Consider the following 121,896-nt stretch of genomic DNA (forward strand, 5'->3'; position numbering starts at 1 on the left):
TATAAGAAAAGAAGACAAGCATATAGACTGGCAGGTAATCTCATAGGTTCTCCCATGTATGCCCTCTTAGCACAATGGGTCTCAGACTTTGACTCCTTCCTGAGCAGACTCAGCATCACTTGACAACTTTTGTTAAAAATGCAAAGTATCCATCAGGGCCTTCTCACCAAACCAAAAAAACCCCAAAAAAACCACAGAAGCTCTATGGCTGGGGCCCAAAGAGCTATGTTCCAGCACACTCTTCAGGTGAATTGAGGCCCCGTGGTGGTTTGAACATTCAAACTGGGCTGTTCACCTAAAGGTTGGTGGTTCAAACCCAGTCAGTGACCCCTAGGAAGAAAGCCCTCCCCCCTATTTCCTAAGGATTATAACCAAGAACATCCTATAGCAGTTCTACTCTGTAACACACAGGGCCACCTAGAGTCACAATCAATGCACCAGCAGCACGTTTACTTTGCCAGATGAATCTAACGCGTACTGAAGTGCGGGACTGAACTAAAACCAGCAATGCTGTGAATGTCTAGAGAAACACATCTCTAGAATAGCTGACACAAAATGCAAGTCAGGTTTTGCTTTATGAAACAACTCTTTGGTGCATGCTTTCCACGATCACCATTTTGGTAAATGTTGGCATATAAAAACAAAACAAAAGTTCTATTGAGGACATAGAGTTTTGGGCCTTAATAGATGCTTTTCTTATAGATCCTGAAATTTACCAAAATAATAAATGACGATGGTAAATCTCAGGATGTATATAAAAGAGCAACTATTAAGGCCCAAAACTCTATAGCCTTAATAGGCTTTTTCTGTTTGCTTGCTTTGTTTTTATATGCTAACATTGATCAAAATAGCGATAGTAAGGAAAATGATGGGCCAAAGAGTTATTTCTTGAAGCATAACCTGACTTATATTTTGTGTTAAAGATTCTGGACATCCATTTTCCTAAGACACACATAACATAGGGTCACTGTAGAATAGATTGCTATAGATTAAGGGCGCTATGAGTCAGAATCAACTTGATAGCAATGCTGACTAGAGTCAGCAGAGATACTTGGCCATGATAAGGGACCAACCACATGCTATCAGCCCCTGTCTCCATTGCTTGATGCTTGGTGATGGACCTTAATGGTTGGGCCAAAGGCTTATTCCTCAACTTGAGTTTCCACTCATTATACAATCAAAGACAGCAGCCAAACTGTGGGCCAATGGTACCCCCAGGTTTGCAGAGCATCTTAGGAAGCCAGGATGGGGGGTAGGTGTGCTCCTTGACCCCCACTCACGGGATTGTGACTATAGATGGGAATGCCATCATGGTGTCTTCCGAAGTAGCTGCTTCTTCCTCAAATGCTGAATACTGAATCTGACCCAGCCTCAGAAGCTGAGGGACCAGGGTGGGGGCAGTGGAAGTTGGTGGCGGCAAGGGGGAAATGACAAAGGGAAACTTAGAGGATGGTGGCAATAGCAGAAGTGGTGACTGGTAGCACACAATGTGGTGAGTGGAGGTGCCCACCACAGCACTGTCATGCCTCCCAGGACAAGCACCTTGCCACACCTTTATCCAGGATTCACTGAAGGGTCTCACAGACTAGGGTTGCTACTTTAAACATGATGGAAGATCCAGCATAAGTGCACTTCTCTAGAGCACATTGCACCCAGTGAGATCTTGCATGACCTGGTTCTGATATCAGAATCACCAGAGGCAGCAAGGGCTGTAACTTCCTAGGCTCCACCCCAAACGTACTGAATCTGCATTTTGAGAGTGGTGGTTCCAGAATCTATACTTAAACAACTCTGGTACAAGTAGACTTTAAGATCTTATTTTCAGAAAGCTGCCTAAACATAATTTATTTTTCTTTTGAGGAATTATGCTTTGAAGTTTAAAGTTGCTTAGCATTCAACATTGTATCTGTGCCAGGAAGTACAGAATATTCAAGATAAGTTATAAGAGAACAGTCTTGGTCCAAACAGGAATCAACCATAAGAAGCCCTGGGGGCAAGCTGTTAACTCCAAAGTCAGAAGTTCAAACCCACTAGCAACTCTTCGGGAAAAAGATGAGGCTGCCTGTTCCCATAAAGACTTATAGTTTGAGAAATCCCATCTAGGGTCTCTATGAATTAAAATCAACTCGATCACCGTGGGTTTGGATTTCTTAGCTATAGTGAAGTCCATGGAATGTGCAAATAGTTAACCTGCTTCGCTGTTAACTGAAGGGCTCGAAGATAGAATCCAACCAGAGCCACATGGGAAGAAAGACCTGACCATCCACTTCCCCCAAATCAGCCACTGACAACTCCATAGAGCACAGTTCTGCTCTCAGACACGTAGGGTGACTGTGAGTTGGGAACTTTCATCAAATGAAAGTAATGAAAATTCAAGATTCAGAAAAGGCATTGGGAAGGAAGTGGCATTTCTGGATTTGTTTGGTTTTTTTAGTGACTTTTTAAAAGAAAAAAAGAAGACATGGACCATAAAAGCATTAAAAATATGAACAAAATAGGACTACGGTGGATATATGTCAAGCTCTGTCCTGAAGGAATGGAGAGGATTTCAACTGAGGCAGGGAAGAGCGGGCTCCTCCATCAAGTCGGTAGCGACCTGGTCTGCAGTTTCTGAGACTAATCCTTTATGAGAACACACAGTCTCCTCTCCTCCCAAGGAGTGCTGTGGAAGCAGTGACCCCATGGCACACAAGGCCTAGCCCATCGTGTCACCAGGGCTCCTCAACGCAACAGGCAATGATAAAATATACCACTACTTAAAGGAAAAGCATATGGATGCTTGAAATTTGCTTGAAACACATTCAAAATAACATGGAATGATGAATGGTGGGATAGAGGAGTGGAGAATACACAGATACACACACTAACAAGGGTTTCTGAAGCTATAAATCTATGGAGCAAATAGCCTAAAATGTTTCCAGGGAGTAGCTGGTAGGTTTTGAACCATCAACCTTGCGGTTTTCAATCTAACATGTATCTCACAGAATCACCCAAGGCAAACAAACCAAATTCACTGCCATCAAGTCAATGCCAACTCATAGCCACCCTGTAGGAAACTCACAGGAAGTTTCCAAGACTGAAGCTCTTTACAGGAGTAGAAAGACCCATCTTTCTCCCAAGGAGTGGCTGGTGGTTTCAAACTGCTGGCCTTGCAGTTAGCAGCCCAACAGGTAACTGCTACACCACCAGGGCTTCCTACAGCACCACCAAGGTGACTCCTTAAACATATATATGATAAACTGAGCATGTGTGTTGTTAGTTGCCGTTGGAATGACTTCAATTCATGACAAAATGCACTGGTTCTGTGTCCTGCACCATCACCTTGATGGTTGCTCTGCGCTAGCTCATTGTTGCTCTGTGCTTTGAGCTCTAGCCCCCCAGGGGCTCATCTTCCAGTACAATATAGTGTGCTGCAACGGAGTTCTGGTGGTGTAGTGGTTAAGCATTGGGCTGCAGTCCTCAGCGTCAGCAGTTCAAAACCTTCAGCAGCTCTGGGGGAGAAAGACTGGACTTTCTATTCCAGTAAAGCTGCAGTCTCAGAAACCTGCCGAGGGTCACTATGAGTCAGCATTGACTCGATGGCAGTGAGAGTAAGGGAAAACAAGACCCCAGATTCAAACACTGTCTATAGAGACCGGTCATGAGTTTTCTCATATTTTCATGACCCAGCGTGGCTGACAGGTAACAAGTTAACTCCTGATCAACATACATTCGCTTCTGCAGTTTGTAAACCTGATAGCAGTATCGGTCTTCCTAGACGGCAGCAGCATAGGATGGTTTGGGCTTGAAACAGCTGGTCAACAAAGTGTTAAGCCCTAGACAAGACAAAGACAAAACAAACATAATCGTATGGATGAGAGAAACTGTCAGCAAGAGGCTGATGAAGCCTCCCCACTCACAGGCATGGCTTTTATATACACGATAGAAACAAAAGAAATCCATGCATGATCATGATTGGTGACAGGTACAATCCACCACTGTCTAAGGCGGAACTTCTGGAAGTGGGGAAAAGACCAAAGCTTACATGAGTTAGTTCTGGGTCTTTAACCACTGTGCCATGTGATGGCAGGGGAATGACTCATGACCATACATAAACATGTGGCCCTGACTCACCGTCCCAAGGATGCCAACTTTTAGCTTCAATTTGATAACATGCACCTATTCTGGTTTGGGGCTGCTAACTGCCAGGTTAGTAGTTCAAAACCCACCAGCCACTCCTTGGGAGAAAGATGAAGCTTTCTACTCCCTTAAAGAATTAAGAGTAACAGAAACCCACAGGGGCAGTTCTACCCTGCTCTATAGGGTAGCTATCAGTCAGAATCACTCAATGGCAGTAAGTTTTCAAGTGAGTTCTTGGTAAATGATAAAGGACACAACATACACTACATTTGATTTTAACCAAAAGGCTAAGACTCACTTACTCACTAACTCGACTATAACTCTTTACAGAAGTAGAAAACTTGGTCTTTTTCCCAAGGAGTGGCTGGTGGTTTCAAACTACTGACTTTGTGGTTAGCAGAGAAGCCCAGGCAAATTCCCAAGTTCTTTAAGTAAGTCTGATGGCAAACTACCCCTCCGTGGATTTTTAATTACACTCCATTTAATGTACTTTAAATAACATTCCCTCTGAGGGGGAAATTAAGGAGCCATCAGAGTGTAGTTGTTTATACATAGAGCTACTAACCACAAGGTCAACAGTTCGAATCCATCAATCACTCCATGGGAGACGATGAGGCTTTCTACTCCCGTAAAGAGTTACTTTCTCAGAAACCCAAAGGGACTGTTCTACTCTGCTCTTATAGGTTGTAAATGAGTCAAAATCGAGGAAATGTCAGTGAAGGTCAAATTCCTGTTACATGAGTTTGCCCAGACCTGTTAAGTAACATAAAGAATTCAAATGGGTGTTGGGTTAGTCTGGGTAATTTAGAGAAACAAAGCCACAGAAATTCATGTATAAGAGAGTTTTATATAAAGGTTAAGTGCACATCAAGAAAACATCCCAACTCAGTGCTGTCCAAGCCCACAAGTCCAACATTAACCCATTAACCCATATGTCCAACATCAATCCACAAAGTCCTCCTCCATCTCACAAAATAGATGCAATGATGCCAACTGCAAGAGGAAAGCTGAGTCAGTCAGTAAATGGATAAGCATCTCAGCTCTGGCAAGGGTCTCCACATGGGTGCTCCAGCCATGGGTGAACCAAGGCTGCTTCAGGGTAGGTCCATGCGGCTTCTCCTCATGGATGTCTTGCAGAAAGTGAGCCTTGCCAGCTGAAGCAGGGAACTGCTAAGGCAGCTGCACCCTGGTCTGACCATCACAAAGCAAGAGACGCAAAAACTCGAAAGGCGAGGCTTAGCAGAGAAGCCCAGGCAAATTCCCTGGGCCATTTATCCCTTCCACCCTTCAATTAACCCCACATGTGTCCATCAGCCAGTTTGGCACAATAAACTACCTCAGGTGTGAACTCAGACCAAGACTCAAAATGGAGTTGGGCTTACTGTGGACACAGTTACCACAAAGTTCTTTAGCATTGAAGCTCTAATACTCTGTTGTGACCCAAAGGGCTTTCTTTGAATGCATTTGAATTATGGTGCTGGCAAAAAATACTGGGAGTACCATGGGCTGCCAAAGGAACAAAGAAGAAGTACAACCAAAATGTTCCTTAGAGGCAAGGATGGCAGGACTTCATCTCACAGACTTTGGACATGTTGTCAGGAGAGACTGATCCCTATAGAAGGACATCATGAGGAAGACCCTGGACAAGATAGATCGACACAGTGGCTACAACAATGGGCTCGAACCTAAGAACTAGTCTAAGGACGGTGTTTCGTTCTGTGGCATAGAGAGCAGCTATGACTCCAAAACAACCCAGTGGTGCCTAACAACAACAACAATTTCTGGGCAAACAAATCACCAGGCCTTTCTTCCTAGCCTCTTTTAGTCCGGGTACTGCACGGAAATCTGTCCACTATGGTTGACCCGGCTAGCATATGGGTAACATAGCTGCCAGCATCAGCACTGTACAAGTCACAACAATACTGCAAATTGACAGTTTAATAGGATGCTATAATGGACTTATGCAATGGGCATATAAGAAGTCTATGGGTATTCCCTATCAAGATTCTCTCAAGTTTGCTGTGTGATTGAAATTTCTCAGAATAAAATAATAGGAACTTCCCTAGATCAGATGACTGTGAGCTTTGCTTTTCTCAGTTACCAATGGGGTTGAAGCAGTTAAATTTCCCAGGTCCCTTCTGGTTCAGAAATTCTCTGATTCCCTCTCCCTTTTCTTAGAAGGAGCGCAAGGGTTACAACTACAGAGAAGCAGTCATCTAAACTTCCGAACACTTAGCTCTGCCAATAAAGGTGGTTAATCCTCCTAGCGTGGCACGGATGACCTAGTTCGGAACCAGACAGAGTCACACTGTTGGCTGGGGCTCTAGGGCAGGTGCTGGCCAAGTCAGACCTGGAAATTTGTTTTGAAACCGACCACCTGTTACTGTGATTGTATGACTGTTTTCCTGGCTTATGGGATTTCACTTCAGCTGTTGTTCTCAGGCTCGAGTTGATTTCCTCTAGGAATCATCCAGTTAGCTGACCCTAAACTTAGCATTTGTGTGCCGGGACCTTCCGGAGATTTATCCAAGTATGCAAATCTCCATCGTCTGCCAAAGGACCTCAAGTCACCCACAGACTTGAGTAACCAATTTGAAAAGGAGAAGAAAGAATCTGCTCTCATCTCTTTTGTTACATCTCACTGTCTTTGGATTTTGCCTCATGGAGAAGCTAGAAGTTGGGATTTATAGTTGCATGCTCTTCGTTTGTGGTGTTTTGTTTTTCCTGAGAAAAGGCACTGTGCCCGCGTGTGCTGAGTCAGCACTTGCCTGGCATTCACTGCTTCCCTTACAGTTCTTGTGCCCGTAAATGTTGTACTGCAAGTTAGAACTTGTCAGACAAGGACTCCATTTTTCTCTTACACTCTGAAGGGAATGATAGAATTTTGGAACTGGAATAGACCTTAGTGATTAAGTAGCCCAACTCTTCATTTTCAATCTGAGGCAAGTAAAATTCAGTGACACTATAAAGGGTCTTGTCACAGGTCATAAACCTTGTCAAGGGCAGAGCTAGAAATCCTCTTGTAGTACAGACTGAATTTGCATAAATGGGTAGGGGGTAGGGAGCGTAAAACTTAAGAATATCAAGTTATTATTTTAAGAGGAATCCTGGTGGCATTGTGGGAATAGCATTGGGTTACTAACCACAAGGCCAGTAGTTCAAGGCCACGAGCTACTCTTGGGGGGAGGGGGAGACTGCCATGAAGATTTTCAAACGTGGAAACCCTGTTTAGAAGGTCACTATGGTTTGGAATTGACACAGTGACTGCAACCATGAACTCAAACAAACCATTGGGAGGATGGTGTGGAACTGTGCCGTGTTTGGTTCTGTTGTACCAAGGGTCACTATGAGTCTGAACTGACTCAATGGCTCCTAAGCTGGGCACCATCGGCTTTTTCCACCTCATTTGCTTATGTACCCATTTTGTCTTCAGCGATCGTGTCAGGAAGGTGAGCATCTCAGGGTGCCGGATTATTAGAACAAAGTGCTCTTGCATTGAGGGGGTACTTGAGTAGAGGCCCAATGTCCATCTGCTACCTTAATACGTAGCATATAAATATAAGTACATAGATCTATTTCCCTATCGCTATATATAAATATATTTACATATGTACGTGCCTGCATTTAGACCTCTATAAATGTCTTTTGCCTCCTTATCATGATGTTACCTATTGGTGAGGTAGTGAGGATTTTGGTCTTTAACTGAGTCATAACGTATGTGTTAGTCTGGGTTGACTAGAGAAACAAATCCATAGACACTCACATGTGTGGAAGAGAGAAATTTATATCAAAGAGTAATTGTATATTAAGAAAACATCGCAGTCCAGTCCAGTTCAAGTCCATAAGTCTGGTATTAACCCATATGTCTGACACTAGTCTATAAATTCCTCTTCAGACTCATAAAACACATTGAATGACATGGAATGCAGAAAGATCACAGGCCAATGAGTGGAAAGTCTTATGAATCCAGTGTTGGGTGGAAGCATCTCAGCACTGTCATGGGTCTCCACATGGCTCCTCCAGCTCCAGGGCTCTGGCTCTATCAGCATAGCTCCATCTTGTCAGCAGGGAGACAAAGCAGAGAGAGTGTATCCTGCTTCCAGAGATAAAGACAGGAGTTCTCAGAATCCTCTGAGGAAGATCATGCCCACACAGAGGCCTCATTGGCTATGACCTGACTGACAGGCTAGACTCCACCCCTTCATAAATGGACAGATTATGTAACTGCCACAATGTATACTGAAGGTTGCAATCCTTGATCTTCATCATCAAGTGCTTCAAGTCCTCACTTACAGAAGCATGTGCAAAAGCACAAAAGCATACAGCATTAAAAAGTGGAGGATTGATAAAGCTGAAACTTCAGCTGAGAAGCAAACAAGAGGAGGAAATAAAGGCAGCTAACAGCATAGAACCCAGCTAAGAGTATGGAACCTATCACACAGCTCCATGGAAGCGTTGATGAAGGATTGAGGGGAGCTGGTATAGCAGAGATGAAGGGGAAGAGAGGGACTAGGGAAAGATTCAGGACCAGGGGTGTGAGGGGCGATACTGGGAGAGTAGAGGGTGAGTGGGTTGGAAAGGGGGAACCGATTACAAGGATCTACATGTGACCTCCTCCCTGGGGGATGGACAACAGAAAAGGGGGTGAAGGGAGACACCGGATAGGGCAAGATGTGACAAAATAATAATCTATAAATTATCAAGGGCTCATGAGGTAGGGGGGAGCAGGGAGAAAGGGGGAAAAAAAGAGGGCCTGATGCAAAGGGCTTAATTGGAGAGCAAATGCTTTGAAAATGATTAGGGCAAAGAATGTACAGATGTGCTTTATACAATTGATGTATGTATATGTATGGATTGTGATAAGAGTTGTATGAGCCCCTAATAAAATGTTTTTAAAAAGAAAACTAGGTGCTTTGGGGAATTTAAGCGATCCAAAGTGAGAAAAGTTCATATCTGAGACAAAACCTAGATTTCTGGCTAGGATGATGTCATGAATGGTGTATTCATCCATTCATAAAATTTATCCAGGAGAAAACATAAGTGGAGTGGAAGGAAGGTAATGAATTTGGTATTCAACGAATTTAGTATTTGGACACACCAAGCTTGAGGTGTCTACAAGGCATCGCTACAGGACACCCAGACGACAGTTCTTCTAGATGCAGCTCAATTTCCAGATCTAGAGGTCAGATGTGTTGATTGGACAGGAGAGAGGAAACTTTGGGAGTTATCTGTCAATTTAGAGAAGGCTTTCCTAGCGATTAATATTGCCCTGGCTCCTCCGGTAAAGTAATGAGTGTGAGGTTCTCATGACTGATTAACCAGCCATAGCTGCTGGATTTAAAGTCTTTCCCTTTCTTTCTTTATTTCTCTCTCTCTTTCTTTCTTTCCTGTCATTAGAAGGCATAAGCCAAGGAAAATAAGGATAGCAGTTGGTCAAGGAGTGTGGCAGGACACTGAGGAGATCAAATACCTTACAGCAATGCCCGCAGCCTAAACACAAAAGTGTGAGTGTTGAAAACTCACACACAAAACCTGCCAAACCTCATTGGAGAGCCATTCAATTAACTGCATAATATTCACCACTAAATTATCTACAAGAACAGCCCATTGCTCTGGCATGAGGTTCCCCTTGTTTACACGCATGGGGACCGACCTGGCAGGCTGCTCCTGTAGAGACTAGAATCCTGTGGATTCCAGTACATAGCCACCTGAGGTGTATTAGAGGCCCAACTGTGCTCTGCAGAGTTTTCAGCGGCAGATTTATTGGAAAGCATCACCAGGCCTTTCTTCAGATGCTCTTCTGGGTGAACTCCAACCTCTAACTTTTCAGTTAGCAGCTAAGCACGCCAGCCATTTGTACCATCCAGGGACTCCACAAACAGGGGTAAATTGAAAGATCAAACTCACTACCTTCAACTCAATTATGACTCCCACCAACCCTACAGGGCAAGGTAGAACTGCCCGTGTGGGTTTCCTAGGTTGTACCTCTTGATTTAGAGTAGAAAGCCTCACCTTTCTCCTGAAGAGCAGCTGGTGCCTTGGAACTGCTAACCTTGAGGTTAGTAGCCCCATGTATAGCCAGCCCACTACCCCACCAGGGCTCCTTACCAACAGTGTAGGGTCTCACCAAAGTGATCAGATGCCTGAGAGTTTGGTTTAAGCATGTTCAAGACCCTCTAAGAGCACCACATTATAAATGAGAAACTATGAGTTCTGATTCCCATTCCACTCTTTCTAGCATAATTGGTCCTCAAACTTTGGGGCATATAAGAATCGCCTAGGGAACTTTTTGTTTTCTTTTTAAATCCAGAATTCAGACCCTCATCTCTGTTGATGTCGGGGGTAGAGTTCAGGTAACTGCAATGTTAACAACTGATAAAACTGTCAGACCACAGGAAAATTGAATCATTTCTTAGGGATCCATTTCTTCATCTGTATTATGGAAATTATACCTGACTTGTCCTCTTCTCAGAGCTTTTTTGAAGTTCAGAATTATAGTGATATACAAAGGGGACTTGTAAAAGTTGGTGGAAAAGTGGAATGGAAAGATAAGGGGCTTTGTTCACATTCTTTTTGTAGCCCCTTTGTATGTTGAAAGAGCTTTGAACACTGGACTCCTGCTCAGGTTTGAAGTTAGTATAGTCGTATAGTCGGGGACAATGCTTCAGAATTACCTACAGGCTTTTAATTCACAGATATTGAACCCATTCCTAGGGTTTCTGATTCAGTATATCCAGGGGACGATGCCAATTTATCCAGAATCTGCACTGCCATCAAGTTCCCAGGGGACGATGAGGGTGTGAATCCAGGACCTGGCTTTGACAACCACTCATCTGGGGGGTCAACAGCATCCACGTAAGTCCCTTTACTGTAAGCTGCTGGGTTGAATCTGAGGGTACCTGATCTGATCTTTAGAATTGACCTGGGCCTAGGTTCTCACTGTTAATGAAACCCCAAAATTCTTTCAGACAATTAATAATGAACTCTACATCTTCAAAGTGCCAGATATCAAGAGAATATCCCTGAACCAAACAGATCCAAGAGCATATGGACAAAATGATGGCAGACGATGGTAAGTGCCATAAAGGATCAAGAGCAGGGTAGTAAGATACAAGAGTGTCCAGGGGAAGGGATGTTCTTCACCGAGTGGTCAGGGCAGTCCCCTCTAAGGAACTAAAATTTAAGCTGAAGTCTCAATGAACTACAGGGTCAGACCTACTAAGATGCGACAAGAGCACTCCAGACAGAACAGGAAGTGCAAAGGCTAGGAGGCAGACACAAACAAGGTTAGTGGGGCTGGACTGTGAGTAAGAAGCAAAGTGATATGGGATAGGGTCAGTGAAGGTTGAGGCTTACAGGCCGTGGAGAGCTGGGATTATGAATTAGATCTGTAGTCTAATATGCAAAAGAACAAAAACCCAAGACTGTTCCCCCCAAGACCCATAGCAACCTCTTTGATTGAAAGTAGAACTGCTCCAAAGGAGTTGTCTGTCTGTCTGTCTGTCTGTTTTTTATTAATCATTTTATTGGGAGTTCTTATAGATGTTATAACAATCCATGATTCAATTAGATCAAGCATAATTATACAATTGCTGCCACCATCGTTTTCAAAACGTTTTTTCTTGAAATCCTTGAGATCAGCTCCCCTTTATCCCCTCCCTCCCTGACACTACCCCACCCCCAATCCCTTATTATTACATATATATATATATATATATATACACATATATATATTGCCGGTTTTCTTGGCTATAATCTTTGCAAAAGCAGCTCACTAGACTTTCCTCCCAGGGTGTCACTGGAAGGGTTTGAACAAGCAACATTTAGTTTAGCAGTCAAGCACAAGACATTTGCCTATAATCTGTAGACCAATAGGATATCCCGCACAGAAGACAGAAGGGTCACCAGGAAGGGATGAGTCAACCAGGGCACAGCATAGCACCGATAAAACACACTACATTCCCCTGGTTCTTTGAGGCTTCATTTTACACACACACACACACACACACACACACACACACACACACACAAACACACGCACACACGCATGCACGCACTATCATGACCCCAGTACTGCCTTTCTCAGTTTTGGCTAGACTAGGGTATGTACACTGGTACAGATAAGAACTCACAACACACAGAATCCAGGTCAGATAAATCCCTCAGGGACGGAACTGAGAGTAGTGAGACCAGGAAGGCAGGGCGAAGATGGGGAGAGAAAAGGGGAGAGGGGGAACCCCAGAAGGGTGAACAAGAGAAACTTGGGTGAAGGGAGACAGCGGTCGGTGTAAGGTATGAAAACAATAATAATCTATAATTTATCAAGGGGTCATGAGGGTGAAGGGTGGAGAGAGAAGGGAAAACAGAGGCGCTGATACCAAGGACTCAAATAGAAAGTAAATATTTTCAACATGCTGATGACAACATATGTACAAATATGCTGAATACAATTGATGTATGGAATGCTATAAGAGCTGAAAGAGCCCCCAATAAAATGATTTTTAAATTTTTGCCTATAGTATGCTAACAGACCAGTATCTCTCAGATTTTAATATGCAAATCACCTGAGGGAGGTCCTTGTTAAGAGCACAGATTATGACCCCATCGCTGGCTATGCTAGCCCATTAGCTGCACCACGGGAAGAAGATGAGGCTACCTGCTCCCGGAACCCTATGACAGGGTGGCCAGGAGTGAGAATTGACTTAATGGCCATGCGCTCTCCTTTCATTGGGGACAAGCGGGCATTCAGTGAAGGGCAAGAGAGCCCGAGCGGGGAAACCTAGCAAAACATGATGTCAGGGAATGTGGACACTAAACACTAATCTATGAGTTAGTCTTTTGAGCAAAAACTCCAAGGAGGGAGAGGGAGAGGGAGAGGGAGGGGGAGGGGGAGGGGGAGGGGGAGGGGGAGGGGGAGGGGAGGGAGAGGGGGAGGGGGAGGGGAGGGGGAAGGGGGAGGGGGAGGGGGAGGGGAGGGAGGGGAGGGGGAGGGGAGGGAGGGGAGGGGGAGGGGGAGGGGGGAGCGGGGAGGGGGAGGGGGGGAGAGGGAGAGGGAGAGGGAGAGGGAGAGGGAGAGGGAGAGGGAGAGGGAGAGGGAGAGGGAGAGGGAGAGGGAGAGGGAGAGGGAGAAAGAAAGAGACTGACGTGGAGTCAGGTAGAACTGCCCTGCGCGTTTCTGAGACTGTCGCCGATTAAGGGAGTAGAACACCCCACCTTTCTTCCTTCGGAGTGACTGGTAGTTTCAAAATGCTCACCTCTTGGCTAGCAGTCCCCTCCTGTCCTCGGGGGTCGCCGCTGAGCCACAGTCGATTCCTCAGCAGTGAATGTGTGTGGCTGTGATGCTGAAGGCCGCTGGAAGCACAAGAGTTAAGAGCTAACTGAAAGGCTGGAGGATCGAACCCCACCCCCACCCACTCCAAAGGAGTACAGACTGGCGATCGACTCCCATCAGGATTGTGAGTAGATTCCAACTCATAACGACCCATAAAGATGGTGGCTGGTGCTTGCTTCGGCGGCACCTATACTGAAATTGGAAACGATACAGAGATTAGCAGGACCCCTGCTCAAGGCTGACATGCAAATTCGTGAAGCAAAAAGAAAAAAAGATGGTGGTTGAGGTCGTCAGTTTATGGCCCATAAACACAGGTGGGGTTAATTGAAGGGTTAATTGAAGGGCGGAGGGATTCGTGGCTTGGTCAGCCTCACCTTTCAAGTGCTCGGGTCTCTTGCTTTGTGAAGGTCACACCAGGGTGAAGGTGCCTTAGCCAGGTAACTGCTTCTGCTTCCAGGGCTCACTTCTGCAAGACATCGCTGAGCAGAAGCCACATGCACCTACAGTGATGCAGCCCTGGGTCCCGGAGCAGCCGGGGGCAGACAGCCGCCAGCCCTGACATGATTACCCTTTCCCTGACGCGGCTTTCCCCATGAGTCGGCATCATTTCATCTCTTTTGTGAGATGGAAGAAGACTTTGTGGACTGGTGTTGGACATATGGGATAACGTTGGACTTGTGAGCTTGGGCAGCACTGGGTAGGGATGTTTTCTTTATGTGCACTTAACCTTTATATAAAACTCTGTCATTCATGAGTTTCTGTGGATTTGTTTCTCTAAAGTACCCAGACTAACACAGTGGTTGTTGGTAGGTGCGTGGAGTCAGTGTCCGTTCCGACTCCTGGTTATCCGGTGTGCCAGAGGAAGACGCGCCTCGACGCCCGCTCCGCCAAGCTCAGCGCCTTGGCCACCCTCTGCCCTAAAGGGTCCTCCCTGCGCACGCCAGCAGCAGACTTGCTAGCACACAGATAAAAAGACTACCTCACCCAAAAGAGGAAAAGATCAAATGAAAAATATTTGTTTCTCAACGGTTAATTCAGAAGCAGCTGTGAGAGATTTCCAAAGCATGTCGGTCCACAGCATAGCGTCGCTGCTTCATGCTTGCCAGCACTGCGCTCCCTGCTTGTACAAGTAGGGACCGTTTACACAGCCTCCTTCACCCTCTATGGCTCCCCATGTCCACTGCCCACTGCCCGAGCTCAAAGCCGCCACTGCCCACCTTGTCCATTCGCCCCAGGCCCTACTGCCCTGGCCGCACACCGAGGGCTCCTGAGAAGCGACAGGAGTGGGAGAAGAGGGCATTGCAGGGGCCGGTCTCCCCTCGGGGCAGCTATGAAAAAAGTCACCTTCACCCACGGGCTCGGGCCTCTGGGGCCAGGCATGGGAACTGCATAGTTTTACACTACAAGCCAGATGGCTGTTTCTTTTAAGGACTCATCTTCTTAGAATGCAGCTTGAGGCCCAACACAGTTAAAAACATCTGAAATAATATCGGATGCATCTTTGCGTAAATTGCTTTGCTCCACGACAGACCCCTTGTTTGTTACCATAAGCACGTGTTTCCCCAAACGTCCTGTTTTTTAGGTGGATCGTGAATGGAGAATTTGGTCCAGGGAAGGAAAGTCACATTATTGAAGCTGTAAACAATGGCACAACTAGGGCTTTAATCTTTTGAATAAGGCTTTGTTTCCCATTGACCAAAAGCTTCCTAGAGGAAGGAAAGCGAGGAGCATTCAGGAAGGATTTGTATTTTATTTTACAGCAGCTTTGTGGAGGGGGAAATCACTTGGAAACCCGAGACTCCTTTTCCTGGTCAATGGGCCTCAGAGCACACAGCCCTTGGCCCAGCTTCGTCTGGGGCTGCAGACGATTGCTGCCCGCCCTCCGAAGACTTCCTGACCCCCATGCCAACTGTGTTTTGTTATTGTTTTACTGACACTAACAGACCTTTATCCTGTGCCTGTATTTCACATCTTCCCAGGACATGACTGGGAACAGGTGCACCCAGAGTCTATTTACAAGTATCGACATGGATCCGAGATACACCTCCCCCATCCTCTCAAAAACAACAACAACAAGAAAAGCATTACCCAGATAGATAGTCATAAGGGTTACACGGCATGCTGAACGAACGTAACTTACGTCACATGGAAGAAATGTTCAAAAGGCAAGCGTTTTGTTTTATGTTTAAAAAAACAACAACAAAGTTTCCCTCATAAATCCCACCAAGCTTATGTGTGTACTCCATAATTCACGAATCACTTGTTAAGTTTTAGAACATGTAATGGCAATTGCAAAATAAGTTACCACTCATCCGTTGAATTTGTCATTTATTTCTTCCCTGGAATTGTATTTTCTTTTACTTTGCTAGTTCCCAAAACTATCATTCCCTTTTTAAAAGAAAATAAAATCAACTAGCTGAATCAATTTAGCGGGGTGGGTGTAGATAAGAGAGGACAGTTTAGAACCCCCAAATGCAGAGGCAGAATCTGTGCCGGAGGAAGTCCCCGGGCCCTGCCTGTCAGGCCTGGTTGCAGAAGTCAAAAGGGCTTCCTGGACACCTGCCCCTGCCATGATTCTGAGTGATATCCTGCTCATTTATTAATCCCCAGTGAACGAAGAAAGCCACACCCCTCCTTATGGCCATCAGCCCTTAGGGCTTTTGCCTTAGGTATGTGTCTGGGGATGAAATTTAAATATTAAGTCCTGGAAAATCATTTCAGGTAACAAGCCCCAATTACAGCTCTGCTTCCTAAGTGACTTGCCAGAGACAGAAGGTACAGCTGAGGTTGGGCCCTGGGCTTTGTCAGCTGTAATCAGAGACGCCATTGCTCCTCCGTCCCCACCGTCCCGGGGTTTTACAGCATTACCTGTGCCAATGGGGAGAGCCAGTCTCCCACTGGATTAGTGATGCACTGGAACACGAGTCTGAGCCTTGGCTGGAAGACAGGACCCACGATCAGTGCTTTCCAATACTACGTGCTCTTTGTCTTCATCCAGGGAAGGTCTCCAAGTTACTTCCTTAGATTTTAAAAGATGTGTCTAAATTAGGGTGTTTAGACTTTGAGAGTCTGCTGAGCATTATGAATCATCTCCATCCTCCCCAACCCCCAAATAAGCATACATATGGGCACATATAATGTTGTATGCAACATCAAAGGGTTCATGATTGAAGCCTGGAGACCCCTGTGCTCAGACAATGGGTATTGCTTGAGGCTTAGCTCCTTTTGACACTTCTAGAAAGTTCCCTGTCACATATCTCCAACACATTTAGGAAATAATGCTAAAATAAGAAAGGGAAGGGTCTAAAACAGTGGTTCTCAACCTGTGGGTGACCCCTTTGGGGGCTGAATGACCCTTTCACAGGGGGTTGCCCAACTCAACGGTAGCAAAATTACAATTATGAAGTAGCAACGAAAAGAATTTTAAGGTTGGGGGGGGTCACTACAACACGAGGAACTGTACTAAAAGGTCGCAGCATGAGGAAGGTTGAGCCACCAGGAGCAGGAAACACCAGCTTCTTCTCCACAACTCACACTCCAAGGCCTCTTGGTTGTGTTAGTAGGAGCCCTGGTGGGATGGAGGCAGGTTCAGCATTGGGTTGCAACCTGCAAGGTCTGCAATTCAAAACCACCAGGCTCTCTGCATGAGAAAGGCAGAACTTTCTACTCTGGTAGTACAATTATAGTCTCGGAAACTCACAAGGACAGTTCTACCCTGACCTCTAGGATCATCTCAGTGGCAATGAAGCACGTTCCTAGTCAAGAGATGTGCAGTATTTTCGGTGTGGGCAACAATCACTATGCTTTTTGTTTGCTTGCTGTATCTGGCGCCAAGGACTTTGCCTCTGGCTGATTTCAACTGCACGAGGTAAATATGACCAACTCGTTTCATGGCTGAAAACACCAAGGCTCAGAGAACAATCTTCCTAGGGCCACACAGTTAGTAAGCAGCAGAGATGGGATTTCGACCCCACATTGTCTGTCTCCAAAAGCCTAGCTAGCTCTTAATAGAGCAGGAGAACCCATACCTACTGGAGACCATGAGTCTCTCTTTTCTTTCTCCCAGAATCCTGGAGGAGGGCTACGGCTACATTGAAGCACACCTCCTTGCAGAGACAGCTCCAGACCGTCTGACCGGCATGGGTGGAAACAGTTGGCCTTGTGCCATCTGACTTTAGCCGACTTTGGTGTCCCTGCTCAGGAGAAGCCATTTCTGCCGTCAGTGGAAGTGGAAGGGACGAAGAAGGGCTCTGTGCTTCGCTGCCCCCCATCCTAGCGCTCCTCACAAGAAAAGATGTGTACAGAGCTCCGCCCATCCCAGGACAGCCCTTCTCGCTGCCTGCCTGTCACTCTGCTGCCCTCTGCGGTGGCTACTGGGAGATGGGAAACTGGGAACACGCAGCAAAAGCTCTATCACCATTCCTGAACAGGGAATGGAATATTAGCAGAGCGTGGCATGACTCTTTTGAATGTTAATTGGTAGCATAGGAAATAGCCCAGATCTAGAAGAAAAATCAGTCTCAGGGCTTTTCTTAAGGAAAGTAAGAGGATCAAGTTAATGAACTAACAGTCCAAAAAGTTGTGACTTTTCTAAATATAATTGGAAGCATGGACTATAACCCAGATCTAGGGAAATCGAGGTTTTAGGAACTTTCTTGAGGAAAGTAAGAAGATTAAGTTAATATAAATTAAACAAATAGCGCGTGCACACACACACACATACACACACACACACACACACACCTCACTGCCATCAAGTCAATGCTGACTCCTAGTGAGTACCTGTGGGTCTCTCAAGACTGCTAGTCAGTAGTCAAAGAACCAGAGGTCAGTGAGCTAAATGCAGAATTGAGACCCAGCAAAACTCAAGAAGGTTTCTGTAGCATCTACTTATATTGGTGGCAGACCAAACCCTCGAGATCTTTTCCTGGGAGATTTGTAGGTCTTAACAACCAAACCACTGAGAATTCTGACCCAACCCAATTGACACAAAGCTGTAATTATCATAGTCCACCCCTTGTCAAATTGACTCTGTGCATACCTCCTTAAACCGTACATTACCTCTAAATAAAGACAGTTATAAAGCCAGACTTGCACACTAACCCCATTTACATATATTTTGTAAATGAAAAAGTTGGATGCATACAGACAAGGAGGAACTATTATAATAATTACAGTCCTCCTTTCTGCACCTGATCACGTGGCCATAGCCAGTATTTAGAACTACCTTCTTCTACCACCCACTTTGTAGTCCCTTTGCCCTTAGAAAGAGCCACAATTGATCATGGTTTTTTGCCTGATGAGAGAGCCCAAACCTTCATTCCCAAATGGTTTAGGCCATTAGCAGACATGCCAGAATTGGGTTGCTATTGTTTACCATTGACTTTAATCACAGAGCACAGTAGTACTACTGTAGGTCCTAAGGAATCTTCTGGATTCCAGACATAGTCTTATTTACCTCCAATATGTAATATCATTCTGAGTTCCCCTGGGTAATCAGGATAAATCACTCCATTCAATACCATAGCTCCCTTTTTAACCCATTGATCCAGAGGCAAGAGGAGACCACCTTCCAGTTCACTGGACAGGCTTATGTTTCCAAGTGGGAGTATTCCTCTCTTTGGAACTAAGACCTCCAGACCAAAAGATCAGATTCAGGAAGCTAAAACTTTGCAGGTGGATGCTAGGAGTAATAGTGAGTGGTGTCACTTCCATTTCTACCCCTTGGTTCCTGGACCCATGAATCCTAGTTACTGGAGAAAGAGCACCATATTATATTGGCCACTAATTTAGAGCATATATATCCTCCTGGAGAACATTGCCTTAGTCCTGCAATGTACTGCATCGATCTGGTGATGTAATTGTGTCGTCAGTTCAAAAGTTACTCTAAAGAATGATTACATTAGTAAACATGCTTATAGAGGTGTTTGGAACACCATAACCATTCCAAAAGTATTGTTGTTGTGATTCTTACTGGCCATTTTCATAATTGCTGAAAGGTAAATCAACTGTTTACAGAGCTAAAAGGTGATGCTGGAGACCCAGCAAGTAAGGTACAGTTGCTGGCAGAAGTCCTAAAGGTGATGAGGCTAAGCAGGTGAACCTGGTGGGAAACCTCAATCAAAATTAGCATGAAAGGGTTAGAGTTCGATATTGTTGCATAATGAACCATACAAATGTAGTGACTTACAACAATATGTGATTTTTCGTGATGCTGTGGGTTGATCGGGTAGTTCTGTTAGATTTCTCGGGTGAAAAATATCTCTGTCCTGAGAAAGACTTCAAGCCTGGTTTGTGATCCAAGTGAGTTTTATAAATGATAGGAGTTTCAGGTTTTACACAGGCCCCCTCAGGGCACTTCACACCACCCATGGAGTCCTGAGGCCAGAGGAGACCTCCACACCTCAAGAAAAACGAGGCTGCAGGCTTTGAATTCTGGCTTTTTCCAGACCCTCTGCTGGAAAGCGTGGTTGAAGGTATTGGTTGACCCATTAGCTGAATTAAGCTCACTTGACCTAGATGGGGCCAATCCAGATGTACCACCCACCTAGTTGTACCACCCCTTCCTGGCCCAGAGCCTGAATTTCTGAGCATGCCCAGTGGACACCCTGGTCCCTGTTCTGACTACCAAGCAGTTCCTCTAGAAATGGGCTTCAAGTTGACTACTGGGAACTGCAGCCCATGAGTCACATGCGGCTCTTTCAGTGCATACATGTGCCTCTGAAGTTAAACTGAAATTCTTTAAAGCTATTATTCAGATAATGGTGATTTCGTTTGTAAAAATTAATTTATGGATGTCAAATAATTTTTAAAGTGTATGAGGGACAGAATTGGCTCCTCTGTCTCAAAAGTTTGCCAACCCCTGGTCTAGTGCTTTAAGTTGGCTTAGATCAAACTCACTGCCTTCCAGTCAATTCTGACTCATAAGAACCTGCCAAAAGGTTCAAAATGGCCTAATTTACATGCCAGCTGGGAGTTCAGCTGAAGTAATTGACTGGGGCCCTGGGTTCCACTCCACATGGCCTCTCCACGTGGCTTCTTGGGCTTCCTCACTGCATGGGAACAGTTCGCAAAAGGAACATTCCAAGACAGGAAGGTGATGCTTCAGATTTCTAAGATCTAACCTTGGATGTTACACAGCATCATGTTTGCTGCCTTCAAAAGGTCTTTTGGTCAAAACAGGTCAGTCTAGTTCCACAGGGAACAAAAAATACGTCTTGACAGCAGAGTGGCATGACTACATTGCAAAGGAGCAGATGAGGTAAGAGTTATTGTTACAGCCATCTTTGAAAAGATGATCTAGCACAGCAAAGGGAAAAGGCAGGAACTAGGATTTCTGAACAACTTTGGATTGACTCAATTAAGAAGACCAATCTGAGTTTAGGTCACAGAATAACACTGTTGAATAACAATGATGAAAAAATAACAATGGGTGGATGCATGGGTTGTGATAAGAGTTGTATGAGTCCCCAATAAAATGATTTTTAAAATGATGAAAAAATAGTATAACTTAAATAGTTAGGCATATGGAACATAGTTCCTTCTGGCCCAAAATTTTGATCATTGATGAAAATAAAGGATATTAGGTGAGAAAAGAATAATTATTTTGTACAAAGTGTACTTTTGACAGTAAAAAATTTTCCTTTAAAAACAAAACTTTTCCTTAAAGCAAAGGTAGATGATAAAACCACATGGATCCTAAATAGGGAGTTTATAGTGAAAAACAAAGGGCATTATGTTAAAGTGAACAAAGCAAAACTTAATAAAAGGAAACTTGTATAATGGATAGGAAAATTTAGACAATGAGAGGCCGGTCTTGCAATTGTGATTACTGACATTTTTCCCACCTCCTGGCTGGCGTTTTCCATTTCGGTATTGATGGATAGTGGTTAATGTCCTTTATTAGAGAGTTCTGTGGATATGATTGCAGACATAAATGGGATTACTAAGTAAGATTGGGGCTCATCTAGCCACATGAATTATTCTTTCCCTTCACATCTCTAGCATTCCACTAGAAGTCGTTGAGATGGGTAATATTAAGAAGCGAAAAGCAGCAAGCTTCTAGTATGCTTTTGAATGTAGGGAAAAAGAAAAAGCAATCAATGACAACAAGATGTTGGGTCTGGATGATAAGAGACTGTGTGTGTTTCCTAGAGTGATTACGCAGGTGAGTAGGAAGGAGAGAATTGTGTTTCGCAGAGGAGGATTGCCAAACAATGAGTCTGTGATTGAACGAATATTTTAAGGGGCAGGCGCAGTCGGATGGCATCCTCTTAACATACCAATATCCTTGGTTTGCTTCTATTTGGGAAAGAGGCTCCACTTATTTTCATTTTATGAGACTATAACTTTTTATTATTCATTTTACTGTTTTGTCATTTATTGAGTTGTTTCTACCCAGTGTGTTTACAACTCACATAAAATACTGAAGACAATCAAATATACAGAAACAAGGCTGGGAAAGCAACGCGCCCAGTGGAAATGTCATTAGCACCGAGTAACAGCTGCATGCTCTAACGCAATTGGAATCACTGCAGATCGGTGGCAGACGAAAAACAAGGGAAATGAGTACCTCCATGCCTTGAAGGAAAACTTTCTTTTTTAAAAGTAGTGGGTGGTTTTCAGTGGGAAGTCAGGGAAAGAGGATAAGTTGTCCAAGTGAGAAACTTGACAATCCATCAAGAACGGAACGCAAAGAGGAGGCGTGAAAAGTGAAGTTCTCATGGGAACAGGATATAAAATTGATGACAATGGGCCTGCATGGATGAAGAGCAGCATAACAATGGGTGCTGGGCTATTTGCATAAATTCCACAGAACTTGGCACCAGCTACAAGTTAACTGCTTAACGTATTATCCGCATTACAATCATAAACCAGGAAGTAAGGGGCTGGGCTTCAAGCCGGCAGAATAAAGGTTACAGCATTCAGCTTTTCCCAGAGGAGGCCTCACACCCTTTCTAAATATTTCCAAAAAGCTTGGCTAGCTTTTTCCAAACTCAACCACTTAAAGCAAGACTTAGAGCCAGTATTTACACCATGTTTATGATAATAATTCACACTTGTTTGACATTAACTCTACCAAGTACTGTTCTCGGGTCTTTCTAGATGGATTTATTTAATCACAAAGAGGTAGGGGCCACAATTGTCTTATTTTACAGATTAGAAGACCGAAACAGAGAGTTTTAATAGACCCAAAACCAAATTCACTGCCATCAGGTTGATGCCAGCTCACAGGGACCCTGGAAGACAGGGTAGAACTGCCACTGTGAGTTCCCGAGACTGTAACTCTTCACAGGAGTAGAAAGCCCATCGTTCTCCCACAGAGAAGCTGGTGATTTCAAACTGTCGACCTTACAGAGGGAAGCCCAGCGAGTAACCGCACACCAAGGCTCCTCGTTCTTAAATGGAGGGAGGAAAAAGGCTACGTGGCTAGGAGGTCGGAGAGGCAAGATATGAACCCTGGCGAGCCATACACCCTTTAACAAAGAGGTCAGTTCTTTTCCAATTTGCGTTTCCATCAGAATTACCCACAGGGCTTTTAGAACACAGATTCCTAAAGCCCACCCTCAGAGTTTCCGATTCAGCAGGTTTAGGGTAAGGCCAGAGGCCACATTCCTAACCCTTTCCTGAGTGATGCCTGTATTGATAGAGTGGGTAGGACACCATGATTTGAGAAACACTCACCTAGACAACACTATGTGCCATGTGCTGTCCTGAGCTTCTCGTGTGGCTCTCATTTCAACGGCACCTATTCCTTACTGCCTTGTGTATCCAGCGTTTTACATTTGCAACAGTAGTTTTAAAAAATCGACTTTTTGACTATTTTACACATGAACAATGTCTAACTACAGCGAGGGGAGAGTGATGCTGATTGTGATGGTTAGGATTATGTGCCAGCTTGGAGGAGGCATAAGCCTCAGCGACTCGGCAGTCATGTAATGAAATTACTTGTTGGTGATGCAATGATGAGGCTTGACTGCCTTTTAAGACTGTCATTTCCTGGTGTGTGATGATAGAGTCACCTTCCCTTTGCGGTTGCCCTCCTTTTTTGCATAATGTTGATTTTGCCATAATGAGCTGGTCTTTGCAACCTACCCGTGTCAGTAACTGAGGAGTAGATGTGTTTTGTAGCAGTCAGATAGACCATTGTCCTCATTTTCTTGGGAAAACTGAAGAACAGAGATGTTAAATGCTTTCCCCACATCACACAGCTAGTGCAATAGATTCTGTTAGCTCTCTGCTTGCTGCCCTCCTCCCTACCTCCTTCCGAACAGACTTGACTTTACTTAACTCTCTCTCTCCCATGCATTTAGATACTTCTGTGGATGCGATACCTCCAGGCCCCCCTCAGACTCCTGGAGCAGGCCTGATTGGGCTATGGAGGCCATCTCCCTGACCATAATTCATTCAAGGATAGGCCAATTATGGCCAATAAGATGTGAAGAAAAGCCAGCTGCAGGGATTTTGAGGACAGTTTTCTGTGTCTGAGAGCGAGCAAGAGAGAGAGAGAGAGAGATCATGGGGTCACCTCTCCTTCCCTGGCTTTGTCATAACTGGAAGCGAAGTCTGAACTGGCTGCAGTCAACCAAGCTGAAGAGGATCCCTGTACAGGTGAGAGAAGGAAGGAATTGCTCCATCTTGATGAGACGGCGGAATGGCAGGCTGGTCAAATCTGGGCTTTCCTTTCTCCTAATGCGTGACCACATTGTTGGAAACCATCTGGCTCAGAGGTTCTCCTCCTTACAACCGAAGACATCCTTTCTGAGTCAGGTGGTCAATGGGAGTACTGAGATTTCAATTGCGGGCAGACATGAGAGGAACAGTAGCTGACATAACAGCAAAACTGAAACCAGAATGAATATGCAATACAGGCACTCCCAAAGCTTGGCAAACTAGAGTCATTCGGGCTAGTGGTAAAGATGCTTATATACTTCAGAGGGCTCGAAAATGTCACTCCCTTATCATCTAAAATGTTGTAGTTCCTACTTAAAGGTTGTGTACTGGTTCATCCCTCTGCTTGAAATCCCCCTGTGGTAGTCACCTAACCTGGTGTCAATTTAAGGATTAAGTGTGTAGGGGTGGAGCCTGGGTTGTGAATCTGGAGATAGCCAATTAGACTTCTGTGTGGGCATGGCCTAAGGATTTGGGAGAATCTGGTACTTCCTCCTTGGAGGAAGAAGATATCTTTCTTTCTCTCTCTCTATCTTTCTCTCTCTCTCTCTCTCTCTGTTGCTCCCTGGGAGGCATTGCAGAAGACAAGCCACATGGATGCAACCAGACCTCTGAAGCCAGAGAAGCCACAAAGAGACCCCTGCCAGCGCCGAGATGCTTACAATGCCACCAAACCCAAAGACTTTCTACCGACTTGCTTGTGATCATCCTGCATTTGACTTTATTGCATGTGTTTCGTGAGTCTGAAGAGGACTTTATTGATTGGTATCAGACATATGGGTTAATATTGGACTTCCGGCCTTGGACTGGACTTGGTTAGGATGTTTTCTCAATGTTCAATTCCTCTTGTATATAAAACTCTTTCTTATACACATATGCTTGTTTATGAGTTTGTTTCTCTAGTCTACCCAGACTAACACATTATGGTAAGGAGAGTGGGGTGACCCAGACCTTCATTTCTGAGGGATCTGGGTCATTATACATCCTGTCAAGATTGGGTTGCTGTACCTTACCATTTACTTTAATCGCAGGGCATGGTGGCACTGAGAGTTGGCCTAAGGGATCTCCTGGATTCCAGACATCTTCTTCTTTACCTCCATTATGTAGCACCAGTCCAATGTCTTCTTGGTAATCAGGACAAATCACACCACTCAGTACAGTGACACCATTCCTGACCTGTTAATCCAAATGCATGAGAAGCCCAAAGTGACCAGGGGGAATTCTTAGCTGCCAGTTCAGTGGAATCTGTGCTGGGTTTCCAGGTGGGAGCGTTCCTTCCTTAGGGACCAGGACCTCCAGGCCTGAGGAACACAGGGTTGCTGGGACAGGAAGCAAAAATGCTGCAAGGGGATCACTAGGAGTAATAATGAGTGGTACCACTCCAGCTTCCACCCCTTGGCCCCTGGACCCATGAATTCTGACTATTGGAGACACAGCACCATAGATTGGCCACTGGTTTAGAGCATATACAGCTTCCTGGAGAACATTGCCCCAGCCCCGCAAGTTGCTGCCACCTAGTTGGCACCATAACTGTGTCTTTAGGAAACCATTCCATCGTTCTATCAAGCAAGCTGTTTCAGGATGGTGAGGAACATGATACAACCAGTGGATTCCATGGGAATGGGCCCATTGCTGCACTGCATTTGCTGTGAAGTGAGTTCCTTGATCTGAAGCAATGCTGTGTGGGATGCCATGCCGGTGGATGAGGCATTCTGTAAGTCTACGAATGGTAGTTTTGGCAGAAGCATTGCATGCAGGGAAGGCAAACCCATATCCAGAGTAGGTGTCTATTCCATTAAGAACAAAATGCTGCCCACTCCATGACGGAAGAGGTCCTATGTAATCAGCCTGCCACCAAGTTGCTGGCTGATCTCCCCGAGGAATGGTCCCATATCTTGGACTTAATGTTGGTTTCTGCTGCTGGGAAATGGGACACTCAGCAGTGGCAGTGGCCAAGTCAGCTTTGATGAGTGGAAGTCCATGTTGCTGTGCCCATGCATAGCCTCCATCCCTGCCGCCATGTCCACTTTGTTCATGTGCCCATTGGGCGATAACAGGAGTAGCAGAGGAAAGAGGAGGGCCAGTCTCCACAGCGCGTGTCATCTTATCCACTTGATTATTAAAGTCCTCCTCTTCCCCCTCCCCCCACTATCATGATCCCAAGTCTAGCTTGCAAATCTGGCTAGACCAGAGGATGTACATTGGTACAGATAGCAACTGGAAACACAGAGAATCCAGGACAGATGACTCCTCCAGAACCAGTGATGAGAGTGGCGATGCCTGGAGGGTGGAGGGAATGTGGGGTAGAAAGGGGGAACTGATTACAGGAATCTACATATAGCCTCCTCCTTGGGGGAGGGACAGCAGAGAAGAGGGCAGGGGGAGATATCAGACAGTGTAATATATGACAATAATATATGAATGATGAAGGGTTCATGAGGTAGGGGGGAGTGGGGATGGAGGGGGAAAACGAGCAGCAAATTTTAAGGGCTCAAGTAGAAGACAAAGGTTTTGAAAACGATGATGGTAACAAATGTACATATGTTCTTGACACGGTGGATGTATGTATGGATTGTGATAAGAATTGTACAAGCCCCCAATTAAATGATTTAGAAAAAATAAAAGTCCTCCTCTTCAGAGGTTATGCTTTGGTGAGCGTTCATGTGAGATACAATTACCTTTACTTTCTTGGCCCATTCAGAGAAGGCTATCCACATACCTCTTCCCCACACCTCCTTGTCACCAATTTTCCAATCATAGTCCTTCCAATTCCCTGACCATCCAACCAAGCCATTAGCCACAGCCCATGAATCAGTATACAGTCTCACATCTGAACAGCAGGTGCACTGCTCAAAGTTCTGCCCATTGGGAAGATTTCCCTTCACCACTGTCCTTTAGGGAGATCCCAGAAAGGGGATCCACTTACCAGTGTCACCTGTATATCATGCAGGGTTATCCATAAACCAAGCATGACCTTTCTGTTCTTCAGTTAAATTATCATAAGGAACTCCCCAGGAGGCCATAGGTACAGACTGGGAGAAAGAAGGTAATGTGACAGGAGTGGGGAGGGTGGGCGTTTGGGCCACTTCTTCATGCAGCTTACTTGTTCCTTCAGATCCTGCTTTGGTCTGATCTCATATATACCACTTCCATTTAACAATGGAGTGTTGCTGCACATGTCCAACTTTATGACTCTGTGGGTGAGAGAATACCTTGCCCATGATGGGTAGTTCAGGCCTCATGGTGACTTGGTGGCCCATGGTGAGGCATTCAGTCTCCACCAAGGCCTAGTAACAGGTCAACAGCTGTTTTTCAAAGGGGAAGTAGCCTGCAGAGGGTGGCAGGACTTTACTCCAAAATCTCAACTGTCTATGCTGTGATTCACCAATAGGGGTCTGCCAAAGACTCCACACTGCATCTTTATCTACAACTGACACCTCTAGCACCATTGGGTCAGCTGGATCATATGGTCCCAGTGGCAAAGCAGCTTGCACGGCAGCCTGAACCTATTGCAGACTCTTTTCTTGTTCTAGGCCCCACTCAAAATTGGAAGCCTTTCATGTCACGTGATGAATAGGTCAAAATAGAACACCCAGGTGAGGGATATGTTGCCTCCAAAATCTGAAGAGGACCACTAGGCACTGTGCCTCCTGTTTAGTTGTTGAGGGGGGCAGGGGAGAAGCGGCAGATGCAATAGCTTATCCTTCACTTTGGTAGGAATGTCTCAACATGCCCCACACCACTGGACCCCTAGAAATTTTACTGAGGTGGAAGGTACTTGAATCTTTGTTGGGTTAATTTCCCAACCTCTTGTACACAGATGTTGTACCAATGAATCTAGAGTCTTTGATAAATCCTACTTAGTGGATCAAATCAGCATAATGCCATCAATATAGTGGACTAGTGTGACATTTTGTGGAATAGACGGGCGATCAAGGTCCCTTCAGACTAAATTATGGCACACTGTGGAAGAGTTGATGTACCCCTCGGAGAGAGTTGTGAAAGTGTATTGTTGCACCTGCCAGCTGAATGTGTTACTCTGGGTAGACTAGAGAAACAAATTCATAAACACATATATATGTATAAGAATGAGTTTTATATAAAAGAGGAATTGAACATTGAGAAAACATCCCAACCGAGTCCAGTCCAAGGCCATAAGTCCAATATTAGCCCATATGTCTGACACCAATCAATAAAGTCCTCTTCAGACTCGCGAAACACATGCAATGAAGCCAAATGCAGGATGATCACAAGCAAATCGGTAGAAAGTCTTTGGGTCCGGTGGCACTGTAAGCATCTCAGCGCTGGCAGGGGTCTCTCTGTGGCTTCTCTGGCTTCAGAGGTCTGGTTGCATCCATGTGGCTTGTCTTCTGCAATGTCTCCCAGGGAGTAGCAGAAAGAGAGAGCTATCTTCTACCTCCAAGGAGGAAGTACCAGATTCCCCAGAATTCTCAGGCCATGCCCACACAGAAGTCTAATTGGCTATCTCCAGATTAACAGCCTAGACTCCACCCCTACACACTTAATCCTTAAATTGACTCCAGGTTAGGTGACTACTACAGCCCCCTTCCAGCACCATATCTATATGGCTACAACCCTCATGTCCTACAAATTGTTGTTTAAACAGCTCTAGCCTACCAAGGTCTGCCCTGACCACATTATTTAATATGACAATCCAACTCCATCTCTCTGCACCCAGTATGCCCCATCACTTTTACCTTGCTCACTTTTTTTTGTTTGTTTGCTTGTTTTTTTAATCATTTTATTAGGGGCTCATACAACTCATCACAATCCATACATACATCAACTGTGTAAAGCACATTTGTACATTCATTACCCTCATCATTCTCAAAACATTTGCTCTCTACTTAAGCCCCTGGCATCAGGTCCTCATTTTCCCCCTCCCGCCCCATTCCCCCTCCCTCATGAACCCTTGATAATTTACTAATTATTATTTTGTCATATCTTGCCCTGTCCGAAGTCTCCCTCCACCCACTTTTCTGTTGTCTATCCCCCAGGGAGGAGGTCACATGTAGATCCTCGTAATCGGTTCCCCCTTTCCAACCCACCCTCCATCTACCCTCCCAGTATCACCACTCAAACCACTGGTCCTGAAGGGATCATCCACCTGGATTCCCTGCGTTTCCAGTTCCTATTTGTACCAGTATACATCCTCTGGTCTAGCCATATTTGTAAGGTAGGATTGGGATCATGATAGTGTGGGAGGAGGAAACATTTAGGAACTAGAGGAAAGTTGTATGGTTCACCATTGCTACATTGCACCCTGACTGGCTCATCTCTTCCCTGAGTCCTTTCTGTAAGGGGATGTCCATTGGCCTACAAATGGGCTTTGGGTCTCCACTGCATACTCCCCCCACTCATTCACAATGATAGGATTTTTTTTTTGATGATACCTCATCCCTTAAGACACCTCATGATTGCACAGGCTGGTGTGCTTCTTCCATGTGGGCTTTGTTGCTTCTGAGCTAGATGGTCGCTTGTCTACCTTCAAGTCTTTAAGGCCCCAGACACTATATCTTTTGATAGCTTGGCACCATCAGCCTTTTTTGCCACATTTGCTTATTCACCCATTTGTCTTCAGTGATCGTATCAGAGAGGTGACCTTGCTCGATTTTTTTTTTTGTTTCTAACATAAATAAGGAGACCTGGTAGTATAGTGGGTGATATATTGAGCTGCTGACCTCAAGGTCAGGTGTTCAAGTCCAGTTGCTCCTGGGGAGAAGGATGAAGCATTCTGCTCCTGCAAAGACTTAGAGTCTTGGAAACCCAAAGGAGCAATTCCGTTTTGGTCTATAAAGTCATTAGGAGTCTGAATCAACTGAATGGCAGTGAGAGTGAGTGAACGTATTATAGAATTTACACATCTATTATCACTCTTATTTGCCTGCATCCCTTTTTTTAAAACAAAATATTCACAAAGGCCAAAATCTTTATCTACTTTGATTCCTGATATAGCCCAACTACCTAGACGAATGCCTGGCATATAATTCACTCACTGCCATGGTGTTGATGTGATTCCTGGTGACCTAATAGAATAAGTTAAACTGATTCTATGAGTTCCCTTGACCATAACTCTTTATGGGAGTAGAAAGCCCCATTTTTCCACAGGGAGAAGCTGGTGAATAATCACTGCTCAACAAGAGTTTCTATAATAGACTAACCCCTCCCCAAAAGATCAGAGCTTCTAGTCAGCTTTTTAGAAAGCATGGTGTCAAACTGATTATGCAGTGGACTGCTAACTGCAAAGTCAACAGTTTGAAACCACCAGCTGCTCTTTGGGAGAAAGATGAGGCTTTCTACTCCCATAGAGAATTACAGTCGATTAACAAGTGGCCATATAGCTCAGAAGCAACAAAGTCCACATGGAAGAAACACACCAGCCTGTGGGACCACGAGCTGTCGAAGGTATCAGGTATTAAGCGACAAGGAATATAAAACCATATCATTGAAAAGGTGGGTGAGTGCAGAGTGGAGACTCAAAGCCCAAAGGTAGCCAACTGGACACCCCTTGCTGAGGGGCTGTGGGGAGGAGATGAACCAGGCAGGGTGCAAGGTAGCAACGAAGAAACATACAACTTTCCTCTAGTTCTTAAATACTTCATCTCCCCCACTATCATGATCCCAATACTACCTTGCAAATCTGGCTAGACCAGAGGATATACATTGGTATAGATAGCAACTGGAAACACAGAGAATCCAGGACAAATGACTCCTCCAGAACCAGTGATGAGAGTGGTGATGCCTGGAGGGTGGAGAGAATGTGGGGTAGAAAGGAGGAATTGATTACAGGATCTACACATAGCCTCCTCCCAGGGGGAGAGACAGCAGAGAAGAGGGCAGGGGAAGACGTCAGACAGTGTAATATATGACAAAATAATAATAATATATGAATGATGAAGGGTTCACGAGGTGGAGGGATAGTGGGGAGGGAGGGGGAAAATGAGCAGCTGATATTAAGGGCTTAAGTAGAAGGCAAATGTGTTGAGAATGATGATGGCAACAAATGTACATATGTTTTTGACACAATGATGTATGCATGGATTGTGATAAGAATTGTATGAGCCCCCAATAAAATGATTTAAAAAAAAAAATTACAGTCTCAGAAGCCCACAGAGACTGTTCTGCCTTGCCCTATAGGGTCTCCATAAGTCAGAATAGACTCAATGCAGTAAGTTTTAACCTATGTAGACAGCTAATTATTCACCCAACAGTTGAGAGAGATCTCTGACATGGGAGACAGAGACCAAAACACATAAAGAAAAATGCAACTTGTAGGAATTGGACTTATCTAAAAAAAATTCAACCACTTTATTAATATGCTCAAAGAAGTAAAATAGATATTGCATACATGTAAAAAATAAGATCAGGAATGCTGTATTTTTTAAGAGGACCATTCTGAGAACAAGAAATTAGTCTTGGAAACAAGATATGATAAAATCTCAATGGAAAGATTAGAAGATAAAAATAAGAAATTCTCCCAAAACCAAGTAAAAAGTCATTGAATGGGAAAATGGGCAGAAATTATAAGAACATTTGAAGAGCCCCTCTGAAAGGGCAATATTTGAAGAATGAATAAGAGTTCAAGAAAGAAAACAGAAAGAAGAGAGAGCAGATGGGAAGAAATCATCAAAGAAACTTTTCAAGAAAATACCTCAAATACTAAATACCATAATTCTCCAGGAGAAAGGATAGTAACTGTCGAGTGCCAGGATGAATTTAGATTCACAAAAAGGGGCACTCTGTGAAATTTCAAAGCATCAACAAAGAGAAGATCTTGCAAACTCCCCCCTGCCCCCTCCCCAGTGTGTAAGAATCATGTTAAAAAGGAGCAGTACATCTTCCTGGCATGATCGCTGAAAACAAAAAGGGTGTACAAGCAAATGTGGTGAAAAAAGCTGATGTTGCCTGGCTACCAAAAGATATAGTATCTGAAGTCTTAAAAGTTTGAAGATAAACAAGCAGCCACCTAGCTGAGAAACAACAAAGTCCACATGGAAGACAAAGACAAAACGGGTGCATAAGCAAATGTGGTGAATAAAGCTGATGGTGTCCGGCTGTCAAAAGATAGAATCTGGGGTCCTATAGGAAGATAAACAAGCGGCCATCTAACTGAAAAACAACAAAGCCCACATGGAAGATGCACACCAGCCTGTGAGATCACAAGGCATCGAAGGAATCAGGTATTAGGCATCAAAGACCAAAAAATAAAAATCATAGCATTGTGGATGAGGGGAAGTGTGGAGTGGGGACCCAGAGCCCATCTGTGAGAAATTGGACATCCCCTTGCAGAAGGGCTGCAGGGAGTAGATGAGCCAGTCAGGGTACAGTGTAGCAATTATGAAATATACAATTTCCCTCTAGTTCTTGAATGCTTCATCTCCCCTACTATCAAGATCCCAATTCTACCTTACAAATCCGGCTGGACCGGAGGATGTACAATGGCACAGATTGGACCTGGAAATACAGGGAATCCAGGACAGATGAACCCCTGAGGACCAGTGGTGAGAGTGGCCATACTGGGAGGTTGGAGGGAAGGTGAGAGAGAAAGGGGGAACAGATTACAAGGTCTACATATAACCTCCTCCTAGTTGGACAGACAGCAGAGAATTGGGTGAAGGGAAATGTCATACAGCGTAAGATATGACAAAATAATAATAACTTATAAATTATCAAGGGTTCATGGGGGTGGGGTGAGTGAGAAGGGAGGGAAAAAATAAGAAGCTGATACCAAGGGCTCAAGTAGAAAGCAAATGTTTTGAGAATGATGATGGCAACATATGCACAAATGTGCTTGACACAATGAATGGATGTATGGATTGTGATAAGAGTTGTACAAGCCCACAATAAAATAAAAATTTTTAAAACTTCAGCTACATCTTCAACATTTAAATTTAAATACTGAAACAAATTTAATAAAATCTTAACATTTGTTCATTCTTGAAAGTCAAAAAGAGAGAGAGAGCAGGAGTCACAAGGATGCTTCCGAATTAACAGTGACACTGCCAGCAAGCAACTATGCAGAGCCTTAGAAATTGTGAAGGAAATGCTTTCCACATGAGAAGTAATCTAGTGGGTCCATATACATACTTCTAAGCCCCTCCCTGGGCCCTTACTAGAATAATTGAGAATGGGCATATCTGATAGTTGGTAGGAGCCCACATTGATTCCTGTCAAGGACACACAAGACAGGAAAGGCCAGGGTCAAGATCTGATGGACTACATAGGTGAAGATACAACAAGTCACTTTGAGATACAGACAGTTTGTTATTTACATAGGCAATGAAAAGAGACACAGCTAAATAAAAGGGGGAAAGAAAGAGAAAAAAAAGATATGGGGGGGGGGGAAGTGGGGAGAGCAGGGCACGAATCCACCCAAAGAAGAGGGAATTGTTTACATCTCCACAGGAGAGGGAGAGAGAGACCAAGCTTCAAACCAATGTACCAAGACATGAATACAACATACCGGCATGTACCAAGGAACCAAGAGACAGGTCTGCAAGGCTGGCCCCAATCCCAACTCAGAAGAATACACTTCAGAGGATAGCCCTGGGGCTACAACTTGGGGAGAAGAAAGCTGATGGTGTCCAGCTATTGAAAGATAAAGCATGTGGGTTCCTAAAGTCTTGAAGATAAACAAGCAGTCATCTAGCTGAGAAGCAACAAAGCCCACATGGAAGAAGCATACCAGCCTGTGTGATCATCAGGTATCGATGGGATCAGGTATCAGGCATCTAAGACCCAGAACAAAATCATACCCAATGTGAATTGGGGTGGGGGTGGGGTGGCATGTAGTGGAGACCCAATGGCCATCTGTAGACAAAGGGACATCTCCTCACAGAGGGGTCACAGGGAAGAGATGAGCCAGTCAGGATACAGGATAGCACCAATGAAACACACAACTTTCCTCTAGTTCTTTGGTGCTTCCTGCCTCCCACTATCATGACCTCAATTCTCCCTTACAAATCAGATTAGACCAGAGCATGCACACTGCTACAGATAAGAGCTCAAAACACAGGGAATCCAGGATAGATAAACCCCTCAGGGCTAACAGTGAGAGTAGAAATACCAGGAGGATTAGAGGAGGGTTGCGGGGAGAAAGGGGAAATCAATCACAGGGATCAATCTGGAACCCCCTCCCAGGGGGACGAATAATAGAAAAGTAGGTGAGGGGTGATGGAGGACAATGTAAGATATAAAAATAATAATCTATAACTTATCAAAGGTTCATGGGGGCGGGTGGGTGGGGGAGGGAGGGGGGAGAAATGGCGAGCTGATATCAGGGGCTCATGTGGGAAGAGAATGCTTTGAAAATGATGATGGTGGCATATGTGCAGATGTGCTGACACACTGGATAAATGTATGGATTGTGATAATAGCTGTAAGATCCCCCAATAAAAGTACGGGGGGGGGGAGGAGAAAGAAAGGAAGAGGTACAAGGAGCCTGCTCCCTGTGATCCTTGTCCCATTTACTGAAAAGGATGACATGGAAACAAAAGTAATAGTGACTAAGAACATGGCATCTGGCACCTGAACACAAGTGTGTCCACTAAATGGCTCTGAGGCCACAGCAAGTTACTTAACCTCTGTGTGAGTATGACTCAATTTCCTCATAGGTAAAATAAAGATTACTATCGTTTCTACCTTAGAGTGTTGCTGTGAGAATCAAATTTTGTGGGTTCTGTTTTATGTGGCAAGCATGTTTGGCACACAATTGCCCTGTGTTTGCTGATGTCATTAATACTATTGCTTGTTCACTGTCACTCATTTCTCAGCCCATCCTGACTCCACCACTTTCCCATAAACAGTAGTTGCCACTTAAGTCCACTGATCTCTATGTTGCTAAATCCAGTAGCTATGTTTCAATGATCCTTTTACTTGACATCTAGGGTATATAGCTGACAATGGAGGCCCTCTACTGAGAACAGTCCCTTGCCTGCTTATGACACACCCAGGGTTTTCTTCCTACCTCTCAAGTGGCTTCCAGACTGCCTCCTTTACAAGTTCATCCTCTTTCCTCCTGCACTTGACCTAGTGTTGGCATTCCTGAGACCTCATCTGAAGCCTTCACATCTCACCCTATTTGCTTTCCCTAGAGAAGCTCATCTTTGACCAGGGCTTCAGTGACCACCTACCTGCAGGTGTTTCACCTGTCTTGGTCCAGAGCCCAGACCACTCTGCAGTACTCCAGACCCTATCAGGCTGAGATAAACCCACCCAAAGAGACACTTTCATATTACTAGCTACTAAACAGCTACCCCCACAGCATTTTCTGCATCTGCTATTAGATGGTAAGCTCCACAGAGTAAGGAGCATGTCTATGTTCCCACCATTGTATCCCAGGAGCCAACTGCGGTCTCCTACCACTCCTTTAACAACCCGACTGTGCTCCTTTGTGCCGATCTAAAACTTAACAGGGGACCTTTGACAGAGTGCAAAATATACCAGAGGAGACAGCATTGTACCAAGCCCTCAAATTACTTTTAATTGCTGAAAACAGCTTATCAATGTTCCTGTTGTTAGGTGTGGTCAAGTCAGTACCAACTCATAGTGGCCCCACATGTGAAGAAACAAAGTAAGGTCTGGTCCCCTGCTTTCCTCACACGCATTATGTTTGAGTTTCTTGTTGCAGCTACTGTGTCAATTCATTTCATTGAGGTCTCATCTCATAGGGCAAGTGAAAATACCATGGCTTAAGCCAGGTGCCCCTCAGTCTTTAAAGTACCATCTTTGTTTTTTAACTCTTTAAAGAGATCTTTGCCAGCAGATGCACCCATTGCAATATGTCATTTGATTTCCACACTGCTGATTCCATGAGCACTCAGTGTGGATCCAAGTAAAAGGAAATGTTTGACAACTTCAATCTTTTCTCCTTTAGTTTGATCTTCCTTATGGGCCCAAGTGTGATCATTTTTGTTTTCATGTTTTCAATGTGTAATCTATGTTGAAGGCTATAATCTTTGGTCTTCATTCTTAAGTGCTTCAAGTCCTCTTCACTTTCAGCAAGCAAGGTTAGGTCACCTGAGTATTGTAGGATGAGCCTTCCTCCAGTCCTGATGCCTCCTTCTTCTTCATAGAGTCCCGTTGCTGGGATTACCTGCTCAACGTTCAGATTAAGTAACTACGAGGAAACGACACAACTCAGATACACACACCTTTCCTGATTTTAAACTGTGCATATCTCATTGTTCTCTTTGAAAGACTCTTTCTTGGTCTATGAGCACAAATTACCGTTCTGGAATTTCAATTTGTCACAGTGTTCTCCATCATTTGTTATGACCCACAAAGTCAAATGCCTTTGCATAGTAAATAAAACAGTTCTCTGGTATTCTGTTTTCAGAGAATAGATTCATCTGACATCTGCACCGATAACCCTTGTTCCTTTAAAAACAAACTAATGTGGGCAGATTCAGTCTGACAAATCAAAACTATGCAATGCTGCAAACAATGTAGCAGGTCTAAGCAATAAATGCAAACGTGTGTGTGGGGGTTGCTATTTATACTTTACTTAAACTGGGTTGTTGCCATGTGCCACGATGTCTATTCCGAATCATAGAACTGCCCCCACGGTTATCCAGGCGATAAACTTCATGAGAGCAGAAATCCAATTCTTCCTGCCCCTCCTCCCCAGCAGTCACTATATTCCATACAGTGCTGTAGGTCGTGACCCCGGGGTCGGGGGGGGGGGGTTGTGGAAAGACCCTTTCACAGGGGCTGCCCGATTCATAACAGTAGCAAAATTATGAAGTAGTAAAGAAAAAAATTTTATGGTTGGGGGTCGCTGGGCATTAGGAAGGTTGCGAACCACTGCAGGTTAGCCGAGCGAGCTTAACCATTATACCAACACGGCTCCTATCACTTGAATGTCAGTACCTAAGCAAGTGAACCACCTAAACGCAGCATTTCTGAGTTCAAGCGACTTGCGACGAGGCCTTGCAGGACCTGAGTGCGACACTGCTTTGAAAATAATTTTTAAAGTAGACAGGTAAGTTAAACGGAGGAAAATCCGAACACGGCGTCGGTTTTTTTCCTGTACAGTCTGCAATTAATGCAGAAAAGGGGTGTTAAAACACGAAAATGGAGGCGAGCAGAAGCCACGGAGAACATACCAGAGTAAATGACCTCATTCCGACTGTCCTGAGACCTCCAGCTCCACCTGCTATCCAGAGGTCCCGCCCCCTGTGACAGTCTCGCGAGACTAAAACGAATTCTCGGGATTCTCTCCGTCCCAGGGAGTCTTCCAAAGGGGCGGGACAGAGGAGGAGGAGGAGGAGGAGGAGGAGGAGGAGGCGCGTGTCCGACCGACCGCCCACGTTCTACGCTCCGGGATATCGCGATACCTACAGATCTCGCGATCTTTCGGCCGTCCGGACTCTCCACGCGGACACCGAGCGCGTGTGCCGGGAGGACGGAGACTGTACGGCAGGGAGAAGCCCCTTGGGCCTGCTGTACGGAAGCCTGCGAGGGAGGGTTTTGACCGCTGCCCCTGCGTTTTCCGGTCCCGTTTGTCCCGATGCCCAGCGCCAGCGCCAGCCGCAAGGGTCAGGAGAAGCCGCGGGAGATCATGGACGCGGCAGAAGTGGGTTTCCTCTTTTTCGGGCCTGGGGAGACCGATCCCAGGCGTACCGTTCTCGGGGAGGGACCGGGGTGAGCGGGCCCCTCCCCTCAGGGCCCCTGTCAGTACTTTGCCACCAGCTTGCGGGCCTCGCGTCCGGGCGCCCAGAGTTCCCTTCGGGGCCCGTAACCGAACAACTTGACCCAACGCTCCCGGGACTGCATTTCTTGGGGATTCCTGGGCCTGGAAGTCCGGTCCTACAAGAAGCGTGTCCTTGGGGCTGAGTAGCATGAAGCACGACCCGCCCGGAAGTAGAGGCCGCACTGGGACGTGCACGTCTTTCACGTAATATACTCTTCTGGAAATTTTTTAATATCCCATGATCATGGATATTTACTCAGCCCTCGTGGTCGTAATGTTTTGGAAGTCGTGACCCCTTTCCGGAGGACAGCGTCAAAGGACACTTGTTGTTTACGTGCTTTTCATTGACCCAGTACAGAGGGAAGATTGCAGAGAACCCACTTGAGATGAAGTGGCCCGCAGTCACATGTAATCCACAACACCCAGGGGTGCTTCCCAGAAATGAATGTTTGAAATCATCTTAATGGTTGTGTGTGTGCCGTAGGAATATCGAACCTTAACCTCTGCTGCCCATCACCTCATTTGTCTGTTGAGGAATTCTGATTTGTGCTAAAAGATAATATACGCAAGGAATAGATCAGCTGGAAGGAATAAGATATGCCGAAATAAACACCACTCTTCTGAAATAACCTGTCTATGCTATCTTCAGGTTATTTGGTGTGATTCCTACTAGGGCCCTGGTACCTTTGTTCTTAACATATATATATATTTTTTTTAATAAAAAATTTCCTCCCATCAGTGGTGAAATGGGTTACACTATGGACTACTTTCCATTCTGTGGAATAAGAATGAGGCTTCTTACTCCCGTAAAGAGTTACAGCCTCGGAAATCCACAGGGGCAGTTCTACCTTGTCCTATAGAGTCCCTAGGAGTCAGAATCGACTCGATGGTAGTGAGTAGGGAGTACCAAAATATGCTTCCTTTTTTGGCTGCCATCATTACAAAATTCAATATCCTTAAGACTTAAAGGATATCAGTGGTTGCTCTGGCTTGACAAGGTAGTTGTTTTATGCAGAGCCTAAATTGCCTTAAAAATGTAAAAAGTTATTTTAATAGTAATCTGGTCAATTATTTAAATTGGATTGTAGCAGAGTTATATCATTTGTAGCTACAAGGATCTTAGGAAACCTTTCTAGAGATACAGTAACATTAAAATCAGAGCCACTCACTTGTTTGAAAGTATAGACTATGTCAGTAGTAGTCTGGGCTCTACACTCCATTTCCTGCTCCTAATTTTGTCTGTAACAAGAATCTTGATATTGTATTATCAGTGTAAAACAGTTTGTAACCTCGTATGCTGATGCTGGTTTTTATGGAACAACAAGCTGTGAATTTTTTTATGATGTTTTACAAAAAGAAAGCTGTAGCTAGCTACCCAGCATCTCCAGTTTCCAAAGCCTGTGGACCATCTGGTGTTCAGAAAGCTTATCCAAAACGTTGGTTCACTTTGAACATCGCTTCCTGTAATGGGAAGTGAATAAAACTGGTGCTTCACTCCTCCTACCCCCTCCAAGAGGAAATTTATATCCCTCTTTTGAAGTAGTTTAATCTCCTTTTGGAAGGAAATGGAGTTAAAATGTGTTGTACATGTACATAAATTTTATCTGAGAGTGCTACAGTGCTGTTCTGTATGGTATATCCATCCAGGATTGATTCAAGTCAAGACAAACTAACCATAAAATGTGGGCACTTTTTCATCAGCTGTGGAGTACATTTGTAAACGATACACGACTTATTTCTACACTCTAAAACTAATTCTAATAAAATAATTCTGAAATCTAAAAGGGATTTATTAATGTATTCTGTTATTTCATTGGTTCTCAATCTTCCTAATGCTGTGACCTTTTAATACAGTTCCCCAAGTTGTAGTGACCCCCAACCATAAAATTATTTTCATTGCTACTTCATAACTAGTTTTTCTACTGTTAAAAAAATCAGAATATAAATATCTGATGTGCAGGATGTATTTTCATTGTTTAAAATTAAACATTAAAGCAGTGATTATTCTCAAAAACAATATAATTTTATATTGTGAAATATTTTTTTCTAATTCCAAATAAATGAGATTTTGTCTTGAAGCATGGTGTAGCATGGGTAACAGTCAGCATGCCAGGTACACATGTGGGCGTATCTGCATGTGGGCAGACCTGCCTGGAGATAGAGGAGGGGTGTCTAGGTTCCTAAGACCATCAGAAATAATGTTTTCTGATGGTCTTAGGTGACCCCTGTGAAAGGGTTGTTTGACCCCCAAAGGGGTCACTACCCACAGGTTGAGAACTGTGTTTGTTGCATGTATTCTGTTCCATGCTATTTGTGTTTCTCATACCAAAAAAAAATGTGGTTTGGTTTTTTTTTGTAGGATTATGCTAAAGAAAGATATGGAGTATCTTCAATGATACAGTCGCAAGAAAAACCAGGTTAGTAACTATGTCATATTAATAAAGTTTGTTTCCCCCAACACCAGTCCCATACTCACTATGAACAGAGCTTAATACATTGGAGATTGACCCGTGCAGGGCAACAGTTCATGGGGTGGTGCCAGCAGCAGAACTGCCCTTGTATAGACTACTCATTGACAGTGTCTTACGTTCTGTCGGTAGAAAAATTGTTGATGGTATCAGAGCAATCACCCTGAACGCCGGGGGATGATTTAGCATGCTCATCTTCTGATGACCATGATCTTACTTCCTTTTTTTTTTTTTAAACATTTTATTAGGGGCTCATACAACTCTTTATCACAATCCATACATATACATACCTCAATTGTATAAAGCATATCTGTACATTCTTTGCCCTAATCAGTTTCAAAGCATTTGCTCTCCACTTAAGCCCTTTGCATCAGGTCCTCTTTTTTTCCCCTCCCTCCCTACTACCCCCTCCCTCATGTGCCCTTGGTAATTTATACATCATTATTTTGTCATATCTTGCCCTATCCGGCGTCTCCCTTGACTCCCTTCTCTGTTGTCAGTCCCCCAGGGAGGAGGTCACATGTGGATCCTTGTAATTGGTTCCCCCTTTCCAACACACCCACCCTCTACTCTCCCAGTATCGCCCCTCACACCCCTGTTCCTGAAGGTATCATCCACCCTGGATTCCCTGTGCCTCCGGCTCCTCTATGCACCAGTGTACAACCTCTGCTCTATCCAGACTTGCAAGGTAGAATTCGGATCATGGTAGTTGGGGAGGAAGCATCCAGGATCTGGGGGAAAGCTGTATTCTTCATCGGTGCTACAACGCACCCTGACTGACTCATCTCCTCCTGTTAGACCCCTCTGTGAGGGGATCTCCAAGGGCTGACAAATGGACTTTGGGTCCCCACTCTGCACTTCCCCCTTCATTCACTATGGTAAGATTTTTGTTTTGTTTTGATAATGCCTTATACCTGATCCCTTTGGCACCTCGTGATCGCACAGGCTGGTGTGCTTCTTCCATGTGGGCTTTGTTGCTTCTGAGCTAGATGGCTGCTTGTTTATCTGCAAGCCTTTAAGACCCCAGACACTATCTCTTTTGATAGCCGGGCACCATCAGCTTTCTTCACTGCATTTGCTTATGCACCCATTTGTCTTCAGCGATCCTTTCTTGGAGGTGTGCAGCCAATGATATGATTTTTTGTTCTTTGATGCCTGATAACTGATCCCTTCGGGACCACGTGATCACACAGGCTGGTGTGTTCTTCCAAGTGGGCTTTGTTGCTTCTGAGCTAGATGGCTGCTTGTTTATCTGCAAGCCTTTAAGACCCCAGACACTATCTCTTTTAATAGCCGGGCACCATCAGCTTTCTTCACTGCATTTACTTGTTCACCCGCTTTGGCTTCAGCAGTTGTGTCGGGAAGGTGAGCATCATTGAATGCCAGTTTAATAGAAGAAATTATTCATGCATTGAGGGAGTGCTTGAGTAGAGGCCCAAGGTCCTTCTGCCACCTTAATACTAAACCTATAAATGTAGACACATAGATCTATTTCCCCATCCTCATATATATGTTTGCGTGTACCTGTCTTTGTCTAGACCTCTATAAATGCCCTTTGCCTCCTAGCTCTTTCCTCTATTTCCCTTGACTTTCCTCCTGTCCCACTATCATGCTCCGTCCCCACCTGGGTTACAGCTATACCTCTTCTTTACGTTACCTTACCCTTGATCATTCCCTACCAGGCCTGCCACGCCCCCCTCACCACCAATTTGGATCCCATGTTGTACCCTTGCCCTTGGGTTTGTTAACACCACTTCCTTAGTCCTCCACCTCCCCCTATCCCAAGTCTCGCCGGAACTGTCGGTCCCTTTGTTTTTCCTCCAGATTGTTCATCCAGCCTGTCTTATTTAGACAGACCTGTGGAGATAATAACATGCACAAAAACAAGACAGAGGAAAACAAAGCAACAGTATACAACCAGACAACAAACAGAAACAACAAACCACTGACAAAGAACAAAACAAATCACATCAAGAAAGAAAAGCTTGTAGTTAGTTCAAGGATCGTTTGTTGGCCTTTAGGAGTGTTTTCCAGTCCAGTCTGTTGGGGCACCACACCCTGGCTCCAAAGTCCACTTTCAGCATTTCCTGGGGACCTTGCCGCTCCATTCCCTTGCTGTTCCGCTGCATTCCCCCAGTGCTTTGCCTCGGTGTGGTGGGATCATGTCAGGTGCAATTGGCACTGTGTCTCTGGTGCTGTCCCCTATAGCGCCATTGGTCACTGAGGGGCATCATGTCTCATAGTGGGGCCAGCCATCTTGTCCTCTCTGTGGACTGGCTGCTCTAATCAGGAACATCATCCTCACGGCCTGGTGGGCCAGCCTGTGCTCCACTCTCTCCTCCTCCCCCTTCATCTGCTCCCGTGTGCTCTGATCTGATATGTCCCTCTCCCGGAGCTACAGAATCAATGTCGTCCTTTGAACCAAATTCTTCTGGGGGGAGGGTCAGGAATCCACTTAATATTTGGTGCTGGGGCCAGCCTCCCAGACCTCTCCACTGGTTCCCTTCTCCGTGCCGGGATATTGCATTCACACCTTGCGGCACTGGGTTGAAGTCTGGTCCCTCTTTCCCTGTGGCTTTATGGTTTCTTTGGGGTTTTGTTCGACCTTTTGTTTCTGGTCTTGCGTTTGGGTTTCTTTTTCCCCTCTGTTTGCTACTGCTGTTGTTGTTAGTCTTATAACATTCCATACATCAATTTATATCAAGAATATTTTTACTAGATAGGAATTGGAAACACAGGGAATCCTGGGCGGATGATCTCTTCAGGACCAGTAGTGTGAGTGGCGATACTGGGAGGGTAGAGGGAGAGTGGGTTGGAAAGAGGGAACTGATTACAAGGATCTACATGTGACCTCCTCCCTGGGGGACGGCCAACAAAAAAGTGGGTGAAGGGAGACGCCAGATAGGGAAAGATATGACAAAATAATAATCTATAAATAATCAAGGGCTCATGAGGGAGGGGTTAGCGGGGAGGGAGGGGAAAAATGAGCTGATTTGCAAAGGGCTTAAGTGAAGAGCAAATGTTTTGAGAATGATGAGGGCAATGAATGTACAGGTGTGCTTTATACAATTGATGTATGTATGTATTGTGAAAAGAGTTGTATGAGCCCCTAATAAAACGATTGGGGAAAAAAAGAATATTTGTACCATCATTTTCTAAACATTTACTTTTAACCTTTTTTTAAAATTAAATAATACTTTTATTGACATATCCTACTCATTCCAGTATAGCCCTTCCCTCCCCATTCATTCTGTTGTTCAAGTCCATTGGGTAGGGGTCTGCAGTCATCAGTGCTATCCCCTCTCAGCTCCCATGCCCCTCAGGTCACCTTACTCCTGTCACTGCCTCTGAGGGTTGTCCACCGTGACTGCCATGTCCCAAGAGTTCTTGAATGTACAAGTGGACTTAGGCAAAGCTAGCATGCTTAATGAGGCGAAACAAACAAGTCACAATAGTAAGGGGAGGAAGTAATAGAGAACTCTAGGTGGTTCCTCATTGCCATGCCACCCCTCGATGTCTCCTCTGTTCGTGAGGCCTTTCTGCGAGACACTGGCCTGTTGCCTTGCTGGTGGACTTTGGGTCTCCACTATGTCCACTCCCCTCCATATGGATTTGGTTGTGTTTTTGAACCTCTGGAACTTCTTCCCATCGACACCTCATGATTGCACAGGCTGGTGTGCTTCTTCCATGTGGGTTTTGCTGTTTCCATCCTAGATGGCCTCTTGTTTAACTACAAGCCTTTAAGACTCCAGATGCTATAGCTTTGATAGGCCCCATGTGTGTTCTTTACCACATTTGTTTACGCACCCATTTTTTTCTTCAGCAATCATGTCAGGAAGGTGGGTATCATACAGTGCCACATTATTAGAACAAAGATGATCTTTTCTTTCTTACTCTTTATGTGTATTTTAATTTTTATATTATTATTTTATTCTTGCCATTTTATCTTGTTTTTGTTTTTATTGTTACCGCTGAGTTTCCAATTTTGTGAAGCACAAAAGGAGTAGATACATATAGTAACTGATACAATGGTTTATCAGGGATATGGAGGTGACAGTGGAGATAAGGGAGGATTAAGGGGATTTAGAGAGCAAATAAGGAATCCGGGAGGTGGAAGTGAGCACTGGAATTGATTATGATTGTGTTTACAATTCATTGTGAAGCGATTTAACCATGGAAGTGTATGATTTGAGAATACCACATCAAGAAAACCACTAAAAAGAAGAATGTTGATATAATGTGAAAAATGTAGCCAATATCATTGAACAATATGTGGAGATTATTTAATGGGGTCCTAATTTGATATGTAAACTCTCACCAAAGCACAGGAAAATATATTAAAATAATAAAGTTTTTAATTCCAGGAAAGCTCTTTATGTTAAGTAGGATTTGTTCTAGGGAGCAAATTCCAAAAGGTTTAAATCATACTGATAACCTCGTAGATGCCATAACCCTGTGTGGTATCAGCATCTCTCTAAAACATTAGTTTAGAGTCCCTATTCAGGAAAAATAAGGAGCACTAGTGGCATAGTGGCTATGAGTTGGGCTGAAATCTGAAAAGTTGACCACTCGAAACCACCAGGTGTTCTCAGGAGAAAGACGGGAGCTTTCTACTCCTGTAAACAGTTACAGTCTTGGAAACTCAAAGGGGCAGTTCTGCCTGCCCTTGTGGGTCGCTATGAGTCTGTATTGACTCTGACAGTGAGTTTGGTTTTGTGACTTGACGATCTAGAAAAAGGAAGAAAATACATGACATAAATACTGTAGATTAAATAAGGGGGCCCCAATGATGCTGTGGGTTAGGTAGTTATTGAGATCAGCAAGGCAGACCCCTCCAACCACTCCTCAGAAGAAAGATGAGACTTTTACTCCTAGAAAGGTTTCCAGTCTTGGAAACCCTAGGTAGAGTTTTTGGGAACGGAAAAGTCAGCAGTGGGAGGCCACCTCCCGCTCTGTGGGAGGACAAGCTTCCAACTCCTGTCAAGATCTCCTGTCACAGGAACCCACAGGGAAGTTCAGCCCTGCTCTGGAGGGTCAGTAGGAGATGCAGTCAACTCGAAAGCCATGCGTTTGGATGTCTGGTTAGGAGATAAAAGAAGAGTTGTTACTGATACCTAACTGCCTTCATCTTATGCATCCTCTTTGCAAACTTTTTTTTTTTTTTTTTGCTTTTCAAGACTTTATTTTTTTTTCTGTTTCAGAAATATTTTTATTATTATACAAGAATCCAATTGATTTTTTAAAAATATTTATCTTGAATGCTGCCACTTTGCTGGATCTCTCAATTGTTACCAATAATTTTTTTTAACAATTTATTGGGGCTCATACAACTCTTATCACAGTTCATACATATACATACATAAGTTGTATAAAGCACATCTGTACAGTCTTTGCCCTAATCATTTTTTCTCCTCTTTTTTTACATTTTATTAGGGACTCATACAACTCTTATCACAATCCATACATATACACACATCAATTGTATAAAGCACATCCATACATTCCCTGCCCCAATCATTCTCAAGGCATTTGCTCTCCACTTAAGCCCCTTGCATCAGGTCCTCTTTTTTTCCCCCCCTCCCTCCCCTTTCCCCTCTCCCTCATGTGCCCTTGGTAATTTATACATCGTTATTTTGTCATATCTTGCCCTATCTGGAGTCTCCCTTCCCCCCCTTCTCTGTGTCCCTCTCCCAGGGAGGAGGTCACATGTGGATCCTTGTAATCAGTTCCCCCTTTCCAACCCACTCACCCTACACTCTCCCAGCATCGCCCCTCACACCCTTGGTCCTGAAGGTATCATCCACCCTGGATTCCCTGTACCTCCAGCCTTTATATGTACCAATGTACAGCCTCTGCCCTATCCAGCCCTGCAAGGTAGAATTCAGATCATGGTAGTTGGAGGGAGGAAGCATCCAGGATCTGGGGGAAAGCTGTGTTCTTCATCGGTACTACCTCGCATCCTAATTAACTCATCTCCTCTCCTAAACCCCTCTATGAGGGGATCTCCATTGGCCGACACTTGGGCCTTGGGTCTCCACTCTGCACTTCCCCCTTCATTTAATATGGTATATATATACATATATACATATACACACATATACACATGCATATATATACATACACACATCTTTTTTTTTTTTTTTTTGCATGATGCCTTATACCTGGTCCCTTGGCACCTCGTGATCGCACTGGCCGGTGTGCTTCTTCCTTGTGGGCTTTTTTGCTTCTGAGCTAGATGGCCGCTTGTTCACCTTCAAGCCTTTGAGACCCCAGACACTATCTCTTTTGATAGCCGGGCACCATCAGCTTTCTTCACCACATTTGCTTATGCACCCATTTGTCTTCAGCGATCCTTTCTTGGAGGTGTGCAGTCAATGATATGATTTTTTGTTCTTTGATGCCTGTTAACTGATCCCTTCGGGACCACTCGATCACACAGGCTGGTGTGTTCTTCCATGTGGACTTTGTTGCTTCTGAGCTAGATGGCCGCTTGTTTATCTTCAAGCCTTTAAGACCCCAATCACTATAAATTAAGGGGATTCCTGCCCCTCCCCCGAAAAGAATTTGTTCCAAAGGACGACATTGACTCTGCAGCTCCGGGAGATGAACATATCTGATCAGAGCACACAGGAGCAGATGAAGGGGCAGGAGGAGAGAGTGGAGCACAGCCTGGCCCACCAGGCCGTGAGGATGATGTTCCTGAGTAGAGCTGCCAGTCCACAGAGAGAACAACATGGCTGGCCCCACTATGAGACATGATGCCAATCAGTGACTAAGGACAATACAGGGGACAGCACCAGAGACACAGTGTGGGAATTGCACCTGACCTGATCCCACCACACCAAGGCAAATCACTGGGGGAGTGCAGCGGAACAGCAAGGGAATGGAGCAGCAAGGTCCCAAGGGAATGCTGAAAGTGGACTTTAAAAGGGCCAGGGCATGGTGCCCCAACAGACTGGACTGGAAAACGCTCCTAAGGGCCAGCAAATGACCCCTGAACTAACTACAAGCTTTTCTCTTGTGAACTGTTTTGTTCTGTTCTTTGTCAGTGGTTTGTTTTTGTTGTTTTGTTGTCTGGTTGTATACTGTTGCTTTGTTTTCCTCTGTCTTGTTTTCGTGCATGTTAGTGTCTCCACAGGTCTGTCTGAATAGGACAGGCTGGATGAACTATCTGGAGGAAAAACAATGGGGCCAACAGTTCCGGGGGGGGACTTGGGGTCGGGGGGTAAGGGGGGTAAGGAAGTGGTGTTAACAAACACAGGGACAAGGGAAAAACATGGGACCCCAAATGGTAGAGAGGGGGGAGTGGCAGGCCTGGTGGGAAATGATCCAGGGTAAGGTTGCTTAGAGAAGAGGTATACTCTAGCCCAGGTGGCGACGAAGCATGGTAGTAGGGCAGGAGGAAAGTCAAGGGAGATGGAGGAAAGAGCTAGGAGTCAAAGGGCATTTATGGAGATCTAGACAAAGACATGTACATGCAAATATATATATGAGGATGGGGAAATAGATCTATGTGTCTATATTTATAGGTCAAGTATTAAGGTGGCGGAAGGACCTTGGGCCTCTACTCAAACACTCCCTCAATGCATGAATACCTTCTTTTATTAAATTGGAACTCTATGATGCTCACTCTCCCGACACAACGGCTGGAGCCAAAGTGGGTGAACAAGTAAATGTGGTGAAGAAAGCTGATGGTGCCCTCTTTGCAAACTTTAAAGAAGCGACCCTCCTTATGTTTAACCCCTAATTGTGCGTCTGTGACCTGTTTTTGGTTAGACTCGTGCTCTGCTTGTTGTTAGCTGCCATGGAGTCAGCTATCCACTGCTGGCGGACCCTCTGTACAGCACAACAAGTGGTACCTAGTTCCTGTACCATCTTCGTGACCAGCGGCGCAGCAGATGCTGTGATCCATATGCATAGATCACCAGGCTTTTCCTAAAGCACATTTACACCCTCCGACAGGAGGTAGAAAGTAGGAATTCTGCCACGGAATCACCAGTGTCCTCATCCTACACTGCTAGACTCTTTCAGACATTTGTTTTCTGGTTTTTAACAGTATCATTGGCATATAATTCACATATCACACAATTCAGTCGTTCAGTCATATTAAGAACTGTACAATCATCACCACAATCAATTTCTAAATACTCATTTTCTGATTATTTCACAACATTTTTGAAAACTAGATGAGGACTGTTGAGTTACGTGCCTCCTGTGGGTACATCTGGGACAGGACCTGAAGCGTGGTCCTTCCATCTCCTCTGGCTCCTTCGGCCATTAAGGTAATTATTTACTCTGAGCCTGAGTGACTAAAAATTAAACTAGTTATCCTTAGGTCCCAGTCCACATTTTCTGATTACCACACTTTATATGTATCTTCAAAATTCACTTTGTCATTTTAAGTTTCCCTTCTAGACCTGTAGTTTTGATTTGTTTTTTTTAAAACCCTAGACTCTCTCTGTAGATATTTTTTCATCATTATTGGGGGCTTCTACAACTCTTATTACAATCCGTACATCGATTGAATCCGGCAACTTTGTACATATGTTGCCTTCATTCTTTCTTTTTTAATCATATTATTAGGGGCTCATACAACTCTTATCACAATCCATACATGCATCAGTTGTGTAAAACACATTTGTACATTCATTGCCCTCATCTTTCTCTAAACATATTTTCTTCACTTAATCCCCTAACATCAGCTCCTCATTTTCCCCCTCCCTCCCCATTCCCCCCTCCTTCATGAATCCTTGATAATTTATAAATTATTATTTTGTCATACCTTGCACTGTCCAACTTCTCCCATCACCTACTTTTCTGTTGTCCTTCCCCCAGGGAGGAGGTTATATGTAGATCCTTGTATTCGGTTCCCCCTTTCCATCCCACCCTCCCTCTACCCTCCCAGTATCGCCACTCACACCACTCGTCCTGAAGGGATCATCTGCCCAGGATTCCCTGTGTGTCCAGTTCCTATCAGTACCAGTGTACATCCTCTGGTCTAGCCAGATTTGTAAGGTAGGATTGGGATCACGATAGTGGGGGTGGGTGGGGAGCATTTAGGAACTAGAGGAAAGTTGTATGTTTCATCGTTGCTACATCGCACCCTGAATGGTTCGTCTCTTCCACAAGATCTTTCTGTAAGGGGATCTCCAGTGGCCTACAAATGGGCTTTGGGGCTCCACTGTACACTCCCCTACTCATTCATAATGATAGGGTTTTTTTTCTGATGATATCTAATCTCCTCAACACCTCGTGATTGCACAGGCTGGTGTGCTTGTTCCATGTGGGCTTTGTTGCTTCTGAGCTTTAAGACCCCAGACACTGTATCTTTTGATGGCCGGGCACCATCATCCTTCTTCACCATGTGTTTGCTTATTCACCCGCTTTGTCTTCAGCGATTGTGTCAGGAAGGTGAGCATCATGGAATTTAATAGAACAAAGTGTTCTTGCATTGAGGGAGTACTTGAGTGGAGGCCCAATGTCCTTCTGCTACCTTAATATTAAACCTATAAATATATGCACATAGATCTATTTCCCATCCTCATATAAATATATTTACATATGTACATGCCTTTATTTATACCTCTATAAATGCCCTTTGCCTCCTAGCTCTTTCCTCTATTTCCTTTGACTTTCCTCTTGTCCCAGTTAGTCTTCATTTGGGTTTCAGTAATTCCTCTTGGTTACATTACTCTTGATCACACCCTACCAGACCTCCTAACACCCTCCTCACCACTGATTATGGTGAGATTTTAAAAATCATTTTATTGGGGGCTCATACAACTCTTATCACAATCCATACATACATTCATTATATAAAGTACATTTGCTATCCTCATGACACCCGTAATTTTCAACTTATAAATGTGCATTTCTTTTATGTCTGTTCTGTATTTAGATTTCAGCGCCTTGGTGACATAGTGGTTACAAGTTGGGCTGCAAACTGCAAGGTCAGCAGTTTGAAACCACAAGCAAAGTGAGGTGCCATCTAATGTGATTGGATTTAAGGGCACAGGAGCATTTGAGACCCGTGCGATTCCAGCTTGTGGTTCTCTTTCCTTTAGAGTAGTGGCCTCTTCCTCTGTCCTTGAAAGCTCATAGTGAGAAAGATAGTGCTCCTATTATCTCAGCAAATGTAGAAAAGAGCTATGTTCCCAACGTCTGTGTGTAAACTGTCATGTGCTTAGTTTGAGTAATTTGCTCTTCCGTAGATCAGTCACTGGCCTAAGCGTGCTGGACAGCCCACCCCCTGACCACAAATATAGTTCACAGAACTTGAGCGAAATTGCAGATGGAAGGTGGTGAAGATGATGTGAAAGATGGAGAATTGTTTTGAGACAGAGACAAGTGCTTATACTACTGGTTATATTATTGTTTCTTTGTAACTTCTTAATTACAAATTGTTTTTTTACTTATTTGCTGCAGATCGAGTTTTGGTTCGAGTTAGGGACTTGACCGAACAAAAAGCTGATGAAGTTGTGTGGGTGCGTGCAAGGGTTCATACAAGCAGGGCTAAAGGTAAGAGGAACAATTTAACCTATGTTTTACCTCTGTAGGGGCTTTAGTGAATTCATTGTTTTGAAAGACAGTGTTCTCCATCCTGCTTTCTGAGTAGCAACTAGCAGTTTTTAAAAACTTGTGAACAGCCATCAAAGGTATAACGATGGTAAAAGTACCATCTAAGGAAAGAAAAGTAATGAGAAGTGAAAGACAGAGACAGTTAGTGCAGTGCACTGGTGGACCACCCAAACATCTGTCTCCACAAACAGACCAGGAGAACCAGATGTGGTACCCCATGTTAGAATAGTCAGCCATTCTAGACCCAAAGGGCAGTACTTACCCAAGAACAAAATGTCGAAGGTTAGGACCAAAGGAGGAATGGAAATGGGAAGCACAGGGAGAAAGGGTGGGATAAGTGATGGTACATCAAGGGGGTTGCGATGGATGCTTGGAAACAAAATATTTATAAACTGTTTGCTGTAAAACTGATGATCTGCTCTGGTAACCTCCATCTAATTCACAATAAAATGTTTGGGTTTTTTTAAATAGACATTTCATCAGGGAAGATAAATGATCAACAAATCATGAAAAGGTGATAATGTCATTACAGTGCCACAATGAGATACGATGTCACTCCCACTGGGATGGCTCTGCTAAGGGAAACAGAACGTAGCAAGGGTTGGCAAGAATGTGGAGAAGTTGAATTCCTCATCCATTGCTGGTTGAATTACAAATTGAGGCAGCTGTTGTTGTTTGGGGGTTCCTTAGAAATTTAAATATAGAATTGCCTCGACTCCTCTTTTTTGTTTGGGTAAAAGAAAAGAAAAATAGGAACACAATACTTGTACACCAGTATCCATTGCAGTACTATTCAAGAGCGTATTTCCAGTAGAATAGGATTCTGCTATAAAGAGAAACATAGCCCTGTTCCATACTGCAGCCTAGATGAACCTTGAAAAAAATATGATGTGTAAAAATAAGTCAGTTAGTCCGAAGGTTGTGAGTTATTGTTAAACTGTTTAGCATTGTCTCCCACCCACAACCATATTTGACTAGCTTTAAAAAAAAAAGTCTGTCAGAAAAAGACAAAGAAAGTATGGTCCCCCTTCTGTGCAATAATTAGGTATGACAGATATCTTTCTTTTGGGGGAAAATGGGAAACCAATAATGGTGATTGCTCCTCAACATGATGAAAGTAATGAATGCCACTAGATTGTACATTTTGTTTTAATATTTTATTGTAGGTAGGGTACACGTTTACAGAGCAAATCATTCATTTCCAATTCAACAACGTGTACACATTTTATTTTGTGACATTAGGCATGCCTCCCCCCCTCAATATAAGAGCATTGTTCCCACTTCTTCCCTGGCTCCCCATTCTCTTTGCCTTCTTCTCTGCCCCTTCCTGCCTTCTGACCTCTGTCTTGGCACAGCGCCGCCCGTTTGGTCTCTCATGCTGATGCGCCTGAGGAGCACATGTCTCACAGGTGTTCATTGTTCACCCTAGAGGTCTGTCTGTTTGGATTGAAAGGACCCGAAGGACTCTGGGACGGAGTTCAGTTCCAGGTTTGGAGGGTGTCTAAGGACCATAGTCCTCAGGGGTTCCATCAGTCCCTATCACAGCAGTAAGTCTGGTCGTTTATGATTTTGAATTTTTTGGTACATTTTTCTCCCACTTTGCCCAAGACCTTGTTAGGATCCCCAGCAGAGCAGTCAGTTGTGGTAACTGGGCATTAGCTAGTTCATATGGTCTCAAGCTAGTAGAGGCTATGGACTAGTTTGAGACCATATGAACTAACTTTTTGGACTAATTCTTAGCTTGCGTCTTTTTCTTCAGTCCTCTGCTTTGGATGGAAAGAGTCCCAAGTCCAGAAGTTGTATCTTAAATGTCTGCTCACAGGTTTCTAAGAATATAATTTCTGTTCACCATGGTATATTTGGAATTTTTTTTAATGCACTCTGTTATGCCTTTTGAATTCTGTTATACCTGAGAGCGGGATTGGCGGGTCACATGGTGTCTAATTTTATATATTGTATGTTGAGAAGCTTGACATTTATTTGCAGTCTTGGTAATTAGTTAGAGGGAAAAGGACAGAGACAGCTAATAAGACTGTACTTTAAAATCTAATACCCATGTCCACATATAGCTATTCAAATTAAAACTTTAAAGAAATTGAAATTTGAAATGCACATTCTCAGTCACAAAAGCTTGTGAGAGGCTCCGTAGAGCTTGTGAAAATGTTCCATGAACTTCTAATTCTATTTCTCTACCAACTTTTTGAAGCCCCCTTTAATTTTGTGTGTGTGATAGCCACATCTGGCTAGTGCCTCCCCTATTGGGCATCATAAATAGTAAACACTTCCATCATATAGAAAGTTTTACTGGAAAATGCTGAACTAAAAAAGATTTTGTTTTCACATGACCCCCTTCAATTTGTGAATTAGGCAAAGTAGGCATACTCTTCCTTGTTCTAAAGGGGACACTGATGCTCAGAAAAATGAAGCACTTTGCCCATGGTTACATAGTAATCCATAGAATTACCCCCCAAAAAAGCCAGAAGCTTCGGAGAACACCACGTGTCTGCCGAGCAAAGTTAGTTGCTTCTACTGGTATTGAATCCATTCCATGCTGTAGTATGTTTTACATTGTGTTTTAAAACATCTTCTTCTTAGTGGAATCAATGAGATGCTATTTCACCCCCATAGTGTGGCTATGATAGGAAACACAGATAACAACTTGAGTTGGCAAGGGTGTGGAGGGTCTGGAACCTTCACCCACTGCTGGGAGAATTGTGAAATGGTGTAGACTGTAACCCATTACTTTAATATTCCAGCTTTTTATACATTTCTCTGGTTTACTCAGGTTCACTACTGTTAAGAGTTTGTTTATTCTTCCATGTTGTCCCTCAGATTGATGAAAGAATTAATACTGGCGAATTTTTGCATTTTAAAGTGATGCTATTTGCCTTCCTGAAAGTTGGTTCTGCCAGCAGATAATTGTGTTGTGTCGCCAGCCTCACGTGCTTATACTTCCCATTAGGCAAAAAACTTTCTCTGCCCAACCTGGACCCTGTGGTTCCTAAGAATAGTTGCTTAACAAATTAAAAGATGGACTGCTTGGTTTGCATAAGCGGGCCTTTGAACGGTTCATTTCTGTTCAACTCCACTGAGAAAAAAAGATTCTACTACTGAACCAAGGATGCCTCCCTTCACACACTGCTGTTCTATTTCATCCCTTCATGTCTTTCTTGAGAGGCCCTGGTGGTGCTGTGAGTTAAGCATTGGGCTGCTAGCCTCAAGGTCCGTGGACCAGAACCCGCTCAGCTGCTCCCGCAAAGGGAGGAGAGGGGCAGGTGCAGGCTGTCTGCTATTAGAGTCTTGGAAACTGTGGCAGTGCTACTCTTCCTAGAAAGAGTTGATAAAGTTTAAATCCACTCAATGACAGTGGGTATGTCTTTTTACCTGTGTGATATTTCCCAGTGGTTATGAGTAGGTTTCTAGAATGAGTCTTGAATCTACTCAAGTTACCTTAGGAGTTCCTCAACCTTACCAGCTCTGGGTTTTTAGTTTTTAAACGTGTCTTGTTATTATAAACTTAGGGATTTTAAGCATATCTAATGTTTGAGTTTATTGTAGTTATTATCCTTATTGATACTCAGATTATCCCAGGTTTGGTCTGGGGAAACTCTGGAACTTGCTCCCCAGCTTCTCTTCCTAAGACTCCAGGACCCTGCCCTAACTTCCTGTAAGATGAGCGCTATGGGGCTCACCCTGCGCAGTTCCTTCTAAAACCCTGAACCTTGTCGTTTCTCCCAGGAAGCCAGAAGACTGCCAGACAGCAATGTGATGCAATCATTTTCAAAGAAGGAATGCCAGAACACCATCGTTCTTCCCATGTATTAGTCATCAGTGATCGCTGGCTAGTTCCACAAAAAGAGAGACACCAAAAATGTGCAGTGAAAGGTCACACTGTCACCGACACCTCACTGCCATCGAGTCAGTGCGACTCTGTAGGACAGGTCGGAGATGCCCCTGTGAGTGTCCCAACTGCATCTGTACAGGGTTAGCACCGTGGGGTCTCAAACTTCTGACCTGTGGATCACAGCACAACATGTAACCACCACACCACCAGGGCTCCCCATCACCTATCACCTAATCCAAAATGTTATGGTTTTTATTCTTTTTTTAAATTAAAAGATCACTTTATTGAGGGCTCTTGCAACTCTTATTACAATCCACCCATCAATTGTATCAGGCATATTTGTGCATATGTTGCCATACTTCTTTTCTAGACATTTACTTTCTTTTTTTTTAATCGTTTTATTAGGGGCTCATACAACTCAACACAATCCATACATACACCCGTTGTATAAAGCACATTTGTACATTCATTGCCCTCATCATTCTCAAAGCATTTGCTTTCCACTTAAGCCCTTGACACCAGGTCCTCATTTTCCCCTCCCTCCCTACTCCCCCCTTCCTCATGAGCCCTTGGTAATTTATAAATTTACAAATTTATTATTTTGTCATATCTTGCCTTGCCTTGTCCAACGTCTCCCTTCACCCACTTTTCTGTTGTCCATGCCTCAGGGAGGAGGTCACATGTAGATCCTTGTAATCGGGTCCCCCTTTCCACCCTACCTCCCTCCACCCTCACGGTATCGCCACTCTCACCACTGGTCCTGAAGGCATCATCCGCCCTGGATTCTCGGTGTTTCTGGTTCCTATCTGCACCAGTGTACATCCTCTGGTCTAGCCAGACTTGCAAGAAATTTCATCGTTGCTACATCGCACCCTTTCTGCCTCGTCTCCTCCCTGAGGTCCCCTCTGCAATGGGATCTCCAGTGGCCGACAAATGGGCTTTGGGTCTCCACTCGGCACTCCCTCCCTCCTTCACTATGGTAAGGTTTTTGTTCTGATGATGCCTGATACCTGATCCCTTCAACACCTCGTGATCACACAGGCTGGTGTGTTTCTTCCGTGTGGGCGTTGTTGCTTCTGAGCTAGATGGCCACTTGTTTACCTTCAAGCCTTTAAGACCCCAGATGCTGTATCTTTTGATGGCCGGGCACCATCAGCTTTCTTCACCAGGCTTTTATTCTTTAGAATAAGTGTAACTCTTAATAATCAGTAGATTCTCCAATGTAGTAAGACATATCACAATAATGTTCACAAACGATGGAGGGTTATTTCTTCGTGACTTTAGAGATAATTTCGAGTTTTTATATAGTAGGTTTAAAATGTTTGCTTCTAGTCCAGGTTTTCTGTTAGGAATAGATGTTGAGCTTTATCAAGATCTATTATCTTTATTAGTTTTATCCTAGCATATTCCCTTAAAATAGTCATTCTTAGTGATGTGTAATAGAGACTCATTATATTATCCTCGTTCCCTTGTAGCAGTTCTCAGAGCGAAACCCTACACGCTCCTGTACCAGCCTCGCCCTTATGTTTGAACCATTGTTGACTTATGCCAACAGCTTTCTTAATGTTGAGATATTTTAAATTATTGAGATACAAGGAGGCTTCTGCGCGTACGTGGAAAAGTTCCATTATCTTTTAATTCCATTTTCCCACAAATTTTCTAGAGCTCCCTTTATATTGTGCTGGATTAAGTTTTGATAATAGATGTATATGTGAATCGCTTCTCAGTCTTTTGGCTAAGATCAAGTGTATATAATATATGTATATGTGTATAAATTTTATATGTGGTGTGTATATTTTACATATATACTTAAAAATATATATTCTACATTTATAATCTGGTCTTATTTCTTTTTTAATAATCAAATATGTGACTACTTATTTATTTGTTTTGCAAAAGCAGCGAAAGGAGTTTATTAGCTAGCTCGAGCTAGGACTTCCTCCCTCCACTGCCCGGCGTAGCTGGGATGCAGCGTTCAAAGGGAATCTGCCCAAATATGTGACTTTATTCTACAGGATTTCTCAAATAAAAAAGGAACAAAAACAATTATGAATATGTAAGTGACATGTAAATCTTTTTATTAAATACTTTTATTGGGGGCTCTTACAGCTCTTCTCACAATCCATACATTCATCCATTGTGTCAAGCACATTTGTTCATAGGCTGCTATCATTTTCAAAGAATTTTCTTTTTACTTGAGCCCTTGATAGCAGCTCCTTATTTTCCCTCTCCCCCACCCTTCATAAATTATAAATTATTATTTTCATATATTACACTGTCCACTGTCTCGCTTCACTCAACATTTCTCTTGTTCGCACCCCCCTTCCTGGGGTGGGAGGTGTGTTCATTGTGATTGGTTCCCTTTTTCTCCCCCTACCCTCATGGTACTGCTTTTCCCATTACTGTACCTGAGGGGTTTACCTTCTGTCCTGGATTCCGTGTTGAGAGCTCTTATCTGTACCAGTGTATATGCCTGGTGCTGAGCCAGCCTCACAATTGTTCATATATTTGAGGCCATTGTTGCCGCCACTGTGTCAGTCCATCTTGTCAAGGGTCTTCCTCTTTTTCACTGCCCTTTCACCTTACCAAGCATGATGTCCTTTTCCTGGGACTAGTCTCTCCTGACAACATGTCCAAACTATGTCAGACAAACCCTTACCACCCTTGACTCTAAGGAGCATTCTGTCTGTACTTTTTTTGTCCTTCTTCTAAGACACTTTTTTTTGTCCTTTTGGCAGTTCATGATACTGTGAATATTCTCCACCACAATTCAAAGCATCGATTCTTCTTCAGTCTTCCTTATTCAAGATCCAACTTTCATATGCATATGAAGACACTGAAAATACCATGGCGTGGGTCAGCTGCACCGTAGTCCTAAAATTATCATCTTTGATTTTCAGTATTTTAAACAGATTTGTGCATCAGATTTACTCAATACTCTGTCATTGGATCTTTTGTCTGCTTGTTCCATCAGCATGGACTGTGGATCCAAGGAAGACAGAATCCTTGACCCTTCGATCTTTTCTGCTTTTATCATGATGGTACCTGCTGGACCAGTTGTGAGGATTCTGGTCTTCTTTACATTGAGCCGTCATCCATACTGAAGGCTGCAGTCCTTGATCTTCATCAGCAAGGGCTTCAAGTCCTCCTCACTCTCAGTGAATCTGATTGTATCATCTGCATAGCTCAGGTTAATAAGCCTTCCTCCTCATCCTGGTGCCACATTCTTCTTATAGTCCAGGTTCCCTGATGATTTGCCCAGCATACAGATAGAGTCAGTGCGGTGAGAGGATGCTATGTGGACACACACCTTTTCTGATTTTAAATCGCGCACTTTTCCTTGTTCTGCTTGCACAGCTGCCTGTTGTACAGGTTCCTCATGAGCACTCTCCCGTGTTCTGGAATTTCCATTCTTCTAATGGTTAGCCATATTTAAAAAATAGCATTAAAAATACGGACCATGCAATGCTTGGGTTGCTGTTCCATTCCCACATCCCCCACTACTGTTACTTGCCTGTCAGTCATGCTTGGCTTCCGTTGTTTTTGAAGAGGAGCTGGTGCCTCAGTGGAGCCGGCCAGCCCTACAGTACCTTCAGGATGCTTGCTGTGCTCGAGTCCATTGTAGCGGTCTCTGTATCTTGAGTGTCTTCTCGGGGGGTTGGGGGTGGTCGGTCCATCACCCGGCACTACATTGGATCATACTCTGGAGATTCGTAGGGATTTCATTGGCCCATTTCCTTTCTTTCTTTCTATTTTTAAAATCATTTTATTGGGGACTCGTTCAGCTGTTGAAACACAATCCATACATCCATACATGTGTCAAGAACATTGTATATTTGTTGCCATCATCATTCTCAAAACATTTTCTTTCTACTTGAGCCCTTAGTATCAGCTCCTCTTTTTACCCCTCTCTCCCCAACCTTTCCTCCCTCATGAACCCTTGATAATTTATAAATTATTATTTTTTCATGTCTTACACTATCCAGTGTCTCCCTTCACCCACTTTTCTGTTGTCCAGTCTCTCAGGGAGGGGGTTATATGTAGATCATTGTGATTGGTTCCCATTTTCTCCCCCACCTTTCCCTTACCCTCCTGTTATTGCTACTCTCATTATTAGTCCTGAGGTGCATTGGCTTATTTTCTAAGTAGATCACCAGGCCTTTCTTCTTAGTCAATTTTAGAATGGAAGTACCACTGAAATCTGTTTATCATAAGTAACTCTGCTGGTATTTGAAGTACTGGTAGCATAGCTTTTGTATGACAACACGCAGCTACCACAGCAAAACAAGCTGGCAGGGAGGTAGTGACTTAACTTTTTATTGTGTATATTTTTATTTGACATCTTCACCTGCACATGTTTATGCTTTTAAAAACAATTTTAACTTACTCATTTCAACCATATGTACTGCCACAGGGTCTATTTTAACTCTTAACAACCCTCTAAGATAGAGGAGAATCACTCGTTAGGGTTTTTGAGACTATAAATCTTTACAGAAGCAGATAGCCTCATTCTTCTCTTGAGGAATGGCTAGAGTTTGAACCGTAGACCTTGCTGTTAGCAGCCCAACAAGCAATGCACTGCACCAACAGTAGTGCACTTCCATTTCAACCATGTTTATACCAAATCTGATTTTGGAAATCGTGTTTTAATATATTTTAACCCAATATTTAAATTTTTAAGGATTAGTAAATCAGGAATCGTGTATTGTGAATGTTAGGCAGCCGACATGTCTTATCTAAATGATAGTCAGTTGGGAAAGATGTCAGCATAGACCTGGTGTGCATCTTTGGCATCCTAGGTTCTCCTGTAAAGCCCTGCCTCACTGCTGAGCCATTAGCGTGATGGAGGTGAAAGTTGTCCTGAGTACTGCCATGTCTGTCCTTCCGCCTAGAAATAGACTGCATCTGGTGAAGTCTTTCTAAAGCAGCACTCTTGTATGAACCTAGAGAAAGAAACCCCTCAATTATAAATGGCAGCATCTAAATGCAATGTCAATTTGCGGTGTCACGGGTTTTGATGCAAAAGATTTAAGAACAATGAAATCATTCTGTTGTTTTGAACACTGACTTTCCTTCCTTTTCCACAAATAGTCTCTCCTGTGTGGAGCGTTCCAAAGAGAAGACAAATGAGCTCTATTTAAATCCAACGAACTCACTGCCATCAAGTCGCTTCCAACTCATGGTTACCTCACAGTGGGACTGCCCTGTGGGTTTCCAACACTGTGTCTTCTTAATTTTTTCCCAAAAAAACATTTTATTGAAGATTATAACTCTTTAAGGGAGTAGAAAGCCTCGTCTTTCTCCCTTGGAACAGCTGCTGGATTTGAACAGCCCAATGAGTAATCCATTACATCACCAGGGAACCTAATCTGTCCGCCAAAATTCCTGGACCAACCTGGTTGATGAGAACATTTTAGTAATTGGAGAAATTATGTATATGTATCTTGGAATAAAATCTAATAAAGGATTGGTCTTGGTTACCTAGTTCTGCTGTAACAGACATCCCTTGAAGGAGTAGAGTGACTTTAACAAACAGATACTTTTCTCACAGGTGAGACCACAGCTCCTGGGGGCAGGCTTTCTTTCTCTGTGTGCCTCCATTGGCTCTGGAGGAAGAGCCTTGTCTCCTGAGCTTGTGCTCCAGAGTGAGATCAGCAGGGCTTTGAGCTGTGTCTTCTCCCATCTCTGCTTCTCTCACTTGCTTGTTTAATCTCGTTTACACCTCAAACTTTATTGATTCAAAACACACCCTGCATTAATCTTGTCTCATTAACACAACAAAGAACCTATTCTCAAGTGAGATCACAGCCACAGGCATAAAATTTATAGTGCATTTGAGGAGAAATACTTCCATCCATTCACTACCACTGCTCTGGAAAGGATCACATTAGAAGGTCCTGGATAAAGTAGGAGATAAATATGGAACAAAACTCAGAATTATCTAAGAGACTGCTGGGATTCCAGGACTCTGGACTGGACTGACCCATCAAGTCTGGAACTGAACTCTGTCCTGTGTAAGAACAGTCACCATTTAAGATAAAAAAGACAGTATTTGCTTACAGAAAAGTTCAGAGGATTAGGAAAGGAAAGGAGGGAGAAAAGAGACAGAAAGTGGGATAAGTGTTGGCATATTGAGAGGATTATAATGGATGAGTTCCTATAAAATGCCTATGAATTATTGAATATAATACTAATGATCTGCTCTAACTTTCACCTAATTCCTAGTAATTTTTTTTTAATCTTTGATGGTTTGGAAAGTAAATTATTTGTCTTTTTTTGTGTGTGCTTCAACTTACCATATATACTCGAGTATAAGCTGAGTTTTTCAGCACATTTTTAATGCAGTTTGTGTAGTAAGATTGGGTTCCTTGGCTGAGATTTTCAGGTCGACTTATACTCGAGTACAGTCTTTTCATTACCAGTAATATCTTTTTAATAGATTTACTCACTAGGATTGTTTTGTTTTGCTCACCTGTAAATGATCTGTTCTCAACCATTGTCTGCTTGCCTGTTGGGATTTCAGCCTTCTTTTCTTATAGTTACTTAGGGTCTTTGTGTAGTAAAAATAAAATTTTAGACCTTGTATGTCACTTTCAGCAAATGTTTTTCCGAATATTTGTTTGTTTATTTATTTTGATGTAGGGATTCTCTTAATATTTGTCTTTCGGTCACTTTTAAGCTTTGGAAATTCTCCACCCTTTGTGATGTTGTTTCATTATATTGAGGTCTAGTCTTTGACCTGCATTGGAGAGAGAGCTCCCCTTCCCCCATTAGCAAGCTAGATTGTGCCATCTGCGTATTGCAGGTTGTTAGTGTGTCCTCTTCCGATTCTTCTGTCTTCTTGAATTTGCTCGGCGTACAGATGAGTAGGTAAGGTCCGGTGAAAGGATACCACCCTGACACACCTTTCCTGATTTTAAACCACCTGGTTTCCTTTGCTGTTTGAGTGGCTTCCTTTTGGTCTGTGTATACATACACATATGTACTCGCGTATAAGCCGACCCGAATATCACCCGAGGCACCTAATTTTACCACAAAAACTGCATTAAAAATGTGCTGGGAAAACTCGGTTTATACTCAGGTATATGTGGTAAGTTCTGAATGAGCACAATTAAATGTTCTGGAATTCCCATTCTTTGCCATTGTTATGATCCACACAGTTGCATAGTTGGCAAAACACAGGGGGGAAGCTTTTCTGGTATTGTCTGCTCTTAGCTAAGATCCATCTGGATGGCAGCAATCATCAGCAAAGTTTTAGTGGTGATATCGATGATATTGTTGGATACTTTCTGCATTCTGTTGGGTCACCTTTACCTACATTTTTGGAATGGGCACAAATTGACTCTCTTCTAATCAGTTGGCCAGGTAGCTAGCAGTCTTCCAGATTTCTTGGCATGAGCTAGTGAGTGCTCTCGGTGCCACGTCCCTTAGCTGAACCTCCCCCAGCACCCAGCATCATTTTTGTATATAGTCGCCCAGCTCCAAAATAGAAACGGTGACCAGTAAGTCCTTAAGTTAATTGTTGTTTTTTTGTTTGTTTGTTTGTTTCCCCCCTCCTACCTTGGAAGACAAGTTACTTGTTGTTGATATAAATTAAAGAAGCTAACATTAATTAGGTTTCTGGCACTCATACAAACTTATTCTTCCTCCAAACAAAACCACCAAACCTAGTCTATTTCCTCCATTTTACAGATGAAATAACTGAAGCGTAATGTGGCCTCATCATTTTCTCCCAGGAATGGTAGTTAGGGCATGATGCCCGGCTTCTGCCCTCAGAGCTTTTACTCTCTACCAGACTCCCCGCTACGTGCGACTCTCCCCCACCCCAGCCCCACCTCACCCCGCAGTGCTGACCCACAGACGTTTTCCCCTGCTCATCCTTTGTAAGTCCTGGAAAGGGCCTCAGCTCTTTTTCATGGCCCTTTGTGTAGTCTTGCTGTGCAGAACTGTCCTCCCAGGCTGGCTTGATGGTACTTGCAGACTTGCTGTCCCTGGCTGTGCTGCTGGAACAGTACAGTCAAGGCCCTGTTTCACCCATTGACCCTTTACACCGCAGCCTGTTCTAAGGAGGCGCTGTCGGACTGTGATTTCAGCACCAGTTCTTCAGAATATGCCACTTTGACCATCCAGGAGCTTAAAATCATTTTGAATTTGCTTAGTTCGTGCGGCTGACATTTAACTTGATGACTGGGTCCAAAGGAAAAGGGAAAATTAAGAACTGACTTAAAAGTGTAAAAATATGTCCATCAAATTGGCCCTAGAATTGATAGGTGTTGGTCTATAATATTTACTTTAAAAAAAACCCTCATGGTTGCTGTCTGATTTGCATTTCAAAATGCTGCATGTTGAAAGTAATAACTATTAGTCTGTTTGACTAATAGTGGGAAGGTAGGGAGAAGTAAGGCTAATTATGATAACTCAATTTGAATATCAAAATCTTTATTTTGTTGCCTTCTGAGATGATCTGACACGGAAGTAGCCTTGAGAAGAGTCACCTGGTTTTGTGGGGAAGGAGTTATACTGAGCATGAATGACAACTGCTTTGGAAGAAAAGAGCTGTCCCAGAATGCACATGACTAATATCTAGTGTAAAGAATATTTTCCAGGATTTTAAGAATAAGAACCTAAATGAAAGGATACCCAGACTGTCAACTCAAGAAGGCCAGGATATAGCAAATAAAGCTGGTGATAACGTGTAAAGAGGATGGTATCTTGATAGTCAAAGTGGTTACTTGAAAGGGGAATAAAATGAAACTATTAGAACAACTGAAAGGTTGGAAAGAAAATAAAACTGGGGGGGTTACGCTGCGGCGCCACAGCAAGTGCTGGCGCATAACGGGCCACCAAGCCTCTGCGGGCGGCCCTTTTAACCGCGAGCGACACGGCGGCCCGGAAAAATAAAATAAAATAAAACTGAGGGAAAGAGCATGTGAAAGGAACTAGCTTGTCACTCTGTGCCCTGAATATATTTTGGCAGGACGTGAGGACAGTCTAGATAGACCACCTCTGCAAAATGCTTGTGTTCGCGACAAGCATTTAAGAATGCCTGTGTGGTTGTGTCTTGCAGCACACAGTTATTAGCGCAGTGCCTTTACCTGTAGAGCCCCGGTTCTCAACCCCTTTGGGGATCGAACAATCCTTTCACAGGGGTCCCCCGATTCATCACAGTAGTAAAATTACAGTTATAAAGTAGCAACAAAAATAATTTTATAGTTGGGGGGTCATCACAACATGAAGAACTGTATTGAAGGGTCATGGCATTAGGAAGGTTGAGAACCACTGCTGTAAAGCATACCATCTGTTGAATGTTATGAAGCAGCCTGAAGTTACTTGAACTTTGTTAAATAAGTCATTGCTAGAGGCCCTGGTGGCATAATGATTACACATTGGCCTGCGATCCAAAAGGTTCATAGTTCAGAACCACTAACTGCTCCTCAGAAGAAAGTCAGGGCTTTCTATTTCCATAAAAGGTTAGCCTCGGAAATTCACAGAGGCAGGTCTACCCTGTCCTTGTGGGGTCACTGTCAGTCTCCACCAACTCTGGCAGAGAGTTTACTTTGGCTTGGAAGTCATTGCTATGTATGCTAAAGTAATTACCTGAATTTGTAATGATCTTTTTTGGAATTAGTGATCTGCTTAACTCTCAACCCAATGCTAGTGAGTTAATGTAGGCTCTTATTCTTTCGCAGTCGGAAGCCGTGAGTTGCATGCAGTTACTTTTAGCTGTGGAAGTGGGTATGGGGGTGTCTGGTGTGCACAGTGAAATTTGGTGTAAGAAGCATTTTTCTTCTATGTAAAACCTTATGTAAAAAAAGAGAGACCTTAAGGAGCTATCCTTAACATACTTGCCCCCTTCTGTCTTATGCAGGGAAGCAGTGTTTCCTAGTCCTGCGACAGCAGCAGTTCAACGTCCAGGCTCTTGTAGCTGTGGGAGACCATGCAAGCAAGCAGATGGTTAAATTTGCTGCCAAGTAAGTAAGCAATTACATCCTGTTGTCAGAATAAACAATGGTGGGAACCAAGACTCCCAGGAGTTTGGACCATTTTCATACATTAACATCAATGCTTCATTTGTTTAAAAATGTAGTTATTTAAATTGTCAGTTCAGTTGAATACATTAAACTTACAAAAGAGGAAATATGGAGCCCAGTCTTGAAATTCATTTGGAATTGCTGAAGCAGCACTCTCTGTAGACAGTCACATTGACTTTCAAGCAGAATCATCAAAAGCCTGGCAGCCTCAGCCTAGCAGAGCAAATTTATTTTGTTGAGCTTAAATTTCTCCCCCAGTTTGAGATTTGCATGTGAGCAACAAGTTTTCTAACTGAATGATGGAAGGATTTAAATTTTTTAAATGCAATTTTGCAAAGGATCCCCTCTAGAAGGAAGTTGAACATTTTTATAACATGAGAGCTTTTAACTTTGTCACTAAAAAGATACCCCAAAAGTGGGAGGGTATAAAAATAACTTTCTACCCCTACAAGTCCTACTATAACTATTCTGATACCAGCCATACCTCCCAAAGCATGCTGCTTCTTAGCCGGATTTGATCAGCTGTTGTGATGGTCACATAAAACTCACAGGCGGTACTCATGATTGTGGGAGTATATTAGGGAGCTTACAAGTTTCTACACGCCATTATCAGAAAACATTAAGGATACAGTCTTTGGCCAACAACATTGCCTGCCTCAGGTCCTAGCCACATGGTCCCTTGCTCTGTTGGCCAGGAAATGTGCCTGGTGCTCTGCCTTACCACCCCACGATCTCTGCTGCCTCTCTGCTGACTCAGCATACGTAGCTCCTTTACTCTGCTGCCTCCTCCACTTCAGACAAGGATCTTAGACATATTTCACTGGTACAGCTGCTTTCTTTTTAAAAATTTTAATAATTTATTGACATATAATTCACATATTCACTGGTTTAAATATATTTAAAAGAGTTACGCAATGATCATCAATTTTAGAACATTTTCTTCATTTTTATTATTCCCCCATCTCCCTGCCATAACCCTAAGAAACTATTAATCGATTCAGTTACTGTCTCAATTGTTAGCTGTCCTGACTTTCATATAAAGAAAAACATTACCCCACCAAAAAAAAAAGAAAACAGACCATCAGAATAAAATGAATCCAAGAAACACCTGGAGCATTTCTGGGACTAAAACAAGAGATGAAACCTGAAAAAAAAAAAAAAAAGATGAAACCTGGCTCTGCCAGTGAGGTCCTGAAGACAAAGCATAATCAGAGCAATGACCCAAGAGGTGGGGGTGGTCCAGTGCAAGCAAACATGAGCCAGTGAAGAAGAAAGGTTGTAGCAGTAGTTTAGGGGATACCCAGGCATTGTGTCTGTTGTGCTTCTGGAGGGCCACAGAACATTAACATCTGCTTATCATGAGAGTGTTTTGAGAAAGTGAGCCATAGCTTTAATATGAAAATGCCTGGTTCCTTTTTTTTTTTTTAATGCCTGGTTCTTTTAAGAGACTTCTTCACCATTGCACTACGCCTGCTTATTTCTCCCATCAAACGAGCAATTTTTGTAAATGCTTCGACAGGGAATCATTAGGCATCCATCTTACAGTCCTGATTTGACTCTTCCTGACTTGTTTTTGTTGCCTCTTCTAAAACAATCTTTAAAGAGCTTCCACATTTCTTCAGTTAACAATGTTTAAAAAAATAAAAAGAAACTGTACTGATTTTGTTAAATTTGCAAGGTTCTTTAGGGAAGGCCAAAATGGCTGACATCATCACTTAACAAAATGTCTTGAACTTGATGGAACTTATGTTGAGAAATTAAGTTTTTATTTTTCTTTTGATCTTTTTTCATTTTCCATGAACTTTTAGAAGGTCCCCTCTTATGTAATATCTAACTGCATAACCAGGAGGGACCAGTCCCATTTAAGCAGGCCTTCACATCGAGGGTTATCTGAAGAGAGGAAGACCCTAAAGAGATGGATCGATACAATGGCCATAACAATGGGCCCAAACACATCAACTATTGTGAATGTTTCGTTTTGTTGTATACAGGATGTGTAAGTCTGGGTAGACTATAGAAACAAATTCATAGACACTCATGTGTATAAGAAAGTGGTTTATATACAAGAGCAACTGAATATTGAGAAAAGATCTCAGCTCAGTCCTGATCAAGTCCATAAGTCCCATATTAGTCCATATGCCCAATACCAATCTTTATAGTCCCCTTCAGACTCATGAAATACATGCAATGATGTCGACCACAGGAGGATCACAGGCCAGTGGGTTGGAAGTCTTGTCAATCCTGTGGCGCTGTAAGCATCTCAGCACTAACAGTGGTCTCTACATGGCTTCTCCGGCTTCAGAGGTCTGGTTGTATCAGGGTAGATTCATGTGGTTTCTCCAGCTCCCAGGGCATAGTGCCATGTATCTTGTCAGTAGAGCATTTCTCAGGGAGTGAGCAGAGGGAGAGAAGTGTCTCCTGCCTCCAAGGAGGAAATGCAGGGTTCACAGAATTCCCAAGAGAAGGCCATGACCGCACAGAGGTCTCATTGGTTATATCTTGATTGACAGGCCAGACTCTACCCCTTCACTCGTAATACTCTCAAATTGACACCAGATTGTGTAGCTACCACATAGGATCACTATGAGTCCTAACTGACTAGACAGCATTAGCTACAACAGTATGTATGCTTACATAGAGCTTTGCTTTGTGCAATTGGATGAAGATAATTTTGTACAATAGTCTATACATGGTGCTTAGATTATAATCACTTAATTTCTGGCATTAATATGTTAAGTAATCAAGGCTGAGTAATTAAAAGCAGATGTATTAACCACATATACCTTGTGAAAAGAAAATTGACAAGACAGGAGCCCTGGTAGTATAGTGGTTACATATTGGGCTATGATGCTCATCATCAGCAGTTCAAAACCACCTTTCGCTGAGGGAGAAAGATTGGGCTTTCTACTCCTGTAAATAGTTACAGTCTTAGGTAGAAAGGGGGAAGCGGTTACAATGATTGATGTATAACACATCCATCCACACACACACACACACACACACACGGGGACGAACAACAGAAGCGTGGGTGAAGGGAGACAGCAGATGGTGTAAAATATGAAAATAAAAAGAATTTATAAATTATCAAGGATTCACAGGGGGTGAGGAGGCAGGGGCTGATACCCAAGGCTCAAGTAGAAAGAAAATGTTTTGGAAATGATGATAGCAACTTATGTACAAGTGTGCTTGATATAATTGATGTATGGCTTGTTATAAGAGTTGTAAAAGCCCCCAATAAAATAATTTCTTAAAATTAAAAAAAAAAGTTACAGTCTTGGAAACCCACAGGATCTATTGAGTCGATGGCACTCAGTTTAAAGGCTCTTTAGTGAGAAATGGTAAGTTGTGCTTATTTGGTCAGTGAACTTTTTTAGGACTGTTCATTCTCCAGATGAATTACATTATTTCCATGTGATTGTAGAGTAATTTAAGCTGTGCCGTGTGGAGTGGTACATATTTCTTACCAAGCTTATTTTGAACTTCTTAGGATTTGGAATAAAGAAAAATTAGCTGACTAAAGTCCTGAGAGAATTACTAGGATGACTTAAACCTTTTATTTTTACAAAGCACCAGTGAGCAGTGAAGGGTGCAGTGAAATGCCAAAGAAACCAGAGACTCATGAAATACTGTTTGTAAATCTTCACTTCATGCGTTCGAGCTGTTCTTGGTCTCCTCCTTGGGTCTGTTGTGGTTTGGTGCCCTCCAGCTAGGAGCCGGCCTGCGTGGGATAGCTTGGCTGGGGTCATTGTGGAAGCAGATTGTCAGGTCCCCTTCGTTGGAACCAGTGTGTGAGTTTGCACACTGTTAGCTGTTGTACCACCTGAGTTCGTTGTTGCTTGTTTTTACAGGTGAGGAAATCAAACATTAAGTAATTTGACTGAGACCTCTGATTCCAGGGCTTCTCCTTCTCTCCCCTCTGGGTCGCTGTCCTCCCCGGGCCAGCGTCACGGTGTTCTCAAAGCCTGCCACAGTACAGCTCCACGCAGAAAACAGCTTGGATAGCATTGAAATGTGCTGCTATTTCAGGAAGAGTCTTTGCTTTCTGCTTCAAAACGATTTCTTCTAAAATATCTTTTCTAGTGTGTGCGGCTCCTTCAGGTACATATTCTCAAAAACTAGAGCATTGTATTTCTTAAGGGGTAACAGGGATTCTTTTAATCCCAAATTAATGAGTCAAAGCAGGTAAAATAATAATAATGAAAATAGGTGAGAGGCATAAATTTTTGTTTGTTATAAATTAATGTTAAAAATATATCCAAAGGGAAATGTGTGCATTTTAATTTAAAATAATACTAATGAATTTGGTCCATAGAGTGGTGCTTGCCTTCCTAAGGAACTCTCCGTTGTTAAAAATCATGCTATAAAAACGAGATGAGAGGGTTTAGAAGCTAGAAGCTTCGTGTTTTCACTGACCATAATTTTTCCCGAATAACTTCAATAATGAAAATAGGTGAAAACAGTAATTATCAAAGTGAAAAAGAAACATTACTCAGAAAACTTAATATTTTAGTGGCCTCGTTTATTCCTATTCAAGTTTTTTCCCCCTTTCCCTTACCTTCTGCCCCGGCACTAACTGTGTGCATTCTTAATACTGTCGTTATGAGAATTTAAACACAAAGGCGCCCAACACTGTGATAATTGTATCTGCCATGCAAAATAAACCACTGGCCAGGATGGGTCCTGTGCTGAGGTTTGGAAGCAAGAAGCAAGTGAAAGAGATTGGCTATACAGTTCCCTTAACGCACAGATTTCCAAACTTACATCTTTGACCTTGAGTTTCCAAACTTGGTATGTTTGTTTTCAGAAAAAAAATTTCTCAGCACCTCTAGCAATTAAAAATTTTTATATTATAGGCTATAATCCAGGATCGAATGTATATATCTGCTTTTGCAGTTGCCCATCCTCCAAAAAACCATGGTTCCAGCCTCCCGCGGCATCGTTGCCACTTTGAGAAGCACCAGTTCTAACGCTTGCCTTCACAAGTATCTTCTTACGTACCTGTACAGACTACAGCCCTCTCCAGGACATGCTTTATGACCAGTAAGGAACAAGAGCTTGCTGTCTTCTCAGGGTAGTTTTTCGTAGGTAGGTTCTAACATGCATTCAATTCTGCTGTGATGCGATATAATAAGCATTCCTACAAATCACCATATCTACAAAATGTGCACTAAAAACATAGGGTTTATGGGGGAGATGGAGTTCATGGACAGTGCTCAAAACCCATCAGTGACACATTAAAAAAACCACTTTAAAAAAGTGGATAGAATGGTTTTATTTTGTTGGGTAGTTAAATGCATAAATACTGTAATAAATGTAACACTTTACCTTGAGAACGACCTGCAGTTTGCTTGGGGAATATAGGCATTGGAAGAGTTAAACTGATCATTTTTGTTGAATGGTAGAGGGAGGCTAGGGCCCTGCGATACCCTTCAAGCCGGAAACTGACTCACCCCCATGGCTCAACTTTCAGCAAGTAACAGACAAGCCTTGAAGTTATGCACCGTGTTATAACTGTCAACCCAAAGAAAATCATTTGTCCCAGGATCAAGCTGAGAAGGCATAAAAGGATTGGAAAGAAGGACCTGCGGAAACGGTGGAAGCTGCAGAAGGGGGGGGGTGCTGTTACATTGTGGGGCTGCAATCCATGATGTCTTGAAACCATGTGGTTTGAAGACCAGTTTGCTCTGTAAACTTTCACCCAGATCACAGTAGTTACAAAAAGAAAACAGACTTTTCTAGTCTTTTTGATCATTCTGCCTGTTTTTTTAATCGTTTTATTAGGGGCTCCTATAACTCTTATCACAATCCATACATATATCAATTGTGTAAAGCACATTTGTACATTTATTGCCCTCATCATTCTCAAAACATTTGCTCTCTACTTAAGCCCCTGGCATCAGGTCCTCATTTTTCCCCTCCCTACCGGCTCCCCCCTTCCTCATGAAACCTTGATAATTTATAAATTATTATTTTGTCATAATCTTGCCCTGTCCGAAGTCTCCCTTCACCTATTTTTCTGCTGTCCATCCCCCAGGGAGGAGGTCACATATAAATCCTGTAATCAGTTTCCCCTTTTCAACCCACCTTCCTTCTACCATCCCTGTATCGCCACTCAGACCACTGGTCCTGAAGGGATCATCCACCTGGATTCCCTGTGTTTCCAGTTCCTATCTGCGCCAATGCATTCTGCCTTTTATATCCCAATATTTGGGCCCCTCCCTCCTGTTACCCAACATAACTTCATGCCCCACTCCGAGAAACACTCTCACTACCCTTATCCACGCTCATCTCTGCTTCTCTTGTCCAACAAGAGTGCTCTACCGACCTCTGACCCCATGCTGTTAGCACCAGGGTTAGAGAGAGCATTGTGCTATTTGTGGTACTACGATCAATTTCCATCCCTCAGCTAGACTGTATATTCTCCTTTGTAATGAAAATAATATGTGTAGGCTGGACCGTTGTGTTTTAATTGCTTCCCTAAGCTCTTCAGGACCTCTTTCCTCCTTATCTCCTAGATGCTTAGTCTAATTCGAAGGGGAAACTTTGAAAAACACAGTCCTGGCCTTCTATTAATGATTTAAATGATCAGTTCATAAATAAGATCTCACCCAATTCTGGTGGATTCTTAAAGTAAATAAAATGAAAAATGTTATATTTTTAACTTAAACTCTAGAAATATGAGCACAAATGAAGCATGAGGTCATTTAAATGAATTTTTTAAGAGCAGCTGCTTATTTAGTGGGCCAACTTATCATGTGCCAGAATTTTTGGTTTAGAAAATAGTGTGGATAAAAATGGGTTGCGTGTGAGAATGGGCCACTTTTTATTTCCATTTAATTTTCATTCTGTCCTAAATAAGTTTGTCTACAGAATGCTTGCAGTTATCTTTAGCACCAGGAGAATGCCTTAAGGACTGTTCTCCAGGTGTTTCCATTTGGAAGGGTACTATTCAAAGAGACTGGACATGTAAAACGTGAACTCATACACAGCAAAGTGGGCGCTGTGGTGGTATTTATTTATGTGCTAATTTCATGAGGCCCTAAATTTAATTCTATTCCCTTGGCCACATACCAGGTGGAAAAAAGCAAGGACTCTGCTATTAAAAATATCAAATTGGATCGTTCCAGCTGGGGTTTTGTAATCATTTAAAAGGCAGTGTGATCACTTGTAGTGTCTTCAGTAGATACCTATTAGCATTTACTTTAGATATTAAATCTGAGATGCGCCTTTTTGTTTTTTGTAGTTTTGCCAGACTAGTTTGTACTGTTAGCAGCTTCTAACTTTTGCATATTTTTTCTTAAAAGCAACATTTGGAACTTAACGTGGAGTCCACTGTTTTTCTCCATATTATCTGCTCTGGGAATATCCAATTCATCAATATACTAATCCAAAAAGTTGACTCGCAAATTGGGTTTAAGTGCCCCAGGACTCTTCAACACAGTATTTTAATCAATTTGTTAGAAAGATCAATCTGCTCATAATTGAATGCATATCAAAATGAAGCAAATAAATGAGCTACACAGGAAGGGTGGCACAACTCATTCCCTAGAGTGCTCTAAGAACTGTTTCTTACTTGCATATCCAGAATGGTTTGATGTCTTTAAGTGAAATCTGTTTGGAAGCAGCACAATGGGATTCTCATCTCAGCCTGTATTTCTGAAGCTTCATCTTATGTTGGCATTAGTCAAATATTTAGAAGTTGTTGGTTAAGGCAAGAATTTTTTTAGTGCCATTAAAAATAATCAGAGTAGTTTGTGTTAGTTATAGTCCAGTCTTTGTAAAGACAGTTTTTGGTTTTGTTTTTCAACATCATACCTCTGTATTGTAACAGAGTATTAATCCATTGGAGGAGAGACTAAATTTCTTAATTCCTATATATAGCCCTATATTAAGTACAACCTTGGTATTGAAAAATTACATAAAGGTGTGTTTAAGCTATAGATTGTTGCTTATACACACACCCCAATTTTTATTATAGCCATCGTGATGAGTGTGAGGTGCTATCTCATTGTGATTTTGATTTGCAGTTCCCTAATAACAAATGAAGGTGCCCTGGTGGCATAGCGGTTTTGAGATGGGCAGCTAACCACAAGGTCAGCAGTTCAAGACCACCAGGCTTTCTGCTCTCATAAAGATGGACAGCCTCATGGCCACATGGTTCCTCTGAATCTTAATCAACTCAGTGACAGTGAGCTCAACATCAGCTACTGATGTTGAGCATCCTTTCACGTGCTGGTTGGTAAAACCGATTGTCTTCCATACTTACCGACAGCACCAACTGTGTTGTTGAATATTTTCTCTTCTTCTATACTGAATAGTGTTTTTCATCAGACCTGCTAAAGACCAAGTTTAACAGCTTTTTCTTGACCTTATGATTTTCTTCCCTACTGATCAAAATAAAATTTGTTCAAGATTACACATTGAGGGAAAAATAGTTGAACTTCTGTCTATTTTTAAAGGAGTAAAGCAACTGAGTTGTTCTAATAGTTCAACTATCCACTGAGTCTCTCACCCAGAGGGCATCTCAGAGGACCTCATTTACCTCTAGCATTTGAGGCCCCGGGAAAGGAGCAACCCAAGACTTGCAGTAACTGAGGAGCCAACACTAGTACCCACACTATTTGGTTCACTTACAGTCTGTTGCCGTTGCCTGTGCCCAGTTAACTGGACTTGGAGAAAACAATATTTTCAGAAACTAAGAAAATTGGGGCCATTTGGTTTAAAAGAAGCCACAGGTTGAGAATAATTCTGAAAATGTAAGCACAAACACAAGAAAACGCTAGTGCTGACACTTCTGGAGTGAGCACTTGATATCAATTACAGTGTGAGCGATGGGTTTGTGTGTGTGAGCCTCGTTTTTGTCTTTTTAAGATATTCTAATCAAACCTGACATGCCCTCAGTCTTTACAGTTAGAATTATTAGGACTGTTTGATGTATGGATTTGCACCCACTGTGCTAACCATGAACTTTAGTCAAAAAATAACACCTAAGTTTACTAAGACATGTACATGATTTATAAGTATTGTCTTTTAAAAGGATGGGACTTTAAAATTTTGTGGAAAAGTTCCATGATCTTCTCATTCCATTTTTCTTATAAAGTCCCCGTGTTTCTACTAGCAGAGTAAATCAAATTATCAAAAGTGTTTTAGAGACTATTTCTTAATCCTGTTTGATAAATTAACAACCCCTTTCATTAGGAAACATTACTTCTTAGACTTCTGTAACACCATTCTTTAAAATTATAAGACAGATTTTCTTTATCTTTGTTTCAGTCTCTTCATAGTACCTCATATACATTGTAGCTTTCTGGTGTGTGATGACATACAAATACACTTTTACTCTCAAACACCTTATGATGAGATGAAAGCTTTGACCTCTAGGAGTTGGGGAGGTTTATTGTATAACTTTTGTTAAGCTAAAGATTGTATTGATCGGTTATTGCCACAAAAATACTCAGAATCAGTAAGCTACAACAGTCATCCATGATTGACTGGTCACACCGTTGTGGGGCACCTGGAGTCCGGCTCCTCTAGACTGAACTGGCTCTCAGCTACCTTTGGCAGCAGACTCTTAGGGCAGAAGGCAGGAGCACTGGCATTTCGGTTCCCCTCTGCAAGCCTGTCACAAGCTTATACTGTCAGCAACATCCACGGACATCTGCTGGATCAAAGCAAGTCACATAGGCAAATCCAAAGTCAGGGGACAAGGAGGTAACTCCTGCTTCCCTTGAAACTCTGGCAAGGGTGTGGATATTTGTGCTAGCACCGCAGGAGAATGAACCCGAAACCACTAATTAGAGCCAAGTTAAGTACTTTTTATTTGTGAGGAAAGGGGCAACGGTAAATAAAACATTACTTAATGAGTTACTGTACGTGATGATGCCGCTTCCTTTGAGTACTGAAATAATTGTAACCGAGTCTTTGAAGCCTATATTACGCATTCTTCCTCTTTAAACAAGGACCGTGGTAGTGATTGGTGGGTGCCAGTGCTGGTGGAGGTGGAGTTGGTGGTGATTACTTAGGTTCCAGCTCATGGTGACCCCATGTATGTAGAGTCAACCTCCTCCACATATCACCAGCCCTCTGTTGTGAGGCCCCTGGGTGGGTTCAGACTGGTAACCTTTGGGAAGAGTGAAGCATTTCATTGTTTGCGCCAGGCAGGATTCCAGCAAAGACTATCATGTATGCCGTTTTTACTCTGTTACTGTGCTAACTGCAATACTGATTGCCACATTCCTAATCTGGGAGTGTGGGGGAAATATATTTATTATAAATAGGTGTGTGTGTGTGTGTGTGTGTGTGTGTGTGTGTGTGTGTGTGTGTGTAAAATGTATGGTGTGTGTGTCTAGGCATATATACACCCACACATACATTACAGACTCTTGAATGGTTAGCTGGTACTAATGCAACAGTGTGCCCACTTCTAATAGTTCCTTCAGAATTGTCTTGAGTTCGCCGCTCTTGAGGGGCTGTTGATGTGAAAGTGAGTCAAGCTTAATAGAATGACAAGTAACGAGAGTGTCATGAAGTGTTTAGTGAGAGACCCTAGACAGTAAACTGTACAGCACTCTTGTTGGAAAGATGGGCTTTTAGCCCTCCAGATAACTGAGTGCTATTTGTTTTTTCCTCGCCTTGCATTTTTTTAGGTCATTTTATTGGGTGCTCGTACAATTATCACAACCCATACGTACATCCATTGTACACACTTGCACACCTGCTGCCATCATCATTCTCAAAACATTTGCTTTCTACTTGAGTCTTTAATATCAGCTACTCATTTTTCCCCTTTCCTCCCCACCCCCCATGAACCCTTCATAATTCATAAATTATTATTATTTTGTCATCTTACATGGTCTGATGTCTCCCTTCACCCACTTTTCTGTTGTCCACCTTGCATTTTTAATAATAATGTTTGAGTTATTTATATGTTGCTTATTTCTTTTAAAAATTGATAAAGCGTGTTTTATTTTTTAAACCAAATTATTTTAATAAAATATTTTATATAAATGGTACTTTTAATAACTTGATTTAATAAAGGCTGATTTGGTTAAAGTTAAACAAAATTAGCATGCTCCCTCTACCCTACCCTCCAACCTCAGACCCCAGGGCCCCCAGTCTCAGAATCAAGGTCAACCAGCAATTGGTGGTTGACAGTTTCTAATTGATGACATGAAATCTGTTGTGCCTGTTAGATAGAGCATTTTTAATATTGAGGCTATACTAATTCATCTTATTTGTAGAGTGATTAATTAGCTGGAGGGTCAAAAGGTGTCTGGAAAAGGAATAAAGGTACAATGCAGTGATAGTGTTTTTGGAGGTGGTGGTAATAATAAAAGTAGCTGACTTAGCTCTTGAAAACATGTGTTTAATTTACTTCAGCCATTTCTCCTACAATAAAATAGTTCCCAGGAGTTTTTCTTCCTTTGACTATAGATATTTTTTTCTTGCCACATCCTCTGTAAAAACCCAAGGCTTATAGTTGCTGATTAGATGTAACCCTTGTCCACAATATGTGCGTGGTGGCCTATTGCTTTCAGAATATACAGATAAAATCTTAATAAGATTTTTTTATGATAGCAGTCAGTTGTTGTATTTATGCTTTCAAGTGCTGTGCCACCTTAACATATAATGCCACTAAAAATCTTAAATACTGTTTCTGTGATCAAAGTGGAATTTTACCTTCCTAATGGCAGTAGTTTGTCCAAGCCTTAGTATTCTTGTATGATATTGATGCCAGTGGACTGGTTTTTTTATTGCATTGACTCTAATTTATATATGTGTATATACATAAGTGTATCTGTACGTGTGTGTATAGAACCCGCATATAATCTTTTACTAGCCCTGACTAGTAACTTCTCGCTCTTTTTCATAAATCTGAATCCATAATTGTTTTAATGTGTTTTATTTTGCTCTTTGCATCTATAAATATGTAGGCATGAGTACAAATATACAGATGGAAGTAAGATGTAGGTATAAAGATATCAAAACTAAATTAGCCAAGATTTTTTTTTTTTCAAGAAAGAAAAGCTTGTAGTCAGTTCAAGGATCGTTCGTTGGCCCTTAGGAGGGTTTTCCAATCCAGTCTTGTTGGGGCACCATGCCCTGGCCCCAAAGTCTACCCCCAGCACTCCCTGGGGACCCCGCCACCGCCCCATTCCCCTGCTGTTCCGCTGCACTCCCCCAGCGCTTCGCCTTGGTGTGGTGGGATCGGGTCAGGCGCAATTCCCACACTGTCTCCGGTGCTGTCCCCTGTAGCGCCATGGGCCAGTGAGGGGCATCATGTCCCATAGTGGGACCAGCCATCTTGTCCTCTCTGTGGACTGGCTGTTCCAATCAGGAACATCATCCTCACGGCCTGGTGGGCCAGGCTGTGCTCCATTCTCTCCTCCTCCCCCTTCATCTGCTCCTGTGTGCTCCGATCAGACATGTCTGCAGAATCAATGTCGTCCTTTGAAACAAATTCTTCTGGGGCTAGGGAGCCAAGATTTTTTTAAACATCAGCTGAATTTATTAATATCTCAAGCACAAACTCCTGGCCATCGCGTAATTCCGACTTATAGCAACCCTATAGGAGAGGGTACAACTGCCCCATGTTTTCCAGGCAGTAATCCTGTACAGGAGTAGAAAGGCTCCCTCCTTAATAACATCTAAATAGGCTATATTCTTTTAGTAGCTACTAGGTATAATAAGGAAAAATATTAACCTTTTTTTAATTGTAAATGTTTTTCTTTTCTTTTTTAAAAAATAATTTTACTGGGGGCTCATACAACTCTTATCATAATACATACATACATACATTGTGTTAAGCACATTTGTACATTTGTTGCCATTATCATTTTCAAAACATGTTCTTTCTACTTGAACCCTTGATATCAGCCCCTAATTTTTCCCCACTCTCCCTCCCAAACCCTTGATAATTTATAAATTATTATTTTTCTATGTCTTATACTGACCAATGTCTCCCTTTGCCCTCTTTTCGGTTGTCCATCCCCCTGGGAGGGGGTTATATGTAGATCATTGTGATTGGTTCACCCTTTTCCCCCCCACCTTACCCTTACCCTCCTGATATCATTACTTTCATTATTGGTCCTGAGGGGTTTATCTGTCCGCATTCCCTGTGTTTCCAGCTCTTATCTATACCCATGTACATGCTCCGGCCTACCTGGATTTGTAAGGTAGAATTAGGATCATGATAGTAGGGGGGAGGAAACATTAAAGAACTAGAGGAAAGTTGTGTGGTTCGTTGGTGCTATACTGACCCTGACTGGCTCGCCTGTTCCTAGTGACCCTTCTGTAAAGGAATGTCCAATTGTCTGTAGATGGGCTTCGGGTCTCCATTCCACACTCCCCCTCATTCCCTGGATACGATTTTTTTGTTCTGGGTCTTTAATGCCATCTGATCCCATTGACTACCTCATGATCACACAGGATGGTATGCTTCTTCCATGTGGGCTTTCTTGCTTCTCATATAGATAGCTCCTTGTTCATCTTCAAGCCTTTTAAGACCCCAGACACTATATCTTTTGACGGTCGGGCACCAGCAGCTTTCTTCACATTTGCTTATGCATGCATTTTGTCTTCAGGGTTCCTGTTGGCATTAAGCTTATCTTTGTTCTGATTACCAGGAACCCTGGGGGCATAGTGGGTTGTGCTTTGGGCTGCTAACCATAAGGTCATGAGTTCATCCAGCAGATTCTCCAAGGGAGAAAATAAGGCTACTTTGTCTGTTTTGTTTTGAGTCTTTTTGATTGATGTAGTAAACTAAACTATGATAGCAATTTCACATTGGACCTAGTAACTTCAGAAGTTACTTTGTAGGTGACTTACATGGTATAAGCAGTGATGTTTAAAATGGTGATATTTTCCAGTAGAGCAGATAAAATATTTTAGTGTTCAATATTAATAAATTTAAAAGTGTACTGATTTTTTTTCCTTAAAATTTAACCTACAACTAGTAAAGGTGGCGTTAACCATATTCCAGCTTTGTTCTAAAAGTAGAATGTGTATATTCTTGGGTTGACTTGATAAAGACTGGCAAGGGAACATACAGAAGGCCAAAAGGCCTCTTCTTGGAGAATGTAAGGGGATAGGGTCGAGGATCATGAAATAAGGGAACCGGAGGGTCAGGAACAGACCTGCGGTGGGATGGAGCTCTGGGTGGGGCATGGCAGGACTAGTTGATTGATGAAGCTTTACAGTGTTCAGAGAGAAAGAGAAAAACTTCCTCATGGAAACATGCATAAGGGAGGCAAACAATTCTCAGAAGTCCTGCGTCATATACTCACATAACACATTTATTCATGCAAATTAGTGAGGCACCTGGAAAGTAGTCGTCACGTTGATTGAGAACTTGAAGTCACTAGATTCCCAAGTCCAGAACGCTGTTTCAACAGTAAACCGAAGCCTCTTGATCCCTTCAGGTAGCCTCAGCTCACCAATTACCTGTTTTTCCTTTAGTAAACTCTGAGTTTCTTCCAAACCCAAGATTTTAGCTAGCTATCGGGCAATGATAATGCTAGTGTAGTCTTAGGAAAGTCGCAAGATGTGTATATCCACTATGGCGCTTTTTAAAAGTAAGGCATGTTGCACAGAATTCTAGGCAGTGTGGCACCACTCTTACTTCACCCTGGTCAATTATTCTCGTGAGGAACCTTTTCCAAACCAGCGTGAGTGTTCACTGTGGTGATCACATATAGCACAAGCATTGTTCAGTTTCTAGAACCTTGCCTCAGAAGCACTGCAGTTTCTGAGAACCCGGTTTTTCATCACAATAAGCAGAATTTTTCATATGAACATTAAACCTTGTATTTTTCCTCAAATCTATAGCGACCAATTTACAGGATAAGAAGATACACAGAAGTAAAACTAATAAATTTCTATGGGAATAAGCGCTTTAGGGTACATCTTTTCCACCTTGGTTATATTTTTAACTCACTGCCATCAAGTCAATTCTGACTCATAGTGACCCTGTAGAACTGTGGTTCTCAACCTTCCTAATGGTGCGACCCTTTTACACAGTTCCTCATGTTGGGGTTACCCCTAACCATCAAATTATTTTCATCGCTACTTCTTAACTGTAATTTTGCTACTGTTTAGAATCGTAATGTGTTTCCTGGTGGTCTTAGGGGACCTCTGTAAAAGAGTCGTTCGACCCCCCAAAGGGGTCATGACCCACAGATTGAGAACCCCTGCCATAGGGCATAGCAAAACTACCCTGTTGGGTTTCCAAAACTGTTCATCTTTTTTTTACTTTGTAAGAGTCATCTTTATTTTTTTTAAGTCATTTTGTTCGGGACTCTTACAGCTTTTATGACATCCTATACATCAGTTGTATCAAGCATATTTATACATGTTTTGTCATCATTTCCAAAACATTTTCTACTTGAGCCCTTGGAATAAGCTTCTCTTTTTTTCCCCACCCTTCCACCCTCGTGGATCCTTGATAAATTATATGTTATTATTTCGTATCTTACACTGCTTGTTGACTACCTTCAACCATTTCTGTTATTTGTCCCCTTTTTTGGTGGGGGAGGCTATATATCCAACCTTGTGATGGGTTCCCCTTCCTCAACAGGAGTCAATAGCTGCATCTTTCTCCCATGAAGCTGTCAATTGGTTTGAACTGCTCACCTTGCAGTTGCCTAGGCCTAATTTGTAATCCACTGTCACCAGCCTACTCCTAATCCACTGTGTCACTGGGTATATGCTGTTCTTGTTAGGTAATGTACTAATAATCTAAAATAACCATTGACACATTTATTAAGTTAATGTTTCAGAATTAAGACATATTTGTGTTAATCTGGGTACTTTAGAGAAACAAATCCACAGAAACTCATGTATAAGAGAGAGTTTTATATAAAGGGTAAGTGTGCATCAAGAAAACATCCCAACCCAGTGCTGCCCAAGCCCATAAGTTCAACATTAACTCATTAACCCATATGTCCAACACCAATCCACAAAGTCCTCCTCCATCTTACAAAGCAGACACAGTGATGCTGCCTGCAGGAGGAAAGCCGAGTCAGTGAATGTGTAAACATCTCAGTGCTGGCAGGGGTCTCCACACGGCTGCTCCAGCACCCAGGGCTGCATCAGGGTAGGTCCATGTGGCTTCTCCTTGGGGATGTCTTGCAGGAAGTGATCCTTGCCAGCTGAAGCAGGGAACTGCTAAGGCAGCTGCACCCTGGTCTGACCATCACAAAGAAGAGACCCAAGAACTAGAAAGGCAAGGCTCTCTGAACCATTTATCCCTTCCGTCCTTCAATTAACCAACCCCACATATGTTTATCGGCCAGCTTGGCACAATAAACTTAACTACCTCAATATTCCATAGAAACTTTTTTAAGCCCTCAACGCAAACAAATACAATCATCCCAGAATGAGGGAAAACACCAGCATGATGGGACTGCCTACACTCTTGAGATTTTTTAAGTTTACAGCATTGGTTTGGGGGGCTCCAACCAAGTCTGGCTCAAGACTATGGCTATGACCCAGTCATAGCCACCAGGATCCCAACTTTTAGATAAATGTGGCTATTTTCAGTAGATTATTAAGGTCACCAACATATAAGTTCTCTGTTCAAGCTGAGGACAAAGCTGCCCTCACCCCCTAACCCCTCACCTGAGAATTGTAATCTACTTCTAAACAAACTTCATCTGAAGGACAAAGCTACCTAAGATTGCCCAGAACTTGTCGAAATATTAGCCACCTTGTTGGTTTAATGATCAGAAAGAGCTTCTGTCAGGACTGAAAATGGAGTTGGGGCCCCCACTACAGACTATACACACAGCCTTCCACAAAACTAACTACTTAGAATTTAAGCTCTAATACAGTCTTGTCTCCAAAATGAAAGTTGCTTGTCAAATTAAACTGCCCAAGAGATGCATTTACACTCAGTGGATATTAACCTTCCTATAGTCATTCTTTTTACTAAAATAATGCAGTCTGTCCAATAGATTATCATGGAATCAAATGACTACATATACACAGAAACTGTAGACAATGAGAATCTAATCATTAAACAATGCTCTAATACCCTATTACCTTGAAATCCTCTCCTTGGACCTTGTTCTCTTACTTAGTTATATTCCTGATCAGTAATTGAATTTATAGAGGCCAGTGTTTCTAGTTACAGGAAATACTGATCATAGTAAATCTGAAATGCATGAAGAAAATGTTCTTTAATAAATAATTGAAAGACTCACGGTTTTCAAAGTTCAGTGTGGGTACTTTTTCCTTTTATGTCCAGAGTATTTTATTAGTGCTAGCTAAATTGTGGCATTTTAAAAAAATCATCTCTGAGGAATCTCACAAAGTGTGCTACATAATAACTTCTTGTAAGTAGGTTAAATAGACTGGCTTTATCTTGAGTACCTTACCATACTGAAGAATTTAATATATTCAGTTTTACTGCTGAAACACCAAATGAGCTTGGCACCTCTGGTAAGACTATTAAACGTGGGATTTTTTCTTTCTTTTTCTTTTTGACAGCATCAACAAAGAGAGCATCGTGGATGTAGAAGGTGTTGTGAGAAAAGTGAATCAGAAAATTGGAAGCTGTACACAGCAAGATGTTGAGTTACATGTTCAAAAGGTAACTTTTTCACAATGTGTACTATGTACAGAAATAGATTTGAGTAGTTCTTGTAACTTTTCATGTTATATCTTTGTATCCTGAATAAGTGGAGCTGATATGAAATGCTGAGATTTAGAAGTTGATTGCTAAATTGGTTCTGTAAAGGCTTCCGCAATACATGTGGCTTAGAACAACAAATCTGAGTTTGTCTATTGAGGCAGCGTCCATCTCAAATGGCTGCTCTCTGTTCCATGTGACACAGCCTGAGCTCACAGAGGTACGTGAAACGTCTTTCCATGTGGTCTCATCCTGTTAGCCAGCAGCCCAGGCTTCTTCACAGGGTTCCAGCAGTGTTTCAGGCAATTACAGAGGAAGCTCCTGGTGTACAAGCTTCTGGTGCCATGCTTATTAAAGATCCCATAAGCAAAGTCACATAGCACAACCTAGATTTAAGAGATAGAAAAATAGATTCCATCTCATACTGGGAAGAGAGACAACATCATTGAAATGGTACATGCATGACCCAGAGCATTATTTCATTATCGCAGCCACTTTGCAAACAATCTACCACAATCACAGAGGGTAAAATATAATCTATAACTTAGTAGCTTTATTCACCATTAGGAGTCTGTCTCACAATGTATTTTCTTCTGATATAATTCTAAATGTTGGTGTGTTATACAAATTCTTATGATTTTATTTATGAGATTTCATAGAAAAATCAAGAGGTAATGCCATATTGGTCTTATATTTCAACAGTAGCTTCTTTTTTTCACATAAGTGAAATCATTAGATTTTAATTTTTTTATTTTTATCATTTTACTGGGGGCGCATACAACTCTTATCAAAATCCATATATCCATCCATTGTGTCAAGCACATTTGTACATTTGTTGCCCTCATCATTCTCAAAACATTTTCTTTCTGCTTGAGCCATTGGTATCAGCTCATTTCCCCCCGCCCTTCCCACCCCCCTCCCTCACAAACGCTTTATAATTATTATTTGTTCATGTCTTAAACACTGTCTGACGTCTCCCTTCACCCACTTTTCTGTTGTCCATCACTCTGGAAGGAGGTTATAGGTAGATCATTATGATTGGTCCCTCCTCCACGCCTTCCCCTTCCCCTCCTGGTATTGCTACTCTCAATATTGGTCCTGAGGGGTTTATCTGTCCTGGATTCTGTATTTCCAGCTCTTATCTGTCCCCATGTACATGCTCTGATCTAGTCCGATTTGTAAGGTATCATTGGGATCATGATAGTGGCAGGGAGAAAGCATTAAAGAACTAAAGGAAAGTTGTATGTTTCATTGGTGCTATACTGCACCCTGGCTGCTCATTTCCTCCCTACAACCCCTCTGTAAGAGGATGTCCAGTTGTCTACAGATGGCCTTTAGAACTCCACTCCACATTCACGATGATAGGATTTTTTGTTCTGGGTCTTTGATGCCTGATACCTGATCCTTTCGACACCTCATGATCACAGTCTGGTGTGCTTCTTCCATATGGGCTTTGTTGCTTCTTAGCTACATGGCCGCTTGTTTATCTTCAAGCCTTTAAGACCCCAAATGCTATATATTTTGATAGCCAGGCACTGTCAGCTTTCTTCACCATATTTGCTTATGCACCCACTTTGTCTTCAGTGCTCCTGTCGGGAAGGTGAGCATCAAGGAATGCCAGGTCAATAGAATAAAGTGTTCTTACATTGAGGGAAGCCTTGAGTAGAGGCCCAATTCCATCTAGTAGCTTCTTTTTATACAAGATTTATCCATCTATTCTCGGGGGGAAAAAATCGAAAGTAATCATTATCATTGACTTATTTTTTTTTAATCATTGACTTTTAAAATACCATAAGTAAATTCACACATATTTAGTCCTATTGAAATAACCCTGAAAATTTAAATTGCAATTCTCAGCATGAGACCTCATTATATTATATATTATAAAATTTCTCTTAAGGAGTAGCCTTTAAGACAGATGGTCTCTTCACACCTTTGTGTGTGTGTGTGTGTGTGCATCTAAAAGAGAGGGCAGATAAGCAGGTGGACAGATTCACAATAAGTGACCCATCCATAAACAGTGTTTAGCTGAAATTGTCTTGGAATTCTTCAAGGCTTAGAAAATTTTGTCTTTTTTACTGTCATAACTTGCCAGATTACATGATTTTCTTTGGATTGGTCTCATTTTGAACTAACCCTATCAATGAGTCTTATATCCTAGAAATGACAAGCTAACCATATCATGAAAGCAGAGATAAAAGTAAAATTAAGGTAAGGAAGTGGTGTTAATAAACACAGGGACAAGGGAACAACATGGGACCCAAAATGGTAGTGAGGAGGGAGTGGCAGGCCTGATGGGGAATGATCAAGGGTAAGGTTGCGTAGAGAAAAGGTATAGCTGTAGCCCAGGTGGGGACGGAGCATGGTGGTAGGGCAGGAGGAAAGTCAAGGGAGATGGAGGAAGGAGCTGGGAGTCAAGGGGCATTTATGGAGGTCTAGACAAAGACATGTACATGCAAACATATATATGAGGATGGGGAAATAGATCTAATTGTCTACATTTATAGGTTTAATATTAAGGTGGCGGAAGGACCTTGGGCCTCTACTCAAGCACTCCCTCAATGCATGAATACTTTCATTTATTAAATTGGTACTCTATGATGCTCACTCTCCCGACACAACTGCTGAAGCCAAAGTGGGTGAACAAGTAAATGTGAAGAAAGCTGATGGTGCCCGGCTATCAAAAGAGATAGTGACTGGGGTCTTAAAGGCTTGAAGATAAACAAGCGGCCATCTAGCTCAGAAGCAACAAAGCCCACATGGAAGAACACACCAGCCTGTGTGAGCGAGTGATCCCAGAGGGATCAGTTATCAGTCATCAAAGAACAAAAAATCATCATATCATTGGCTGCACACCTCCATGATAGGATCGCTGAAGACAAATGGGTGCATAAGCAAATGTGGCGAAGAAAGCTGATGGTGCCCGGCTATCAAAAGAGATAGTGTCTGGGGTCTTAAAGGCTTGAAGATGAACAAGCGGCCATCTAGCTCAGAAGCAACAAAGCCCACATGGAAGAAGCACACCAGCCAGTGCGATCACGAGGTGCCAAAGGGACCAGGTATAAGGCATCATGCAAAAAAAAAGAATATGTGTGTGTGTGTGTGTGTGTGTGTGTGTGTGTGTGTGTGTGTGTACACCATATTGAATGAAGGGGGAAGTGCAGAGTGGAGACCTAAGGCCCAAGTGTCGGCCAATGGAGATCCCCTCATAGAGGGGTTTAGGAGAGGAGATGGGTCAGTCAGGGTGCGAGGTAGTACCGATGAAGAGCACAGCTTTCCCCCAGATCCTGGAGGCTTCCTCCCCCCAACTACCATGATCCGAATTCTACCTTGCAGGGCTGGATAGGGCAGAGGTTGTACACTGGTACATATGAGGACTGGAGGCACAGGGAATCCAGGGTGGATGATACCTTCAGGACCAAGGGTGTGAGGGGCGATGCTGGGAGAGTATAGGGTGAGTGGGTTGGAAAGGGGGAACTGATTACAGGGATCCACATGTGACCTCCTCCCTGGGAGAGGGACGGCAGAGAAGGGGGGGAAGGGAGACTCCGGATAGAGCAAGATATGACAAAATAACGATGTATAAATTACAAAGGGCACATGAGGGAGGGGGGAGCGGGGAAGGAGGGGGAAAAAAAAGAGGACCTGATGCAAAGGGCTTAAGTGGAGAGCAAATGCTTCGAGAATGATTGGGGTGGGGAATGTATGGATATGCTTTATACAATTGATTTATGTATATGTATGGATTGTGATAAGAGTTGTATGAGTCCCTAATAAAATGTAAAAAAAGAAAGAAAGAAAAGAAAGTGATTAGGGCAAAGAATGTACAGATGTGCTTTATACAATTGATGTATGTATATGTATGGACTGTGGTAAGAGTTGTATGAGCCCCTAATAAAACGTTTAAAAAAATAAAAAATAAAATTAAGGGAATCCAGGACAGATGAGCTCTTCAGGACTAGGGATGATAGTGGTGATAGTGAGAAGGTAGAGGGAAGGTGGGGTAGAGAGGGGGAACCGATGACAAGGATCTCCATATGACTCCATCCCTGGGGGATGGACAACAGAAAAGTGGGTGAACGGAGACGTCAGACAGTGTAAGGCATGACAAAATAATAATTCATAGATTATCAATGGTTTATGGGAGGTATGGAGAGGGAGGGGTAAAATGAGCTGATACCAAGGGCTCAAGTAGAAAGGAAATGTTTTGAGAATGATGATGACAACAAATGCACAAATGTGCTTGACACAATGGATGTATGTATGGATTGTGCTAAGAGTTGTATAAGCCCCCATTCAATGAATTTTTAAAAATTAATTCATTATACTAACCGAAAAAGCCTCTCCCTCAGCTTCCAAGTAAGATATTTTTTGAATACACTAATAAATAAAAAGATTTTTATTAGATCAAGTAAATATAAAATAGTCTAACTAGCTCATGTACAGTATAACCTTCATAAATCTTAATGAGAAATAGAAAATCTAAAGGGCTTATCTACAAATTTTGCCATAATAAAAGTCATGCATATTTCACAAAGCATAAAATATTTTTTACTAGATAGAATCTTAAAATAAATGACATGACTTTTCCTTACCATTTATTTATTCAACCAGCAAACAGTTACTGGATACAGGTAGTCCCTGAATTATGATGTATTAGTGTTATATAACACACCACATTTATAACTTCCATAATTGGGGGTGTAGATTTTTTGTTTTGGATACATCTTGTCTATACTCCTTCACATAAATTTGATTGCCTGTTTTTAAACTTTCAGTACCTATTCCCATTGACACCTTGTGATCACACAGGCTGATGTGCTACTCCCATGTGAGCTTTGTTGCTTCTCAGCTAGATGGCCTCTTGTTTGACTTCAAGCCTTTGAGACTCCAGACGCTGTATCTTTGAGTAGCCAATCGTGCTGACTCTTTTTAATCATCAAACAGATCTTTAAATTTATAGGAAATGTTTCCAACCCTTAGAGACAAAGATTGGATTTATAAAAATAGTGATATTAAAAGACAATAATTATGAAAGATATAAACAAAACAAAAAAACAAGGTATTGAACTTAAATCAGAACCCACTTTAGCAACAGTCATCAAAGCAGAACTCCGTGTTAAGCTGGATCTCTGTTGGTCTGAGCATCTCTGTGTTCACAACTAAATGAAGAAGATGATGATGGATTCCACTAGTTATAAAAGTAAGTGAGATTTTTTTTTTTAAAAAGTGAGATAGCCCTGCAGGTCTTTAACTTTGGAGTGAATATAAATTTCTGTAAATGCAATAGGGTTTCCAGGGCAGATATCTTTATGGAAGCAGACTGGAACATCATAGCCAGGGATAACTAGTAAAGTAACATTAACACAAAACAACAACATAGAAACTCTAGCTCAATCTTTATGACTCAGCTGCTTTTTATCTCTAAAAGGAGTGATTGGGAGGGGGGGGGTGTTAAGAACATCATTTGTTTGCAGCAGCTCCCCACTAGGAGAAATGAGATGTCACATGATTGATGAGACAAGGCAATAAGATATTTGGGGAAAGGATGAGAAATAGAAGAAGGCGTGGTAGAGTTGGACTGGATTGGGTCCCAGTACTAGTAATGGCCAGATGCTGTTAACCATAATGACTCACATGTTAGTGACTCCTTCACATGAGCACATTTTCACATTCATTAGTCCCTTTGGTTCATACAGCAGGCCTCATTTTACAGAGTAATCATCAATGCTCTGAGGTTAAGTGATTTGCCTCAGGCCAGTTTTAATATGATAGAGAAGGGCCTTAAGCCCAGACCTTTGACCCCCTGTACTCTTGCTTATTGCATTTGTATGCACCTTAGAGTTGACAGTCTCTTTGTATATATGTTATTTTCTTTAGCTGTTGCAACAGCCCACCCAAACAAACCAAACCTGCTGCCATCTAGTCAAGCCTCTAGGACAGGCTAGAACTGCCTGTGTGAGTATTGAGACGGTAACTGTTTATGGGAGTAGAAAGCTTTATTTTCCTCCCTAAAAACCCGCAGTGGTACACACACACACACACAAAGTACTCTCAATTTTATAGGTGGCAATTGTGTGTCATCTCGTTTAATTTTAGCAAGTAGTTTCAGTAAAAAATGTTTGTAAACAGTTTTTCACGCTTAAGTAAACTTCAGATTGGTATGTAAACAAAATGTGTCAGGCTTTATGGATTTCATGTTACTGTTAATATCTCACTTTTAGGTTTATGTGGTCAGCTTGGCTGAGCCCCGCCTGCCCCTGCAACTGGATGATGCTGTTCGGCCTGAAGGGGAAGGAGAAGAGGTAGCCATTGAACCTTTGAAGCACTGTGCTTAGTTTGCAAAACTGAAAAACCTGATGTCCTGCTTTTATATTATGGGTACCTATGAATTCAGCAGAGCTTCATTTTTTTAACTTCATTTTTATTCATTTCAATCTTAGACCAGCAGTTCTCAGAATTTGGTGTCAGCCTCTCTTGATACTCTTAGAAATGAACCCATTAAGCTGGTGTCACTGTGGGTATGGCTGTGGAAGCTTACAAGACAGTATGAAGACACTTAAAAAAGTTCATGGAAAATGGAATTAAAAGATAGTGGATTTTTCCATGAGGTTTTTTGAAGTGCCCTTGTATGTACTATTAATGTACATTACTCTTTTACAAATCGTTTTATATCCAAATAAGTTGTTTTACATTTCTTTAAAATGTTTTACATTTCTCTAGATTGTATGGTTTAATAGTGATGATTAGATTCTCGTAGCTGCCTCTGCATTTATTCCCTTGTGAAGTAATGCATCATGCAGCCTCTGGAAACACTCCCTGGTACGCTCGTGAGAGAATGGGAGTCCCCCGATCGTACTTGGAGAACTGCTACTCTCTATCAGATGTGATCTCTTCTTTCAACCCAGTGCTGTTGTTGTGTGCCATGAAGTCCGTTTCTGCATGTGGCTGCCCTGTAAGACAGAGAGAGACTGCCCGTACACAGATTGTAGATAACCACGTCTTTGTCCCTTGGAGCAGCTGGGGGTTCAAACTGCTAACCTTTCAGTAAGCTGTGTGCTGAACTGCGCCACCACCAGGACTCCTTATCAGACTGGGTCAAGCATGTAGAATCCATAAATCAATAAAGATGTAATTGGTTAATTCTCAGATGTCCCCATAATGAGGAAAGGCTTTTGTGTGTGTTGGGTGGAGAGAGGATATTAACATATCTGGGTTATTATTTCTCTTCCTTCTCTCTCTCAACACTTAACTCGCGCTGTCCCTGCTTCTTAATAATTTCTACCGTTATCCTGGATCCCTCCTCTTGAGGCAGGAAGCCTGAGGTATATTGAGTAAAGATTAAAATGATTGTAAGTCATTTGAAAGGGGCATACTATTAATACCTGCCCTTGTATTCGCACTTAAAAGTCCCCATAGTGTCTAAAAGCATTTTTGTAGTATTTTTTAAAATCAGCAAAATAACCTGTTGTATCTTTTTTGCTTTTGCTTTTTCAGGAAGGACGAGCAACTGTTAACCAAGATACCAGACTAGACAACAGAGTCATTGATCTTAGGGTACGCTTCATGTATGCATGCAGTGGTCTGATTGAATTGAAGTCAAATAGGACAACAGTGCCATCCCTGCCTCGGGCTTACAAAACCAATTGGGATTTGTCTGTATGCACATATACAAGAACAAGTTATCTTTCCGACCGACTTGTATTCCTTGGAAAGGACCTCACAGGATCTTGACTTTGTTCATTTTAAAATGACAAGGTAACATGAAGCCACTCAGTGGGTTCCCTTCCGGATGATACCAGCTTTGGACAGATGGTTCAGCAAGGGGGCATTCCACATTTTAGACTGACCCAGTGGAGAGGAGTAGTTAGTGCTTCCATCCTGGGGGAAGTGGGCTGCGTGCAGAATTACTAAAGGAGTTCTCGGCCCTCTTGGTTTGCACAGTGGGCTTATGGGTCTTTTGTTTCCTCTTCTGGTTCGGTGGCAAGTGAGAGTTCAGTGGTTTCATCATCGTAACAGAGCCAGTGTCATCTTTCTTTCTTAATACTTTGACCACATCTTCCTCCTCGATTGAAATACCGTAGCTAACGCTCCAATTCTTTGTCACCTTGACAGTTGTTCCTGCAGTCCTGTGCAGAGTTGCCACTGACGCATAGGAACCCTGTGTCCAACATACAAAACCCTCCCTGGCCCGGCACCATCCTTACTGTTGTTACTACGTCTGAGCCCACGGTTGTAGTCACTGCATCGCTCCATCTCCATGAGGGTCTTCCTTGTTTTTGCCCTCTGCTTTACCAAGCATGACACCCTTCTCCAGGGACTAGACTCTCCTGCTACTGTGTTCAAAGTACTTGGAAAAAAGCCTTGTATCCTCTCCTCTAAGTCGCATTCTGGCCATGCTTCTTCCCAGACAGACGCGTGGGTGTTCTTCTGGCATCCACAGTACTTGACGTCTTCTTCACCGACAGCATCATTCAGAAGATTCAGTTCTGCTGCAGTCTTCTTGATTTCATTCATTGCCTGTTCGTCACATCCGTATGGAGTGACTGCGGGCACATCTCAGTCCTCAGAGTGTCATCCTTGCTCTTCACTTTGCATAGGCCTTGTGCAGCAAATTTGCCCAATGCAATATGCCATTTGGTTTCTTGACTGCTACTTCCATGAATATTGATCCGGGCAAAAGGAGATCCTTAAAATTATTCTTTTCTCTTTATCACGATGTTGTCTCCTGGTCCAGTTGTGAGGATTTAGACTTTCATTACACTGAGCTGTAATCTTACTGAAGGGTGTAATCTTCTATTTCATCAGCAAGTACTTCCGGTCCTCTTCATTTTAAGCAAGCTAGATTGTGTCATCTGCATACCACAGATTGTTAATGAACCTTCCTCCAGTCCTATGCTGAATTCTTCACCTAATCCAGCTTCTCAGATAATTTGCTCAGCATAGAGTAAGTGAGTATGGTGAAAGGATACAACTTTTGACAGACCACACCTTTCCTGATTTTGAACCATTCGGTAATCATTTGTCCTCTTCAAATGATTGCCTCTTGATTCATGTGCAGGTTCCACATGAACATAATGAATTATTTTGGAATTCCCATTTTTCTCAGTACTACCCAGGATTTGTTAAAATCCACACAAATGAATGCCTTGATGTAGTCAGTAAAACACAAATAAACATCTTTCTGGTATCCTATGCTGAGATAAAGTTTATTGTGCCAACCTGGCTGATAAACTCATGTGGGGATAATTGAAGGACGGAGAGATAAATGGCTCAGGGAGCCTTGCCTTCTGAGTTCTCAGGTCTCTTGCTTTCTGATAATGGGACCAGGGTGCAACTGCCTTAGCCAGTTCCCTGCTCCAGCTGGCAAGGCTCACTTCTTGCAGGACATCCCTGAGGAGAGGCCACATGGACCTACCCCATTGCAGCCCTGGGTGCTGGAGCAGCTGTGTGGAGACCCCTGCCAGCGCTGAGATGCTTATACATTCACACTGGTTTGACTTCCTCTTACAGTCGGCAACATTGCATGTGTTTTGTGAGATGGAGGAGGACTTTGTGGATTGGCATTGGACATATGGGCTAATGTTGGACTGTGGGCTTGGGCAGCACTGGGTTGGGATGTTTTCTTGATGTGCACTTAACCTTTATATAAAACTCTTATCCATGTGGTTTCTGTGGATTTGTTTCTCTAAGGTACCCAGACTAACACAGTGCGTTCAGCCAAGAGCCTTCACTGTCAGCAGTGATAGCCCTTGCGCCACATCCTCTTCTGAATCCAGCTTAGATTTCTGGCAATTCCTTGTCAAGGTGCTGATGTAACCATTGTTGAATTACCTTCAGCAGAATGTTGCTTGCATGTGATACTGGTGATACTCTTTAGTAATTTCTGCTCTCTGGGTCACCTTTCCTTGGAATTGATCTGGATCCCTCCAGTTAGCTAATGAGGTAGCTGTCTTCCACATTTTTGGCACAGATTATTGAGGGCTGCATGACTTTGTTGAAACATTTTGATTGGTATTCCACCAATTTCTGGAACCTGGATTTTTGTTCATGCTTTCTGTACAGTTTGTACTTCTTCCTTCTGTGCCATTGGTTCTTTATCTTAAAGTGGTTGAATGTCAGTTTGCCATATGGTGATGGCTTGCATGTTCTGGAAGCTATGTCGCCACTGTTTTGAAAACCAGCAGGCTCACCCAAGGTGAACAGTTCCAGCAGAGCTTCCAGACTAAGAACAGACGACATGGAAGGAAAAGGCTTTTCCAGTTCTGAGGGATTAGCCACTGAAAACCTTATGAATTTAAATAGATTATCTCCAAAAGTCAGTGAGCTCACCCTTGACCATTGTGCTCTTTAAGAATATCTATATGGGACCAAACAGACAAGAGTTACTCTAAAGCACAGGTTCCCAAACTCACTTGGCCTGCTGCTCCCTCTGTGGGGACCAGGTAGGGGAACTCAGTGCCCCCCAGCAGTGAACTGTTTCACACTGTAGCTCATAATCCAGGATAAATTGTAGTTAGCTACTTTTTCAGTCCCTGGATCACTTCAGACACCCACCCAGGGGATGTTAGTACTGCTTTGGGAAATACTTTTTTATTCATATCTAGGTACAAATGAGTATAGTAGCGTGGAATTATGTATAAAAAATATATGTAGCTTCCTATCCAGTTCAGAATGAAAGGTTCAGATAAACCAGTGCCTTGAAGTTAATAGTCAGCGTATTGCTTTAACTTTTTGTGTTGTATAGCTAGTTTAGAAGCGCGGCACTTGAAACAGACTTACATACACAGCTGTTTTCTTAAGCACAGGTTTCTTTTATTGTACTCCCTGTAAACTTAGTAAGAATTTGGATCTGTTAGATTTTTACCATAACTATCAAATTTGTAGACACAAGAGAAGTTGATTATCTCAGTCCATATGTAATAGGGTAACAATTAAAGATAATCCCTAAAAATAATGACTTTGTTTCTCTTTAGATAAGTTCTACCTAGAATGACTTGATTTACCCAGAACAAGAAAAGTTCCCCTTCTGGTTTCTTAGATTTAGCTGTTCTGCTGGCCTCTCGTGCAAAAGCAATGCTTTTTTGCAGAGGACTAAACGTGGAACGCTGACCCGGGCGGAGGTGTAAGATGTGTCAGATTCGGATGAGGTCTGCTCGGTGCTCTTCCTTTGCTCAGTTAGTTGACCGAGCTGGATTTGAAGACAGAGGTTCTTCTGAGCACAGTGAGCGTGGGGCAGGGGTATCCAAGCCTCTGAACGATTGGTCCGTGTTCTCTTCCGCCAGCAGGAATGACTGGTCTAGATGTGCTAGCACAGTGTGCCCCTCATTGCAGTGATGGGCTTTTTGTTGGTCTGATAAGTAATCAAAATAGTTTAGGATGGTTTTGAAATATTTTTCCTTCATTTTTATTTACTGTTAAGGAACATCTTATGTGGAGTCATGTCTTTTGGTTTATCCCTTTTTTGTAGCCTAAATCTTTACCCCATGATGCCCAGTTCTCAAATTAAACCATTTTTTTTAAACTGCTAGTGAATATTCTCAAGCATGTAAATAACTAGATAGAAATTAGGGCATATCATAATTATCATGTGGATTACTAGGAAGTGATGTCTTATTTAATCAGATAGATGTAGTCAAGAAAGGTGCCTGTCTTTCTAGCAGTTGACTTGACTTGAAGAGCCTAACTGCTGGGGGAAGTAAGAAAACAGTGCTTTTTCTTAAAATCATATAAATCTATTTTCTTCATAAATGCTGCACATTAATGTGCCTGTTTGAACAGTCAGCAGATAGAAAATGTGGGCACAGAATGGTTTGTAAACAAACAATCTGTTAAACTTCTATTAATGCTATATAAGCTGTGACAGTTATTGCAGAAATTAATTTCCATTAGATAACAGGTTGAAGTGCATTGGTTTGGCTAGCTACAAGAGCCAGATGGCAGGAAACCCTATTTAATGACCCCGCTGTGGAGTGTCTGTTAGTGAGATGCAGTTCGTCTCTCTGTGCGTCTCTGTAGTGATGAAACCGGCCTTCGGTTTTAAGTAGGTTGGCAGGTTTTGAAAGCAGAAGATGAGGCAACTTGTTTGGATTGGATGAACTGAATGTTTGACTCAACCGCATAATGTAAAAAAGACACAAGTCTTTTTGCATCGTTTAAAATGTAGATATCTTGAAAATAAATCTATAGGAAGAGATTTTAAATGGTCTCTATTGTTTTATAAGAAGTGATTCATGTATGCCTTTGAGTTTATATGAATATTTAACCCTGGTAGATGGAAATCTGAAGTTATTTATTTTCTGGGCTTTTGTTGTTTTGTTTTTAGTAAAAGTACACTTTGCTGTCAGCAGTGCTTTCAGAGGGTAGTGCTGTCTAACTAACTAATCTGCTTGCACTCAGGATCCAGCCTTTTGACATGGGGCAAGTAATTGCATTTCTTCTAATAAGATTAGATGCAAGACTGGGGTTCTTCATCTAACTCATCGGACCCAGTTGGTTTGAAATCAGTCTAGAGCTCTCTGTTCATTGTCAGAACTAATCTGGTCTAAAAGCAGAGTAGAAGAGAGAAACTGGGGAAGAGAAGGCGAGCATACAGGAAGGTGACGATTGATAGAAAGTTTAGAGTACTGATATTAATTGTTTTCTGCGCCATCCTGGGAAATCGGTATTATGATGTCAACCATTTATTGTGGGGTTTCCCCCAAATTATAAACAACACACTTTATAATAATAACAACACATGGCTATAATCTGTTAGTAATGGTTCCAGTGAAAGCATATTCATTCCTTGTCAAGTGCTAAAATATTTCTTTAAGACAGCATTATTATACTATACAAAGTGATAAATAATACATCATATAATGGGTTTGCCTCTTTAAGAACAAAAAAAGAATTCAGTGTGTAAGATGCTTTATTAATTATTTAAAACTATTTTTCTTTTATGGAAATCTTACAAATGAAAACATTTGTTCACTAAGCATTTCTAAGAGAATAGCTATATATTCTACCTTATTTAATTTAATGATCATATATAATCATTACATATCAGCATGTCTTGTTACCTTCTATCTATTAATATTTATTTGTGTGTTTTTTGTTCTTCTTTACTATTAGACTTAGAAAATTTTTGAGAGCAAGAATGGTTTTCTTTTTCTGTATTTTCCAGCAAAGCCTAGAACACTTAGTGAATGCTCACTTGATTTAATTAGATTTTGTTATTGACTTGTAGACATCAACTAGCCAGGCTATCTTCCGTCTCCAGTCTGGCATCTGCCATCTCTTCCGAGAGACGCTAATTAACAAAGGGTTTGTGGAAATACAGACTCCCAAAATTATTTCAGGTATGCTTCAGAATAATGCCTCCTAACTCTTGGAAATGCTCTGGGTTTATACAGAATTACTTAATACTGTGTGTTTTTGTTGGTGGTGTTATTTTGGTGGGTTTGGTTTGGTTTTGGAATTCCAAGTGAGTCCCTTGTTGCGAGAGAAGCTGTGTGTTGACAGCTGTGCCGCCATCAGCGGTGCGCCACCGGCCCTCCCTTCAGGAGTGGGGTGCGATAGCGAGGACAGGATGAGGCAGTAACACACACAAAGCCGGCTTCCATCTCACATCAGCTGCAGCAGGAACTGCTTTCATTAGGCAGGTTTCTTTCTTTCTTTTTTTTTTTTTTTATTTTAACAATTTATTGGGGCTGATACAATTCTTTTCACAGTTCATACATATACATACATCAATTGTATAAAGCACATCTGTACAGTCTTTGCCCTAATCATTTTTTTCTCTTCTTTTACATTTTATTAGGGACTCAAACAACTCTTACCACAATCCATACATATACATACATCAATTGTATAAAGCACATCCATACATTCCCTGCCCCAATCATTCTCAAGGCATTTGCTCTCCACTTAAGCCCCTTGCATCAGGTCCTCTTTTTTCCACCCCCCTCCCTCCCCATTTCCCCCTCCCTCATATGCCCTTGGTAATTTATACCTCGTTATTTTGTCATATCTTGCCCTATCCGGAGTCTCCCTTCCCCCCTTCTCTGCTGTCCCTCTCCCAGGGAAGAGGTCACATGTGGATCCTTGTAATCAGTTCCCCCTTTCCAACCCACTCACCCTCCACTCTCCCAGCATCGTCCCTCACTCCCTTGGTCCTGAAGGTATCATCCACCCTGGATTCCCTGTACCTCCAACCCTCATATGTACCAGTGTACAGCCTCTGTCCTATCCAGCCCTGCAAGGTAGAATTCGGATCATGGTAGTTGGGGGGAGGAAGCATCCAGGATCTGGGGGAAAGCTGTGTTCTTCATCGATACTACCTCACACCCTAATTAACCCATCTCCTCTCCTAAACCCCTCTATGAGGGGATCTCCATTGGCCAACACTTGGGCCTTGGGTCTCCACTCTGCACTTCCCCCTTCATTTAATATGATATATATATACATATATACACATACATATATACATATATACATATACACATATATACACATACATACACACACTTATATCTTTTTTTTTTTTGCATGATGCCTTATACCTGGTCCCTTGGGCACCTCGTGATCGCACTGGCCGATGTGCTTCTTCCATGTGGGCTTATTTGCTTCTGAGCTAGATGGCCGCTTGTTCACCTTCAAGCCTTTAAGACCCCAGACACTATCTCTTTTGAAAGCCGGGCACCATCAGCTTTCTTCACCACATTTGCTTATGCAAGGCAGGTTTCTTTCGAAATGGGATTGCAATTTTGTTTTCTACAAACCGCATTGTAAAATCACGAGATACTACAAATGGGGTAATCTCATTAATTCTCACTCATTTGAAAATCTTACCTGACTCATTTTACCATTATTGGAGTTGCTTAAGTAACACCTTTCTGTGTGTTTTAAGTAACGATTACAAATGATATTTAGATTGGTTATAAATATATCTGTGTTTATTTATTTTTCCAACCCCAAAGTCATTTTAATAGATTTGAAATTGACACAGGAAGGAAGGGAATACATTCAAGTGAAGGTATTCTCAAAGACGTATGTCTGACTTACCTAGAAACTGTTTAGAAAAACATGTAAGGAGAATAAACCGATCCATGAGGATTTATCTGCCATGATGGCTTTCCCTTTTTTTTAAGTAAACTACTTGAACTACTTGTTTTTTTTTAGATTTGCACCAATGAGCTTGTCATTGATTATACTAATAAGAATATTTATATTTTAGCCGCCAGTGAAGGAGGAGCCAATGTCTTCACTGTGTCCTATTTTAAAAATAATGCATACCTGGCTCAGTCCCCACAGCTGTATAAGCAGATGTGTATCTGTGCTGACTTTGAGAAAGTTTTCTGTATTGGACCAGGTAAGGTTTTGGTGAATATGATTCTGTTGAAGTTCATTTTCAGTAGCTATGGCTTTAGAAACCTATGTTACGTGCATACAATGTACAGATATTTTGAAGGGTTCGATGTTTGTGTCTGTTAACTGCCTCAATATTAGGCTTTATTCAGTGTTTTAGGTATTTCAAAAAGATAAAATGAAGCATGTGCCACAAGACTTTGGCAACCGAGTGTCATTTGTGTGACTATATATAAACCTTAGCATTATACAAAGGGATTTTAAAAAGTTCCTAGAAAAGCTCCATCCTGTATTCCCACAGAATGCTGGGCAGTTGTTTTTTTTAATCTTGGAGATACTTCACTTTAAAAATTCATGCCATTGCCATCCAATCAATTCTGACTCCTAGTGACCAACCATATGGAACTGCTCCCTAGGCTTTCTGAGGCTATGAATCTTTATAGGAATGGACAGCCTCATCTTTCTTCTGTGGAGCAGCTGGTGGGTTTGAACTACTGACCTCGTGTGTAGCAGTCCACTGTGCCACTAAGGCCTTCCTATGTTTCATTTTGAATTAACTAACTCCCATTTGGATGAAACGTTATACTCTCCATCGGTAATACAGAACAGGTAGTCACAGTCTTCCAAAAGTAAAGGTTATTTTTTTTCCAGGAGCCTCCTGAAGCCCCCTTGTGTATTATAGTAACTTCTTGTTTTAAAGATATAATGTGTTAAAAGCCAAGCACTGGGACAGAATCATGTGGCAGATTCTTTTATGAGCTTGATTATAAGCAAAATACCAGCTTTACATCATTCTTTAAAATGTACCAAGTTATTTCTTAGAAGTTTGTTGATGGCTTAATAAAAGTTAAGTGCTTGCTAATGGAGAAACTGGCAAGATCATTCAGTGTCTTACCTGAATTTATTAACCACCTGCTGCATATATAGCTTCATGCTAGGTACCATGTACATGAAGAAGAACCAACCAGCACTTCTCAAAAATGCACATGACTCACCCGGGGATCTTGTTCAGTGCAGATTCTGATCAGTAGATCTGGGATCAGGCCTAAGATTTTTTTATTAATCATTTTAATATTGGGGGTTCTTACAGCTCTTATCACAATCCATCCATTGTGTCAAACACATTTGTACATATGTTACCATTATCATTTTCAAAACATTTTCTTTCTACTTGAGCTCTTGGCTTCCCCTTCCCCCTCCCCCGCCCTCCCTCATTAACCCTTGATAATTATTATATATAAATATATAAGTATATATGATATATAAATTATTTAGGCTAAGATTTCTGTGGTTTTTACATGTTCTCTCGTAATATCAGTGCTGCTAGTTTGCAGAGCACAGTTTGAATGGCAAGGGAATACCCACCCTGTTTCCTAGGCAGGATAAAACATGCATAATCAAATTATTTTCACATTGCATAATCATCAGACTGGTGTTAATTATATAGACTGGATAGTAAGTTCAAAAGAGGGAAAAGGTGGAATTTGCTTCAGTCACCATAAGAGAAAATTCAAACAAAAGTGGGCATTGTGGATAAAAATCCATTTTTCCACCAACTTTTTGAAGCCCCCTCATTGAGTCAACAGAGATGTCATTGTAGTGGACACCATTCGGTCTCAGTGTGTTGTGCATTTGGCCACAGCGTCTTTTTATGGGGGCGTTTGGGAATCATGAGTGACTGAGGAAAGAACGTGCTCCAGGAGTCTAAATCTGACAGCCCAGTCAGGAAGACCATGGAGGAGCAAAGTACAGTTGGGATAGCTGTACTTTGGACCAAGTTAATGGCTAGTGTGTGCCTAATGTTCACTTGTGCAGGGGCTTGTTTCGTTTGAGTGAAATTGTCATGAGTGGGAACTCCTCAGTGTATGGGTCATACCTACACCTGTTTTAAATTGCTGAGAAGACACCTCAGGGTCTTGCGTTTGCTTTGGCATTTCATGGACCCTCATTTACAAACTGACCTTTGAGGCTTTTGCTAGATGACTGTAGGAGTTTGTCATGACCATGGTACCCAAAAGGAAGCCAAACAGATGGCTCTTCAAAGGTCCATCCAGCCCTGTAAGGAGAAGATTTGGAGACTCCTCTAATTTTGGGTTTGAATCTTAGCTTCTTTAAACTTGAAAGTACCATTTACCGTTTATTGATTTAACTTTACAGTGTTCAGAGCTGAAGACTCCAATACCCATAGACATTTGACTGAATTTGTTGGTTTGGATATTGAAATGGCTTTTAATTACCATTACCATGAAGTGGTACAAGAGATTGCTGACACCTTGGTCCAAATATTCAAAGGGCTGCAAGAAAGGTAAAACGTATTTTTTTAACCTTACTCTTTTTACATTTAAATCAGCTCAGGTTCTATAATTAAAGGCAATCATTGATTTGAAACATGCAAATTTGAGCCTCAGTTTCCTCAGCTGTTAGCTGGAGATAATATGATTACCCACCTCGGTGCTGTGTTGTGAGAATTAAATAAATTAGCATGTGTAAATTGCTTCACCTGTGCCTGGCATATGGCATGCACTCAATGTAGACATAAACTGATCCAGGACTTAACCGTTTCTGACACAAGCTTAATTTGCATGTGGACAGACTCATTAAGACTCGGGATCTAGTAGAATGAAGGGACTTTTTACCTGTAGGTGTAGGATCTGGTGAATTGACCAGAAAATTACTAGATGTGTTCAAAGTGCTCTGAAAATTAAACTATAGGAAATGCCCACTGGTAACTGCTGCTGTGTGTGCCTCAGATCGATTCCAACTCATAGGGGCCCGCCTGACCCCTTAGGTGCAGATAGTTTCCAGGCAACTCCTTTAGCCTGTGAAACATTTTGATGCCATCTATTTTTAGCAACTTAAAATCAAAAAAGTCCACACATCAGAAATTGAGGTTTTCTTTTAAACCAAAGTCTCTGTGTTAGTCCAGATGGACTAGAGAAACAAATTCATAGATTCTCATGTGTATAAGAGTTTTATATAAAAGACTGATTGTATATTAAGAAAACATCCCAGACCAGTCCAGGTCAAGTCCATAAGTCCATTATTAGCCCATATGTCCGATACCAGTCTGTAAATTCCTCTTCAGACTCACGCAACACATACAGTGACGCTGAGTGCAGGAAGATCACAGGCCAGTGTGGGTAGAAATTCTTGTGGATCCAGTGGCAGTGGAAGCATCTCAGTGCTGGCATGGGTCTCCACGTGGCACCTCCAGCTCCAAGGCTCTGGCTGCCGTCAGCATAGCTCCATGTGGCTTGTCAACAGGAATGTCTCCGGGGAGAGTGTCTGGCCTCCAGTGAGCTATTTATCTCCTTTGCATCTCCAAATGAGGTCATCGAGTGGCAACCTGATTGACAGGCTAGACCCTACCCTTCACTCTTAATATTCTCAAATTGACACCAGATTATGTAACAACCACAGTCATGATTTTTGAAATCATGATTAAGGAACAGGTATTTTCTCCTTTTCCTATTTATAATTCAAGAAAGTTTCTGAAGGCCATTTATTTCACACTTGGTCTTAGCCAAAAGACAAAAAAGTGATGAAGCCTGTTAATTTTAGTATTAGTAGCTCTTCAATTTAACATTGGAGTATGAATTTTCCACTTCGGTTTTTATAACAACAAACCAAGGATGGCTTGGGCCCTTGGGATTAATCAGATCTCTAACTTATAGCAAGTCAGACACCATGATCACATGGCCAATGTAAGGTGGCCGTTGGAAAATAAAAGTCTTCTTTGGGTACCTGCCTGTGTCATTTGTCATTTGGGTTACCTGTCTTGTATCATGTCTCTCTCATTTGTCATGAATACTTACCTCTCATATAAGAAAAATATATGAAATATTGATAGATTGCTTGTATTGTCATTGATTGCCTTTAATGGAGGTTAATATCCAAAGAAAAACAATTTAAAAATCAATCTTTGGGGTCCTCTTGGCCCTTCTAGTATCAAAATTTTAACAAATCAATGGCTAAGATTTATTGCCCTCATGAAAAATCATTAAGACCATTCAGGAAGTGGTAGTATTTTAACTTCTATTGTTTTCACAGAAGGTAAGTAGATATTTTTATTTCCATTAATTTTGGTCAGCGTCAAACCACATCCAGCTGCAAGGAGACTAGTATAATGAATCCCCATTTATTCTGTGCACGATTTCCGTTTCAGCTGTTAAAATGTAAGCAACTACTGATAGCAACTATAGATAGTTGAACAGGAACACACTTTTTAAATCACAATAAAATATCGTCTACAGCAGAAACTCAGTTCTGCAGCAAATACTTGTCTTTGGACCTACTGTGTGTGGGAGGGAGGGTACTGTCCTATGGGGTGATCAAATGGGAAAGACACTGACACAGGTTTACAGTATGATGAGAAGTCGGTATTGCTTTGTTCTTCCCTGGTGAGAGGAGTGCTAGGCGAGGAAAAGTCCGATTCTATTGCCCTGTAAAATATACAGGTTATGTTTCTGTTAGCTGACATGAATTAGAGAGTTTTAAATGTGTAATTTCTACTGTGGTGACAAATGTGAGACTGAAAAATCATGTTAATATTTTAAGTATTTAAATGTCATTTGTTAACTTAAATAATTTGCTGATAATACTTTTCCTGGTGTTCACACTGATTCAAAGAATTTGGTTTTTTTATTGCTACAGTGTCCTCTAGTGGGGGAAACATTTATCTCACTTGCTTTTATTAACTAATAAATCACTATTCAAACAGGTTTCAGGTTGAAATTCAAACAGTGAATAAGCAGTTCCCATGTGAACCATTCAAATTCTTGGAGCCAACTCTAAGATTAGAATATTGCGAAGCATTGGCTATGCTGAGGGGAGCTGGCATTGAAATGGGGGATGAAGAGGACCTGAGGTTTGTCTTTGGGGTTTTTAAAAGGCTATTAATTAATTTGAAGGTGTGAAAGGATAAACAGTGGGTGAATGATACTTTGTTTTGATCTTCACTCAGATGATAAACTTACATTTTACTAACTTTGGGATACAGGGTGATGCTTTCGCTGTTTGACGTGTAATCAGAAGTAAAATAGTATTGTGTTTAATGTAGCTTAAACCTGATCATACTTACAGATACTTTTATTTCCCTTTTCCCTTTCTCATCTAATACTACAACTCCTTAAAGAGTATCGGAAGGTGGGGGAGCACTAGAACTGATTGTGATGATGTCTGGTCAACTCTTTTTAAAAGTGATTTAACCATAAAACGAGTATAAGAACATTTAACTGTGATTTCGCCACCTACGATCTTACTTTTATTTCCAAATCCATGGTATTAGAGAATACAGATAGCTGTCTAAATCACTGGCCAGTACTGGGGCACAAAGCTGTTAAGATTTTTTTTTTAATTGTAACAATGACTATTCTTTATTTATTCTATGAGGGTCTTCAGAAAGTTCATGGTAGAATGTCATTAAAAGACAATGAGATTTTTCTACAAACTTTTGGAAGGTGCTTCCTTACAGGGATGTAGTATCTAAATCCAAATCACACAACTGATCATTTTGAAATAGAAAGTGTGTAGTTCAGTAGGGTTGAAAATCACCATCTACTTGCGTTTTGTGCAAGCGCTGCAGTTAAAGCGTAGGGCATTGCAGCGGTACCCAGGGGGAGAGAATGATTGCTGCGCTTCAAGGTTTTCTTGAAAACATTTTATTCAAAAGTCTTAACTTTTAGTAATTTATTGTACGTTTCACAAATATAGCAATATGATCCAAGCATTCCCTTTATTGCTAGGTGACATTTGATAATGCAAACTATAAATTCTACAATTGCTTTGAAGTCAAGCTACACTTTGAAGTATTCTAGAAATTGTTCTTCAATGCAAAGACTTAACTCTTGACTATAGAAATTCAGTATGCTTAAACAAACACGTTTACATATCAGGGTTTCAGTAGTTATTGTCCTTTTAAAAGACAAAGGAGATGTTTAAGGCTGTGTTTTTAAATTACTGTTTGATCTTGAAAGACCTCATCTTTTGGTTCTCTTCCAGTACACCGAATGAAAAACTGTTGGGTCGTTTAGTAAAAGAAAAGGTAAGGCTCTTTTGTACACATTGAATTAGTCAAAATCTGAAATGCATTAGGTACTGAAAATAGCAGTGCCCAAAGCAGCTTCCCGGCATGGACGTTTTTTAAAAGCTAGAAGGTGGTGGTGCTGTTTCGCTTTTTAGGGGTGGGGAAGGCAGGCAGCAGGAACACGAAGAGCTTCCTGGAAGACTGGGAAATATTCACACAGGCCCTGCCCGACATAGATTGAGCTGTGTTGCCCTAGGCTGTCTCTAAAAGTGATGGGATCTGGTAACAGGCATCAGAAGAACCCAAAACAGCCAACCAAACAAGAAAAGCCATCTTTTTGAGAACGAAAGGGCTGGAGCAGAGACTCAAAACCCATCTGTAGACAAGGGGACATCCCCTCACAGAAGGGTCACAGGGAAGGGGTGGGGCAACCAGAGTGCAGTATAGCACAGTATTTCTCTGGTTCCTTGGGGCTTCCTCATTTCCCCCCCCCCCCCTATCATGACCCCCGGCCTGCCTTTCACTGCTGGCTAGACCAGAGCACATACACAGGTGCAGATAAGAGATAAGAGCTCTTACACATGGAATCCAGGAACTGGAATGGGAGTAGGGATACCAGGAAGATAAGGGGAAGGTGGGAAGAGGGGAGGAAGGGAGAACCAATTGCAGTGCTCTACACATAACCACGCCACACCCCCAGGGCTACTATAACAACAGAAACCATGGGGGGTGGGAGACAATGGGATCAGTGTAAGATATGAAAATAATAATAATTTCTAATTTATCAAGGGGCCATGAGGGTGGGAGGTGGGAAGGCAGGGAAAGAGCTGACACCAAGGGGGCAAGTAGAAAGTAACTGTTTAGAAAATATTATGCTTGATACAATTGATGTATGGATTGTTATAAGAGCTGGAAAAGCCCCCAATAAAATGATCTTTTAGTTTAAAAACTAAAATAACAAGATTGTGGATATTTATCCTGAAAAATAAAATAGAAGTGATTCCTAGTTCAAATTAGCTAAAAGGGACCTCAAAATGATTTGAAACTATAATTGTCTCTCCTAAGAAGCCTGAAGGAGGAAAGAATGCACTTCTTTTCTTTCCTAGGTGAAAACTACTTCCCATTCCAATTCCTTAAACTCAGAATATAACAAAAACAAATTTGCTGTGGTCTTTAGCAATTGTGTAAAGAAAACATTGCCTGAGCTCCTCCTGCTGGCTGCACGCAAAACTTCAAAACTGACTGAGCATAGCTTTAAAGCCTGTTAAATCTAATCACTAGGTTTAGAAAAAAGTGTTTAACAGCAAAAAGTTGATATGTTATTCATTTATTTTGAATTAAATCTTGGTAATATCAGATTCTTTTTTTTGTTTTTTTAATCATTTTATTAGGAGCTCATGCAACCCTTATCAAAATCCATACATACACCAGTTGTATAAAGTACATTACTACATTCGTTACCCTCATCATTCTCAAAACATTTGCTCTTCACGTAAGCCCTTGGCATCAGCTCCTCATTTTTCCCCCTCCCTCTCCGCTGCCCCCTCCCTCATGAAACCCTGATCATTTATAAATTATTATTTTGTCATATCTTACACTGTCCGATGTCTCCCACACCCTCTTCTCTGCTGTCCATCCCCCAGGGAGGAGGTTGTATGTAGATCCTTGGAATCGGTTCCCCCTTGTTACCCCACACTCCCAGTATTGCCATTCACACCACTGGTCGTGAAGGGATCATCCTCCCTGGATTCCCTGTTTCCAGTTCCTATGTGTACCAATGTGCATCCTCTGGTCTAGCCGTATTTGTAAGGTAGAATTGGGATCATGATAGTGGGGGAGGGGTGGCATTTAGGAACTAGAGGAAAGTTGTATGTTTCATCCTTGCTACACGGCACCCTGACCGGCTCATCCCTTCCCCGTAACCCTTCTGTAAGGGGATGTCCAGTTGCCTACACATGGGTTTTGGGTCCCCACTCTGCACTCCCCTCCCCCTCATTCACAATGATAGGATTTTTTTGTTCTTTGATGCCTGATACCCGATCCCTTCTACACCTCGTGATCACACAGGCTGGTGTACTGCTTCCATGTGGGCTTTGTTTCTTCTGAGCTAGATGGCCAATTATTTACCTTCAAGCCTTTAAAACCCTAGACTATATATCTTTTGATAGCTGGTCTCCATCAGCTTTCTTCACCACATTTTCTTATGCACCCACTTTGTCTTTAGCGATCATGTCAGGAAGGTGAGCATCATGGAATGCCAGTGTAATAGAACAAAGTATTCTTCCATTGAGGGAATACTTGAGTTGAGGACCAATGTTCACCTGCTACCTAAATACTAAATCTATAAATATATGCACATAAATCTATTTCCCCATCCTCGTATCTAAATATATTTTCATATGTACATGCCTTTATTTAGACTTCTATACATGCCCTTTGCCTTTTAGCTCTTTCCTCTATTTTCTTCCTGTCCCACTATCATGCTTAGCCTTCATTTGGGTTACAGTAATTCTTCTCGGTTACATTACTCTTGATCAATCCCTGCCGGGCCTCCTACACCTTCCTTACCACAGATTTGGATCACTTGTTCCCTTGTCCCTGGGTTTGTTAACACCACTTCCTTTACCCCCTCCCATGTCCCCCCGGAACTGTCAGTCCCATTGTTTTCTCATCCAGATTGTTCATCCAGCCTATCTTATCTAGACAGACCTGTGGAGATAATAACATGCACAAAAACAAGACAGAGGAAAACCAAGCTACAAAAGAAAACAAAAAAACAACTAAAAGCCAATGACAAATAAAACCAAAACAACACAATAACAAAAAAGAAAAGCTTGTAGTTAGTTCAAGGACTGCTTGTTGGCCTTTGGGAGTGTTTCAGTCAAGTCTGATGGGGTGCCAAGCCCTGGGCACAAAGTCTATTTTTGGTATTCCCTGGAAACTTCATTGCTCTGTTCCCCTTGCTGCTCTGTTGCACGCTCTTAGTATTTTGCCTCGGTGTGGTGTGATCAGATCAGGCGCAATTCCCACACTGTGTCTCCTGTGATATCTTCTCTAGGCTCAGTGTTGTCCTCAGTGGGGGATGTCGTGTCTCAGAGTGGGGCCAGCCATATGGTCTTCTGTGTGGATTGGCTGCTCTGAGCAGGAATATCGTCTTAAAGGCTTGGTGGGTCAGGATGTGTTCCACTCTCTCTTCCTCCCCCTTTCATTTGCTCCCGTGTGATCTGATCAGATATGTCCCTCTCCCTGAGCTGCAGCTTCAGTACTGTTCTCTGAAATAAATTCTTCTGGGGGAAGAGGCAGCTGTCCATGTAGTTGGAATTGGGGTCATCCCCTCAGACCTCTCCACTGGTTCCCTACTCCATGCTGGCATGTTGCATTTACATCTTGGAGCACCTGGTTGAAGTCTGCTCCCACATTCCCTGTGGAGATATAAACAATACCTTCCCCTTGGGTGGGTTAGTGCCCAGTTTCCCTGCTACCTATGTCTTTTTTCTTTTTTACCTTTCCCCCCTCCCCCACCTTTAGTTGGCTACCATATGAATCCCTGGATTTGGTCTGGCCCCTCTGATGCTACCTGGTCTTCACCCCAGGAATGTTTATATGCAGTAAATTTTTCCCTATGCCCCTTTTGATTTTTTTTTTTAAGCTTAGCTCAGCAGACTCGTGTTGTACTTGTCCTTTTGTGCTTGGCTTACTTCGCATGATTTCCTCCAGTTCTTCCCATGTGGCGATATGCTTCATGCATTCATTCACTACTTTTTAGCGATGGGTAGTGCTCCATTGTATGTATATACCACAGTTTCTTAATCCACTCGACAATTGATAGAAATTTAGGTTGTTTCCAACTCCTTGCAATTGTGAACTGTGCCGCAATGAACATTGGAGCACAGATATCTGACCATGGTTTGTGTATTGCCTCTTCTGGGTATATGCCCAGGAGGGGGATCGCTGGGTTGTATGGTAGCTCAATTTCCATCTGATTTAGAAATTGCCAGATCGATTTTCATAGTGGCTGTTACATGCTTACAGGTCCACCAGCAGTGGATGAAAGTTCCTGTCTCCCCACAGCCCCTCCAACACTTGTCGCTTTCCAATTTTTTCAATTGGGCTATCTTTGAGGGTGTTAGGTCGTATCTCATTGTTGTTTTAATTTGCATTTCTCTTATGGCTAAAGATCGAGAACATTTTCTCATATGTTTATTGGCCATTCGGATTTCTGCCCCTCTGAAACTTCTGTTCAGGTCCTTTGCCCACCTCCTCAGTGGGTATTTAGTCTTTTTGGAAGCTAACAGAGTATTGTAAATTTTAGTAATAAGGCCTTTGTCTGATGTGTCATTGCTAAAGATGTTTTCCCAGTACATGGACTCTCTTATTACTCTCTTGGTGAATTCTTATCGATATACACAGATGTTTTATCTTCAGTATATCCCACTTGTCAATTTGCCTCCTCTGTGTTTGTGTCCTTCCCTATTTCTGATAGCCTGTGTATTCCCTGTGCCAAAGTTCTCAAGTTGGTCCCAATTCCCTCATTGATGGCCCTAATAGCTTGGACCATCTTGTCTGTGATCCACCTTGAGTTTATTCTTGTGCATGGAGTAAGGTAAGAGCCTTGCTTCATTTTTCTGCAGGTAGATATCCATTTTTTCCAGCGCCACTTGTTGAAGAGGACATCTGCTTCCCATTGGATCTTATTTTGGTGTTTATTAAAGATCAGTTGTCTGTGTGCAGATGATTTTATTTCTGGGTTTTCAGTTCTTTTTCATTGGTCTGAGTAACTGTCATTATACCAATACCATGCAGTTTTGACAACTGTGGCTGTATAATTAGTGCTAAAGTCAGGTAAAGCAAGCCCTCCCACTGTGTCCTTCTTCTTGAGTTCTCTGCTATTTCTGGGCTTCTTCCCTCTCCATATGAAGTTGGTAATCAGTTTTTCCATTTCTTTGAAGAAAGATGAGGGTAATTGTATCGGGATTGCATGAAACTTATATAGTGCCTTGGACAGAACTGACATGTTTACCATATTGAGCCTTCCAATCCACAAGCATGGGATATTCTTTCAGTTGTTGAGGTCACTCTTGGTTTCTTGTAATAGTGTTCTGTAGTTTTCCTCATATAGGTCTTTTGTTCTTTTAGTCAGGTATATCCGTAGATATTTCAATTTGCACTTGACTATTGTGAAGGGTGCCACCTTTTCGATCTCCTTTTCTGTGGTCTTATCCGATGTGTATAGCAGTCCAACAGACTTCTGTTTGTTAATCTTGTATCATGCCACTCTGCCAAACACGTCTATTACTTCGAATACTCCCCTTTGTGGAGCTTTTGGGGTTTTCCATATATAAATTTATATCATCTGAAAATAACGATAGTTTCAGCTCTTCCTCCCCCAGACGAATACCTTTGATGTCTTTTCTTTGCCTTCTACTGTTAGCTAAAACCTCCAATATGATGTTACATAAGAGTGGGACAAGGGCATCCTTGTCTGGTCCCCTTTTTCAGTGGGATTGTGTTCATCTTTTCTCCATTGACTACTACATTGCTGTTGGCTTTTCATATATAGCTGGTATTGTCTTGAGGAATTTTCCTTCCATTCCTATCTTCTCAAGTGTCTTAAACAGGAATTGGTGTTGGATGTTGTCGGTTGCTTTTTCTGCATCTATCAACATTATCATATGGTTCTTATAGTTTTTCATGTCAATGCTGCGAATGATACTAATGGTCTTTCGTATGTTGAACTATCCCTGCATCCCTGGTATGAATCCCATTTGGTAAAGGTGAATTATTTATGTTACATACTTTTGTATTCTATTGGCCAGTATTTTGTTAAACATTTTTGCACTGATATTCATCAGAGATATTGGTCTGTAGTTTTTGTGGGATGCTTGCCAGGTTTTGGTATCCGAGTTATACTAGCTTCATAGAAGGAGTTCTGCAGTTTGCCATCTTTTTCTGTCTTCTGGAAGAGTCTGTGTAGGATTGGTGTTAGTTCTTCCCTAAATGCTTGGTAGAATTCTGTGAAGCCATCTGGTCCAGGGGATTTTTTTTGTTGGTAATCCCTTGATAACCTTGTCTATGTCTTATATTTCTATGGGTCAGTTGAGATTCTTGACATCCTTTGGGGATAGTCTAGGGAGGAATTGTTTTCCAAGAATTTGTCCATGTCTTCCAAGTTGTTCAATTTATTGGAGTACAATCCTTCGTAGTACTGTGTAATTGTCCTTTTGATTTCATTAGCGTCTGTTGTAATGTCCCCTCTTTCATCCCTCATTCTTGCTATTGAAATTTGTTCCCTCCTTTCTTTGGTTAGGTTTGCCAGCGGTCTGTTGATTCAGTTTATCCTTTCAAAGAACCAACTTTTAGCAGCATTAATTTTTCATAGTTTTCTTATTTTCCCTCCTGAATCTCAGCCCTGATATTAATTACCGTATATACTTGTGTTAAGCTGAGTTTTTCAGCACAAAAAAATGTGCTGAAAAACTGGGGTTTAGCTTATACATGGGTCAGTGGTACCCTAGCGAAGGTGTAACATCTCGCGGGTGATTGCCGTTCCACCGCTGTTCATTCAAAGCCCCTCTGACACTGTAGGGCTTTGAATGTTTGTTTACTCACATCTAACCAATCAGAACCATCCTATGACGTGGACAGCTCCAATTCACAGACACACCCGTAGTGATTCACCCATGCTGGCAGCTGAACTGATAAGGATGTGTCTGGCTGCGCTCTGTCTCTCCCCTCTGGTCTCTGTGTTACTTCACATCCTGCATTTCCCAGCCTAGGCTTATATTCGAGTTAATCAGTTTTTCTGGTTACCCAGGTAATAATTAGGTACCTCAGCTTATATTCGGGTTGGCTTATATTCGAGTATATACGGTATTTCTTCTCTTTTGCTATTAGTAGGATTGTCCTGCTGACTCTGCTTTAGTTATTATAAATTTTGTGCTAGCATATGAATCATGAGCCTTTCTTCATTTTTCAGGTGTGCATGTATTGCTATGAACCTTCCTCTGATAACTGCTTTGCTGTGTCCCATAAGTTTTGGTACATGGTGTTCTTGTTCTCGTTGGTTTCTAGAAATTTCCTAATTTCATCTCTGTTCTGTGCCAGTACGTGCCCCTTTTGCAATAGAGCGTTATTCATCCTCCAATTGTTTGGGCTTGTTTTCTTTGTCTTCCTTTTGTTGATTTCCTGCCTTATGGCACAGTGGTCAGAGAGAGATCTGTATGATATCAATGTGCTTAAATTCATGTAGATTGGCTGTATGTCCCAGCATGTGGTCTATGTTCGAATATGTGCCATGTAGGCTTGAAAAGAATGTAAATATTTTTGTATTTGGATGAAAAGCTCTGTAATTGTGGTGTTTAGATCTCTAGCCTCCTTGTTGAGTTTCTTTCCCTATGATCTATATTTCTTAGACAGTGGTGTATTGAAGTTACCCATTATAATTATTGAGGCTATGATTTCTTTTTTCATCTTTTGGAGTGTTTGTTGACGTATTCAGCGGGTCTCTCATTCAGGGAATTTATATTTACAATGCTTAATGGTTCTTTGTCTACTGTTCCCTTGAGCTTTATATCGTGTCCCTCTATCTTTCTATGGTTTTCACTTTGAGGTCAATTTAATCCAAGAGTAGGATTGCAACCTCTGCTTATTTTGGATCGCTGTTTGTTGCTATGCCTTACTCCAGCCTTTGATTCACAGCCTATTTTTGTCTGTAACCCTGAGATGTGTATCTGGTAGACAGCAGATTGATGTCTTCTTGTGTTTTCCAAGCCAGTGTGATGTCATCTTATACCTTTTGTGTTGGGTGTTTTCCTACCTTCCTTTCTTATTAGTGTGTTGTGCATGTATGTGTGTGGGTGGATAGTTTTCGACTTCTTGCCATCCCTAAGAAAATGCAATCTTGGAATCTGTTTTCTCTTTGTTGCCCTCTGGGTGAGGTTGTTCTGGGTGGCGGTTTCTTATTTATGCTTGGTGAGTGTTGTTCTTCTGCCCTTACTGGGTCAGCAAGGATCTTTTGTAGGGCTGGGTTTCTTCTAAGGTATTCTTTGAGTTTTACCTTGTCTGGGAAGACTCTTCTCCATCTATCTTGATTGATAATTTGGCTAGGTAGAGGATTCTTTGGTTTGTGTTGTTTTCTTTCAATTTTTGCAATATGTTTCTCACTCTCTCCTCTTCTTCATAGTTTCTCTGATAGGTCTGAGCATATTCTTATTTGGGAACCTTTATATATGATTGCTTGTTTTTCCTAGCTGCTATCATGATTTTCTCCTTTTCCTCAAAATTGGATAGTTTAACTATTATGTGCCTTAGTGACTTCTTGGGATTCAGTCTAGCTGGTGTTCTTTCAACCTCCTAAATGGTTGCCTGGTTCTCAATCATTAAGCTGGGGAAGTTTTCCTCCAATAATTCCCTCACTATTGTTGCAGATGACTTCTTTGTTGTGTCTTCCTCTGGTAATCCAATAATTCTAATGCTGGTTTTCTTCATAGCATCACACATAGCTCTTAGATTATCTTCAGCTTCTCTGATGATCATATTAGATTTTTGTTCGCGTTGGTTAAAGTCTACTTGACTGTCCTCAAAGTCACTGGTGCAGTTCTCTGCTTCCTCCAGTCAATTTCTCAAGGTCCGTGAGTCTGCTGCTGGTTTTTTGTTATCTCCTCCCTAAGCTCTTGTATTTCCCTTTGGTGTATGGACTTTAATCTCCTCTATCATTTCATCCTTTTTCTGTATTGTTTGCCTCATATTCTATATGACTCCAAGGAGCTTTCTCAAAATTTCTTTATGTGGCAGCTGAATGTCTGTTTCTTCTATGCATGGCATTAAGTTTAGGACATCTTCTGCCATTGCCTTTTGTTTCTCCTGTTTTTTCGTTGAGGTCGTTGTGGCTGATGGCTGTTTGTGTGGCGTTGTTGTAGAGCAGCCAGTTGCCATTTTCCATGGAGTCGAAGAGCACTGGCTATCTCTGGGAGACTCATAGGAATGATTCTTCGAGCTCTCTACAACTAATTTCACTATGGAATTTGCCTGCCACTTTATCCTCCTGTGGTTTCACTCTCAAGGGGATTGCCCCAGAAGGTTGGTGGGTTGCTTGCTTTGGTGTAGAACACTGTGAATCGTGGAAAGAATTTCCCTGGCCATGTAGATCACTAGAAGTTTGGCAGAAGTTCCTGCAGCAGCTTGGAATGTTGACAAGTGTTGGCCGAGCTGCCTTAGGCCATGTGAGGCTCTAAGGTAGGCGGGAGGAAGTTCCTTCAGTCATGTGAGACAACAGATGAAAATAGCTCCCCTAGCCACACAAGCAGGAATTCCCTGGTAATAAATTGGGCGTATTATCCCTGGTGGAGGTTGGCTGGGCTTTCCCCAGCCTCTGGCTATGCTACACAGGGTGGAGCTCACCTAACTGGGTGGGGGGGCAGATGTAAACGCCCTAGGCTAAGGGACGGTCTGGAGATGACACTGTCTGGAGGTTGACAGTGGAGTGTGAGAGAACAGGGAAGAGAAAGAGAAGAAGAAAAAAAATTAAAACTATGCCCACTAAGACAGTGCCTGTATTTATATATAGAGAGAAACAAAAGTAACACTATAGCTGAGCCCTGATCCATCCCTGCCCTTGGGGCTGCAAGGGTTTAATCCCTGCCCTGAGGCAGCGGCAAACTGTGGCTATGTTGAGATTAAGCCCCTGTGCCAGCTCCAAATGTTCCCGGCTCCAGCTGAGACAATGATGGGGCTAAAGTCAAACCCTAGACAGCCTCCACAGAGTTAAGTCAAAAGCCCCCAGCCCCTCAAACCTTGTGGATCTGTGCCTACTTGTCTTTATGATACTCCTCCTGCGAGCCAGCAGTGTTGATTTTCCCTCTTGAGCTGATTTCTGCAGTAACTCTCCTGGCCTGATTTCTGCAGTCCTTTTGGAATGTCACATCATATTCTTTCTAACAAAACTTTTATAGTCATCTGTTAATGTTTTCTATTTCTTTCCATTGTTTCAGTGGAAAAAACTACTGAACTTTATTTAGATACTTAAATTTTTTCTTTAATTATTGGGAAAATGTAGCAGACTTTTGGGTTATGCATATTGTAAGAGGTGTCATTTCTTCTCAAAATTAATTATAGATAATAGATAAGTTTATTTAAACCCAAAGGGATTTGAATGAGTGAACAAAATATTTACAAAATGCATATCAAATATTAAGTAAGCCAGAAATAGCAAAGTGGAAAAAATTTTAAATCAAAAATGCCTTGCATAATCTATGATGGGAGAGAAATTAAATAAAGCTTACATGTCCAAAAGATAGGAAAACAAATTTTGCACTCTAAATACTTAAAGAGCTCCTATCAATTAGGTATTAGAATAATGGCATTTTGGCAGAATGCTTTAGGGTACATATATTACTTAAAACAGGAAAAGAAAAATACGAGGGGGATACCCAATAAAATCCGAATTCCCCCCCAATGCTATGTATTTAAATTTTTTAACAAAACAACCGTATCACCTTCAAAGTACTCTCCATTACACTTAATACGTTTGTCAAATCTGCAATTCCATTCTAGGAAACTTTTTTCAAACTCATCTGTTTGGATGGCTGACAGCACCTCCCTCCTTTTTTTCTTCACCTCTTCGCCAGCATCAAATCTCTGTCCTTTCACATCCCTCTGCATTTGTGGAAACAAAAAGAAGTCACACAAAGTGAAGTCAGGAGAGTAAGGTGTGTGGAGCAATAGAGGCATGCTGTTTTTTGTCCAAAACTGGCACACTGAGATGATTGCCTGAGCAGCTTGCATTTTTGTGGTGGCAAAATCCTGTCTGTCACAAATCAGGCCTTTTGTGACACACTGTTTTGCAATCTTTTCAGAACCTCAAAACCAGTTGTTCTCAGTTTTCCTTATCTTGCGACCCTTTAAATCAGTCCCCCATGTTGTGGTGATCTCTTAGCATAAAATTCTTTTCTTTTTTTTTTTTTTAACAATTTATTGGGGCTCATACAATTCTTTTCACAGTTCATACATATACATACATCAATTGTATAAAGCACATCTGTACAGTCTTTGCCCTAATCATTTTTTTCTCTTTTCTTCTTTTACATTTTATTAGGGACTCATACAACTCTTACCACAATCCATACATATACATACATCAATTGTATAAAGCACATCCATACATTCCCTGCCCCAATCATTCTCAAGGCATTTGCTCTCCAGCATAAAATTATTTTCATTGCTACTTCATAACTGTAATTTTGCTTCTGTTATGAATCAGGCGACCCTGTGAATGGGTCATTTGACCCCCAAAGGGTTCGCAACCCACAGTTTGAGAACCACTGCTCTAAATAGAAAGCTTGGTTAACAGTCTAACCTGTTGGAGTCAACTCCAAATGCACCACAGGTTGATCTTTTCATCCATTCTGGAAGTTGATGGCCATCCAGTACGAGGTTCGTCATCAATCGACATTTCACCTTTGTACACTTGAAGTTTTCCCATAGCACTGTCCTTGTAAGGTGTGTTCAATATTACAGGTTTCTGCTGCATTTTTCCCAAGCAGGAAACAAAATTTCACCTCCACATGCTGTTTTGAATCAGCCATCACAAAAAACAAGGTTCAAGCAAACATCTTTTATCAAAAAATTCACTGTGACCAGAATCTTCCTAGGCAGTGCTACGGAGTTCACTAATGCAGAGCGAGTTGCTGGATACTCACCTTGTGGGGGGAAATGTGTACTAAGAAAGCTCCATTCCACTCAGCATAATTCCAGTTTTGGGGGGATACCCCCTCGTAAATTATAAAAATGAAAATAGGGTATTCAAATTTTTTATAGTGTAATTGCAGTGATTTTGAAGAACAAAAAAATTTATGTATGAAAAATGCAAGAACATTAATGACCAAAGTGTTAATTGTCTTCTTGCATTATCCTTTTCTTTTAATCCTTTTTAAAAGTCTATTTTAATTGCATTTGTTCTTTTTCTAGTATGATACAGATTTTTATATTCTCGACAAGTATCCCTTGGCTGTTAGACCTTTCTATACCATGCCTGACCCAAGAGACCCTGTAAGTGATTTGGATTTAAATGATGTAAACTAAATGTAAATGTATTAGGTTGTTACTGTATAGTGGAATAATGATTTTCATTCATAATTTGCTGTTTTAATGGACTTAGTATACTATACATTCTAACTGCTTTCTGCCAATACATCACAATCCTGTTGTCAAATTTGAATGTTCTAGCAAATTTGTCCAGAAAACCTTTGTTAAAAATCATTTTCATGGGTCATTTTTCTGAAGATTTATGAGAAAAGGGGATCATGTGATTGATAAATGGCCATCCCTGATTTGTAGGCTGCATTAGCAAATCATTTGATCATTGACTTTGACTTGGGAATTGACATTCTCTCTTAGGAGTTAATAATCTGGGTGGCGTCTTGTTGCTTTACATGGTTTTCTCTTGCCACTTGCTCTTGGCTCCCTGAAAGCAGTGTGCCTTAGCATCACCTGAAGGACTATTAAAGATACATTCCTGATCTGCAAGTCTGGGGGTAGCCTCAGAATTGTGCTTCTTCTGAGTTCCCAAATAATAGCCTTCTTGCCTAGGAATCACACCTTACAAACAACAATTTTGTTGGGTAAGGGTACTGGTGGTACAGTGATCAGGTGCTCGACTGCTAACTAGAAGGTCAGGGGTTTGAACCCACTGGCCACTCTGGGAGAAAGGTGTGACTGTCGGCTTCCATAAAGACGTGCCGTCTCAGAAACCCAGTTTCTGTTAGGTTCTTTAGGGTCACTGTGAGTTGGATGACTTGACGGCCTCAGACATTTTACTAGATACGGCAGAAGAAAGCTAAAGCTGCTCTCATCAGGCACCTGATAGGAGAGAGGTTAAGCAATGGTGAATTGACTTTCAATTTACTTTCCTTTAAAAATGTTTTAAGTTTCCAAACTCTTAAAAATGTCCAACACCTGTTGATAATTTGAAGTCCAAAAATGACCCAAGAAACATCACATTGAAAACATTTCAGATGATAAAGTGAACTAAAGATTTGACGCTACTTCTTAGGAGTTAGATATAATACTCTGATTTTTGTGAGTGAGTGGGGAGGACGTGAAGGCTCGTGGGAGCAAAAGAAGTCAACCCACCCTCTACTTCAATCCTACTTTATAGAACAAACCAACTTTCACCCTTGATTATGGAGAAAATGGACTTTTGCTTCATGCAAAAGAAAATTTTTCCCACCTATATGTAACTGAAGATGACAGCATTGGCTTTTGTTTATTTTTCCTGCAGAAACAGTCCAACTCTTACGATATGTTTATGAGAGGGGAAGAAATACTGTCAGGAGCTCAACGAATTCATGACCCTCAGCTGCTAACAGAGAGAGCCTTACATCATGGAATTGGTAAACAACTTAAATTTAAGAAAGTATTCTAGAAATAGCATTTATTTATTTATTTATTTCTAAGGCTTAGAAACAAGTTAATTTTTTATCATCAGTGAACAATCATTGTTTTATAGCTGTTTAAATGACAGTTATGTTTTGTTATTATTAATTTTCTTAGTGAAATTATACTTACATGTAACATGTTTTTTATTTGTTTGTTTCTTTGTTTTAGATTTAGAGAAAATTAAGGCTTACATCGATTCCTTCCGCTTTGGAGCGCCTCCTCATGCTGGTGGAGGGATTGGTAATATCTCTTTACTGTTACATCATACTCGTTTCTACCAAGATTCATGGACAGCACAATTAATTAGTTCGAACTAAATTTTTTAGTTCATATTTAGAATTCAAAAAGAAAATTTTGTATTTTATCACTGCTTACAAATCAGACCTTAAATGTTAAAAGTATAATACAAACTTGAAATATAAGAATTTTTTTAGAGGACCTGATGCCAGGTGCTTACGTGGAGAGCAAATGTTTTGAGAATGATGAGGACAATGAATGTACAAATGTGCTTTACACAATTGATGTATGTATGGATTGTGATAAGAGTTCTATGAGCCCCTAATAAAACGATTAAAGAATTTTTTTTAACAATTTATTAGGGGCTCATACAACTCTTATCACATTCCATACATATACATACATCAATTGTATAAAGCACATCCATACATTCCCTGCCCCAATCATTCTCAAAGCATCCGCTCTCCACTTAAGCCCTTTGCATCAGGTCCTCTTTTTTTTCCCCATCCCACCTCTCTCCCCGCTCCCTCATGTGCCCTTGGTAATTTATACATCGTTATTTTTAAAAAAGAATTTTTTAAAGTAAATGACTAACATGAATATTTTGTTTCCAAGGGACAAATGAACTCCCAACCTAGGTATTAAAATATTACTGTAATAAAATTCTAGCCACCCTTGTCCCAGATGGGTTTAGAAACGACTCTCTAAGAGAATGGAACCCTCTTTCTCTGCATTCTTGAGCTCATTCACAGAAGCCCAAATTGAGGCTCTCCCTTGAATTAGCTCACCTTGAACTAGTTCAAGCTTTAATTTGGGCTTCTCTACAGCACATTTTTTGTTGAAAAGTAGTATTTGTCTGACATTTAGGATCACTTCTACAGCTTATGTCGTTTAAAATGAATAAATGTTTCTTCAACTCATTTCTTAGATATCTATAACAAAAACTTGTATGAAGAATTATGGGAATGGTTTTCCTCTCTGCACTGGTACATATTTAAGACTGACCATAACCAAGAATAAGTTCTGCATATAAGCAAATTTTCTAATACAGAATCTGCAGCTAATGAGGATCAACTCAATATAGTCTAAACAAATCCAGGATTTCAAATTTGAAAGTTAGTAGGATATGCATTCCCCTCCCCTCAGGAAATCATTGTTTTCTGCCTGCCTTTTGCATAGGCAAAAAATATATATACACATACATCTGTATCTTTTTAGTATTTTTATACAAGTTGTCAGATAATACATCTGGAACCTCAGATTTCTTTCACTTAAAATTTTTGTAGCTCATTCCATATTAATACATTAAAAGCTTTTTCATGTTTTATAGCTACATAGACTAATGAAAGAGTACACATTAATCGTGATAGCCAGCTTTCTGCTAATGGACATGAGGTTGTTACCAGCCTTTTATTGTTCCAAACAATGCTATTTTGAATTATAGTTTTAATTTCAATGAAAAATTTAGAGCCAAATTTTCATATTTGGTAATGATGTATCCTGCATGCATATTTTACCAACCTGTATGATTACTTGAGGATGTAAATCTTAACCTTAATGATGAATGAGGAAGCGGGAATGGTTATAACAGTTTTGCATGCTTGTTGTAGCTACACACCAAAAAAAAAGGAAATTTCAAATTTCCATCTGTCTTTTTTAAGTTACCCTTTTTTTTCTACTTTGCCAGCGTTTGTTTACTATTCATATATGTCTTGATTCATAACATTGATTGCAATCCAACTTCCTCCCTGTGTTCACCATTTCCATTGGTCCTTTGTCTCCTATCCCTTCCTTTCTGAGGTTTATCCCTGGGCACATCCTGCCCTTTTGAACACATGCCTATTGTTGATTATTGTCAGCTGATACATCTGAAACCTCAGATTAATTACATACCTCCCTGTGTTTCCTGTGCCTGAGAGTTGAGCCACAGTTGCTGAGCGCTAAAGAGTGCCTCAGGGCCATAGCCTCAAGGCTTCCTACCAGTTTGGACCTGACCAGTGTGCATGGGTTTTGTTATGACTTGAGTTTTGTTTTGTTTTTAAGGTTGGAATTGCTTCATTGGGGTATAGGCGCCACAGGTCCCCGTATGACTTGAGCGTTGTTCCACATTTTTCCCCCATTTTATCCAAAACCTACACTTTTCAGACAGCAGTAATAGCTAGGCACCATCTAATTCATCTGGTCTCAGGTTCATGGACACTGGTGTTTGCATGGTACATTAGCGCCTTGAACTAATTGTTTCCTTGCATCTTAGGTTCTATTTTCTATCTTTAATAATTAAGTTTTGAGAAAATAAGACTTTTTAAAATCTTTAAAATTAGAAGTTGTTACTATACAAAAATTGTGACCTTGCCCTTTTTTGTGTGTGAGATGTCAGCCTTAAATTTTCATGAAATAGATCAATCAAAATGCACACAAAATGTGTCATCTAATAGTTCTGCTGTGTTTCTTGTGTGTTCCTTATCTTAATTCAGTCTCTGATACACTCACAATATTTAGCATCATAATGTGCTTTGTAGCATGTATGGTAGGAGCCACCATATTACTTGTAAGTAAAATTTGAACAACTTTCGGATACTTCCATGAATAAAGTTCCTTGGATGTTTTTACATTCTCTTACACTGATGGTCTGAGGTACTTAATTAGAATCTGGTAGCATTTGAAAATATTTTTATGAAGTGGTTTATTTTGCTTCTTATTATTTAAATCATAAATTGTATAATATCTCATTCTACCTTGATTACCTGAACTTTTTGTTGTCATTAAACTCTCCAGAATAGAAGTCAATTTCCTTACTAACAGAAAAGAATATTTTGAAGAGCAATGATGTTATTTATTTTGGTTGTTGTAAGGAAGAACCTGAGAGGTTCTTTTTTAGAAAATTCAAGATTGTTTTTATTTCCCGCAGGGTTGGAACGAGTGACGATGCTGTTTTTGGGGTTGCACAATGTCCGTCAAACCTCGATGTTCCCCCGTGATCCTAAACGACTCACTCCTTAGAGGAAGCCGTGCTGTTGTCCTTGCCAGTAATCTGCTCTCTGGGTCGGGCTGTACCTTAGACACTAACGATATGCAATAGGTTAAATGTCTTATCTAAAGTGCCACGATTATTCTTTATTAATCCAAGATAGGTTAATTCCAACTGAAGATTTTTATACTTTCAGCATGGTCAATAGGAAATACTTGAACATTTTAATTAAAAATTCATATGGTTATGTTGAAAAACCATATTCCAATACCACAGTAAATATTAACAGTTTTAAACAGTTAAACCATGTAATTTTTTTTGTAATTTTTTTTCTTTCCTATATTAAACTGGCCACAAAATTGAGGTCTTAAATTTTCAGCATTTGAACTTATTATTTCAATTATGACAGTGAAGTAACAGTTGGAGAAGTATCTAACATTTTTGTTATCATGAAAAATTAGAAAGTTTTCATACTTAGAAATATGTAAAGCAGGTAAAAATACTGGTTGGAAATCATTTAATATAATGTATTAGATTGGTATACTATAAACCTGGGTTTCAATAAAATTTCAAAGCTAACTCTATTGTGTCTTTGTGTAACATGGCAATTTATTTTTTTATCATTTTACTGGGGGCTCGTACAATTCTTATCACAATCCATACATACATACATTGTATCAAGCACACTTGTACATCTGCTGCCATCATCATTCTCAAAACATTTTCTTTCTACTTGAGCCCCTGACATCAGCACCTCATTTTTCCCCCTCCCTCCACACCCCTCACCCTTGATAACTTATAAGTTATTGTTACTTTGTCATGTCTTCCAATGTCTCCTTTTACCCACTTTTCTGTTGTCCGTCCCCCAGGGAGGGGTTTACCGCGTTTCCCCGAAAATAAGACATACTCATGAAATAAGCTGCAGCAGGATTTCTAAGCGTTTGTGCCATTTAAACCATCCCCCGAAAATAAGGCACAGTGACAGGCGGCGTGGCTCTGCAGCCGAGCGGTCACGAAAATGGGCAGCCTTCTCATGTGCCCCGGGGACTGGAGAGGTGCTGGCAGCCCCACCCTGACCCTCTTTGTATCACTGCTCCCCTTATTGCTCCTGAGGGTTTTATCTGTCCTGGCTTCCCTGTGTTTCAAGCTCTTATCTGTACAAGTATTACATGTTCTGGTCTAGTCAGGTTGGTAAGATAGAATTGGAACCATGGTAGGGTAGGGGGGAAGCATTAAAAAATGTTAGGGAAGTTGAGTGTTTCATTGGTGCTATACTACTGTACCTTGAATGACTCTTCCTGTGGCCGTTAAAGTGTATTCACATCTACAAATAGGCGGAGCAGCTTGAGACTGAAGGCGTAGGCTGGGTATTAAGAGTCTGTTTCCCATGACTTAAAAAGAGTGCAGAATGTTCTGTTTTGTTTTTAACTGCTATTTACTTAGTGCATGTCACTAAGGAGCACTCCTATGTTCCACAGCAAAAGAAATTTCTGTGTAAG

General features: G+C 41.9%; 1 protein-coding gene, 1 non-coding gene and 1 pseudogene across 2 annotated transcripts; all 3 read left to right on the forward strand.

Annotated features, from left to right (window-relative positions):
- Positions 1 to 13,618: 13,618 nt before the first annotated feature.
- On the forward strand, positions 13,619 to 13,723 carry LOC142425137 (U6 spliceosomal RNA). Its single transcript, XR_012779508.1, has one exon. It is a non-coding gene; the product is annotated as a U6 spliceosomal RNA (small nuclear RNA).
- A 23,761-nt stretch (positions 13,724 to 37,484) lies between these two features.
- Positions 37,485 to 120,931, forward strand: DARS1 (aspartyl-tRNA synthetase 1). Its single transcript, XM_075530025.1, has 16 exons — positions 37,485 to 37,718; positions 40,195 to 40,252; positions 50,729 to 50,821; positions 64,594 to 64,696; positions 82,244 to 82,346; positions 88,610 to 88,690; positions 89,883 to 89,942; positions 95,614 to 95,725; positions 97,603 to 97,737; positions 99,891 to 100,038; positions 102,454 to 102,600; positions 103,734 to 103,776; positions 115,723 to 115,803; positions 117,035 to 117,146; positions 117,361 to 117,432; positions 120,338 to 120,931. The coding sequence occupies exons 1-16, from the start codon at positions 37,653 to 37,655 to the stop codon at positions 120,427 to 120,429; spliced, it is 1,506 nt and encodes a 501-aa protein (XP_075386140.1). The 5' UTR covers positions 37,485 to 37,652; the 3' UTR covers positions 120,430 to 120,931.
- LOC142425289 (small nucleolar RNA SNORA76) lies at positions 63,528 to 63,610 on the forward strand (annotated as a pseudogene).
- Positions 120,932 to 121,896: the final 965 nt, after the last annotated feature.

The sequence above is a fragment of the Tenrec ecaudatus genome, chromosome 13, assembly GCF_050624435.1.
Source record: "Tenrec ecaudatus isolate mTenEca1 chromosome 13, mTenEca1.hap1, whole genome shotgun sequence".
Classification (NCBI taxonomy): Eukaryota; Metazoa; Chordata; class Mammalia; order Afrosoricida; family Tenrecidae; genus Tenrec; species Tenrec ecaudatus.

What these genes read in the sequence shown, in the direction of transcription:
- DARS1 (XM_075530025.1), top strand. Translation starts at nt 37,653, where the DNA reads ATGCCCAGCGCCAGCGCCAGCCGCAAGGGTCAGGAGAAGCCGCGGGAG. An exon ending in CTGAAGGGGAAGGAGAAGAG is followed by an intron (nt 88,691 to 89,882) that starts GTAGCCATTGAA and finishes TTGCTTTTTCAG; the next exon opens with GAAGGACGAGCAACTGTTAA. An exon ending in TCATGCTGGTGGAGGGATTG is followed by an intron (nt 117,433 to 120,337) that starts GTAATATCTCTT and finishes TATTTCCCGCAG; the next exon opens with GGTTGGAACGAGTGACGATG.